The sequence below is a fragment of the Aquarana catesbeiana genome, linkage group LG02 (assembly GCF_042186555.1).
Source record: "Aquarana catesbeiana isolate 2022-GZ linkage group LG02, ASM4218655v1, whole genome shotgun sequence".
Taxonomy (NCBI): Eukaryota; Metazoa; Chordata; class Amphibia; order Anura; family Ranidae; genus Aquarana; species Aquarana catesbeiana.
This window is the reverse complement of record NC_133325.1, coordinates 297,896,589-298,040,767: the sequence shown is the minus strand read 5'-3', so window position 1 is coordinate 298,040,767 and position 144,179 is coordinate 297,896,589.

The following is a 144,179-nucleotide window of genomic DNA, read 5'->3' as shown; positions in this document are numbered from 1 at the left end:
CCTCTGCACAGTGTTCAGCTAAAGCTACAAGTTAGTGTACTGCGTTCTCCTCACAGTGTTCAGCTAAAGCTACAAGTTAGTTTAGTGTGACCTCTGCATAGTGTTCAGCTAAAGCTACAAGTTAGGGTAGTGCGTCCTCCTCACAGTGTTCAGCTAAAGCTACAAGTTGGTGTAGTGTGTCCTCCTCACAGTGTTCAGCTAAAGCTACAAGTTAGTGTAGTGCGTCCTCCTCACAGTGTTCAGCTAAAACTACATATAGTGTAGTGAGACCTCTGCACAGTGTTCAGCTAAAGCTACAAGTTAGTGTACTGCGTTCTCCTCACAGTGTTCAGCTAAAGCTACAAGTTAGTTTAGTGTGACCTCTGCATAGTGTTCAGCTAAAGCTACAAGTTAGGGTAGTGCGTCCTCCTCACAGTGTTCAGCTAAAGCTACAAGTTGGTGTAGTGTGTCCTCCTCACATTGTTCAACGAAAACTACAAGTTAGTGTAGTGCGACCTCTGCACAGTGTTCAGCTAAAGCTACAAGTTAGTGTAGTGCGTCCTCCTCACAGTGTTCAGCTAAAACTATAAGTTATTGTAGTGCAACCTCTGCACAGTGTTCAGCTAAAGCTACAAGTTAGTGTAGCGCGTCCTCCTCACAGTGTTCAGCGAAAACTACAAGTTAGTGTAGTGCGACCTCTGCACAGTGTTCAGCTAAAACTACAAGTTAGTGTAGTGCGTCTTCCTCTAAAGCTACAAGTTAGGGTAGTGCGTCCTCCTCACAGTGTTCAGCTAAAGCTACAAGTTAGTGTAGTGGGACCTCTGCACAGTGTTTAGCTAAAGCTACAAGTTAGTGTAGTGAGACCTCTGCACAGTGTTCAGCTAAAGCTACAAGTTAGTGTAGTGCGTCCTGCTCACAGTGTTCAGCTAAAACTACAAGTTAGTGTAGTGCAACCTCTGCACAGTGTTCAGCTAAAGCTACAAGTTAGTGTAGTGCGCCCTCCTCACAGTGTTCAGCTAAAACTACAAGTTAGTGTAGTGCGTCCTCCTCACAGTGTTCATCTAAAGCTACAAGTTGGTGTAGTGTGTCCTCCTCACAGTATTCAGGGAAAACTACAAGTTAGTGTAGTGTGACCTCTGCACAGTGTTCAGCTAAACCTACAAGTTAGGGTAGTGCGTCCTCCTCACAGTGTTCATCTAAAGCTACAAGTTGGTGTAGTGTGTCCTCCTCACAGTATTCAGGGAAAACTACAAGTTAGTGTAGTGCGACCTCTGCACAGTGTTCAGCTAAAGCTACAAGTTAGGGTAATGTGTCTTCCTCTAAAGCTACAAGTTAGTAGTGCGTCCTCCTCACAGTGTTCAGCTAAAGCTATAAGTTGGTGTAGTGTGTCCTCCTCACAGTGTTCATCGAAAACTACAAGTTAGTGTAGTGCGACCTCTGCACAGTGTTCAGCTAAAGCTACAAGTTAGTGTAGTGCGTCCTCCTCACAGTGTTCAGCTAAAACTACATATAGTGTAGTGAGACCTCTGCACAGTGTTCAGCTAAAGCTACAAGTTAGTGTACTGCGTTCTCCTCACAGTGTTCAGCTAAAGCTACAAGTTAGTTTAGTGTGACCTCTGCATAGTGTTCAGCTAAAGCTACAAGTTAGGGTAGTGCGTCCTCCTCACAGTGTTCAGCTAAAGCTACAAGTTGGTGTAGTGTGTCCTCCTCACATTGTTCAACGAAAACTACAAGTTAGTGTAGTGTGACCTCTGCACAGTGTTCAGCTAAAGCTACAAGTTAGTGTAGTGCGTCCTCCTCACAGTGTTCAGCTAAAACTATAAGTTAGTGTAGTGCGACCTCTGCACAGTGTTCAGCTAAAGCTACAAGTTAGTGTAGCGCGTCCTCCTCACAGTGTTCAGCTAAACCTACAAGTTATTTTTTTGCGAGCTCTGCACAGTGTTCAGCTAAAGCTACCTGTAGAAGGTTGGTGGTGTTTTCCTGATCCTATCACTACCGCAGGCAGCTAAATAAGCTACAAGTTATTTTTTTGCGAGCTCTGCACAGTGTTCAGCTAAAGCTACCTGTAGAAGGTTGGTGGTGTTCTCATACTACAGGCAGGCAGTTGATTTTGCTAGCTGCAGCATCAGTACATATATATATATATATATATATATATATATATATATATATATATATATATATATCCCAGCTTAGTGCAGCTATAGGCCATTAGTATGTCTGGAAGGCCAACAAGGAGAGGCAGACAGTCACAAGCCAATTAAAGAGGGCAAGCAGGCTCTGTGTCTAGAGGCAACAGTGCTGGTCGGGGAGACGGTGCATCCTCATCAGCACGTGGCCGTGGGACACACTTGGCCTTTTTTTCAGCAGCTGGCCATGTTGAGCCGCAACATGCGGAAGACTTGGTCGAGTGGATGACCAAGCCATCCTCATCCTCCTCATCCTCTCTCACCCATGCTCAGGGTACTTTGTCTGGCAATGCAGCTGCCAACGCGGCCTCTACCCTTGGCTCAATGGCATTATTGACTCCTTCCCTAGCCCCACCATGTCCTCCTGAGGAGTCCCTCGAACTGTGTGACCACAGTGTTGGGTACATGCTCCAGGAAGATGCCCAGCGTTTGGAAGGCTCTGATGATGATACTGAGCTAGATGAAGGCAGTAACGTGAGCACGGACAGAGGGGGTGCCCAAGAAGGACAGCAATCTGGCAGTCATGCTCCGCCTGCTGCAGCATACTGCCAGGTTTGCTCCAGTGATGAGGAGGGAGGGGATGATGAGGTCACTGACTCAATGTGGGTGCCTGATAGGAGAGAGGAGGAGGAGGAGGCGGCACATCACCAATGAGGCAGGATGCCCTCCAGGGGCCAGCCTAAGGGCAGCACACTGACTGCATCACACCCCAAAGCTCCGCATGTGCAGGGCGCTGCAGTCTCTGCGCGTTATTCAAAAAGTTCTTTGGTGTGGGCCTTTTTTGAGACGAGTGCATCAGATCGCACCGCTGCTATTTGCAACATATGTCTCAAGCGTATCTCGCGTGGCCAAAACATCTCCCGCTTGGGCACCATATGCTTGACTAGACATATGGGTATAACAAGGTTCAAAAATAAAAAGAAAAACTGCGCTGCAGAGCAAAAAAGGTCAAAGGTAAAAGCTGCACACAAAATACACCAATATCTGTGTATACCATGAAAAATAAAAAATAAATAAAGTGCGCTAATTATATGAAAATACACACATAGATGTGAATACATGTGGGTGGTAGTAAAAACCACAATCTACTGAGAGCAAGTAAATGACTCCATGAGTGGTAGAAATATATAAGTGCAAAACATAAAAACTCAAATAAAAAGAAGAAACAAAAAATGTGTACATGTGAAGTACAATGATATTAATAGCGTGAAAATCTGAAAATCAAACAAACTCAGTCCATGGGTTCAAACATAAAAAGTTCATCAGTGAAAAAAAGCTTCCATCCACTATACAGCTCAGCAGCAACTAATCCCCCTATGAGTGGATTGACAAAGGAGAGAGATGTGCAGGATGGTGCAAATCCACTGGCGGTGACTCCAATAAGTGAGAAAGTGATAAAGGTGGACTCTTACCCTCCGTGTTGGACCCCCTCCTTGGCAGGGTCTATCAGGCATGCAGATTTTTGCCCTCTGCAGGGACCATGTAATGAGAAGATCTCCCCAGCAGCTGTCAGGAATGTTGTCTCCGATCCGGGCTGGTCCAAGTGAAATGCCTGGAGAGGGGGGAAGGAAAGCTCTCTTGCTCCCAGTGTGGCATCCTTTGCCACACTGGGAGCAAGAGAGCTTTAATTCCCCCCTCTCCAGGCGTTTCACTTGGACCAGCCTGGATCGGAGACAACATTCCTGACAGCTGCTGGGGAGATCTTCTCATTACATGGTCCCTGCAGAGGGCAAAAATCTGCATGCCTGGTAGACCCTGCCAAGGAGGGGGTCCAACATGGAGGGTAAGAGTCCACCTTTATCACTTTCTCACTTATTGGAGTCACCGCCAGTGGATTTGCACCATCCTGCACATCTCTCTCCTTTGTCAATCCACTCATAGGTGGATTAGTTGCTGCTGAGCTGTATAGTGGATGGAAGCTTTTTTTCACTGATGAACTTTTTATGTTTGAACCCATGGACTGAGTTTGTTTGATTTTCATATTTTCACGCTATTAATATCATTGTACTTCACATGTACACATTTTTTGTTTCTTCTTTTTATTTGAGTTTTTATGTTTTGCACTTATATATTTCTACCACTCATGGAGTCATTTACTTGCTCTCAGTAGATTGTGGTTTTTACTACCACCCACATGTATTCACATCTATGTGTGTATTTTCATATAATTAGCGCACTTTATTTATTTTTTATTGACTAGACATATGTTGACCTGCCATGCAGTTCGTTGGCAAGCGTATCTAAATACCCACACCAAAGAACAAAGAGGACCTCTCCTTGCTCCTCATCAGCTGAGATCTCCAACCCCACTATACCTTCAGTCCTCTCTGAGACCTGCACTGAGAGGAATGAAGGTGTAGAATTAGGTGTGTCACAGCCAAATACTTGTGGGCAATCTGCTTTCGGTCCACCAACATCAGATTGTACCAGGCAAATTTCCCTGCCCCAGCTGCTGCACCGCCGAAAGAAGTTCGCTCCCAGCCATCTAAATGCCCAGTGGTTGAATGCTAGCTTGGCAAAATTGCTAGCACTTCAACAGCTACCTTTTCAGTTGGTAGACTCTGCCCCCTTCCGTGAGTTTGTGGAATGTGCGGTTCCTCAGTGGCAGGTACCCAAATGCCACTTTTTCTCACGGAAGGCGATTCCGGCTCTCTACCGGCATGTGGAAGGCAATGTCTTGGCCTCGCTGGACAGGGCGGTCAGCGGTAAGGTTCATATTACCGCTGACTCATGGTCCAGCAGGCATGGACAGGGACATTACCTAAGTTTCACTGCGCATTGGGTGACTCTGCTGGCAGCTGGAAAGGATGCAGGACAAGGTGCAGTAGTGTTGGAGGTTGTTCCGCCACCACTCCAAAATGCCACTACTAATGATTGTGACACACCTCTCTCCTCCACCCCCTCCTCTTCTTCTTCCTCCATGGCCTCTTCCTGTGCTTTGTCCTCGGAACCAGCGGTGCTCTGTAGCTGTTCAAGGGGCTACGCAAGTATGCAGGCCAAAAGATGCCATGCGGTGCTTGAGCTGGTGTGCTTGGGGGAGAGGAGTCACACTGGGGCAGAGGTTCTGGCAGCTCTGCAGGGGCAGGTTCAGAGGTGGTTGACGCCATGCCAACTTAAGGCAGGAATGGTGGTTTGCGACAATGGCACCAACCTCCTCTCTGCCCTCCGACAGGGACAAATGACCCATGTGCCCTGTTTGGCTCATGTCCTTAACTTGGTGGTGCAGTGGTTCTTGGGCAGGTACCCGGGCTTACAGGATGTCCTGAGGCAGGCCAGGAAAGTCTGTGTGCATTTCCGACGGTCATATAATGCCAGTGCTCGGCTGGCAGACCTCCAAAAGGAGTTTAACCTGCCCAAGAACTGCCTAATCTGTGACATGCCCACCAGGTGGAACTCAACGTTGGCCATGCTGCAGCGGCTGCACACACAGCAGAGGGCCATCAATGAGTACCTGTGCGACTATGGCACCAGGACAGGGTGAGGGGAGCTTGTTTTTTTTTCCCACACCAGTGGGCCATGATCAGGGATGCATGTACTGTCCTGTCACCATTTGAGGAGGCCATGAGAAAAGGTGAGCAGTGACAGTGCATGCATCAGTGACACTGTCCCCCTTGTCCACCTGTTGGAGCACACGCTGCGTGGAATAATGGACAGGGCACTTGAGGCAGAACAGAGGCAGGAAGAGGAGGACTTCCTTAGCTCTCAAGGCCCTTTTTATCCAGACAGTGTTCCTGCGTGCCCGCCGATCACACAGGAAGAGGACGAGGAGGAGGAGGAGGAGGATGAGGATTGTGTCAGTATGGAGGTGGAGCCTGGCACCCAGCATCAGCAGCAGTCTTTAAGGGATCAGTCCCTAGAAACACATGGACTTGGCTGGGAGGAGGTGGCTGCGGACCATGTCGTCCTTAGTGGCCCAGAGGACTCTGGACCGAATGCCTCAGCAAACCTACGCTGAATGGCCTCCCTGATCCTACAAAGCCTGCATAAGGATCCTCGTATTCGTGGTATCAAGGAGAAGGACCAATACTGGCTGGCAACCCTCCTTGATCCACGTTACAAGGGTAAGGTTGCGGACCTTATCTTACCATCACAGAGGGAGCAGAGGATGAAACATCTTCGGAAGGCCTTGCAGAAAGGTCTGTGCAACGCATTCCCAGAGACTGGGAGGTTACAAACTCCTGTTTCTGGACAACGTGTTGCTGAGGCTTTGGTCAGTCAAAGAAGGAGCGGTGGAGAAGGTGGCCGTCTGACCGATGCGTTCAGACAATTTTTTGGTCCGCAGCCCCAAGGTATGATCGGTTCCAGCAACCATCGCCAGCGTCTGTTTTACAAGGTGCAGGAATACCTAGGGGCAAGATCTGACTTGGACACCTTTCCCACCAAAAATCCTCTGGGTTACTGGGTCTTGAGGATGGATCACTGGCCAGAGCTTGCACAGTATGCAATTGAGCTACTGGCCTGTCCTGCATCCAGTGTTCTTTCGGAACGCACATTCAGTGCTGCTGGAGGCTTTGTAACCGATCACAGGGTGCGTCTGTCCACCGACTCAGTCGATCGACTGACCTTCATAAAAATGAATCAGTCTTGGATCACCACCAGCTACCAAGCACTTGATGCTGATGTAACTGAATAATTTTTTTTGAAATCTCAGATCCCTTCAAAGACTGCCTATGCTGATGCTGAGTGACTATCCTGAGTAATTATCCTCTTCCTCCTCAATGATCACGCTGATAGCTTGTAAGAACATTTTTGGTTCTGGGCGCCACCACCAGTGCCTAAGTTTAACAGGGGCGTGTAATTACAATTTTTGATGCAATACTTTGCAGCAGGGCTCGTTTCTGCATTCCAACTAGAGTATCTGTGAGGGGTTGCAGTGTTGTGGCACCAGCACCAGTGCCTAAGACCCAATTTTTCTGCCTATGTTTAACAGGGGCATGTAATTACAATTTTTGATGCAATACTTTGCAGTAGGGCTCGTTCCTGTGTTCCAACTAGAGTATCTGTGAGGGGTTGCAGTGTTGTGGCAGCAGCACCAGTGCCTAAGGCCCAATTTTTCAGCCCTTGTTTAACAGGGGCGTGTAATTACAATTTTTGATGCAATACTTTGCAGCAGGGCTCGTTTCTGCATTCCAACTAGAGTATCTGTGAGGGGTTGCAGTGTTGTGGCACCAGCACCAGTGCCTAAGACCCAATTTTTCAGCCCCTGTTTAACAGGGGCGTGTAATTACAATTTTTGATGCAATACTTTGCAGCAGGGCTTGTTCCTGCGTTCCAACTAGAGTATCTGTGAGGGGTTGCAGTGTTGTGGCACCAGCACCAGTGCCTAAGGCCCAATTTTTCAGCCCCTGTTTAACAGGGGCATGTAATTACAATTCTTGATCTAATATTTCACAGCAGGGCCCGTTTCTGCACCCACCAAGAGCGAGTGAGGACTTACAGTGTTGTGGCACTAGCACCACCACCACCAAAGGCCCAATTTTTCTGCCCCTGTTCAACAGGGGCATGTAATTACAATTCTTGATCTAATATTTCACAGCAGGGCCCTGTGAGGGCTTACAGTGTTTTGGCCACAACAACACCTAAGGCCCAAATTTCTGCTGAGTATATAGGGCAGGCCCCTACTTTCAAACATCCAACTTACAAACGACTCCTACTTGCAAACGGAAGGAGACAACAGGAAGTGAGATGAAATCTACCCCTAAGAAGGGAAATTCTCTCCTGTAAGAGTTAATATGGGAAAAACATTTCTCCTTTCCACTGATGCTTTATCACCAATCCTTGTTTCACAAAAAAACCCAAATTTTCAAAAAACATTTGTCATTGGGACAAAAAATGAGGTGAAATCTTCTGAAGAGGAGCACAGACAGCAAAACAAATGTCACAGGGGTGATAACCCTTCCCTATGTTTTCCAAAAAGCTTAAAATAGATTCTTTGGCTGGAGCTAAACACGTTAAAAATGTACCAGTTCAAAATTACAAACAGATTCTACTTAACAACAAACTTACAGTCCCTGTCTTGTTTGCACCGCCCGTATACTGCTGTTCAGAGTATATAGGGCCTGGTGCCCCACGCTTTTCCTTTTTTTAATTTAGGTGTGGGGTTCCCCTTAATATCCATACAAGACCCAAAGGGCCTGGTAATGGACTGGGGGGTACCCATGCTGTTTGTCTTACTGATTTTCATCCATATTGCCAAGACCCGACATTACATTAAAGCCGCAAGCAGTTTTAAATGACTTTTTTTCCTTTAAAAATGACATTTTGTGCAGGGACTGTTCTAAGCACAGGAAACACGTGCCACTTTACAGGCATACTATAGACACCCCCCAGGTACTATATTTAAAGGAATATTTCACTTTTTTTTAACTTTAAGCATCATTAAAATCACTGCTCCCGAAAAAACGTCAGTTTTTAAAAGTTTTTTTTGCATTGATACATGTCCCCTGGGCCGGACCCGGGTCCCCAAACCCTTTTTAGGACAATACCATGCAAATTAGCCTTTAAAATGAGCACTTTTGATTTCGAACGTTCGAGTTCCATAGACGTCAATGGGGTTCTAACGTTCGTGCAAATTTTTGGTCCGTTCGCAGGTTCTGGTGCGAACCGAACCGGGGGGGGTGTTCAGCTCATCCCTACTCTTCATTTTGTTTTGAACATCATTGATGTTTTGCTTGATGTTTTCCAAGTCCCTATTACACCCCATGATCTCCCCGATCAGGATCTGAGCACTTTCACTGGTGAAATGACCTTCATCCACAACATCCCGATTACCTAAAAATATAGAAACAAAAACACACCATGTATTATAAATATGCCGACATCCATCTCTTACCTGAGCCTGTGGTCGCAGACACTCACCTGTTGTGGTGACAATTTCCACCACGTCTCCCTCCTCCTCCTCCTGTTGGCTTTGTGGCATTTCCACTTCTTCCTGAGGTGGGAGGTCTGTTGTCTCCTCTGATAAGTGGTGTCCTCCGAGTCTTTTCTCCCCTATGTAAAAAAAATAGGTATACTTAGCACACAGATATTTGATGGCAGAAATAGAAATATGAAACATTGCTTGGAAGTGGGGTACAAGTGTCTGTTTTGGCAGAGTTTTAAGATGAAGAAATCTTTTTGTCCTTTGTCAAGCTTGAATACTTAACTGTTTTGTACAAGCTTCACAGATGGAGACACCCCTATAGTATACACTGGAGCACCTGTGTGGGACCCCCTAATACAAAGAGTGTCCTGGTGTCCCACACTAGTGCTCCAGCGTCCAGATGTGTAAACAGCTGCTGAGTGTCCTCTCCTTACACAGAATCTAGTTTGCATTTCATTCTAGTTACAAACCCATCTAGACAACAACATTTTTTTTAAGAGAAGTAGGCCAGAAAAAATGTATTGAACTGATTCTGGACAAAACATGGTGTTTTATTGGCCGAACGAACAATGTTTCCTACGAACGAATAATGTGTCCATGAACACGAACATTTTAAACTGTACAACAGTAAAGAAAAGCACATGGAGCAGCACGAACGTTATAAAAATAATGAATAGGAACACAGGACAACTACTTACTTTTTTGCAGCACTCTCCTGTTCCTTCTATACTGATCATTCTCCCTTAATTTGAGGTCCAACCACCATTTCCTGAGTTGATCCTTGGATCGCCGTACCCCAAAATTCCTGTGGAGACTCTTCACAACTTTCGCCATGATCTTGGCCTTTCTGACATTGGGGTTGGGTTAAGATCCATACTTCCCATCATAATCGGCCCTCTTCAGGATGTCGACCATCTCTACCATCTCCACAAAGGACATATTTGGTGCCTTAAATCGTCTCCTCCGGGATCGTGACGTTTCTGGCTCCGGGCTTTCCTCCTCCTCCTCCTCGTTGCTGTAATTAGCATGCACCTGCTCTGTCTCCGCCATGTGCTCTTCCCCACTGCGCCGAATGAGAAGGGGCGGGGAATAGACTAGAAAGAACATCAGGGGCGGGCGGAGTTTCATGCATGTGCAGTGTATATGAAGCGTAACACGCGTGCATAGTACGTACGATCTGTGAGCGGAGGAAGGAGTATCGGAAGCGCCGATCGTGATAACGAAGGTAACATTTAAACTTGGGCCTACACTGCTTATAGATTGAGGCCTATACTGGGACAAGATTAGGAGAGTTTAGCCTGACATTATGGTTTGTCTTGTGTTGTGTCTTGCAGAGAAAATGAATGGCTTCAATGACCACAACTTCCTCCCCCTGTTCATAGACAAATAGTCTGCAGCTGCAGCAGATGAAGTTTATGTCCCCAGGCTGTGGTACCATGAGAAACTTTTAATTTCTGTAAGACCAGACTGAAGTCAGGGAATCCCTCTCAACCCTTCCTTCCACTCTTCCTTCCATGCTATCTTCCACCCCAGCTGAGGCTTCCGATGGACTTCCAGCCATGAAGAACTGGAGGAGCCCAGCTGGAGTCAGGTATAGCATTGTTCTACAGCTTTCTTGTCAATAAATAAATTATGTTTACTAGATGTTATTATTGATCACTAATTTCTGATTTAATAAAGTGTTTTACATATCAATAGACAGTAGTGGGCAAAAATAATTGGGACAAGAATGAAAAATGCTGGGCTCAGAATGATAGTCTGTCATATTTGTTAACATTCAATTTGCAACAGTCATGAGATGTAAATTGTGTGTGATTGATGAAGGAAAAAACTAAAACTGTGTCCCTTATTCATACACAGGAAGACCTCAGCCAGGAGGAGGCTGTGGAATGTGGTACAAAGGAGGAGGCTGTGGAATGTGGCACACAGGAGGAGGCGGGGGTTAGTGGCAGCCAGGAGGAGGCAGGGGTAAGTGGCAGCCAGGAGAAGGACGAGCCCAGTAGGAGCCTGACAGAATCGCAGGTCCCTCCCCTCCACCTTCCAAACAAAAGACTCAGGAAGGGGGGTAAAGTGCAGGATTCAGCACTCAGGCTGATTCAGGAGGCTTCTACGTCCCTCAGAGCCACCCCCACTCGTGAAGAGGCCTTTGCCTCCATGGCTGCCACCAAACTGCAGGACATGCAGGAGGGCCAACGCCTCATGTGTGAGGAAATCATTTATCAAACATTAAATAAGGGGTTGAGGGGCGAAATCACACCCAATACCCACCTGAGTGAGTTGCTTCATCCTCCTCCTCCTCCTGCCACAACTCCACCACCACAGACACATCGTGGAAGGAAGCATGGAAGGAAGACCAGAGAGTGATGACCTGGGTTCTGTCTGGTCTGACAAAAGATGCAGGCTCTTGTATGACCACAGCCTGGGGACATACATGTCATCTGCTGCTGTTCATGATCTCTTGGACTTCTGGACCAGATTGTACTCCCTTAGATATGGACTCCTCAGGTCACCAATTTTTCAGTAAAATAATTGATGTGTGCCCTGGGGGCCAAGGGCTTCGCCAATTTCTGCTGTTTCTCCAGCGTTACCTCCCTCTTTCTTTGGTTAGGACCCCTTAATAAATTTTTGGTTTGATTTATTATACTCGCCTATGTGTGTTTTCCTTCAAAAAGGACAGTTTTTTTGTGAGGAGGCAGGTACATTTCAAAAATACAATGTGAAATTAACAAGAGACACCAACACCAAGCAACCTCCTTGAGATTAAATAATACAAGATAATAATCGTGTTGTGGTAACACACCCAAAACTATTCTGGAGTAAAAAAAAAAAATTAAGAATAAAACACATGTTCTCCCTGTCCCTATGTGGGTTTCCTCCAGGTACTCCGGTTTCCTCCCACACTCCAAAGACATGCTGGTAGGTTAATTGGATCCTGTCTAAATTGTCCCTAGTATGTATGAATGTGAGTTAGGGACCTTAGATTGTAAGCTCCTTGAGGGTAGGGAGTGATGTGAATGTACAAAGTATATTTAAAGCGCTGCGTAAATTGATGGCGCTATATAAGTACCTGAAATAAATAAAAAAACACAAGATCAGGATTTTAAAAAATCCCCCCAAAAATATTTAATATAAAAACATCCAAAAAATAATATTTTTTCGGTAGATGTGACAAATAAAAATATTATATTGATGAAATCACGATAAATAATAAAGAAAGAAGTTTGTGAGAAGTCTGTGTGAATATGAGCAGCAAAACAACTTCATTCTTCTAGCATTATAAAGAAGAACAGAGTGTGCTGCATTAAACAATTTAAAACATTGCAGTGTGACGAAAGTGCTATATCCATTCCGAACGCTAATTTTACCAGACCGAGCAGTTCCATCTTGGAATTTATTCTGAGCATGCGTGGCACTTTGTGCGTCGCAATTGTCCATGCGCAGTCGGAATTGACGCAAGCGGATTTTGTTGTCGGAAAATTTTATAGCCTGCTCTCAAACTTTGTGTGTCGGAAAATCTGATGGAAAAAGTCCGATGGAGCCCACACACGGTCGGAATTTCCGACAATAAGCTCCGATCGCACATTTTCCATCGGAAAATCCGACCACGTGTACAGGGCATTAGACTGGAAGAAGGTGGTGATGAGCAATATTGATATTTTTCATGGGCAACATTGGAGTGGACAATTGGGACAATTCACAATTCACAAATAGGGATGAGCCGAACACCCCCTGGTTAGGTTTGCAGCAGAACATGCGAACAGGCAAAAAATTTGTAACACGCTAACACCGTTAAAGTCTATGGGACATGAACGTGAAAAAAAAGTGCTACTTATAAGGGTTAATATGCAAGTTATTTTCATAAAAAGTGTTTGGGGACCTGGGTCCTGCCCCAGGGGACATGTATCAATGCAAAAAAAAGTTTTAAAAAAGGCCGTTTTTTCTGGGGCAGTGATTTTAATCATGCTTAAAGTGAAACAATAAAAGTGAAATATTCCTTTAAATTTCGTACCTGGGGGATGTCTATAGTATGCCTGTAAAGTGGCACATTTTTCCCGTGTTTAGAACAGTGTCTGCACAAAATGACATTTCTAAAGGAAAAAAGTCATTTAAAACTACTCACATCTATAATGAATTGTCGGGTCTCGGTAATACAGATAAAAGTCATTGAAAAAACATCATGGGGTCCCCCCAAAAATCTATGCCAGGCCTTTTGGGTCTGGTATGAATATTAAGGGGAACCCCCGAACCAAAATTACAAAGAAATTGCATGGAGGTACCCCCAAATTCCATACCAGGCCCTTCAGGTCTGGTATGCATATTAAGGGGAACCCTGCACCAATTTTTTTTTTAAAAATGGCGTAGGTGTCCCCCCTTTAAAATCCATACCAGACCTGAAGGGTCTGGTATGGATTTTAAGGGGAACCCCACGCCAAAATTTTTAAAAAAATGGCGTGGGGGTCCCCCCAAAAATCCATACCAGAACCTTATCCAAGCACGGAGGCAGGCCGCAGGAAAAGAAGGGGGATAAGAGAGCGCCCCCCCCTGAACCGTACCAGGCCACATGCCCTCAACATGGGGAGGGTGCTTTGGGGTAGCTCCCCAAAGCACCTTGTCCCCATGTTGAGGGGGACAAGGGCCTCATCCCCACAACCCTTGCCAGGTGGTTGTGGGGGTCTGCGAGCGGGGGGCTTATCAGAATCTGGAAGCCCCCTTTAACAAGGGAACCCCCAGATCCCGCCCCCCACCTGTTTGAAATGGATAACGGGTACATTGTACCCCTACCATTTCACAAAAAAGTGTAAAAATGTTAAAAACCACAAGACACATTGTGGGACAAGTCCTTTATTAAAAAATAAAAAAATAAAAATGTCCCACTAAGTCCATTCATCTTCTTCTCTCGCTCCACCGACGGACCGGAAAAAATAAAATTTAAAATCTTTTATAACTGAGGGCGGGGCCAAACGGTGACATACCCAGGTGACCCCGCCCCTCTGATGCGCGGGGACTTCCCAATGGCTTCCCCGTGGTGTCAGAGGGGGCGGGCCACCCGTTTATGTACCCATGTGACCCCTCGCCCCTCTGATGCACAGGGACTTCCAAATGGCTTCCCCGTGGTGTCAGAGGGGGGCGGAGCGGAGGGGGGTGTACCTGCCTGCTTCTTGATCTTGGGCGTGTGCACCCATTCACAGCCCTTGACTGTATGGACACCCCAGCCCGACAGCCAGCCCGCCTCACAGCCTTCTACCATCCCCTGTTCACCGCCCTGTACATTGCCCTCTGTTTACATCCTCCCCTTGGTTGCTGGTATGTCCCCATCCCTTAGGTTAGGCTCAATTGTGGCCACGCCCATGATTTCCTGTGTCACTTGGTCTTGTGACGCTAGACATCTGGCGCTTGACCCCCTGGGCATTGTAGGCATCGCGCAGTGGACGGTGTGCAGGCACGCTGGCCGTCTCATTGTCCACTCCTGATTGGCGAATTTACATCGCCAATCAGGTGGGGGGCTTTAAAGGTCAAGCACACCAGTCCTCTATTGCTGAGGTACTGGGGCACTGTATGTCCAGACTATGCTCTCATAGGTAAACTTTCTTTTTGTATTCTGGGAACCTTTTCTATCTTGCTGTAGTACCTTTTGGTATGGATTTATTTTATATTTTTTCTCATTGGGATATTATTCATTTCACAAACCAGGCTTTGGCACAACAGTAGTGCGAACAACCTCTTATTACTGTCTACCATTCGGTCCACCTGCATTATCCCCGGACTGTCTTTATTTGATTCTGAAATCTGGGGTAAGCTTTGAACCTTACACAGTGGCCTTTTTGGTTTTTCCTATTTGCATTTTCTGATAATTGCCTCTCATTTATTACAATCTTATAGTTCTTTGTTCCCTGGCTTAGCATAAAACTTTTTTCCCCTCCCTTAGTCAATCTCGCCAAACCTTCAGTGTAACTAGACATGTGCACAATGAAAAAATTCGTTTAGTTTAGTTTCGTTTCGATTCATTATTTAACTTAATTCGTTTAGTTAAATTCGTTGCATTCATTACATTCGTTTTCGGAATTCGTTTCGTTTCGTATTCGAATTGGAAAAAATTCGACCGCATTCGAAAAAATTCGACCGTATTCGAAAAAAACTATCAAATTCGAAAAAATTCTAACACATTCGAAAAAAACTGTCAAATTCGAAAAAATTCTACCACATTCGAAAAAAACTGTCAAATTCGAAAAAATTCTACCACATTCGAAAAAAACTATCAAATTCGAAAAAATTCTACCACATTCGAAAAAACTATCAAATTCGAAAAAATTCTACCACATTCGAAAAAAACTGTCAAATTCGAAAAAATTCTACCACATTCGAAAAAAACTATCAAATTCGAAAAAATTCTACCACATTCGAAAAAAACTGTCAAATTCGAAAAAATTCTACCACATTCGAAAAAAACTGTCAAATTCGAAAAAATTCTACCACATTCGCAAAAAACTATCAAATTAAAAAAAAATGTTACTACATTTGAAAAAAATATTAAATTCGAAAAATTCTACCACATTCGAAAAAAACTGTCAAATTCGAAAAATTTCTACCACATTCGAAAAAAACTATAAAATTCGAAAAAAACAATAACTGAATTTGAAAAAGTAAACTATATATAACCATTTTGCGAAATTTGAAATTCGTATAGAATGAAATCGAATTCCAATAGAAAAGATTAGGATAGAATAGAAAGTATAAAAGAATAGCATAGAAAAACAATAGATCAGAATAGAAAAAAATATAATATATTGTATTCTAAGCTTTTCTATTTGAATTCGAATTCATTCTGTACCAAATTCCAATTTCGGAAGATGGTTAAATATATATATTATATTTTTTTCTATTCTGTTCCATTGTTTTTCTATGCTATTCTTTTCTATTCTATTCTAAACTTTTCTATTCGAATTTGAATTAATTCTATGCGAAATTCGAATTTCGGACGATGGCTTCTAAAATTAGAATTTCGTATAGAATGAATTCGAATTTGAATAGAAAAGATTAGAATAGAAATAGAATAGACTAGAAAAACAATGGAACAGAAGAGAATAAAATATAATATATATATTTTTTTCTATTCTGTTTCATTGTTTTTCTATGCTATTCTTTTTTATTCTATTCTAAACATTTCTATTCGAATTTGAATTCATTCTATACGAAATTCGAATTTCGGAAGATGGCTTCTGAAATTCGAATTTCGTATAGAATGAATTTGAATAGAAAAGAATAGACTAGAAAAACACTAGAACAGAACAGAATAAAATATCATATATATATTATATCTTATTCTATTCTGTTCTATTGTTTTTCTAGTCTATTCTTTCTACTCTATTTTAATCTTTTCTATTCAAATTAATTTTAAACGAAATTCGAATTTTGGATGGTTTTATATATATATAAAAAATATTTTTTCTATTCTGTTCTATTGTTTTTCTATTATTTTCTATTATATTCTGATCTTTTCTATTTGAATTCAAATTCATTCTATACAAAATTCGAATTTCAGAAAATAGTTATATAGAAATAGAATGAAATCAAATTCTAATAGAAAAGAATAGAATAGAAAAACATTTTATATATATATAAAAATAAATAAAACCATCTTCCGAAATTGGAATTTGGTACAGAATGAATTCGAATAGAAAAGATTAGAATAGAATATTTTATATTTTTTTCTATTCTGTTCTATTGTTTTTCTATGCTATTCTTTTATATTATTTTCTGTTCTATTCTAATCTTTTCTATTTGAATTCATTCTGTACCAAATTCCAATTTCGGAAGATGTGTGTGTATATATATATATATATATATATATATATATATATATTTTTTTTTTTTTTTTTTTTTTCTATTCTGTTCTATTGTTTTTCTGTTCTAGTCTTTTCTATTAGAATTCGATTTCATTCTATTTCATTCTGTTTCTGTATAACCATTTTCGGAAATTCAAATTTCGTATAGAATGATTTCGCATTCAAATAGAAAAGATTAGAATAAAATAGAAAAGAATAGAAAAGAATAGAAAAACAATAGACCAGCATAGAAAAAAATAAAAAATAAAAAAAATATATATATATAACCATCTTCCAAAATTTGAATTTCTTATAATATGAATTCGAATTTGAATAGAAAAGATTAGAATAGAGTAGAAGAGAAAAGACTAGAAAAACAATAGAACAGAATAGAATAAATGATATATATTATATTTTATTCTGTTCTGTTCTATTGTTTGTCTAGTCTATTATTTTCTATTCTAATCTTTTCTATTCAAATTCGAATTCATTCTATACGAAATTCCACTTTCAGAAGCCATCTTCCGAAATTCGAATTTCGTATAGAATGAATTCAAATTCGAATAGAAAAGTTTAGAATAGAATAGAAAAGAATAGCATAGAAAAACAATGAAACAGAATAGAAAATTATATATATATATATATATATATATATATATATATATATATATATATATATATATATATATAAAACATCTTCCAAAATTCGAATTTCATATAGACCGAAATCAAATTTGAATGTAAAAGATTAGAATACAATAGAAAATAATATAAAAGAATAGACTAGAAAAACAATAGAACAGAATAGAAGAAAATATAATATATATATTATATTTTCTTCTATTCTGTTCTATTGTTTTTCTAGTCTATACTTTTCTATTATTTTCTGTTCTAATCTTTTCTATTCAAATTCGAATTCATTCTATACGAAATTCAAACTTCAGAAGCCATGTTCCGAAATTCGAATTTCGTATAGAATGAATTTGAATTTGAATTGAAAATACTATTATAGAATATAAAATAATAGAAAAAAAAAGCATAAAAAACATATATATATATATATATATATATATATATATATATATATATATATATATATACATATTCTATTGCTTTATTATTTTATATTCTACCTTATTGTTTTTTTTAGAAAAACGTTTTCTATTTTTTTTTAATTTGATTATGTTTTCGAATTCGATTCAAATATGTTTTCGAATTCGATTCGAATTCGTTCGTTTTTTTTCGGATTCGTTTAAATTCTTTACTTTTGTCATTTGGAAATTCGGATGCATCCGAATTTCCGAATAATGAAAAATTCGTCCGAATTTCGATTCGGAACGAAACGAAATGCACATGCCTAAGCGTAACTGCCCTTCCTGGATTAACATCTTAATGCCTTGTCTGGGGGATGGGTTGAACGGGAGGGGACTGGACATGTTTTATCCTGATGCCTAATTATCCAGTGATGCTCACGGCACTGTTTTCATCATTTTTTTCTGCTGTCATTGATTTTCCCTTTTCCTTTTCAGAGCAACAGCTGCATTGTCATGTCCTACTCCCCTGATGAAGCCAATGTTTTGGCGAAACTAGTAGGGACTCACTGATTTGCTGTTGTAATATACCACCACCTCACATTTTGATATACATTATTGTATTATGCTCCCCCTATAAGTATGTTTTTCATGAAATCCTTTTTAAGGAACTGTAATAAAGTTTATATTTTTTTAATCAATATTGTACTAATTTACTTTGTGGCATTGCAATAATCCCTCTTTCCTCACTCTTTATTGTATTCAAACATGGGGATGAGGTGCCTTATCTACTAAGGACATACCAACCACCTCCTCCTTTTCCAGAGGTTTATTTTAGTGGTATTTAATAATCTCTGCGGTTTTTTTTTTGCGCTATAAACAAAAGAAGAGCGTCATTTTTGAAAATAAAACAATATTATTAACTTTTTGCTATAATAAAAATCCCAAATAAAAAAAAAATGTAGGCCAATATGTATTTTTCTACATATTTTTGGTAAAAAAAATCGCAATAAGCGTATTGGTTTGTGCAAAAGTTATAGCGTCTACAAAATAGGGGATAGATTTATGGCATTTTTATTATTTTATTTATTTATTTATTATCAGGACTGCAACATTGCGGCGAACAGATTGGACATTTTTGACACTTTTTTGGAACCATTGACATTCATACAGCGAACTAAAAATAGCCACTGATTACTATATAAATGTCACTGGCAGGGAAGGGGTTAACACTAGGGGGCGATCAAGGGGTTAAGTGTGTTCCCTAGGTGTGTTTCTAACTGTGAGGGGATGGGACTGACTAGAGGAGGAGCCAGATCGTTGTTCCTACTTTGTAGGAACAGACAATCTGTTTCTCCTCTCCTGTCAGAACAAAATAATCCTTGTTTTGGCTCTTGTGCCTGCGATCGCGGGTGGCCGGCGGCGATCGCACGCACCGGCCACACACATCGGGTGTCCCGCACACCTGCTATGGCACTTAAAGGAGCCGTCTTATGTATACGGCGATTCGTGCAGGAGAGCCATCCTGCCGCCATATATGTACAGGAGTCGGTCGGGAAGTGGTTAAAGAGCTATTACACTTTCTTACTGTTTCTGGTTTTTGGGGATCATTTGATCAATTATAATGGAGCTAAGCAGGAGAAATAAATCTGTATTTATTTATATTTATAAACGCATGAATTTGGAAGTCTGGTGAGATGCATGGCGTGACGTTGCTGGGCAATTGCACGTGGTGGAATCCTCACCGGGTTTAAGGGATATGCACATTTTTGTATAACTCATTGTGAGTCATTGACCATTTTTCTTTAACAAATATTTAAAGCAATATTACACTATATTAATGTTGTTTGTTTTGGGGTTAGTTCAACATACATATTGGAGTGGTTGAGGAGGAATATCTCTTAAAGGGATATACAGCAAGGAGATCACAAAAGGAAAGAAGATCCAAAAGTGGTTTATAGAAGACCTATCAAAGAAGTTTAAGGGTAAGTATATATAGAAGGTGTTATATGAGGAGGCACGTTGCAGTGAGTCATTGCACTGATTTAAATGTGAGCACATTATATATTTTTTGAAGTAGCTTTTTGAGTGGAGCATACTACACTATATAATGTTTTTTTTTGGAGACTATCACCAGTGGAAGAGAAGATCAGCCTGCACATTGGAACTCCACCTGTTGGATAAAGATTGAGAGAGCAAGACGCACTTGTGATTTGGACATATGTTATTTACTTGATAGAAAGGTTATTAAGTAATATATTGAGCAAACACTTCATGGATTTTTTTTTGGACAATAATTATTTCACAATGTCTTTTCTGAATATGAATTGAAATATACCATCCATATTGCCACAGTATATTACAATTACTTCCAAAATAGAGGAAACCTACCAAATTAAATCAAACATTGAGCTTAATGTGACACTAAATGATATTCCTATTCTCCAAAAATAATCTATGCACACCCAGTATGTGGTTAATGCCCCATCTGTCAATACTATGATGGTGATAGAAAGGGAATCTGATATCTATCAGTCTGCATAGTGTATTTCAAATTGGAGGTATTTACATTTAAAATTGAAATTAACATGTCCAGCTCTTCCAGAGACCAGCTCCATATTGTAAAGATGTCATCAATGTACCTGTGCCACATTGTTGTGTGGCACAGGTATTTCAAGATCCCCTGATCAGAAAAGATGGAGCACTCCCACCCCCCAGGTACATGTTCACATTCAAAGGGTAACAGCATATCCCCATTGCTATTCCCTACACCTGGAGGTACTGGGAACCCCCAAATCTAAACACATTATAGGTTAGAATGTGCATGAAGCTATTATATGCCCATGTCAGCCAACCTTTTCCTCCAAAAATTTAAATGGTGGAAAAGCCATTCTCATTGGGGTATGCTACATTAGAGTGCAGTCACATTGAAGGATATCAAGTACCCTTGGATATGCTCAAATGTTTTCAACATAGTAATTGCGTCCTCAACATAGGACAGGAGGCTGGAGACAAAAGGTCAAACATGCTCAGACCAATATCCCCTTCCTCCTCATTTTTGTTCAGTAGTTGGATAAGATCTTTCATTGCTCTAAAATCCCCTATTTTAAATGTTTTACGTTGCTTGGTTAGATCTTCAGATATCTAATTTTTGGCTTATGTTCTTTGTCATAATAAAGTGGTAGTAAAGGCTTTTTAATTATTTATACCTACAGGTAAGCCTATAAAACTGCTTACCTGTAGGTACAGTAAATATCTCCTAAATGTAGGAGTGCCGGTGAAGTGCAAATAAAACAGTATATATCATTAAAAAGAGTCAACTCTAAAACAATCCCTCATCTTCCTAAAATATGCCCTTGGGAAAAAAATGTGCTTGATGCAAAACGTATTTTAACAGTTTCCAGTTACTCCTCTTTGTCTTCCACCAATTTAATGAATTGCTCACCACCATGCACACTCTAAGGAATAAGCACTCACCAGATGGAATTGGCCATTTCTAAGTTGGCCAAAAGTTGGTCAGAATTTGCATTTTAACTGCCTTTTCATTTTACAGTGTGCAGACTCTCATTTCAGTACAGGGGGACCCCCACATCATTTTTTTTTTTAATATTGGTTCGGGGTTCCCCTGTGGGGAATTCCCATGCCATTTTTATCAATGAACTTCTATGTGTATTGTCGGACCGGCAATGCAATAGCCGCAAATAGTTTTAAATGGCTTTTTTCCTTTGAAATGTCATTTTGCTGTCAGACTGTTCTAAACACGGGAAACATGCGCCCCTTTACAGGCATACTATAGACACCCCCCAGCTACGAAATTTAAAGGGATATTACACTTTTATTGTTTGACTTTAAGCATTATTAAAATCACTGCTCCTGAAAAAACGGCCGTTTTTAAAAGTTTTTTTTGCATTGATCCATGTCCCCTGGGGCAGGACCCAGGTCCCCAAACACTTTTTATGACAATACCATGCGTATAAGCCTTTAAAATTAGCACTTTTGATTATTCATGTTCGTGTCCCATAGACTTTAACGATGTTCGCGTGTTCGAACGAACTTTTTTCCTGTTCACATGTTCTGGTGCGAACCGAACAGGGGGGTGTTCGGCTCATCCCTAACCACCACAATGGATTTGAAATGAAACGGACAAGATGTGCTTTAACTGCAGACTTTCAGCTTTAATTTCAGGTGAATGGTGTGGGAATTACAAAAGTTTGTATATGTGCCTCCCACTTTTTAAGGGACCAAAAGTAATGGGACAGATTAACAATCATCTATGAAACTTTCACTTTTTAATACTTGATTGCAAATCCTTTGCAGTCAATTACAGCCTGAAGTCTGGAATGCATAGACATCACCAGATTCTGGGTTTCATCCTTAGTGATGCTCTGCCAGGCCTCTACTGCAACTGTCTTCAGTTCCTGCTTGTTCTTGGAGCATTTTCCCTTCAGTTTTGTCTTCAGCAAGTGAAATGCATGTTCAATCGGATTCAGGTCAGGTGATTGACTTGGCCATTGCATAAAATTCCACTTCTTTCCCTTAAAAAACTCTTTGGTTGCTTCAGCAGTATGCTTCGTATGCCATTGTCCATCTGCACCTTGAAGCGCTGTCCAATGAGTTCTGAAGCATTTTGCTGAATATGAGCAGATAATATTGCCCGAAACACTTCAGAATTCATCCTGCTGCTTTTGTCAGCAGTCACATCATCAATAAATACAAGAGAACCAGTTACATTGGCAGTCATACATGCCCACGCCATGACACTACCACCACCATGCTTCACTGATGAGGTGGTATGCTTTTGATCATGAGCAATTCTCCATACTCTTCTTTTCCCATCACTCTGGTACAAGTTGATCTTGGTCTCATCTGTCCATAGGATGTTGTTCCAGAACTGTGAAGGCTTTTTTAAATGTTGTTTGGCAAACTCTAATCTGGCCTTCCTGTTTTTGAGGCTCACTAATGGTTTACATCTTGTGGTGAACCCTCTGTATTCACTCTGGTGAAGTCTTCTCTTGATTGTTGAATTTGACACACATACACCTACCTCCTGAAGAGTGTTCTTGATCTGGCCAACTGTTGTGAAGGGTGTTTTCTTCACCAGGGAAAGAATTCTTCGGTCATCCACCACAGTTGTTTTCCGTGGTCTTCCGGGTCTTTTGGTGTTGTTGAACACACCGGTGCGTTCTTTCTTTTTAAGGATGTTCCAAACAGTTGATGTGGCCACACCTCATGTTTTTGCTATCTCTCTGATGGGTTTGTTTTGTTTTTTTCAGCCTAATGATGGCTTGCTTCACTGATAGTGACAGCTCTTTGGATCTCATATTGAGAGTTGACAGCAACAGATTCCAAATGCAAAAAGAACTCTTGAAATGAACTCTGGACCTTTTATCTGCTCCTTGTATATGGGATAATGAGGCAATAACACACACCTGGCCATGGAACAGCTGAGCAGCCAATTGTCCCATTACTTTTGATCCCTTAACCACTTGCCGACCGCCTCACGACGATATACGTCGGCGGAATGGCACGGGCAGGCAGAATCACGTACCCGTACGTGATCTGCCTCCCGCGGGTGGGGGGTCCAATCGGACCCCCCCCGGTGCCCGAGGTGGTCGGCTTTTGTCCAGCGACGATCGGAGGTGAGGGGGAGGCCATCCATTCGTGGCCCGCCCCTCGCGATCACCGCCGGCCAATGAAATCATTCCTATGCTGCTGTATGGTAAACAGCAGCAAAGGAAATGATGTCATCTCTCCTCGCCTAGGCAGTTTCCGTTTCGGCGCCGAGGAGAGAAGACTGTAATGTGAGTGAAAACACACACAGTAGAACATGCCAGGCACACAAAACACCCCCGATCCCCCCCGATCACCCCCCCCCGTCACACTGACATCAAGCAGTTATTTTTTTTTTCTGATTACTGCATGGTGTCAGTTTGTGACAGTTAGTGTGTTAGGGTAGTTAGGGTTAGCCCCCTTTAGGTCTAGGATACCCCTCTAACCCCCCCTAATAAAGTTTTAACCCCTTGATCACCCCCTGTCGCCAGTGTCACTAAGCCATCATTTTTCTGATCGCTGTATTAGCTAGTTAGGGAGGTAAATATTTAGGTTCACCGTCAGCGTTTTATAGCGTCAGGGACCCCCATATACTACCGAATAAAGGTTTTAACCCCTTGATTGCCCCCAGTTAACCCTTTCACCACTGATCACTGTATAACTGTTACGGGTGACGCTGGTTAGTTTGTTTATTTTTTATAGTGTCAGGGCACCCGCCGTTTATTACCGAATAAAAGTTTAGCCCCCTGATCGCCCGGCGGTGATATGCGTCACCCCAGGCAGCGTCAGATTAGCACCAGTACCGCTAACACCCACGCACGCAGCATACGCCTCCCTTAGTGGTATAGTATTTGAACGGATCAATATCTGATCTGATCAGATCTATACTAGCATCCCCAGCAGTTTAGGGTCCCCAAAAATGCAGTGTTAGCGGGATCAGATCAGATACCTGCTAGCACCTGCGTTTTGCCCCTCCGCCCGGCCCAGCCCAGCCCACCCAAGTGCAGTATCGATCGATCACTGACACTTACAAAACATTAAACGCATAACTGCAGCAGTCGCAGAGTCAGGCCTGATCCATGCGATCGCTAAAAGTTTTTTGGTAGCGTTTTGGTGAACTGGCAAGCACCAGCCCCAGGCAATGTCAGGTTAGTGCCAGTAGCGCTAACACCCACGCACGCACCGTACACCTCCCTTAGTGGTATAGTATCTGAACGGATCAATATCTGATCCGATCAGATCTATACTAGCGTCCCCAGCAGTTTAGGGTTCCCAAAAACGCAGCGTTAGTGGGATCAGCCCAGATACCTGCTAGCACCTGCGTTTTGCCCCTCCGCCCGGCCCAGCCCACCCAAGTGCAGTATTGATCGATCACTGACACTTACAAAACACTAAACGCATAACTGCAGCGTTCGCAGAGTCAGGCCTGATCCCTGCGATCGCTAACAGTGTTTTTGGTAGCGTTTTGGTAAACTGGCAAGCACCAGCAGCCTAGTACACCCCGGTCATAGTCAAACCAGCACTGCAGTAACACTTGGTGACGTGGCGAGTCCCATAAGTGCAGTTCAAGCTGATGAGGTGGCAAGCACAAGTAGTGTCCCGCTGCCACCAAGAAGAAGACAAACAGGCCCGTCGTGCCCATAATGCCCTTCCTGCTGCATTCACCAATCCTAATTGGGAACCCACCACTTCTGCAGCGCCCGTAATTCCCCCATTCACATCCCCAACCAAATGCAGTCGGCTGCATGAGAGGCATTTTCTATATGTCCTCCCGAGTACCCCTACCCAACGAACCCCCCCAAAAAAGATGTTGTGTCTGCAGCAAGCGTGGATATAGGCGTGACACCCGCTATTATTGTCCCTCCTGTCCTGATAATCCTGGTCTTTGCATTGGTGAATGTTTTGAACGCTACCATTCACTAGTTGAGTATTAGCGTAGGGTACAGCATTGCACAGACTAGGCACACTTTCACAGAGTCTCCCAAGATGCCATCGCATTTTGAGAGACCCGAACCTGGAACCGGTTACAGTTATAAAAGTTAGTTACAAAAAAAAGTGTAAAAAAAAAAAAACAAAAAAAAAAAACACATACAAAAATATAAAATAAAAAAAAATAGTTGTCGTTTTATTGTTCTCTCTCTCTCTATTCTCTCTCTATTGTTCTGCTCTTTTTTACTGTATTCTATTCTGCAATGTTTTATTGTTATTATGTTTTATCATGTTTGCTTTTCAGGTATGCAATTTTTTATACTTTACCGTTTACTGTGTTTTATTGTTAACCATTTTTTTGTCTTCAGGTACGCCATTCACGACTTTGAGTGGTTATACCAGAATGATGCCTGCAGGTGTAGGTATCATCTTGGTATCATTCTTTTCAGCCAGCGGTCGGCTTTCATGTAAAAGCAATCCTAGCAGCTAATTAGCCACTAGACTGCTTTTACAAGCAGTGGGAGGGAATGCCCCCCCCATCTTCCGTGTTTTTCTCTGGCTCTCCTGTCTCAACAGGGAACCTTAGAATGCAACTGGTGATTCAGCCAGCTGACCATAGAGCTGATCAGAGACCAGAGTGGCTCCAAACATCTCTATGGCCTAAGAAACCGGAAGCTACGAGCATTTCATGACTTAGATTTTGCCGGATGTAAACAGCGCCATTGGGAAATTGGGAAAGCATTTTATCACACCGATCTTGGTGTCGTCAGATGCTTTGAGGGCAGAGGAGAGATCTAGGGTCTAATAGACCCCAATTTTTTCAAAAAAGAGTACCTGTCACTACCTATTGCTATCATAGGGGATATTTACATTCCCTGCGATAACAATAAAAATGATTTAAAAAAAAATGAAAGGAACAGTTTAAAAATAAGATAAAAAAGCACCCCTGTCTCCCCCTGCTCTTGCGCTAAGGCGAACGCAAGCGTCGGTCTGGCGTCAAATGTAAACAGCAATTGCACCCTGCATGTGAGGTATCACCGCGAAGGTCAGATCGAGGGCAGTAATTTTAGCAGTAGACCTCCTCTGTAAATCTAAAGTGGTAACCTGTAAAGGCTTTTAAAGGCTTTTAAAAATGTATTTATTTTGTTGCCACTGCACATTTGTACGCAATTGTAAAGTATGTCATGTTTGGTATCCATGTACTTGGCCTAAGATCATCTTTTTTATTTCATCAAACATTTGGGCAATATAGTGTGTTTTAGTGCATTAAAATTTTAAAAAGTGTGTTTTTTCCACAAAAAATGCGTTTGAAAAATCGCTGCGCAAATACTGTGTGAAAAAAAAATGAAACACCCACCATTTTAATCTGTAGGCCATTTGCTTTAATAAATATATATAATGTTTGGGGATTCAATGTAATTTTCTTGCAAAAAAAATAATTTTTTCATGTAAACAAAAAGTGTCAGAAAGGGCTTTGTCTTCAAGTGGTTAGAAGAGTGGGTGATGTGTGACATAAGCTTCTAAATGTTGTGCATAAAATGCCAGGACAGTTCAAACCCCCCCCCCCAAATGACCCCATTTTGGAAAGTAGACACCTCAAGCTATTTGCTGAGAGGCATGTTGAGTACATGGAATATTTTATATTGTGACACAAGTTGCGGGAAAGAGACAATTTTTTTTTTTTTTTTGCACAAAGTTGTCACTAAATGATATATTGCTCAAACATGCCATGGGAATATGTGAAATTACACCCCAAAATACATTCTGTTGCTTCTCCTGAGTACGGGGATACTACATGTGTGAAATAACTAAATGTTAAAAGTGTAGCGCTAAAGTGAAAAAACTAAGTGAAGGGGTTTAAGACAGGGGGAGGTCAGTCCACCTTTAAAGTGGCAACTAACCACATCCAATCCCAAACCTGAAATATATGTACTAATTAGTGAAGTAAATATAGGTGTAAAATCTAATACCACAACCTATATAGAAAAGTAAAATGCTCTTTCTTTTTAGGAAAGGTACAAACAATCATAAAAACAAATATATAGTGAAATATATCAACAAATTATAAACTCAAATGTCCACACTTTTTAGTAGTGAAAAAATATATATAACTGGTGTCAAAAGTGTCCACAATACTGGTGGGGGGGTATAACTCCCAGGAAAACCATAAAACTTAATAAATTAGTCCATATGATGCATAGTGTAGTTGAACCAAATTGAATCCAAGGCAGGTAACATCACAGTAAAAAATCCAAATCAGAGTAAGGGGTAGAATACTCTTACCGACTTCGGTGGACTCACAGGCTGTTGGCGGTGAGTCTAATGGGCTTGTACTGTCTTAAGATGGATGACAGTGTAAGGATGGTTTGTACACCGGAAGGTTTCCTCCTCAGATGGGGGGCCAGGAGCCTGCCCGGAAGGTCTGCATGGTCACCGAGCCAATACCCCAGATGATGGCTCCACAACACTGCGTTCTTCTCCTTGTGATCACATTATATAAAGGTATCTGGTGATCAATCACAAGGGGCAGTATTCCTTCATGAATTTCCTCTTATAAGAAGAGAAAGTCACCAGGATGATTTTTTGGCCGATCTAATGAACAGTCAAAAGACAGAAGACCCGACGGTGACCGTGCAGACCTTCCGGGCAGGCTCCTGGCCCCCATCTGAGGAGGAAACCTTCTGGTGTACAAACCATCCTTACACTGTCATCCATCTTAAGACAGTACAAGCCCATTCAACTCACCGCCAACGGCCTGTGAGTCCACCGAAGTCGGTAAGAGTATTCTACCCCTTACTCTGATTTGGATTTTTTACTGTGATGTTACCTGCCTTGGATTCAATTTGGTTCAACTACACTATGCATCATATGGACTAATTTATTAAGTTTTATGGTTTTCCTGGGAGGTATACCCCCCCACCAGTATTGTGGACACTCTTGACACCAGTTATATATATTTTTTCACTACTAAAAAGTGTGGACATTTGAGTTTATAATTTGTTGATATATTTCACTATATATTTGTTTTTATGATTGTTTGTACCTTTCCTAAAAAGAAAGAGCATTTTACTTTTCTATATAGGTTGTGGTATTAGATTTTACACCTATATTTACTTCACTAATTAGTACATATATTTCAGGTTTGGGATTGGATGTGGTTAGTTGCCACTTTAAAGGTGGACTGACCTCCCCCTGTCTTAAACCCCTTCACTTAGTTTTTTCACTTTAGCGCTACACTTTTAACATTTAGTTATTTTGCACAATTTTAGTCGTATTGTAGTGTTGGCTGCTGTTTTGACTTATTGGATTGGCGCGGTATTCCACTTATCCATTTACTACATGTGTGAGACTTTATGGGAGCCTAGCAGCGTTTCTTGTCTTTCTTCATTTTCAAAAACAAATGAGAGCTGCAAAATACTCACCATGCCTCTCAGCAAATAGCTTGGGGTGTCTACTTTCCAAAATGGGGTCATTTGGGGGGGCTTTGTGCCACCTGGGCATTCCATGGCCACCGAAACTGTGATAAGCAGTGAAGAGTGAAATCAAAAATTTACACCCTTAGAAATCCTGAAGGCGGTGATTGGTTTTTGGGGCCCCGTATGCGGCTAGGCTCCCAAAAAGTCCCACACATGTAGTATCCCCATACTCAGGAGAAGCAGCTAAATGTATTTTGGGGTGCAATTCCACATATGCCCATGGCCTGTGTGAGCAATATATCATTTAGTGACAACATTGTGCAAAAAAAAAAATTGTCACTTTCCCGCAACTTGTGTCAAAATATAAAATATTCCATGGACTCAACATGCCTCTCAGCAAATAGCTTGGGGTGTCTACTTTCCAAAATGGGGTCACTTGGGGGAGTTTTATGCCATCTGGGCATTTTATGGCCTTCAAAACTGTGATAGGTAGTGAGGAGTGAAATCAAAAATTTACGCCCTTAGAAATTCTGAAGGCGGTGATTGGTTTTCGGGGCCCCGTACGTGACTAGGCTCCCAAAAAGTCCCACACATGTGGTATCCCCATACTCAGGAGAAGCAGCTAAATGTATTTTGGGGTGCAATTCCACATATGCCCATGGCCTGTGTGAGCAATATATCATTTAGTGACAACTTTTTGTAATTTTTTTTTTTTTTTGTCATTATTCAATCACTTGGGACAAAAAAAATAATATTCAATGGGCTCAACATGCCTCTCAGCAATTTCCTTGGGGTGTCTACTTTCCAAAATGGGGTCATTTGGGGGGGTTTGTACTGCCCTGCCATTTTAGCATCTCAAGAAATGACATAGGCAATCATAAACTAAAAGCTGTGTAAATTCCAGAAAATGTACCCTAGTTTGTAGACGCTATAACTTTTGCGCAAACCAATAAATATACGCTTATTGACTTTTTTTACCAAAGACATGTGGCTGAATACATTTTGGCCTAAATGTATGACTAAAATTGAGTTTATTGGATTATTTTATAACAAAAAGTAGAAAATATCATTTTTTTTCAAAATTTTCGGTCTTTTTCCGTTTATAGCGCAAAAAATAAAAACCGCAGAGGTGATCAAATACCATCAAAAGAAAGCTCTATTTGTGGGAAGAAAAGGACGCAAATTTTGTTTGGGTACAGCATTGCATGACCGCGCAATTAGCAGTTAAAACGACGCAGTGCCAAATTGTAAAAAGTGCTCTGGTCGGGAAGGGGGTAAATCCTTCCGGGGCTGAAGTGGTTAAAAAGTGGGAGGCACATATACAAACTGTTGCAATTCCTACACCGTTCACCTGATTTGGATGTAAATACCCTCAAATTAAAGCTGAAAGTCTGCTTTAAGTCAAGCACATCTTGTTTGTTTCATTTCAAATCCATTGTGGTAGCGTATAGAGCCAAATAGATTAGAATTGTGTCGATGTCCCAATATTTATGGACCTGACTGTATATTTTCTGACTTTTTATTTTATGATATGCACAGTTTTATTTGCATGTATATTTAATTGTTGAAGATTATGATTATTATAATTTAAATTTTTGTGTGATGGTTTAGACACTTTATATACATAGTTAGTATTTATTAAGTTTGAGGAACACTAGGAGCTGCACACTATACACTTATGACTTACCTTAGTCCTCTCTCGATCTAGCGATATCTCGTGTACAGCAGCACTCTCTTCCTGCATTCACAGAAATCTCAGAGAGAGCAGCAGCAGTCTATGGATGTCAGTCATATTTTGTGAGAAGGGAGCAGGGGGCTTGGCTGAGCTTTGCTGTTTGTGCCTATGGATGCATACAGTCCAGCTGGGAAGCATGCCCTCATTAGGGGTCCCTCAGCAGCTGGCTTGCTGAGGGGGCACTCAGAGAGGAGGGAGAGCTGAATGTACTGGTGGGGGAACCCAACAGAAGAGGTAAGAGACTACTCAGTGCAATACCATTGCACAGAGCAGGTAAGTATACCATGTTTATTATTTTAATGTAAAAAAAATAAGCTTTACAGCCACTTTAATTTCAACCATTCAGTAGCTTTACAAGTCTGCATGAACAAATCTATTTGACTTTGCCCAGATTGTAAATGATGTCATTATTTTGTTACAGAGAGCATTTCCTTAGTCTCTTCTCCCCCAATGACCAGACTGCAACATCTTGCAGATGCCAGGAATGGGCCAAGAATGTCCACTACAGGCACCACGGGCACTGTACACAAAATAAAAACTACTATGAACAAAAAAAAGACATTTGCATTTTTTTTTGCCAAAAAACTCTACCTCCTAGCAATTTTTATTTTTTTTTACCTCAGCTCACCTCAAGCATTAAGCTTATTATCTTCATGATAAAAAAAAAAAAAAACTAAATAACAACGAACATGTTCAGTAAAGATGAAACAGAGAAAATTCCCCTGGTGGACTTTAAAGGCACATATAAGGACTGTTTAAGAGAGTATATAGAGTAAACAACAGTTTATTTATTACAAAAAAGTTCCTCAAGTAAATATCAAACAAATAACATGAATAAAAACAGGGAATGCAGTTCCATAGATATAAATCTAGTGATACCAATACACTTGCACCCGACGTGTTTCGGAGCTACTTTTCCCTCCTTCTTCAGGGGTGATTGTAAGCTTTAAACAGAAATTTCTGTGTGGGGAATGGCATATGCAACATAGACATAGTAAATATACATAAAGATCCAGACCAAAAAACATATAATTACATAAATATACATATATTCGTTTACACTTACATTGGTATCTATAGATATTGGTTACGCATTCCAAAAAGGTTTAAAAGAAAACTGACGTATTGACACATACTGCCCATCAGACGTGTCCCCTGGTCATGGTGTGTAGAACTTTAGTAGAGTGTAACCAAAATATTCATATAGCCTCTATCAAGGTGAAGATAAATAGGTAGGAATGTATGGGGTAGTTTTACTTCCTTTCAATAGGAAGAGAAGCCCATAAGTCAAGGGCGTATGAATGTTTGGATCTGAAATCACACTGAGGCCAAATGCGGATCCTGTAGGTTATGAAAATATGTAGATAAGTACATGTTGGCCAAACATAAAAGTAGCTAGAGTAATAGGTAGGGAGTCCTAAGATGTATCCTACCTGGTCAGCCTACAGTATAGGGGTCAACAGCTGATGATGGGTGTGGATCAGGTGAGGCCCAAATAACTGGAAAATCGACATGAAGAAAAAGAGTATATCAAAACCCTGATTGTGTATTTCTATCCAGAAGAGGAGGGAGAAAGAAGAGAAAGGGAGGTGGGGGAGGGAAAAGGGGGGAAAAAGAAAAAAAGGGAAAGGAAGAAAGGAAAAAGGAATAAGGGGAAAGAGAGGGAGGAAGAGGAGGTAGGGAGCAGGAGAAGAAAAGAGAGGAGGAGGGAAAAGAAAAGAGAAAGAAAAGACAGAGAGAAAGGACAAAAGGGAAAAGGGGGGGGGAGGGGAAAGGGGGGAAAAAAGGGGGGGGGAGGGGAAAAGAGAAAGAGGGAGGGGGGGAGGGGGAAAAAAAGGGGGGGGGGGAAGGGGGGGGGGAGAAGGGGAAGAGAGGGAAAAGGAATAGGGAAAGAAAACAGGGAAAGAAGGCAGTAGGAAAGGGAGAGAAGCACATAGAAAGTACAGATATCAGTTGAAATTAGTGGCTAGTAGTTTCAGTGATAGAGTCTAAGTCAATAAGTATATTTAGATTACTCACAATGTGTAACAGCAGCTCACACCAACAGCGTCCTGCCCAGAGCAGATGACGCCTGGTGTGAGCCAGAGCTGGGTATATAAAGCCCTCCCCACCAATCAGCTGTTGATAGAAAAGAGACAACAGCTGATCGTGGGTGGTGGAGGAGGGACGAGCGCGCTCTGACTGGCCCCCCGGGTGGAGCGAGCGCCGCCAGGCCCCCACAGCGCATGCGTGCGCAGACGTCGTGAAGCGTGGCCACGCCTACTACACCCGCCGGCACGTCTAGCTTCCCCAACTGACTGCGCATGTCCGTTGGGGTCGCAAGATGGAGGACAGTGTGAATAACACTGTACCTCACACAGCGCCGCCATGAGTCAAAAATCGCTCAGGCGGCTTTGTGTGCCGGGCGGATAACAGATCACGATGTAGGGCTGATGTAAGGTAGATTAAAGCACATATATTGTGCATCTTATAGAGAGAAAAAAAATGCATGTATAGTCAATTTGGTTGCCATGACAGGGAAAGCAATACTGGTGGGCAATATTATACGGGTTGGGATGGTATCTAACTGGAGGGACATATAATATTAGACAGTAATTACATAGACAGGCATAGGGAATGTATAACTGAGAGGTATGTCACATGGGTAGGGATCAAGGATATCACAAAGTCATACATACATATGGTCCAGATATTTGTGACCTAAAATATCATATTGTACAGTATACGAAATATATGACAACAGTTTGGTCCGTGACCTAGGATAACATAATATACAGTATGCAGAGTATATGACGACAGTCTGGTCGGGGTCTCCAAAACATGACAGTCTGATATGTCCTATAATACAATAAAGGTCTCACTTCTGTAAAGACATGAAGAGGGCCAGTAAGTATTGACCAAGCTAGGCTGCTGCATATGTTGTTAGGTTTGGAGCCCCTCCTTTACTATATGATGTAGATAGCAGATAGAGAAGGGTCCACCAAACAGACAGATAAATAACCAGAAAAACGAATAGTGGTATCCTCTACATAGAGGATAACAAGATGTAAATAACTTGATCTATGGTCCAAGTATGAATATATGCTTGTCTGTAAGGTTATCTTCTCTACTGCTCTCTACCGCCTGATGAAAAGCCTTCGAGAAAGGGTTTAAACCAAATGGTTTCATTTAGGCCTGGGGGTTGAGTGGCTCTTAAATTATATATCCACCGGGACTCTAGCTGTAAAAGTGTCTTATTCCAGTCCCCTCCCCTCGACTCTGGATGTACCCAATCTAGAATAAGAAATTTGATTTTTGGGCATATGCCATTATGTACTGTTAAGGTATGTCTCCCCAATGGGAGATCGGGATCGCAGGTTTCCATGCTTACTAGATGTCTATATGCCCTCTTCCAGAATTCTGTTTTGGTTTTCCCTATATAAAAGCATGTACATGCACATAGAAGTAGGTAAATCACCCCGTAGGTCCTGCAATTGGCAAAATGTTTGGGGTGGAAGGGCTGGCCATTTGGAAGAATCGGGTTTTTAGTTGTAAGCATGTATTTGCAATATCTACATTTGCCACACATAAATGTTCCCTTATACTTACAGTGTGTTTTATTAGTCCCTGCCTTAAACTCACTGGCTGTGATCTTGTCTCCCAGGGAGGTAGTTCTTTTGAACGTAAAGAGGGGTCTCTGTGGGACCAGTGGTCCTAGTGTTGGATCGCACTGTAGCATGTGCCAATATTTTGTCACAATGTTCCTAACCTGTCTATGTTGATTGTTAAATTTGGTGATGATTCTAAGAGTGTCGGTATCGTTCTTGTCAGGTTTATTTGCTTTTTTGGAGTATAGTAGCTCCTCTCTTGGCTGCATCAGAGCTTTTTTAAAGGAGCGTTTCAATGACGCGTGGGAGTACCCCCTTCATAGTAACCTATCACGTAGTTTATTTGCCTCTAATCTGAAGGTGTTGGACCATATGTATGTATGACTTTGTGATATCCTTGATCCCTACCCATGTGACATACCTCTCAGTTATACATTCCCTATGCCTGTCTATGTAATTACTGTCTAATATTATATGTCCCTCCAGTTAGATACCATCCCAACCCGTATAATATTGCCCACCAGTATTGCTTTCCCTGTCATGGCAACCAAATTGACTATACATGCATTTTTTTTTCTCTCTATAAGATGCACAATATATGTGCTTTAATCTACCTTACATCAGCCCTACATTGTGATCTGTTATCCGCCCGGCACACAAAGCCGCCTGAGCGATTTTTGACTCATGGCGGCGCTGTGTGAGGTACAGTGTTATTCACACTGTCCTCCATCTTGCGACCCCAACGGACATGCGCAGTCCGTTGGGGAAGCTAGACGTGGCGGCGGGTGTAGTAGGCGTGGCCACGCCTCACGACGTCTGCGCACGCATGCGCTGTGGGGGCCTGGCGGCGCTCGCTCCACCCGGGGGGCCAGTCAGAGCGCGTTCGTCCCTCCTCCACCACCCACGATCAGCTGTTGTCTCTTTTCTATCAACAGCTGATTGGTGGGGAGGGCTTTATATACCCAGCTCTGGCTCACACCAGGCGTCATCTGCTCTGGGCAGGACGCTGTTGGTGTGAGCTGCTGTTACACATTGTGAGTAATCTAAATATACTTATTGACTTAGACTCTACCACTGAAACTACTAGCCACTAATTTCAACTGATATCTGTACTTTCTATGTGCTTCTCTCCCTTTCCTACTGCCTTCTTTCCCTGTTTTCTTTCCCTATTCCTTTTCCCTCTCTTCCCCTTCCCCTTCTTCCCCCCCCCCTTTCCCCCCCCTTTCCCCCCCCCCTCCCTCTTTCTCTTTTCCCCTCCCCCCCCTTTTTCCCCCCTTTCCCCTCCCCCCCCTTTTCCCTTTTGTCCTTTCTCTCTGTCTTTTCTTTCTCTTTTCTTTTCCCTCCTCCTCTCTTTTCTTCTCCTGCTCCCTACCTCCTCTTCCTCCCTCTCTTTCCCCTTATTCCTTTTTCCTTTCTTCCTTTCCCTTTTTTTCTTTTTCCCCCCTTTTCCCTCCCCCACTTCCCTTTCTCTTCTTTCTCCCTCCTCTTCTGGATAGAAATACACAATCAGGGTTTTGATATACTCTTTTTCTTCATGTCGATTTTCCAGTTATTTGGGCCTCACCTGATCCACACCCATCATCAGCTGTTGACCCCTATACTGTAGGCTGACCAGGTAGGATACATCTTAGGACTCCCTACCTATTACTCTAGCTACTTTTATGTTTGGCCAACATGTACTTATCTACATATTTTCATAACCTACAGGATCCGCATTTGGCCTCAGTGTGATTTCAGATCCAAACATTCATACGCCCTTGACTTATGGGCTTCTCTTCCTATTGAAAGGAAGTAAAACTACCCCATACATTCCTACCTTTTTATCTTCACCTTGATAGAGGCTATATGAATATTTTGGTTACACTCTACTAAAGTTCTACACACCATGACCGGGGGACGCGTCTGATGGGCAGTATGTGTCAATACGTCAGTTTTCTTTTAAACCTTTTTGGAATGCGTAACCAATATCTATAGATACCAATGTAAGTGTAAACGAATATATGTATATTTATGTAATTATATGTTTTTTGGTCTGGATCTTTATGTATATTTACTATGTCTATGTTGCATATGCCATTCCCCACACAGAAATTTCTGTTTAAAGCTTACAATCACCCCTGAAGAAGGAGGCAAAAGTAGCTCTGAAACGCGTCGGGTGCAAGTGTATTGGTATCACTAGATTTATATCTGTGGAACTGCATTCCCTGTTTTTATTCATGTTATTTGTTTGATATTTACTTGAGGAACTTTTTTGTAATAAATAAACTGTTGTTTACTCTATATACTCTCTTAAACAGACCTTATATGTGCCTTTAAAGTCCACCAGGGGAATTTTCTCTGTTTCAAATTTGAATCTAGGATGTGGCACAATCTGTAGATAATTAGCCGATCAAACCCATGTTCAGTAAAGATCACAAAGTTTTAATTCACTTGATACTTATTAATAGTTAAAAGATATATAATTTTTAATTTACAGCAGAGACATGCAAATAAAGTGATTCACATATATTTATTATTCTGCTGTATTATATTTGACTGGATAGAATGAATCAAACAAATGGATTTATTGTTTCAGCTCACATAACTGTCAGCATTAAAATGCAATCAGAGGTTATCTCAAACCAGCCTCATCCATGAATATCGGAACTTGTCTTAATTATTTCTAGCTGTAATACTTATATTAATAATGCTTTTATGTTAAAGAGATTTGTGTGACCTTTTATAGCATAAGAATCAATAAGAAGTAGATAAAGCCAAGTTCATTGCTGCCTAAAGTAAAGCTAGCTTGATTTGTTTACTTACCAAAGCCTTCATCTGTCAGGCCCATTCTGAGATGATTTATAGACCTCTACCCAATGAAATCATTTAAAGTAGATTAGATTCGGGAAACAATCACCTCTAATATGACAATCTGATGGAGGCTGACAGGTAACCAAGTTGGTCTGGATGGCAAACAAGTTCCTGAAATTCTGATTAAATTAAAATATTAATGGTACCACTGGGAGAGTAAGATTGAATCATGTTTGAAGAATTCAGTATGAGAAACAAAATGCAAATATGCATCTAAGCTGGGCTATGGATGTAGTGAGCAATGTAACAGAGAAATTACCTAAAGCAAAAAAATAAAAGGAGCAAATTGGAAAAAAATGTATTTTCACCTGTAGCAGTGCTTCTTCTTTTCACAATTTATTGTTTGGAATTATAATAGCAGCTCAAGACTTATAAAAACAACAATTATTTAACAACTGTTGCTGTAGGGCAGTTATTCATTTTTCTTTAAATGAAAATGAGCTTTCCAGTTAATGGTTGTAACTTTATTGCTTTCTCTTTTTTTGCCATTTATGCAAATCTTTATACTACAATTTCAAAATCCTATCCCTTTTTCAGAAATATGTGTTTTCCCTGGTTACAGTTAAGAGGGGGTCACTTTTCTATGACCCTTTCCTACACTCTTTGCAGTGCCATTGGTGATATTTTTCTCTTTTTATGTTATATTAATATTTATTATGAATGAGTTCATGAAGGATATAATTTTAACAAGCATAGTTAACATACCATTCTTTGCATCTTAATGTAGATCTAAACCCCACTGAATGGCAATTAGTTTGCTAAACCAATGTGTATCATATAATATTGCCATATTTAATGCAATGCTTATCAACTTTTTTCTGTTTCAACCATTTTTATTCAATTTTAACAAGTGGTTAAAATGTAAAAGATCTGCCCACGCAGGGGCTAGTATTGAAGTTGGAACAGGTGATGGCAAGAATAAAACGACACCAGTAAAAAAATACAACAGTAGTAAATTTAAGTGAATGTTACCGTCAGGATCCAGGGGTCCCAGAGAGGCTCCCCATAACTACGGGGCACCCCCTAGGCCCCCCAAAACCCAAAAGGCAGTGCAATGTACAGCCCAAACTGACCGAACAAGGATAGATAAGCAGAAAATAGAAGGAAGTTAGGCAGAAAGGTGAAGCTAAAGAGAGGGAGGTCGCTCACCTACCGAGTGGGGATCTGGAGACGGGATAGAGGAGTCTAGGAAAGGTCAGAAGGATGAGGACCAGGAGATGGGGAGAAAGGAAGGGCTCGGGAACATCTGGATCATTCATCACAGGTGGCCCAAGCTAGCTGGGGGAAGGGTAGGAAAGGCATATGACAGCCACGGTTCCCAAATTTTGAGGAACTTGGCATGAGTGTCCCTGCAGATGCTCGACATCTGTTCATTAAGCATCAACGCGGTCATGCGATCTTTCACCCCCTGAAAGAGGACACATGTCTTTTTCCAGGCTTGGGCAATAGTTTTATTGGCTGACAGGAATAACTTATCACCTTTTTCCATCCTTTGTTGCAGCCAGTTTTTGTCTACATGTATGCACTCAAGCAATGACTGCATGGCATTTCTCAGAGTGGGTCCCTTGATGGTGACAACAATATTTTTGAAAACTACTTGATTCCTAAACTCCAATGACATTCATGCAAATCTGAAGATTGTATAAATGACCCATCAAGAGAGAAACAGTTCATTTGGAAACTGGCAGACACTCAGATGAACCTCTTTTCACCTGACAGGCAGTGGTGGCTGGTGCTCAAAAATTTTTTTTTGGGGGGGTGCAAACAAACTGAAAAAACCCCCCATCAATTGCAGCCTCTCTGTACCATCAAACGCAGCCAATGTGCCCATCAATTGCCGCCACTGTGCCCATCAAACGCAGCCACTGTGCCATAAAACGCAGCCACTGTGCCATCAAATGCTGCCACTGTTCCCATCAAATGCCACCACTGTGCCTATCAAATGCAGCCACTGTGCCCATCAAACGCTGCCACTGTGCCATCAAATGCTCCCACTGTGCCCATCAAATGCTCCCACTGTGCCATCAAATGCTCTCACTGTGCCCATCGAATGTTGCCACTGTGTCCCCCCACCCGCTGTCTGCCCAGCACTTACCCTGCCTCGGTGGGGCAGCGTGTGACAGAGGCGGGCGATTTCCTCCATGTCCTCGATGTCTTCTCCCATCCGCTTCTCCCGTCCTCTCCAATGATTGGACGCATGATAGGGGCACTGACTGGGCACCGATTGGCAGCCTATTGATGGGGGCTGTGCTGATAATTAGTGTGCTGATTATCAGCACAGACCCCTTTTGACAGGGAGAGCCGCCGATCAGCTCATCGGCTCATGCGTCACCCTTCCATGTGCTCCTTGTTGCAAAGGCCAGCTATAGGTGGGGGCAGTGGCCATTTGTTTGTACTGTTTGAATACTGCTGTGGGGACGCACTGGACACCTTCACTGCCATTGTGCTATATGCTGGGTGTCCAGTGTGTCTCTGTGCCTTAAAGGAGGGGTGGGCTCCCTCCAAGCTCACCTGCCGTCTGCTTATTGATTATACTAAACATAAGCTTAAGTAATTGCACTAGGGTCTGTGATAGTCTATGGGCAATAAATCCAAATGTCCCAATGATGGCCCATTCAAGTAAGGGTTAAAAATTCTGAGTCTGCAGTGCCTTGCTGCTCTCTTGATCAGCAGGATGCTGGAAGCTGCCAAAACACAAAGAGGAGAGAGCACACAGGCTCTAGTGCAAAACCTTTAATATATTGAGATAAAAGGAATAAGATCAATACACAACAAACAGTAGTAGCAGGCAATAAAATCCTTGAGTAAGTCTTCCCCCACAGCCGACGTGATGTGTGCATTAAGCAACAGAGAGCTTGGTGTGTTGATTAGTATGGAGCCGCCGACAAGCCTCATGCTGACACACAGTACACAGGCTCCCCAGCCATGCCATCGCAATGCTGCCCCCATCTTCACGTGACACATAGTCTGGCTGCTGGCAGGGTACACAAGGGGGTTGCCAGGACAACACATTTCAGAGGGTGTGGCTCCCTTCTTCAGGTCCCTGACACATTCCTGTGAGTTAAGTATTCCATGCCTGTCCACTGTCTTGTCTCTTCCCTGTTCCTAGTCAGCTGACGCCTGCATGAGTGTGCACTCTGAGTACCATGCCATCCAGCATGCAGACTGCATCTTGGGTCCATGATCCTCAACCGTATGTGACACAGTTTATCCTTTCTCAAACGGATGGTCTGTGCAAGGATAGCCAAAACCTGAACAAGCTTCGATGTTCTAGTGAGAAAAGCTGCAATGTCTGCATTACTTTGGAAGGGGTCATATTATTATTATTATTATTATTATTATTATTATTATTCAGGACTTCTATAACGCCAACAGTTGCGCAGTGCTTTAAAACATGAGGGTAGACAGTACAGTTACAATACAATTCAATACAGGAGGAATCAGAGGGCCCTGCTCATTAGAGCTTACAATCTAGGAGGGAGGGTCAAGTGATACAAAAGGTAATAGCTGTGAGGAATGATCTGATGGAGAAAGTAAAAGTACAGTTGTTAGGTGGCAGCCAGATAGGCTTCTCTGAAAAGGAGGGTTTTCAGGGAGTGTCTAAAAAGCAAGCAGAGTAGGAGATAGTCGGACAGATTGGGGTAGGGAGTTCCAGAGGATAGGAGAGGCTCAGGAAAAGTCCTGGAGGCGAGCATGGGAGGAGGTGACGAGGAAACTAGAGAGCAGGAGGTCTTGGGAGGAATGAAGGGAATAAGTAAGTTGGTGTTTTGAGACTAGGTTAGTGATGTAACCGGGGGCCGAGTTGTGGATGGCTTCGTAAGCTGTTATTAGAATTTTGCATTTAATTTGTTGGGTGAGTGGAAGCCAGTGGAGGGATTGACAGAGTGGGTAGCCGACACTGAACGGTTGGTAAGGTGGATGAGCCTGGAAGCAGTATTCATGATAGACTGAAGGGGGGATAGCCTGTGTAAAGGTAATCCTGCGAAGAGGGAGTTGCAGTAATCGAGGCAGGAGATGACCAGGGAGTGAACTAGGAGTTTTGTGGTGTCATTGGTTAGGAAGGGGTATATTTTGGAGATTTTGCGGAGGTTGGGATGGCAATATTTGGAAAGTGTTTGGATGTGGAGCCTAAAGGATAGTTCAGAGTCCAGGGTTACACCTACAACCTTGGCATGCTGGGACGGGCTGATAGTAGTGCTATTGATTTTGACAGAGAGATCAGGGGCAGAGGCACGGGGGGAGGAAAAATCATGAGTTCAGTTTTAGATAGAATGAGTTTGAGGAAGTGGTGTGACATCCAGGCTAATGTGTCTGTTAGTTAGTGAGACTGAAGGAGTGAGCTGAGGGGTAGAGAGATAGATTTGGGTGTCGTCAGCATAGAGATTGTATTGGTAGCCATGGGAGGCTATTACCTGGCTATTACCTGACCCAGGGAGGAGGTGTAGATGGAGAATAGGAGAGGTCCAAGAACAGAACCTTGGGGGACCCTGACAGAGAAAGGGAGAGGAGAGGAGGCAGTAGAGTTGTAAGTGACACTAAAGGTGCAGTTGGATAAGTAGGATGAGAACCAGCAAAGAGTACAGCCATAGAGACCAAAGGCGTGAAGTGTTTTGAGGTGGGCCACTGTGTCAAAGGTAGCAGAGAGGTCTGAGAGTAGGAGTACAGAATAGAGTCCATTGGATTTAGCTGTTAGTAGATCGTTTGTGAGTTTTAGGAGAGCAGTTTTCGTGGAGTGTCGAGGGTGGAATCCAGACTAAAGGGGATCAAGAAAAATATTCTTGGCGAGGTGGTCACTCCCATATGGTCATATGAGGTAGCCCTGGAACCAGTGGTGGCCTGTCCATTAAGGGCGCACGGGCGCTGCTCTCTCTATCACCCCCCCCCCTATATGAGTAATGGATATATTCATGCATAGTTAAATGCCACCTGGGGTCACAGTGGCTGCAATTGATGGGCACAGTGGCTGCAATTCATGACACAGTGGCTGCATTTGATGAGCACAGTGGCTGCATTTGATGGGCACACTGGCTGCATTTGAAAGTACTGTGGCTGCATTTGATGGCGCAGTGGTTGCAATTGATGGTGCAGTGGCTGCAATTGATGGCACAGTTGCTGCATTTGATGGCACAGTGGCTGCATTTGATGGACACAGTGGCTGAAATTGATAGAACAATAGCTGCATTTGATGGGCACAGTGGCTGCAATTGATGGCACAGTGGCTGCATTTGATGGGCACAGTGGCTGCAATTGATGGTACAGTGGCTGAAATTGATGGCACAGTGGCTGCATTTGATGGCACACAGGTTGCATTTGATGGGCACAGTGGCTGCAATTGATGGACACAGTGAGGCTGCAGTTAATGGATTTTTTCAGTATTTTCCAGAATTTTTTTGTTTGTTTGCGCCCCCCAAATATTTTGAGCACCACCTGCCAGTCTTTTTACTGGTATTTTCAAAACAAATAAACACATTAAGCTTTTTTCAGCCAAAAAGTAAACCAAAACAGTACATAGTTTTGGAATAAAAAAATGAATCATACCACAGGCTCACTGCCAATCTCTTGGTCCTGTACCGGGTTAGTGTTCCTCTGCAGGGTTCCAGACACGATCCAGAGGTTCAGCAACCAGCATCTCAGTTGCCAGAGAGTTCACCTTGCTCACAACCTGTGAAACTGATTTACTCTGCCTCATTGACACAGGTGCTGATCCTTTCCTGCTGCCTTTCAAGACTCCCCTTGCTGAGGCTTAAAACCATTCAGGACCAAAGTCCTTGTAGTTAGGGTTTGGAGGTTCGTTCCTCTCAAAATTCGGGTCCCTGATAGGAACTTACCAATTCAGAGAGTACTGATAATCAGTCCTCTCTTTCCAACCAGACTACCCTGGACCCCTCATCATGCATGGGGAGAATCCCTGAGTACTCAACCAAGTCTTTAAACTGTCCTTCTTAAAGACATCACAACTCAAATGTTGGGGAAAAATACCTGCCATCCAGGATACTTTCCCGGTGTCCTGTACAAAAGGAATCAGACATTGTCAGTATCCTACAAAAAATGAAACTTCTATTGCATAAGATCTTAAAGTTTACTTGTATCTGAAGGCAAATATTTAAGAAAACCCGATTGCACCAGCAGGAAATGAAATTTCATTGGATGTTCCAATGAGAATCTGGGTCACGGTCAAACTGACAAGGTGGTCCAAAAAAAAAATGATAAGGTTGATTTACTAAAAGCAAATAGATAGACAATTCACTTTGCGCTGAAGAAAATTTCTATGCAAAATTCAACTTCACCTGGAAAGTGAACAGCCCTTTGCCTTAAAATCAACACTAATGCTTTTAGAAATTAATGATTTGTCTGCTCTTTTAAATAAACTTTCAATACATTTTACCCTGAGCAGAGGTTGCTGTTTTCATTATCACTTTAACCACTTCAGCCCAGGAAAGTTTTACCCCCTTAATGACCAGGCCATTTTTTGCAATGCAGCACTGCGTTAATTTAACTGACAATTGTGCGGTCGTGTGATGCTGTACCCAAATAAAATTGATGTAATTTTTTTTCCACAAATAGAGCTTTCTTTTGGTGGTATTTGATCACCTCTGCGTTTTTTATTTTTTACGCTATAAACAAAAAAAGAGCGTCAATTTAAAAAAAATATATATTTTTTTTACTTTCTGCTACAAAACATTTTCAATAAAATTTTTTTAAAAATGTAATTTCTTCATCAATTTAGGCCAATATGTATTCAGCTATATATTTTTGGTAAAAAATCCTAATAAGAGTATATTGATTGGTTTGCGCAAATGTTACAGCGTCTACAAACAATGGGATATATTTATGGAGCTTTTTAAATTTTTTTTACTTGTAATGGGGGCGATCAGCGATTTTAAGCGTCTACATTGCAGCGGACAATTCAGACATCTGACACTTTTGACAGTTTTTTGGGGACCAGGGACACTAATACGTGATCAGTGCTAAAAATATGCACTGTTACTGTACTAATGACACTGGCAGGGAAGGGGTTAACATCAGGGCAATCAAAGGGTTAAGTGTGTCCATAGGGGTGCTTGCTAACTGTGGGGGGTTTCTCTGCCTGGGTGAAGACAGAGATCGGTATTCCTACTTAGCAGGGACACAAGATCTCCATCTTCTCCCCTTTCAGAATGGTGATCTACTTTGTTTACATAGACAGATCACCATTCTGCCTCTCCTGGGAATGATCGTGGGTGGCCGGCAGACATCGGGTCCGTTGGATGTGGCATCCCCTGTGTACAATCAGCATGCGATTGCGCCTCCAGCGGAGCGCATGCGCCCCCCCCAGTGGCTATTGCACGAAATGTGTTACAGGTACATGATTTTCCACAATAGAGCTGACTTGCCACAGTAAATATGTAGTAGGCGGTCAGCAAGTGGTTAAACATTATATCACAATTTTTTCATTTACAATACAAGTTGCAGAAAAAATACATTTTAAAAATCCCAATGTACATTAATACATTTTTCTGTGGAAACATATACTGTATACATTTTAAAAACGTTCAAACAACTACAGAAAAATACATCAATAAACATTGTTATTTTCATGAAAAACTATTTCAAAAACACAAGTTCAAAACTGTGCATAGTGATTAGAGTTTTCAGGCTTTGAACTCACAGTTATACAGTTTTTATATCTGAGCATGCATAACAAATAGGTTTGTTTTAGTTAATGTAGTGAATTACGTGTTTACAGAGTTATTAAGGATTGACAGCTTCTAAGGGCTACCTTTAACATTAGTACATCAGGCTCTATGGATCAGGTCTAACCTGACTGAAAACAACAATTTATAAGGCTCACATAAACAGCCCTTAAGCAAAATGCTAATTAACTTTCCTGTTTCATAAATGACTACTCTTGGCAGTAGAAATTGGTGCATGAAGTGTAATAATCAAAATATGGGATAACATAAAAATTTAACTCAGAATTTACATTTAGGCAAATAACAATAATACAGAAGAAAACAGCCGGACACCATTAGGAGCTTGAATGAAGAAGAATCCTTTATTCACATGTGTCAGAGATTAACAGGATACACAGAATGCAAGGTAGACGCGTTTCACATGAACGCAACGTGCTTGCTCTCAAAGTAGTGAACAAGCATGTTGAGTTTGTGTGAAATGCATCTACCTTGCATTCTGTGTATCCTGTTCATCTTTGGCACATGTGAATAAAGGATTCTTCTTCATTCAAGCTCCTGATGGTGTGTGGCTGTTTTCCTTCTGTAACTGTGTTCTATGGTGGCGAGCTGGAGCCAGCACCCACTTTAGTGAGCTGATCATCCATCCACCTGAGCGGTATATACATTCTCCTATACTGTCCAGCAGATATGACTAGATCTGAATAGTCTTGCTGAAAAGGATAGCAAATGCGTTGCTGCTCTGTTCACTAATACCTATCCCAAATGTGTATTTGGCTTTTTTGCTTTGCATTATATTTTAAACAGGAAAGTGCAATAATAGGTTATGTACCAGAGCAAGTCAAACCCACAAAAAGTCAGTTACATTTTTTAATTATTTTTACTACTAATGCTATCATCTAAAAAAATCTACAATGTAATTCATGAGGCAGCTTTTAAACTAAACAGATCAATGCTAAGTTCCATAAACATACTGATATCTCCAGAGACATAGATCGCCAACTGATTTAATTTGAGCTTGCTATGTTCTACACAAATATTTAATAGATGTATATGGTAGTTGCCATCTAAACGCACAAACACGCACGCACACTGTATATATGTATTGTATGTATCCAATGTACACAAATTCAACTTTATTTAAAATAATATTATTTATATGCTCATTCTATTGAGCAAGCACTTATTCGGAAACTGGAAGACTTGTAATCTTGGAGATGCTGAGAGCAAGAGCTGTAGAGTTTGATGTATGTCACACCTACTAAAAAGTTGTGTATTTTAAAGTTATATTAACATTTGTGTTGCTACAATTCTTACCATTCTTAATGTAAAATGTGAGTATCATTAATGTACCACTCTGGTTAACTCAAATTATTATACAACATTCAATGAAGCCAGTAATGTATTACCATATTATTTTTTTAAACCACTGTATGTCTCTGTAAAATGAAATAACACTTCATTTATGTTAGATTATGAATGAACTACAAAATTCACCATTTGCTTACCCAATAAAAAAAAGGCTAGCATTCTGGATTTATCAAAATTTGGAGCTTTGAAAGAAGCCATAAAAACAAACTCTGTGTGTGAAATATGATGATGAATAAGAGATCTGGGACAAATCATGCTGGTTCTCCTATACAAATTTTTTTGGATTTATGGGCTGCTTTTGTGATTAGGAGTCATTTGGTGAAATATGTGTTTTCTATCAACATCAAAGTATTGGGAGACTATTGTGCTGTAGTCTTCAGACATTATTGTTTTGAGGTTTATAAGAACAACTTGAGCTAACGTTTCAGTGAATGACAAAAAGTTTGGGTGATAATCTTTTGTTGGCAGGAATACAAGGTAAAAAGGCAGGAGCTGGACTACATATGTATTTAGACTGAAATTCATTTATTTTCAATTTAAACAAAGTGTATTCCAGAAGGATTTGGTTTAGACAATGAAGTGCCATACAAAAAAAGATGCACAAAATATGGCCTATTTATTACTCTATATAATTGTATGATAAAATTAGAGAATATTAAAATACAATGAACAAAAGAGTTTTGGCTTTTCACTTATATCACTTAGGTGATGGGTCACATTACATATGAATGAGTGTTTCATTTAATATAATTTGCAGGTTCCAACCTTCCTGATTTAGCAGGTTTCAAGTAAGAGACAGTGTGCACTCTCCTAATCATGAATTTATGGCATCTTTAGATTCCCTTCAATAGTATTTCCAAATGAAAATTGCAGTTTCAGTTAATCAGAGGTGGCAAATTCTGGGGAATCTTTTAACGTGGGTAGTAAAATACCACACATGATCCACTTAAACTCTATATGAGAAAATGCAAGGAACAAGGCAATTATTTTATTTCAAACACACATCATAAAGAAATTATATGCCATAAATAACATTAGCATTACTACTACCAAAATGTAGTGGTGATGCATTTTGTAATGCAACTATTATTATATATTATTATTATTATAGGGAAATTCTGTTCATTTTTTTTTATGAATATTAGTTACAAAAAAAGAATAATACTGTAAAAGCAAACCTATAGCCATGCCTTCTACTTACTGACTTTAGGCAATGCAAAAATACACAAGAATACACATGATTATTGGAGATTAGTAATATTTTTCCAATATTGGTTTAATAAATTAAGATGGGAGGTTCGTGGAAACCCATAGCATACTCTTTTTAAAAACCACCCATGTCTCAGTCATTTAAAAAATTAATTAGAACACATGAACACTGTTAAGGTCCATGAGACACGAACATGAAAAATCAAAAGTGCTAATTTGGGGACCTAGGTCCTGCCCCATGGGACATGTATCAATGCAAAAAAGTTTTAAAAAATGTCCGTTTTTTCCGGAGCAGTAATTTTAATAATGCTTAAAGTGAAACAATAAAAGTGAAATATTTCTTTAAATTTCGTACCTGGGGGGTGTCTATAGTATGCCTGTAAAGAGCCATATTTTTCCCGTGTTTAGAACAGTCCCTGTACAAAATTACTTTTCTAAAAGAAAAAAAGTCATTTAAAACTACTCGCAGCTATAATTAATTGTCGGGTCAATATAGATACAAGTAATTGAAAAAAACGGCATGGGGGTCCCCCCAAAACCCATACCAGGCCCTTTGGGTCTGGTATGAATATTAAGGGGAACCCCGAACCAAAATTAAAAAAAAAATTGCACTGGGGTCCCCCCAAATTCCATACTAGGCCCTTCAGGCCTGGTATGGATATTAAGGGGAACCCTGTGCCAATTTTTTTTTTAAATGGCGTAGGGGTCCCCCCAAAATCCATATCAGACCCTTCAGAAGCCATTGGGAAGTCCCCGTGCATCAGAGGAGGTGGGGTCACCCGGATACATCTCCGTGTGGCCCTGCCCTCAGTTATAAAAGAACTTTTACCTGAGAGGATGGTCATTATGACGGGTGCCTCCCATGGAGGCGGATCGATGGCGGCGTGTGTTTTTTTTTTCCGGTCCATCGGCGGAGCGAGAGAAGAAGCTGAATGGACTTTGTGGGACATTTTTATTCTTTTATTTTTTAATAAAGGACTTGTCCCAAAGTGTGTCTTGTGTTTTTTTAAAAATTTGACACTTTTTTTGTGAAATGGTATGGGTACAATGTACCCGTTACCATTTCAAACAGGGGGGCCGGGATCTGGGGGTCCCCTTGTTAAAGGGGGCTTCCAGATTCCAATAAGCCCCCCGCCCACAGACCCCCACAACCACCGGGCAAGGGTTGGGTGGATGAGGCCCTTGTCCCCATCAACATGGGGACAAAGTGCTTTGGGGGTCTACCCCAAAGCACCCTCCCCATGTTGAGGGCATGTAGCCTGGCATGGTTCAGGAGGGGGGGCACTCTCTCATCCCCCTTATTTCCTGCGGTCTGCCAGGTTGCGTGCTCGGATAAGGGTCTGGTATGGATTTTTGGGGGACCCCACGCAATTTTTGGAAATTTTGGCACGGGCTTCCCCTTAAAATCCATGCCAGACCTAAAGGGTCTGATATGGATTTTGAGGGGGACCCCACGCAATTTTTTTTAAATTTTGGTTCGGGGTTCCCCTTAATACTCATACCAGACCCAAAGGGCCTGGTATGGATTTTTGGAGGATCCCCATGCCGTGTTTTTTTTAATGACTTTTATCTGTATTGCCAAGACCCGACAATTCATTATAGCCACGAGTAGTTTTAAATGACTTTTTTTCCTTTAGAAATGTCATTTTGTGCAGGGACTGTTCTAAACATGGGAAAAATGCGGCACTTTACAGGCATACTTTAGACACCCCCCAGGTACGAAATTTAAAGGAATATTTCACTTTTATTGTTTCACTTTAAGCATTATTAAAATCACTGCTCTTGAAAAAACGTCCATTTTTAAAACTTTTTTTTGCATTGATACATGTCCCCTGGGGCAGGACCCAGGTCCCAAAACACTTTTTATGATGATACCATGCATATAAGCCTTTAAAATTTGCACTTTTGATTTCTCCCATACACAATTTATTATAGCCACGAGTAGTTTTAAATTACTTTTTTCCTTTAGAAATGTCATTTTGTGCAGGGACTGTTCTAAACACGGGACAAATGTGCCACTTTACAGGCATACTATAGACACCCCCCAGGTACAAAATTGAAAGGAATATTTCACTTTTATTGTTTCACTTTAAGCATACCCAGGTCCCCAAACACTTTTTATGACAATACCAAGCATATAAGCCTTTAAAATGAGCACTTTTGATTTCTCCCATAGACTTTCAAAGGGTGTTCCGCGGCTTTCGAATTTGCCACGAACACCCCAAATTGTTCGCTATTCTGGAAACAGGCGAACACCCGATGTTTGAGTTGAACTTACATTCGACTCGAACATTGGGCTCATCCCTATTAAGGATGTCCCAAATGAAATATGAAAATTGAATAACAATTACTGTGTGTACACAGCAAAGCACCCTCAGCTTCAAAACATAGATGTCTACCAAGCAAGACCATTCACAAAGCATGACAATGACAGAGATATACATATTTATATATATAAATTATTTTTACAGTGTGTGACATCCTTGGAGACCAGGCAGAGGATACAACTTTTAAAAACGTATTTACTCACTACAGGAAAACACAATTGAATTATAAACTTTGAAACAAAGCAGAGCAAGAATTTGGAGTTCAGCATGGAAGGTTGGACAAACATGGCAACAAATATTGGAAAAGATGAAAACATTGCAGAAATAGAAACACAGTGAAATAAACTATTTGCGTTAAAAGGTAGAGAGTCACAGTACAAACAGTACAAGGCAACAATGCACACAGTCATTATGTAAGTTTGGAGGTTGATACATGTCGAGTATGAATCAAGATATCTTCTCTCCTGAGGGCCACGATAGTAAAAGTAGATAATAAGATCGAACCTTTTTGGACACCCCTATGGGCTCAAACTGTGTCCGAAAGAGGGCCCGATCTCACCATTGTGGGGTAGGGAATGGATTTACATACTCAAGGGGTAGGAAGTGTTTCGGTACTTGAGTACCAGGAAATCCAGGGTGACCATTGGTCTTCTGAGATATGAAGTCGTCCCGAAGAGGACGCAAACAACCGCTCGTATGTACAGTGGAGGTTAGTTAGGTCTATCACTTCAACAATTGTGGGAGGGATGTGATCTTTCCATTTTCTGGTAATTGTTAATCTGGCTGCTAGAAGTAGATGTGTGATAGTGCATTGTAGAGAAACAGGAAATTGGTCTATCCCCAGAGAAAGAAGTACCAGTGCTGGGTTTAGTGGAACTTGTTGGGCTATGTCTGATATTATGTTGAAAACTTTTGTCCAGTACAATAGAAGTTTAGGGCATTTCCATAATGTGTGTAACAGGCCTCCTCGGGCGCCACATTGTCTCCAACAGTTATCAGAGATTTGGGGATTGAATCTGGAAACTGTGTGTAATACCAATATAGGGTTATTTTAACTTATGGTTCCCACAGTGTGGAGCAATTGGATGCTTTCTGAGTGATTTTACATGCTTTTTGTCACTGAAGTGGTGTGATGGACTGCTGTAGATCTGTTTCCCATTGTGTGTGGGAAGGAGGCTTAAAAAAGGTGAGCTTTTGTTGGAATATGTTGTAGAACAGAGTGATTCCCTTTCTCTGTGGGGTGTGAGATGTCAGGAGGGACTATGCTGATGCTTGAATATTTTGCAAAGGGTTGGGTAGATTGTGTAGACAATGTCTAATTTGAAGGTATTGGTAGAAGCTTGTTTGAGGTGTATTAAATTCCTTCTGGATAGCGGTAAAGGTTTTAAAAGAGCTGTTAGCGTAAAGGTTATGAAGATATTTTATGCCACTATTATTCCATAGCTTAAGTGACACTTGGTCTATTTATAAAGTTCAGTACTGTAATGGAAGTCAGTAGCCTGAGCCATGTTTTGATGGATACTATCATTGTAGGTGGAAGGTAGGATGGAGTCCTCACTCCCATTTGGGCACCAAATAACCATAAATTGGTTGTGCCGTAGGTGCTGTAAGTGGATTCTATATATCCCCACATTGTTATCGGTTTAGGGTGAAACCATTTTTTTACCTGGGTCAGTATGGAGGCCGAAAAGTAATCTTGGAAATCTAAATAGCCCACTCCACCATACATTCTGTGTTTAATTAATTTGAATTGTGAGCATCTGGGTTTTTTCCCATTCCAAACATACCTCGATAGTAAGGCTTAGAGGGATTTAAAGAAGCTGGTAGGAATAGGGATAGGAAGACTCCTGAAAAGATAGAGGATTTGTGGAAGTTGAATCATTTTGAACGCAGCTAGTCTGCCCCACCAGGAGAATTCCTGTTTACCAATTTTGTGAAGGTCATTTTGAACTTTGGTTCGCAGGGGTATGTAGTTGTGTGAGAAAAGGGATTTTGTAGACCTCGTGAGGTGGATACCTAGATATGATATACTGGATTCCGTCCACGTATATGGGAGTTGTCATTGTAAGAGATTGTGCGTTACCGCATCAATTCCTAAGTCAAGGATATGAGATTTTGTTTGCATTTGCCTTGTAATAGGAGACTTTTCCGAACCAGGTTAATATGTTTTGGACTTCAGGGAGTGAAGGTGCAGGGTTGGTTAGCATTAATATTACATCGGCCGCAAATAGACTAATTTTGTGAACATGGTTTCCTATGGTAATGCCCGTAATTTTAGTGTTGGTCCGAATGTGTTCAGTTAAGGGTTCCATTATCAAATTTAAAATTAGGGGAGATAGGGGGCATCCTTGTCTTTTTCCATTCGTTATATGGAATGGGTTTTATAGGAAGTTGGATGTGTATACCCGTGCCGATAGGGTGGTGTATAGAGCTAGTATGACTTGGAGTATACGTCCTTCAAAGCCAAATTTTTTGTATTACCATGGATAGGTAGGTCCAGTTTACTCTGTCAAATGCCTTCTCTGCGTCCAAGCAGAGTTTGTGTGGTGGTCTATCAATCTCCTAGTGGCATCTGAGGTTTGGCGACCTTTAGTAAATCCCATTTGGTCATTATGTATTAGGGAAGGGAGGATATCAATGGGAAGGGAGGATATCAATAAGTCTGTTTGCTAGTAGTTTTGCGTATATTTTGAGATCAAGATTCAACAGTGAGATGGGGTGGAAATTTTGGGGGGAAGTGGGTTCCTTGCCGGGCTTAGGTAACATGATCACCAGAGCAGACAACATTTCACTGGGGAAAGAGGAGGAGGATGCAGCGTGGTTGAATAATTTGCATAGGTGTGGGGTTAATATTGCATTGAACACTTTGAAGTATTCTCCCGTAAATCCGTCAGGGCCGGGGGATTGAGAGTTGGGCAGTTTTTCAATAGTCGTTTGTATTTCGGTATCCGTGAAGGGTGTGTTTAGATGTGACAATTGGTCAGGGGTTAGCGATGGGAGTCTAATATGATTAAGGAAAGATCGGATCTCTTCATGAGAGGGTTGGTGTGTAAGACTGTCGTTTCTGAGGTTGTAAAGGTCACTATAGTAGGAGCTAAAGGTGTCTGCTATGGCTTGGGGGTTTATGTGTTTGTCTCGGGTAGTAGGGTGGTACAGATGTGCTATTCTAGTTTTCATTCATTGCCCTTTGATACGATGGGCCATAGCTTTCCCTGCTTTGTTGTTGGTGACATAAGATCTAGCCTTTAATTTCCCGAGATTGAATTCATAGCTTTCAAGTAGCAATGAGCGAAGCTCATGATGCAGTTTGAATGTTTGGGATTGCAATAAAGGTGACGGGTTAGTTTTGTTGTGAAGATCGACGGCTGCTATTTTGCAGTTAATTCTTCCATAATCTGCATCCTCCTTTTTTCATTTTAGAGCCAAGTTGATTGAAGAAACCTCTCATGTAAGATTTGTGAGGCTGGGCAGTAAGATTTGTTACCTCTCATGTAAGATTTCCACAAGATCGCCACTGATCCTGTATTGCTGAGGAAGAATTCTGCTAATTTTTGGGAGAGATACTTGAGATTGTCTGGATTTTGCAGGAGAGAGTTGTTAACTCTCCACATGAAAGAGTTAGGCTTGGAATTGTTGTTTACCAGTTTAACGCTAACAGGAGCATGGTCTGACCAGGTGATGGTGTGGATTCGGGCTTCAGGTATGTTTTGCAACAACCACTTACCAAATATAACCAAATCTATGCGAGAATAGGTGTTGTGATGTGGGGAGAGGTACGTGTAGTCCTTCTTGGTCACGTGGCAGCACCGCCATATATCAATCATTATCTGTAAGGAAGGAGGTTAGTGCAGAGATAAATCGTTTGGGTTCAGAGGACGAGTCTATATCATTGCCGCACACTAGGTTAAGTCTCCACAAATTAGCAGGTGTCCCTGCTGTACTTCCCTGATTTTCTTTAGAGTGTTTTTAAAGGAACTGTACTTGTCCGTGATTTGGGGCATACACAGTTACTATAGTATATGTGCCATTGTCAATGAGACATACTAGGATGATAAATCTTCCTTGTGGGTCCAGAATGCATGTTTGTAGCTGAAAAGATTCAGTGTGTCTCTGATAGCAATTAGAACTCACCCTTGGCTTCCGTGAGTAGCATGCTTTGTAGATGTGTAGAAAGGATTTGTGTTGGCAGTGAGGGGTAGCATCTTGAGCAAAATGTGTTTCTTGCACACATAAAACATCGCTGCCATGTGACAGTGCTGTTTTCCATAGGGAGGCTCTTTTGGCCGATTGGTTTAGGCCTTTCGCATTAATAGTCAGGAGATTGATAGTCATTATGGAAATGCTGAAGACAATGTGGAGTGTGGTAAAACTCATTGGAAGAAAGTAATGATGCTCCTTAGCAGGGTGGTGGTGGATGTTGGTCTTTTAGGATTCCTGGGTTTCTCTGGAAACGTGGAAATTACAGCAGGTACCTTGTGCTGGCTGTGTTGGTAAAGATAAAGAAGAAGTCAAAATAAAGCACTTACACTATACAAGTGGGTCATGTGGGTCCCTTTAACAGACTGGTTAGTAAGTAGATCTCTCTGTCCCTGTTTTAGGTAGACACTGTGTCCCACAGCTGTGGGAAGCTTAACTATGGAGTGAAAAAACAACTGTCATATACCAGATAAGACCAGAACTGTGTGGACTGCAACAGAGGAAACCCAGACATGTATAAGTGAAAATATAAATGATTTATTAAAGATGAATGAATAAATATAATACAACCACCTCCAATATCACTCAGTGCACCACAACCAATACAAACAGAAATGGAAAATGGAAAAAATACTGTGCTACCAATATACAAAAAACCCCCCAAAAAAAGCAGCAGTTTAACTGTGAGATGCACACCAAAAATATCAAATATAAAGAAAAAACTGCGCTAAACCCTGGATTAAATGTGAATGTATATAAGTAAATCATACATATCATGAGATCATAAAATATAAAAGGCTCCTCTTGTGAAAACACAACAACAAAAATTGTGCAATAATCAAATATGTCATAAAAGATCTGTGATAATCCATGATAGATAAAATCGTGAGTCAGTATATGCATATGATCTTGGCTGCAGAGAAACAGAGACCTCAAGTGGTATGAGAAAAAGTCCCAAAGAAAGCCCCTCAGTATTATATAAAGAGGACTTGATTGTGAAAATTACATAGACACACAGCTCAAAGTGATCCTTCACCACATAGATTTTGCACTTACCAAAAAGCAAGCAATAAAGGCTTGTGTTTAGTCTAAGCAAGGAATGTCCAGCTGGCAATATGACCTTCCCATCCATGGCATCGGAGATTTACACTATGGCCATTTCACCTTTGTCTACATGCCTTTGAGCTCGAGTGTTTGGATTCCCTGTTGCACTTCCGCAGCTACGCTGCACACAGACAAGTCATATTGCCAGCTGGACATTCCTTGCTTGGCCTACACACAAGCCTTTATTTCTTGCTTTTTGGTAAGCACAAAATCTATGTGGTGAAGGATCAGTTTGAGTCCCAAAGAAAGCCCCTCAGTATTATATAAAGAGGACTTGTGTCAGACTTCCACGTAACAGACAGGTGAGCCCGATGTAGCAGGGGGAGGCCTCCCTTACGTATCTGGTTCCCGGCCCCTGGTAGTATGGACAGGAGGCACGGGAGCACAGAATGGTATGAGAGCCTGGCGGGTTAGCTGCAGGAGGATCCCGGTAAAGGTGGTTATTGAGATCACCAGTCAACTGAAGCACAGGCAGCAGGTGCAGAGCAGGAGTGGAGCAAGCAGGTCGGGTCACTGGCAGAGGTCGGCAACAGGCGGGCAACGTGGTACAGAGGAGCAGGTAGATTCGTAGTCAGGACAGTCCAGGATCAGTGGCAGGCAGCAAGCAAGGAGAATCAAAGACAGGCCGGTGGTCAGGAGATCAGGTTCAAAACAGGAAGCAGGTGCAGGGATACAGGGAGCTGAAGACTGGACAGCACCGAGCCCCCTGTGCAGACAGCCTAAATAGGCTGATTGACGCCAAACGGCAGGCACACACGCAGGTGTTGAGTATAACAGGTTTCAACAATGATATATGAAAGACCGGGTGAATCTTCAGGGTATTAGGTAAGTTGAGTTCGTAGGCCACGTTGTTAATTCTCTTTTTGACTGAGAACAAACCCATAAATTTGGGGCCCAATTTCCTTGAAGGGCAGGCCATTTTTACATTGGTTGTGGACAACCAAACCTGGTTGCCAGGTTCCAGGATGAGCTCTCCCCGCCTCTTCCTGTCAAACATTTTCTTATTATACTCTTGGGTCTTAGCCATGGTTTCCTGCAAGAGTTTGTTGTTGGTAAGAAAAAAGTCCATGGTTTCAGAGACCGCAGGGATAGCACATTCAGGTAACGACCTGGGCAGGAAGGATGGGTGGAAGCCGTAATTGGCAAAGAAGGGCGTTTGCTTAATGGCCGAATGTAAAGAGTTGTTGTACGAGAACTCAGCAATTGGCAGGAGAGAAACCCAGTCATCTTGTGAGAAAGATGAAAAACAACGGAGGTACTGCTCCAGGGTTTGATTAGTTCTCTCCGTCTGCCCATTAGTCTGGGGATGGTAAGCAGAGGAGAGTGCCAGCTCAATTTCCAGGGAATCACAGAGAGCCTTCCAGAACCGAGAGGTGAACTGAACACCACGATCAGATATGATATTTGATGGGACTCCGTGCAACCTAACAATTTCCTTGATGAAGACCCTTGCTGTCTCCATAGCCGAAGGCGTGCCCTTCATAGGCAGAAAGTGAGCCATCTTAGTTGACCTGTCTACAACGACGAAGATGGTATAGAAGCCTTCAGCTCTACGATAAAATCCATTGATATCATTTTCCACGGTCTTTCCGGGACGGGTAATGATTTTAGCAGACCCCAGGCTCTTGTCCGGCTATTTTTGCTCTGAGCACAGAAAGTACGAGATTCTACATAGTTCTTGCAGTCGTTCGCCAACAGAGGCCACCAAAATGTGCGCTGGACTAATTCAGTTGTCTTTAGCACACCGAAGTGTCCAGCCATCTTGTGATCATGGCAGAGCTCTAGCACTGCCACCCTCAGATCTTCAGGGACCATGATTTTACCCTTGTGCCAAAAGAGGCCATCCTGGGCCCTCACCTCATCTCCGGAAGTCGGAATCCAATTTGAGGAGGCTTGTTTTATGCGGGATAGCAGATCCCCTTGGAGTAAAAGAAAATTTCCGGATGGCAGATCAGTGTCCGGATGTACAGGTTTGCTAGAATCAGGGAACATACGGGAGAGAGCGTCCGGCTTGATGTTTTTGGAACCAGGTCTGTATGTTATATGGAACTGAAATCTGGAGAAAAATAGGGCCCACCTTGCTTGCTCAGTCTATTGGCTGTTCGGAGGTACTCCAGATTCTTATGATCCGTATAGACCAGGATGGGATGTGCTGCACCCTCCAGTAAATAACGCCACTTGATGGCCAGATGCTCCCGATCACCCACATCGTGATTTCTCTCTGCTGAAGAGAGTTTGCGGGAGAAAAAGGCCACTGGGTAAAGAAGGGCCTTTGGACCTTGCTGTTGGGACAGAACAGCTCCGACTGCAACCTCTGAAGCGTCCACTTCGAATACGAATGGTAGAGCAGGGTCCGGGTGTTTTAAGATAGAAGCAGAGGTGAACAGCTCCTTGAGTTTTTCGAAGGTGGACTGCGCCTTAGAAGACCACTGGAACCGGTTCCCTTGTTTGGTTACTTCGGTGATGGGGGCAATTATTGCAGAGAACCCCCTAATGAACTTCCTGTAAAAGTTAGAGAAGCCAATGAACCTTTAAACCCCTTTCTTATCGGAGGGAGCGGGCCATTCCAGAATGGCTGATACCTTTTGAGGGTCCATTTTAATACCTTCAACAGAGATTATTAGGCCTAGAAACTGGATACTTTGAAGTTCGAATTGGCATTTTTCCGGTTTAGCATAAAGTCCATACTGCCTGAGGTGAGCTAACACATTTCTGACATGCCTGCGATGATCGGAGATCGAGGAGGAGAAGATCAGAATATTGTCTAGATAAACAATAACATATAGGTCCAGGAAGTCACGGAAAATGTCATTGACAAAATGCTAAAACGTTGCGGGTGCGTTGCACAGGCCGAAGGGCATAACGAGGTATTCAAAATGCCCGAATCTGGTGCGAAAAGCTGTTTTCCACTCATCTCCTTCCCGAATACGAATCAAGTCGTAGGCACCACGGAGATCTAATTTGTTAAAGATTACTGCGGATCCCAATCTCTGGAAGAGTTCAGGCACTAAAGGTAGCGGGTTTTTGATTGTTATTTTGTTCAGTTTCCGATAATCAATACAAGGACGTAAGGAATGGTCCTTTTTCTCCACAAAGAATATACCAGCCCCAGCCAGAGAGGTAGATGGGCGGATAAACCCTTTCTTCAGGTTCTCATCAATGTATATTTTTAGGGTGTCCAACTCCTGCTCTGTTAATGGGAAATCCTCCCAAAGGGAACGTTAGCTCCAGGTAATAGCTCGATTGGGCAATCGTAAGGCCTGTGGGGAGGTAGAGTCTCTGCTCCTTTTTTACTAAAAACGTCCAGAAAGTCTCAATAGGGTGCAGGGATCACCTGTTGTAACTCGGATTCTGTATCTAAACAGAGTAATTGGGTAGATTCAGCAGGATTCGTATGTAGGCAGTGTTGCTGGCAATATTCAGAAAGGAACTTGACTTCCCCGCTAGACCAGTCAATGCTGGGGTTATGGGCCTGCAACCATGGCATCCCCAATATGATGGGAAAAAGAGGAGAGGAGATGGCATCCAGGCGCAGGAGTTCTTGATGGCTAGGGCCCATGGTGGCTAACAAAGGGATGGTTTCCTGCGTGATGGGACCGGAAGGAAGAGAGGAGCCATCAGCGAAATGTACAGCAAGTCCCCGAACTTTAGACTGGAGAGGGATGTGATGGTTGGCAGCGAAGGTTAGGTCAATGAAACAGCTGCAGGCTCCTGAGTCAATTATGATTGTAGCTGGAATAATCCTTCCTGGAAGCTGTAAGATGATAGAGAGAGCAAGGTGATTAGCAGGTTTAGAGAGAGCAGATGCACAAATTGAAGAGATTGGCAGAGGCTTACGTGTCTTGTTTGGGCAAGACCTCACGTAGTGTCCAGGCTCCCCGCAGTACATGCAGAGGTTGTTAGCTCTTCGGCGCTGGCGCTCTTCTGGATTGAGAGAGGGACGGAGCAGCCCAAGTTGCATTGGTTCGGAGGTATCAGGAACCGGAGTGGCCGGTGCCGGAAAGGACTGGCTGGGAGAGCTCGGAACATTGGGAAGCATCCAGGTAGGGCGAAATTGACTGGTAGATCTCTCGGAGCGACGCTCTCTGAGGCGTCGGTCGATCTGGATAGCCAGATTGATGAGCTCATCCAGGGTTTGGGGTATTCCGGCCCGTGCTAACTCATCCTTCAAAGGATCAGACAATCCCATGCGAAATTGATAACGCAAAGCCGCATCATTCCAACCAGTGTCGGAGCTCCACCGCCTAAATTCCACCACATAGTCCTCTGCGGCCCTACGCCCCTGTTGAAGGGCGTGCAAGGCGGCTTCAGCAGTCGCTGTCACTTGGGGATCCTCATACAACTGAGACATGATGGTAAAGAAAGCATCAAGGTTATCCAGTGCTCCAGATTTCTGCTCCAGAAGGCGGTGAGCCCAGGACTGTGGTTCACCAGACAAGAGGGAAATTACAAAGCCCACCTTAGTTGCCTCCAAGGAAAAAGTATGAGGTTGCAGAGCGAAGTATAGTTCGCAGGCATTGCGAAAGGCCCGGAATTTACTACGGTCCCCAGAAAATCTTTCGGGTATTGGTACCCTAGACTCCGGAGGTAGCATTACTACTGAGGGTGCAGATGGTGCTCCGGCAGATGAAGCGGCTTGCGGATGGGTTGGAGCAGACAGGACTTGAACTTGTTCTTCCAACCTTGTATAGCCTTCCTGGAGGCTCTTCACGGCTTGTGTGAGACCCGCCAGGTGTCTACACAGTTCCTCCATGGGGAAGGTTCCCTGCTCGGGCTCGGACATGGCTGTCCGATACTGTCAGATTTCCACGTAACAGACAGGTGAGCCCAATGTAGCAGGGGGAGGCCTCCCTTACGTATCTGGTTCCTGGCCCCTGGTAGTATGGACAGGAGGCACGGGAGCACAGAATGGTATGAGAGCCTGGCGGGTTAGCTGCAGGAGGATCCTGGTAAAGGTGGTTATTGAGATCACGTGGTACAGAGGAGCAGGCAGATACATAGTCAGGACAGCCCGGGATCAGTGGCAGGCAGCAAGCAAGGAGAATCAAAGACAGGCCGGTGAGATCAGGTTCAAAACAGGAAGCAGGAAGCAGGTGCAAGGATACAGGGAGCTGAAGATCGGACAGCACCGAGCCCCCTGTGCAGACAGGCCTAAATAGGCTGATTGGTGCTAAACGCCGGGCGCGCGCGCCCCCGCACACACGCACGCACCTGCACGCCGGCACCGCGGCGCCGGGCACGGGAACGTGCGCACGCCGACGCGCCCCAACGCACCGCGATGCACACCAGCAGCGTGTCTGCCCAGGGGCACTCTCTGACAACTTGATTGTGAAAATTACATAGACACACGACTCAAAGTGATCCTTCACGACATAGATTTTGCGCTTACCAAAAAGCAAGCAATAAAGGCTTGTGTGTAGGCCAAGCAAGGAATGTCCAGCTGGCAATATGACTTGTCTGTGTGCAGCGTAGCTGCAGAAGTGCAACAGGGAATCCAAACACTCAAGGCATGTAGACAAAGGAGAAATGGCCATAGTGTAAATCTCCAATGCCATAGATGGGAAGGTCATATTGCCGCTGGACATTCCTTGCTTGGACTACACACAAACCTTTATTGCTTGCTTTTTGGTAAGCTCAAAATCTATGTGGTGAAGGAACACTTTGAACGGTGTGTCTATGTTATTTTCACAATCAAGTCCTCTTTATATAATACTGAGGGGCTTTCTTTGGGACTTTGTCTCATACCACTTGAGGTCTCTGTTTCTCTGCAGCCAAGATCATATGCATATACTGACTCACGATTTTATCTGTCATGGATTATCACTGATCTTTTATGACATATTTGATTATTGCACAATTTTTGTTGTTGTGTTTTCACAAGAGGAGCCTTTTATATTTCATGATCTCATGATATGTATGATTTACTTGTATACATTCACATTTAATCCAGGGTTTAGCGCAGTTTTTCCTTAATACAAAACAGAACCCCACAAATAATAATAATAACAGAACAAATATATACAAGTAAGGGAAATACCAAGATCATAAACAGAGCCAGGCCAGGGTCATCAACAGGAGGTCAGCAGCTGGGGAAGGGAAACAAACAGAACAAGACAGGATGGATGGATCACAGGAGGGACAGGTCAGATACAAGGCTCAGGGTCCAGAGCAAGGAAACAGACAGGGAACAGGAACAACGGGAATCAGATCTCAGGAACAGGAATCAGGTTTCAGGAATCAGGTAAACAGGATGCAGGCTGCAGGTCAGGGCTCAAGGAAAGAGATACCAAGGCAAGCATGTGAGGGCTTGCCCAGTATTTATGGGACTGACAATAATTGTCTTCATGTAACACCTGAGCGCAGGGAATGTTGTCTGCTCCATACTGCCAGGATCCATCCGCTGGTGGACGTCAGTACTGCGGCCATAAGATGAAATAACACCAGCAGGGAAGTATTCCCCTGACAGTTTCTGGATCCCAGTACTGCACGCCAAATGATATATCTTACCAGCATACGGACCCTTTCCTGACAGTACCCCCCTAAAGGAGCGGCCTCCGGACGCTCCAACTAGTCTTAATTGTCCATAGTCTATGGCATCAGGCAGAACAGTGGAAGAGAGTATTTCAGGCTGTTCATCAGGCACATCCGGGCAGACAGCTGGCACATCTGGGTCATTGAGCTGGGCAGCGGGCATCAAGACATCAGGCTGAAAGGCAGGCATCGAGACATCAGGTTGAAAGGCAGGCATCGAGACACAAGGCTGGAAGGAAGGCACCGAGACAACAGGTTGGAAGGCAGACACAAGCTAGGCAGCGGACAGGAACACATCAGGGTGGGCAGCGGACAGGAACAAACCAGGGTGGGCAGCGGACAGGAACACACCAAGCTGGGCAGCGGACAGGAACACACCAAGCTGGGCAGCGGACAGGAACACACCAAGCTGGGCAGCGGACAGGAACACATCAGGCTGAGCAGCGGACAGAAACACATCAGGCTGAGCAGCGGACAGAAACACATCAGGCTGAGCAGGGGACAGGAACACATCAGGCTGAGCAGCGGACAGAAACACATCAGGCTGAGCAGGGGACAGGAACACATCAGGCTGAGCAGCGGACAGAAACACATCAGGCTGAGCAGGGGACAGGAACACATCAGATTGAGCAGCGGACAGGAACACATCAGGCTGGGCAGCAGGCATGGGCACTTCAAGCTGGGCAGCAGGCATGGGCACTTCAAGCTGGGGGGCAGGTATGGGCACTTCAAGCTGGGCAGCAGGCACGGGGACTTCAAGCTGGGTAGCAGGCACGGGCACTTCAAGCTGGGCAGCAGGCACATCAAGTGGGGCAGCAGGCACATCAGGCTGGGCAGCAGGCACGGGCACTTCAAGCTGGGCAGCAGGCATGGGCAGTTCAAGCTGGGCAGCAGGCACATCAGGCTGGGCAGCAAGCACGGGCACCTGCATGGGCACTTCGAGCTGGGCAGCAGGCACAGGCACTTCAAGCTGGGCAGCAGGCACATCAGGCTGGGCAGCAGGCATGGGCAGTTCAAGCTGGGCAGCAGGCACGGGCAGTTCAAGATGAGCAGCAGGCACATCAGGCTGGGCAGCAGGCATGGGCACGGGCACTTCGAGCTGGGCAGCAGGCACGGGCACTTCAAGCTGGGCAGCAGGCACATAAGGCTGGGCAGCAGGCACGGGGAGTTCAAGCTGGGCAGCAGGCATGGGCAGTTCAAGCTAGGCAGTAGGCATGGGCAGTTCAAGCTGGGCAGCAGGCACTTCAAGCTGGGCAGCAGGCACAGTCACTTCAAGCTGGGCAGCAGGCACGGGCACTTCAAGCTGGGCAGCAGGCACATCAGGCTGGGCAGCAGGCACGGGCACTTCAAGCTGGGCAGCAGGCACATCAGGCTGGGCAGCAGGCACGGGCACTTTAAGCTGGGCAGCGGGCATGGGCAATTCAAGCTGGGCAGTGGGCACTTCAAGCGTTGCAGCAGGCACATCAGGCTGGGCAGTGGGCACAGGCACTTCAAGCTGGGCAGCAGGCATGGGCACTTCAAGCTGGGCAGCAGGCATGGGCACTTCAAGCTGGGCAGCAGGCACATCAGGCTGGGCAGCAGGCATGGGCACTTCAAGCTGGGCAGCAGGCATGGGCACTTCAAACTGGGCAGCAGGCATGGGCACTTCAAGCCAGGCAGCAGGCACATCAGGCTGGGCAGCAGGCATGGGCACTTCAAGCTGGGCAGCAGGCACATCAGGCTGGGCAGCAGGTACATCAAGCGGGCAGCAGGCACATCAAGCGGGGCATCAGACTGGAACGCGGGCTCATCAGGCTGGAGAGCGGGCACTGGCACCTCTGGCTGGAACACTGGCCCCTCAGGCTGGAACACTGGCACCTCTGGCTGGAACACTGGCCCCTCAGGCTGGAACACCTCCGGCTGGAACATTGGCCCCTCAGGCTGAAACACTGGCACCTCAGGCTGGAACACTGGCCCCTCAGGCTGAAACACTGGCACCTCAGGCTGGAACACTGGCACCTCAGGCTGGAACACTGGCACCTCAGGCTGGAACACTGGCACCTCAGGCTGGAAGGCGGGTACCAGGACATTGGACTGAATAACAGGCACTGGAACATCAGACTGGATAGCAAGCACTGGGATGTCAGACTGGGTTGCATTAGCTGGTGCGGAGGCAGGTTGGGTTACTGGCAGGATCGTCTTGGTTGAAAAAAACTTTTGTTTTTTCTTGGGTTTAGTCACTGAGGCTCTGTAGGTGGGGGGTGCAGCAGACTGGAAAGGAGGATTGGGATATGGTGGAGAAGAGATAACAGTAGCTGGGGGAAGTTTTTGTGAATTAGTAGGCAGCTGAGAAGAGGCAGGTGGGTTGAATGCAGGATAGGTACAGGGAGCAGAGACCGGATATAAGTATCTGGTTGGGAGCAATGTATACTGAGCTGCAACTGAGTTTGGTGTGGGTGATGAGGAGACAGACTTGTGGGCAGGTAGGTGTCTGATTGCAGAGGTGGTTTGTTGGGGATTGGTTGGGGCTGGTTGTAACATATCAGACCATGCTGAGAGTATGGGTTGGACAAAGGACGGTTCACATGCTGCCTGTCTAACAAGGGTCTGTACTGAGTGAATACACTCCAAAAGCGTCTGCTGAGAACAGATGGAATAGTGCTCAAAAAAGCATGCGGAATCATCCTCTAACAGCCACACCAGAGACTCCACCTGATCAGCACTGAAAGGGGGAGAAAAATCATCACTGGTCTTAGGAACACAGGACAGGGCTAGCTCAGCACATATTTGGATCAAAGGCTGCACATCCTCAAACAACATACAGCCCTGGTCAACCAGGGAGTGAGCCAAACGGATGAGCTCAAGTAGCTGGTCATTGGTCCACTCTTTTTAGTGACTGGCGGAGATACTCGCCACTTTCTGACGCCAGCAGAGCATAATATGGGATCACAATGGGATTCATTCCAGTAAAGCCAGAAGAACCAAGATGGTTCCTCTGTGCAGCCACTCCTGGTCAGGGATGGCCTTGCTATTCTGTCATATACTAGATAAGACCAGAACTGTGTGGACTGCAACAGAGGAAACCCAGACGTGTATAAGTGAAAATATAAATGATTTATTAAAGATGAATGAATAAATATAATACAACCACCTCCAATATCACTCAGTGCACCACAACTAATACAAAACAGAACCCCACAAATAATAATAATAACAGAACAAATATATACAAGTAAGGGAAATACCGAGATCATAAACAGAGCCAGGCCAGGGTCATCAACGGGAGGTCAGCAGCTGGGGAAGGGAAACAAACAGGACAAGACAGGATGTATGGATCACAGGAGGGACGGGTCAGATACAAGGCTCAGGGTTCAGAGCAAGGAAACAGACAGGGAACAGGAACAACAGGAATCAGGTCTCAGGAACAGGAATCAGGTTTCAGGAATCAGGTAAACAGGATGCAGGCTGCAGGCTGCAGGTCAGGGCTCAAGGAAAGAGATACCAAGGCAAGCATGTGAGGTATTTATGAGACAATAATTGTCTTCATGTAACACCTGAGTGCAGGGAATGTTGTCTGCTCCATACTGCCAGGATCCATCCACTGGTGGACGTCAGTACTGCGGCCAAAAGATGAAATATCACCAGCAGGGAAAGATTCTCCTGACAGTTCCAAACTGCCAGGAGACACCTGCTGGTGGACCCCAGTACTGCACGCCAAAAGATATATCTTACCAGCGGACGGACCCTTTCCTGACAACAACTTCTAACTGAAGAAAGGTTAGTTAAGATGTATTTCAGCAGGACAGAGGACCGGGGATACAAGTCGCAGGTGTAGTGGGTTGTTGCGATGCATGTTATTTTCCTCTGGAATTGCGATATTCCTTACGCTGATTACTCCGTTGCCTAGTTCCAGCAGGGGCCTTATTTTCTTCGCTGGGGAGCTCAGGGATTATTTTTCAGGAGTGGAAGAGCTGTAATCCATCCTTGGGGTTGGATATCACGGTCGTTGACCCATTATTGGTGATCACAATGGTAGCCGGGTGGCGCCATTTATATGGGATCTTGTGGTTGTTGAGGGCTTTAGTGATCGCCATTGGGAAAGGTCAGCCTAAAGATGTTTCTCATTGTATGGTGCAGGGAGCTCAGGGTGGGATCTGGCTTTCTCCAACAGTTTCTCTTTGGTGGGGAAGGAGTGAATTTACATTAGGACATCTCTGGGTACTGAGGCCTAGAAGTGTTTAGGTTATGGTATGTGGTGAATGCAATCGATAATGTGTTCAATCTGCGACACCTCAGGGAGTAGTTTGGCAATCATGTCAGCCATGTATTTCTGCAGTTCAGCGGGGGCGGACAGATTCAGATACCCCCTTAGTTTTACATTATTTCTTCTTGAGCGGTCCTTGAGGGCCGTGAGTTTTGCCTTTATCCAATCTGTGTCATCTGCTTGATCTTTGTATGCATCTTTAAGATCATTTACAGTTGTGGTGCATTCATCCATTTTATGCTCAATGTGTTGCACTCTCTCTCCCATTCCCTGCATCTCAGACGTAAAGTTATTAATCATGGCTGATATGTTCAGCATTAGGGATGTCTGTAGGCAAAGGAGCATGTCCTTCATTGTCATGTCAAGGACTGGCTGGCCAGATGTGGGATAGTTGGCTATGGAGGATGGAAGTTAAGGCCTACCTGGTCCTGACGTGGAGCTGCATTCCCAGAACTTGAGGCCTGTGCCTCGGGATCCATCTGCATCGGGGCTGTTGAATGAAGGGCTGTGTAAAGGGGATTCTTGAGCCGATAACGCACTTATCCCTGCATCCCATGGTCCAGGATTGTTGTCCGGGAGATCGGTGTAGGAGGATGAGGCCTGTGGATGTTTGCCGCCAGCGCTATCGTGCCACTTCTTTCCCTCCGTCGCTAGCATTGTGAAGAAGTCAGTGAGTTTTTTAGGGTATCAATCCTTTCGTTCGGATTGCATCGGGCAGTCTCCTCCGGTGAAGTGGTGCTCTGTGGTGACTTCTGATGTCTCACTGGCAAAGTCGCTCTGTCCCCGGTCTCCAGTCAGAGCTGTCGGCTTAAGCGGCCATCACGTTCGCGTACAAGCCACGCCCATCCCTATTGAAACATTTTAAAATATTCAAAATAATCTATAACAACAAGGTTCAATTACATTATATGGAAACTTCAGGGATTTCCAACTGGGAAGATCAATCAGAGATCACTATTACAAAATGAGGTTCATGTAAAATCTCCATGGGCAGATGTAAATACAGTAGTTGCATATATAACTATCTCGTAGGCAGCTCATTGTCAGGACCCAGGTCTGAACCTGAATCCTCTGCTGTCTGGCGATGTTTCCTCTTATTGAGCCACCTGGGATTCTGGACAGCCACCTGGACAATTCCTTGAATGATTCTGCCTTGAACCCTGTTTCTCTTGAACTTTGAACACTTTTTTCCTCCCACAAACTTCCTATTTTAGCTGCTTGCTTACCTATTAGTGGGGTGATTCTGAGAATCAGGACCTGGTACTAACATGCAGCAAAACTCATCTCCACCATTAGGAGCTCTGGTGAACACTGGTTAGTTCTTAGACTCCACACCTCAGGTGAGCCTGCATCTGCCAGGATTATCTGCTCATGAATTTATACTGCTGGTCAGTGGGGGCCTCTCAACTGCTATAGCTACTGGTCTCTGAGCCTGACCCCGGACTATGACACCCATACATTCATAATTTTTTTTCATTCAACCAGAGAGTTGACCAAAAAAATTATAATATTCCCTCATCCACACATTTGACGTGGATGGGTAAATCCTCCTGCAGTTCTATTGTGTTTTGATGTCAGCACTGATCGATCAGGAAAAACCGACAGTCTGGTTGTATAGAAGTTGATCGATTGAATGATTTCTGTACAACCAGGGTGCCCATGCATGGATCTAAATTTGGCAGGTCTTTGTTGTACCAGGCGAATTCTGATCCATATATTGCAGACATTGGTGTGTGTGTGTTTGGTCTAAGTATATAATTAGCTACAGTATCTATCTCTATAATTGCTTCTGGGAATGTGGGAAAGTAAAATGCCAGGGTATATTTTATTAGTTCCACGTGATATGCTAATTAAAAGACAGTAGGCTTGGAGAATTACTACAGCCAGGTCTAATAAATGTATCTAAACAATGGGAGCAAACTTTCTTTTTTGCCTTTTTCTTTTTTCTTTTTCTTCTTTTTTGCCTTTTTTGCCTTTATCCAATCTGTGTCATCTGCTTGATCTTTGTATGCATCTTTAAGATCATTTACAGTTGTGGTGCATTCATCCATTTTATGCTCAATGTGTTGCACTCTCTCTCCCATTCCCTGCATCTCAGACGTAAAGTTATTAATCATGGCTGATATGTTCAGCATTAGGGATGTCTGTAGGCAAAGGAGCATGTCCTTCATTGTCATGTCAAGGACTGGCTGGCCAGATGTGGGATAGTTGGCTATGGAGGATGGAAGTTAAGGCCTACCTGGTCCTGACGCGGAGCTGCATTCCCAGCACTTGAGGCCTGTGCCTCGGGATCCATCTGCATCGGGGCTGTTGAATGAAGGGCTGTGTAAAGGGGATTCTTGAGCCGATAACGCACTTATCCCTGCATCCCATGGTCCAGGATTGTTGTCCGGGAGATCGGTGTAGGAGGATGAGGCCTGTGGATGTTTGCCACCAGCGCTATCATGCCACTTTTTTCCCTCCGTCGCTAGCATTGTGAAGAAGTCAGTGAGTTTTTTAGGGTATCAATCCTTTCGTTCGGATTGCATCGGGCTGTCTCCTCCGGTGAAGTGGTGCTCTGTGGTGACTTCTGATGTCTCACTGGCAAAGTCGCTCTGTCCCCGGTCTCCAGTCAGAGCTGTCGGCTTAAGCGGCCATCACGTTCGCGTACAAGCCACGCCCATCCCTATTGAAACATTTTAAAATATTCAAAATAATCTATAACAACAAGGTTCAATTACATTATATGAAAACTTCAGGGATTTCCAACTGGGAAGATCAATCAGAGATCACTATTACAAAATGAGGTTCATGTAAAATCTCCATGGGCAGATGTAAATACAGTAGTTGCATATATAACTATCTCGTAGGCAGCTCATTGTCAGGACCCAGGTCTGAACCTGAATCCTCTGCTGTCTGGCGATGTTTCCTCTTATTGAGCCACCTGGGATTCTGGACAGCCACCTGGACAATTCCTTGAATGATTCTGCCTTGAACCCTGTTTCTCTTGAACTTTGAACACTTTTTTCCTCCCACAAACTTCCTATTTTAGCTGCTTGCTTACCTATTAGTGGGGTGATTCTGAGAATCAGGACCTGGTACTAACATGCAGCAAAACTCATCTCCACCATTAGGAGCTCTGGTGAACACTGGTTAGTTCTTAGACTCCACACCTCAGGTGAGCCTGCATCTGCCAGGATTATCTGCTCATGAATTGATACTGCTGGTCAGTGGGGGCCTCTCAACTGCTATAGCTACTGGTCTCTGAGTCTGACCCCGGACTATGACACCCATACATTCATAATTTTTTTTCATTCAACCAGAGAGTTGACCAAAAAAATTATAATATTCCCTCATCCACACATTTGACGTGGATGGGTAAATCCTCCTGCAGTTCTATTGTGTTTTGATGTCAGCACTGCTCGATCAGGAAAAACCGACAGTCTGGTTGTATAGAAGTTGATCGATTGAATGATTTCTGTACAACCAGGGTGCCCATGCATGGATCTAAATTTGGCAGGTCTTTGTTGTACCAGGCAAATTCTGGTCCATATATTGCAGACATTGGTGTGTGTGTGTTTGGTCTAAGTATATAATTAGCTACAGTATCTATCTCTATAATTGCTTCTGGGAATGTGGGAAAGTAAAATGCCAGGGTATATTTTATTAGTTCCACGTGATATGCTAATTAAAAGACAGTAGGCTTGGAGAATTACTACAGCCAGGTCTAATAAATGTATCTAAACAATGGGAGCAAACTTTCTTTTTTGCCTTTTTCTTTTTTCTTTTTCTTTTTTTTTGCCTTTATCCAATCTGTGTCATCTGCTTGATCTTTGTATGCATCTTTAAGATCATTTACAGTTGTGGTGCATTCATCCATTTTATGCTCAATGTGTTGCACTCTCTCTCCCATTCCCTGCATCTCAGACGTAAAGTTATTAATCATGGCTGATATGTTCAGCATTAGGGATGTCTGTAGGCAAAGGAGCATGTCCTTCATTGTCATGTCAAGGACTGGCTGGCCAGATGTGGGATAGTTGGCTATGGAGGATGGAAGTTAAGGCCTACCTGGTCCTGATGCGGAGCTGCATTCCCAGAACTTGAGGCCTGTGCCTGGGGATCCATCTGCATCGGGGCTGTTGAATGAAGGGCTGTGTAAAGGGGATTCTTGAGCCGATAACGCACTTATCCCTGCATCCCATGGTCCAGGATTGTTGTCCGGGAGATCGGTGTAGGAGGATGAGGCCTGTGGATGTTTGCCGCCAGCGCTATCGTGCCACTTCTTTCCCTCTGTCGCTAGCATTGTGAAGAAGTCAGTGAGTTTTTTAGGGTATCAATCCTTTCGTTCGGATTGCATCGGGCGGTCTCCTCCGGTGAAGTGGTGCTCTGTGGTGACTTCTGATGTCTCACTGGCAAAGTCGCTCTGTCCCCGGTCTCCAGTCAGAGCTGTCGGCTTAAGCGGCCATCACGTTCGCGTACAAGCCACGCCCATCCCTATTGAAATATTTTAAAATATTCAAAATAATCTATAACAACAAGGTTCAATTACATTATATGGAAACTTCAGGGATTTCCAACTGGGAAGATCAATCAGAAATCACTATTACAAAATGAGGTTCATGTAAAATCTCCATGGGCAGATGTAAATACAGTAGTTGCATATATAACTATCTCGTAGGCAGCTCATTGTCAGGACCCAGGTCTGAACCTGAATCCTCTGCTGTCTGGCGATGTTTCCTCTTATTGAGCCACCTGGGATTCTGGACAGCCACCTGGACAATTCCTTGAATGATTCTGCCTTGAACCCTGTTTCTCTTGAACTTTGAACACTTTTTTCCTCCCACAAACTTCCTATTTTAGCTGCTTGCTTACCTATTAGTGGGGTGATTCTGAGAATCAGGACCTGGTACTAACATGCAGCAAAACTCATCTCCACCATTAGGAGCTCTGGTGAACACTGGTTAGTTCTTAGACTCCACACCTCAGGTGAGCCTGCATCTGCCAGGATTATCTGCTCATGAATTTATACTGCTGGTCAGTGGGGGCCTCTCAACTGCTATAGCTACTGGTCTCTGAGCCTGACCCCGGACTATGACACCCATACATTCATAATTTTTTTTCATTCAACCAGAGAGTTGACCAAAAAAATTATAATATTCCCTCATCCACACATTTGACGTGGATGGGTAAATCCTCCTGCAGTTCTATTGTGTTTTGATGTCAGCACTGATCGATCAGGAAAAACCGACAGTCTGGTTGTATAGAAGTTGATCGATTGAATGATTTCTGTACAACCAGGGTGCCCATGCATGGATCTAAATTTGGCAGGTCTTTGTTGTACCAGGCGAATTCTGATCCATATATTGCAGACATTGGTGTGTGTGTGTTTGGTCTAAGTATATAATTAGCTACAGTATCTATCTCTATAATTGCTTCTGGGAATGTGGGAAAGTAAAATGCCAGGGTATATTTTATTAGTTCCACGTGATATGCTAATTAAAAGACAGTAGGCTTGGAGAATTACTACAGCCAGGTCTAATAAATGTATCTAAACAATGGGAGCAAACTTTCTTTTGTCTTCAGATACCAGCTTCAAAGCTTTTCTTGTTAAGGGCCGTACGCATGGGCCGAATATTGGGCAGCATTTGTAGATTCAATAGAAACCGTCCGACATTTGGCCCCTGTGTACGATGTGTGCTGGTCCCCTTCTAATATGCCTGTAAATGCCTATGTGTGCATGGACACACTAAAAAAAATGCCAAATGCCTGTAAAAACAGCATTTTTTTAACCCAGTGTACACAAAACCTTACTCTGTGGAAGTTTGCTATATAGTAATGCAGACACCTGGAAGTAAAAAGATTATTTTCATCTCCAGAATGGGACACTGTATGCACAATTAATTGGTAACTATTGGATCTATTCTGGCATTTTAATATGATTGTTATATGTCTGTTCTATTTCACTGCTTTGTATCTAATAATATGGTAGAATCTGCTTAGTCATTTTTTGGATATAAATATATATATATATATATATATATATATATCTATATATATATATCTATATATATATAGATATATATATATCTATATATATATCTATATATATATAGATAGATATATATATATATATAGATAGATATATATATATGGATAGATATATATATCTATCTATATCTATCTATCTATCTATCTATCTATCTATCTATCTATCTATCTATCTATCTATCTATCTATATATATCTATATATATATATGGGGGCACAGCTGCAGGTTCACTCCTAAGCCCGGCTTGGCCTTGACACACAAAGCCTGGCTTGGCCTTGCCCCCATGCCCACCTTACAGGATTTGATTGACAGCAGCAGGAGCCAATGGCACTGTCTGCTACCTCTGTGTCCTGTGAGAAGAGGAACACAGGCCAGAGCAGATGGGCACAGTGTTTAACCAAGATAGGACTGAACTAAAAATATATAGGATGGTTAGGGGGATATACTACTACTGAGGCATTTTAATGCAGGGAATGCATTAAAGGAAACATGTTCTTGCCTTTAGAACCATTTTACACATGGGTGCTCAAAGCTGACCATTCACTTGTTACTGATTATCTGCTCTTGGAGCTGCCTTTTGTTCCTCTCACACCACTGCATTGCTTAAAAATAAAACAAGCTAAGTGCAAGAATAGTGTGCAACTAAACCATGTCACTCACATTCACGGCACCAGACATACTACATTTAGGGTTTTAATGTTTGATTAAAATTCTTCTGCTACTGGACAATTTTGCACTGCTGTATCTTCTGCAGTAACTTATGGCAGTGTCCATCTTAACATTCCTTTTGTGATAGTAGCTTGCCTATTAGATTCCCCGATTATTAGTGACAAGTTCTTGACAAGGCCTTAAAAGTGTTCCCCAAAAATAATCCAAATTACCCCTCAACCTCTCTCTCCCTATCCAGAACATGTCCCAGCATTATTTTTATCTTGTTCTTGTACCAACCTTTACCTTGGAGGATGCCTTTCAGAGGCAGTACTGTCATCCCATTGTAAGAATTAAGGAGCTTGCTTGATTTCTGGAAGCGTTAATGGGTATTTTTCTGTACTTGCAGCATTTTTAAAGGAATAAAATATTGGACATTGTGCAAGTCCTGCAGAAATGTATAGCATACATTTTTGCCCACAAGTAAACTGTAAAATAAATCTATATCATCTGTATCTCTGTAATTGATACCTGGTTTGCTAAGCAACTAAAAACTTTGCTATTTTGGGATGATTCTTTAACACTATGATAGGTTGGGTAGTACTGGAGAGCTTTTAGAACACTTTGCTGGTAAAGTATATTTAAACAGTAAAAAATTGATTCACCACAAACTCGCTCCTAGTGAACTCAAAATAGCAGCGCTAAAGGTGATCCCTAATCAAATAATGAGGTGTAGTGAAGAGTGATAAGCTGATGTATCAACCTGTGCAATGATTAAAGTATATTTAAACACAAATGCAAAAATTATATATATGAAGTTTTACATTTCCATAGCTGTGATAGGTGCATTAATTCTCTTTTTTCAAGTATATTTTCTGCAAACACACAAAATTTCTGATTGAACCTGTTAGAATCCCCTTGTTCTTTTACCTTAACATACACTGAACTTAAAATATTATTATTATTATTATTACTATTATTATACATGATTTATATAGTGCCAACAGTTTGCGCAGCGGTTTACAACATATGGGCAGGCAGTACAGTTACAATACAATTCAATACAGGAGAAATCAGAGCTTACAATCTAGGAGGGAGTAATCTTAAATAAAATAATCACCTATGTTATTCCTTCATATATACAGTGCAGAAAGTGAGCATTGTCACCCTAAGACAGGTAGTTTTTTACTGATCACCATGTGAAAACAAAGAAATAGAAGCTTGAAAAAAGGAAACTAATACAGCCATCACATCTAAAGTCTGCTAAGCTGCAATATGTACATTTTTGGGTTTTGGGACTTCCCTTTTTTGGTACCAGTTCTGTGACTTCCCTTATGTTTCTATATCCGCATATCCTTAGATTTTCATATATACACTTTATTACAATGTTTGAAGCTCAACTCTGGTCAAAATTGTGTTTTTTGTCCACGCAGTGAGGCTGTGCCCACACTGCATGGGGTAACTGCTTGTTTTGTTCTAGGGGAGGGGAGATCGGAGATAAATTTACTTGAAGTGGACCTTCAGTCATTTTTTCAACTTTCCATCTATTAAATCTTTTGCCCTTGTTGTTTTAACTTTGCTTAGTAAAACATTTTTTTTCTGCCAGTAAATACCTTATAAAGCCCACTTCCTGTTTCGTGTCTGGTAAAAAGCCTAGGCTTAGGACATCATACACAGCTCCTTCTCTCACTCTCCTGACAGTTTCCCAGAAAGGGAGGGGGATGAGTCATAAGAGGGCCAATCAGAGCTGCAGATCTGGAGGTGTGCCTCTGTGTGTCTGTGTAAATCCAGGAAGTGAACAGGCAGCAGTTTCAGCTGCCCACAGTTAACCACTTGCTGCCCGCCATATAGCAGAATGACGGCGGCAAAGTGGTTTCAAAATCCTGACTGGACGTCATATGACGTCCGCAGGATATTGAGCCGCTGCGCGCCCCCGGGGGCACGCATCGCGGTGATCGTTGTTGCGGTGTGTCAGTCTGACACCCCGCAGCACCGATCTAGGTAAAGAGTCTCTGACGGAGACTCTTTACCACGTGATCAGCTGTGTCCAATCACGGCTGATCACGGCTGTCAATAGGAAGAGCCGGTTATCGGCTTTTCCTCACTCGCGTCTGACAGACGCGAGTAGAGGAGAGCCGATCGGCTGCTCTCCTGACAGGGGGGGTCTGTGCTGATTGTTTATCAGCACAGCCCCCCCTCGGATCCTACAGAGGACCACCAGGGAAGCCGCCCAGGACCACCAGGGAAGCGATCCACACTGGACCCCCAGGTATGCCCCTAGACCACCAGGGAAATGCCACTGTGTGCCCAGGCAGCTGCCAATCTGTGCCCAGGCAGCTGCCAGTCAGTGCCCACTTCAATGCTTACCAGTGCCACCAGGGATGCCCATCAGTGCCTCATATCAGTGCCGCGTATCAGTGCCCATCAGTGCCACATATCAGTGCCCATCAGTGCCGCCTATCAGTGCCCATCAGTGCCCAGCAGTGCTGCCTATCAGTGCCACCTATCAGCGCCACCCTTTCAGTGCCCAGCAGTGCCGCCTTTCATTGCCCATCAGTGTCGCCTATCAGTGCCCATCAGTGCCAACCAGTGCCACCCAGTGCCACCCATCAGTGCCCATCAGTGCCGCCTATTAGAGTCCATCAGTGCTGCATATGAGTGCCACCCATCAGTGCCGCCTACCAGTGCTCACCAGTGCCGCATATCAGTGCCCATCGTCAGTGCCCGTCAGTGCCCACTCATTGGTGCCACCTCATCGGTGCCGCTTTATCAGTGCCTGTCAGTGCCGCCTTATCAGTGCCCATCAGTGAAAGAGAAAACTTACTTATTTACAATTTTTTTTAACAGAAACAAAAGCAAAACTTTTATTTTTTTCAAAATTTTCGGTCTTTATTTATTTGTTTAGCAAAAAATAAAAACCGCAGAGGTGATCAAATACCACCAAAAGAAAGCTCTATTTGTGGGAACAAAATGATAAAATTTTAGTTTGGGTGCAGTGTTGTATGACCGCGCAATTGTCATTCAAACTGCGACAGCACTGAAAGCTGAAAACTGGTCTGGGCAGGAAGGTGTCTAAGTGCCCTGTATTGAACTGGTTAAAATAATTGCAGCAAGACTCAGTGGAGGTAGATTTCTGCAGCATATTTGTCAAGTACAGAATCACAGTATATCACAGTATATATAAAATAATATAGTGGTTGGAGGGAAGCTTCAGAAAGGCAAAGATGTTTTTATTACAAGTTATGTGAGCAGACTGCAGTTCCTCCTTAACCCACCGATCCTCCCCACACAGGACTGATCCATTTGGTATCCTGCCCCCCCACCAGAGTCCTGGGGTTCTTGTAAATGGACGGTTCTGGACATCAGCTTGCTCAGAACATGCTCCATAGACAGGAACAGTCCACTGCTGGACCGTGGGGGAGCATGGTTTTCTGGAGGATCGGCTGATCAGGTGAGTATAAGCTTTCTCATCAACCCACAGCCGCACAGCCCCACTGCATAGTAAAAAAAAATGCCCAGAGTTGGGCTTTAAGTTACAGTTCACATTTCAACAATATTTTATATTTTAAAATGAAAAATACACTTAATATTTTTTTGATATGTTATGGTAAGCGTGCCCACGATAATGCATTATTTTTTTAAATGTGCACCTTAAAGTTAATATCCTAAATTACAAACCAATCTACTTGTGTAATCTTATATAAAGTATACCACTGGCACAGTTAGTTCACTTATTTCTTTCCAAATGGAAGTACTGTTCCCATTTTCCTGTCTGAAGCACTAACATTAATGTGATGGCAGAGGAATTAAATAGGTAAGGCAATTAATTGCACCTCGCCAGTAAAGGCTGAGCCTCACTGAGCTTGCCTGCCAAGGAAAATTTTGGATTAGAGTCAGTTTTCTTTATATTCAGTTTCCTACCCACTTAACAAAATTACACTCAATGAGCTGTGGGAGAATTTCACATCAACAGGGCCATGTAATGCAATTTCTGAAAATATGCAGAAAGAAAAAAAAAAATACATTCTACATTTGCTCTCATTTCTGTCAAAATCAATCAAGTACAAGCAAAATGAAAGCATGTCCTTGGAATAGAAAAAGAAAAACATGCATTTGTAGTACAGCAAGGTTTTGCTGATGTGATAACATGCACATGTTTAAAAGTTCCCTGTTTTATTTTATTTTTAATCACACCTAATTAGTTTTGTTTTAATCACCTACATGACTAAAGCCGCGTGCTTGCATAATTGATAACGTAGGGGGACCGGTGTCAGAAATCAAATGTTGTAAATTAAAAATAACAAGTTCGGGACTAGTGATTAAATTAAAACGGAAGAAAACATTGGATTATGTATAACTGAGAGCTTGTATGCAGAGTTGTATGTCATGCTTGTCAGCTTGAATGGCGATATTAGATTGGAGGTGTCAAAAGTGTTCAAATCAACTCTTTAAAATTAGAAAACAAAGATGATATTTATTATTAACTTCCACTAGTAAAAAAAACATAGAAGCAGTTAAACTAAATGATAGTGTGACAAAAGTAGTATTTACAGTTGCAAGTTAAAAAATACTTATAAATTACTGTGTGACAAAACAGTGAAGAACCAAAGTAAACTTTTAAACATAAGATAATAAAAGCTCCAGGCGCAGTTTTAGAATCACAGAAAATGTTTTTTTCCAGACACTATTATTAGAGTTAATGGTGTTTTTATGTTATTACCGTTGTTATAGTGATACCCAAGAACTTAACTACACCCATAGTACCCTTTGTGCTAGTAAATGTATTGAGTAGTATAACTGGGTTTAGAATTAAGATCAGTGGCACGACTATACAGGAACATATAGACCTTAGGTGCTCTTCGTTAGATACATGTCAATGAGCAGCATAAGTGTGATCAGTTTTTCTGATTTGGTGCACATCCTCACTGAGGGACTTTATCTGTTTTGAGCAAGTCTGGACTTCTGGTTTGTTACTGTATCTTTACTGAAGTTGGAGCTAGCTCCAAGGCATGCCTACTCTCAGTATATGCTTTGTGAAATAACTGTCTCAAGTCTAAAGCTTAGATAGTTAAGTACCCATTTAGACCTGTGTATTGCAGTAAATGTGTATTGCTCTGCACATTAACTCAACCCATGGCATGTTGTTTGGTGCATTGCAATGCTTTTCATTTACAAATGACAACCTAATGCACATGAGAGTAAGGGAAATGCATTGTCACGCATTGGGGTGCACTGTATTAGCAAAATAAAAGTAATGTTGCCGTGCATTGGCAGCCCACTCATAATGAATGAGCTGTTGTATTATAATGGACAGTTATTCACAATATAGCACTCAGTAACACCTGTGTTATTGTCCTGCAGTGGATTGCAAATGTCTGTAGCCACCCTGAGATTTGGGTATTTCACTTGAATAGGTGCTTTGCAGCATTGTGGCTTCACGTGTATTTGTAAATGTATCTTTTAACTTAACATGTTGAAAGAATTTAAAGTAAGTATGTAATCCTCACAATTAACTTTCATTTTCCCCCTTTTAGTCTGGTAAGTTTAGCAATATATGCATTTTGTAATATCTGTGTAATAAGTGCAAAAAAGCCCATTGATCACGTAGGAATTTCAGAGCTGTCCTGTATCTTCTGCACACTTTCTATGTTTTGTCAGGTCCTCCCAGATGTGATTATGGACTTTAAAAAATCAATCTGTATGTTGTGGAGAGTGGAAAGGATTCAGTAGTTGAGCCAAAGACAATTGGACAAGAGCCTTAAGTTAATAAGGAGTGGGGCTGGGAAGCCGGCCACCATGTCCTTAACAATGGCTTCCCCGCTGATAGCTGAATTTAAAAAAACATTGCCGAATATAAAAAGAAATGGTATGGGGGTCCCCCCCAATCTATACCAGGCCCTTTGGATCTGGTATGGATTTTAACCACTAGCCTACCGCCCACTGTCATATGACAGCGGGACGATAAGGCTCTAGTTCTGGGCGGACGTCATATGACGCAAGCCCATTTAAACAGAGCATGCACACGATCGTGTGCGCGCAGCCCTGTACTGTTGGTGGCGGCGTGTCACCGAGACTCCGCTCGTTATCGACAAGGATGAACAGCCACTGGGCATGGCTGTTTAACACATGATCGGCCATGATGAAGTTACGGCCGATCACAGATGGTAACTCCCCCACCTTACACAGCGCATGCACGCAAGCACACTGCTCATGTCCGTCTGTGGCAGCATGTTCTCGGGAACACTGCTCATCACCGACGATAGTAAACAGCCATTGGCCAGGGCTGTGTACCACGTGATCCACTGTGATCCATTCACTAAAAAACTTTGATCGCTAAATGTAAACATAGAGCTGTAACTAACTGTTTTTTTTTAAATCAGGTAAAGTTTATTGAAAAACCACATAGCAGGGGGGCAGGAGGCGGAGCCTAGCAGAGCAGACATGCATTGTTAGAGCTCCACACCGCTGAGGAGAGAAGAGAAGGACAAAGCGGAGCCTGCAGGCTCAAAAGGTATCCATTTGAACCTTTTTGCCCCAGGGAACAAACTGTGAAAGTTTGGGCAGGAAATATGGTACTGGGAGGAAACCGTGGCAGAAATAAAAATCACCTCACAAAGAGCTCACAGGCACTCACTGCAGCTGAAGCAGCTCCAGTCACCTCACAATATACAGCATCAGGGCGCTCTCACAGACAGAAAATGTCACAGCAAGACTCTCCATTTGAGTCAGATACAGAACAAATCCTCTCACAAACTTCTCCACAAGCCTCCTCAGCATCCCCAGTAATATTATTACAATTTGAAAAGATGCTTTATAAGGCTTTAAAACAAACCTCAGACCAAATAACAAACAGCCTAACCAAAGAAATAAGAGAGCTGGGAAACCGTACCGCAGCCTTAGAAATAAAAATGGATGAAATTGAAATTACAACCCAAGAAAATATAACAGAATTGGAACAATTAAAAAAAGAGAATTTAATACTTCAAACTAAGCTCGAAGATTACGAAAATAGAGCCAGACGTTCAAACTTGCGCATAAGGGGAATACCTGAAACTGTGACAGACCTGCAATCTACTATTACTGCTCTATTACAAGAACTAAAGCCAGATATCCCTATTGAACGTTTAGAACTGGACAGAGTACACAGAGCCCTCACAGCCAAAAAGAAAGATGGACCCCCACGTGATATAATCACAAAATTTCATTATTACAGAACGAAAGAACAAATACTAATTGCTGCAAGAGAAAAAAAGGAACTTAATTTTCAAGGACACAATTATCAAATTTTTGCTGACCTATCCCAACTTACTATTACTAAAAGACGATCCATGAAACCCCAACTAATGGAACTGCAACGTCACAACATTATGTATCAATGGGGCTTCCCCTTTTCAGTCAGATTTAACTACCAAGGTACAATTTACAGAAGCAGATCAGCAGATGAACTACAACAAACCCTTTTAAAATTAAATCTGACAGAACCCACAAGCAGCAACACTCCCACACGCAGAAGAATGGCATCATCTTCACCTTCAGGCAGCACCCAGAAAATTTCAGAACAAAATGGGAATCATCATTCTCACAAAAGAGGCCGTTATGCCACATCATCCATGGACCAAGAAGATTCAATGGACTGACATCCTAATTCCTGATATCTCTTCATTTATTATACTAAGAGATGGTTCTCTATAAAAAACCTATATTTATAACTGAATGTAACTGCATTCTGATAGTCACACACTGTGTGGGATCATGTTACATTCCAGTTATATTTCTTATTACTTCTGATTCATATAGCCTTAGAATATATAAGTGAAATAAGGAAATTCTTGTTCAGTTATATATTATCAGGTAATAACAATAGATGTATTACTTTTTAGGACAAATATGTTCAATAATCCAGAAGTAATGGAAGCTTTTTCTTTCTTTTCTTAAAACAAATATATTATTACCTAACTAGTTCCTAGAATTATGTTTTTGTTTATTCTAATCTGAAGCAATACAACCTCAATTTTATGAGTTAACATATCTAAACAGTTGCATATGAATAAAATATGTAATTGTTTACTCTAAAAGGGTTAAAATCCCAAAATAATTCAAACTATCTTCATCAATACCAAAGTTATTAACAGTACCTTTCTAACTGAATTATTTAGCCTAGGGCAAGACTAACCATATACAACCACCCTGGAATAAATAATTTCAACAAAAACTATATTCTGCACTCCAATTAATGAAACATCATTTTGATGTCTTTTGACATAGCACTTCTCTCAGGTAAGCGGAAGATCCGTGTACCCCCATTAGCCCTCCTCATTCTCCCAACCATATTATGTGGGAGTGTGACGAAGGCACTTATTCCCCTGAGAGAGATATTTATTCTCTTTCACGGGTAAATTGTGATTACTTGCAAAAAATAATTTATACAATGTATCATCTAATCTCATATGTTTTTTGTTTACTCTTTACTCCAGAATTCACTGGTTTCTTTTCTATCTATTCATCTCTTCAGTCCACACAGGTTGATCTGCGCAGTCAGCTCTGCATAACAAAAAGTAAGTCAAAACTATTTGATCTATTGCCATGGCACCACTGAATATACTTTCCCTGAAAGTTCAGGGAATAAATGTCCCTCAAAAAAGGACCAAAGCCTTCCGTACTTTCCATAACAAGAAGTCTCACATAGTATGCCTCCAAGAAACACACTTCACCAAAGATTCTACTCCAAAATATATTTCTCCTTTTTATCAACAAATTTACACGGCTTCTGCCTGTACCAAGCAAAGGGGAACTCTAATTGCATTTCACCGATCCACACCATTCACCTTATCATCAGAAATTAAAGACCCAGAAGGTAGATACCTGATAGTCATGGGTTATATAATGGATACAGCAATCACGGTGATTTCCTACTACGCTCCTAACAAACAACCTACACCATTCCTCTCACATATATTACAAGTGATTAATACACACAAAATAGGAACAGTGATAATGTGTGGGGATTTGAACCAGGTCCTCCTCCCATTTCTAGATAAATCACCTTTTACACAATCCAAAATAACCTCTAGATTACCTTTTTCTCAACTTCTTTCCAAATACAATCTGGTAGATTCTTGGAGAGAAAGTAACCCAATGAAAAAGAAATTCACTTATTTCTCGCACCCCCATCAAACCTTCACCAGAATAGATCATATTTTTCTAACAATAGGAATGATACCAGAAATTATTGCATCAGATATAATTCCAATTCCGTGGTCTGACCATAATGCAGTATACACTACTATAGCCTCAGCCATACCAAAAGCGCATGACCCAACGTGGTACTTACCGGACATAATGCTCAAACACCCACTACATCAGATGGCCATTGAACAAGCTTTAAAGGAATACATATCAATTAATAATACAACAGACATCTCCCCAATAACACTGTGGGAAGCTCATAAGCCTGTCTTGCGTGGTACAATACAAAGACAAATGGCACTATTTAAACGGGAACGCAAAAATCTAGCAAAAAAACTAGAACTCAATTTTAATACAGCCTACATATCATTTCAAGATAATCCATCTCAGAGTACAAAATCTCATCTGGAAAAATCTAGATTGGAATACGATCTATTTCTCACTGAGTCAGTTGATAAATCCCTCAAACGCTCCAAACACAATTTCTACATGAATACAAACAAACCAGGTACATATTTGGCTCGGGCATTAAATTCAACTAACAAATCTTTCAAACCAATACGTTTGAAATTATCAAAAAATGTTTACACTTGTAATCCAGTTAAAATAGTCCATAAATTTCACTCACATCTCGCAACTTTATACAAGACAAACAATGAATTTAATCCTACAGAGGCTGAATCCTTCTTCTCAAAAATAACCTTACCTGAGTTATCTCAGAATCAAAAAAGCAGTTTGGATGAGCCTATAACTATAGATGAAGTTGCTAACGCCATAAAAGACCTAAAACTTAACAAAAGACCAGGCCCAGACGGCTACTCGGCTTTATACTATAAAACATTCTCAGAAATACTCTCTCCCATTCTCACTGAAACTTTTAACAAACTTCTAGATGGGCATTCTTTTCGGCAAGAAACACTAATGGCAATTGTTTGTATGATCCCAAAACCCCTTTCTGATGATACTTCCTGTGTGAATTATCGGCCTATCTCTCTGTTAAACCTCGATATTAAATTATTAGCAAAAATAATAGCAAAACGCCTCAATAGCATTATAGGAAAATTAATACATAGAGATCAAGTAGGTTTCATGCCAAATAGACAGGCAGGCGATAATATACGCAGGGCAGTGTTATTGGCACATATTGCTAAAAAACGGAAAATCCCTTTATGTTTTCTATCTCTCGATGTTAAGAGGGCATTTGACACAGTATCCTGGCAATATATGCAATATTCATTACAAAAATGGGGTTTTGGACCCCACTTTTTAACATGGGTCAAAGCATTATATAATAAACCCAAAGCCTATATAAAATATGCTGGATACAAATCTGAAGCCTTTAATATCGAAAGAGGTACCCGACAGGGTTGCCCATTATCTCCCTTATTATTTGCCCTTATACTCGAACCCATGGCCCAATACATCAGAACAAACCAAACTATAACTGGCATTGAAGTAGGAGGTATTACACACAAATTATGTATATTTACAGACGATATATTACTTTTTCTATCATCACCACAGGTCTCTGGTCCTAACTTAATACCAGCTCTTGATGGATTTGCAGCCCTATCCGGCCTTATGATTAATCCTAAGAAATGCCTAGTGCTTAATATTTCACTCACAAACATGGAATTGATCCCGGCTAGGGCTGCACTCCCATTCACATGGGCAGAAAAATCAATCCCATATCTTGGAATTCATTTAACAGCATCTCATTCTGACTTATTCTCAACCAATTATCCTTCTGTATTAAGACAGATCACAAATCTAATAAAACAATGGTCGCAACTTCCTTTATCCTGGATAGGGAAGATTAATGCAATCAAAATGACTATTCTACCCAAATTGCTTTATCTATTCAGACTCCTCCCTATTCCAATTCCTTCCTATTTTTTGAGAATAGTACAAAAACAGCAACTTCGTTTATATGGGGCTCTTCTAAACCATGTATACCTATACACACACTACATCTTCCCAAAAATAAAGGAGGCCTGGGATACCCTAATTTTACTAACTACTACAGAACAGCACATTTGGCCAGTCTGTCCAAATACCATGCAAAACAGGAAATCCCATTATGGGTATTTATAGAGGCTTCAGAAAATGACCCTCTATTAATATCAAATTTATTATGGCTTGATCCTAAAGACCGCTTTAAAATTCATAATCCCATAACTAAACACTTCTTATCTCTCTGGGATAAACTAAAAACCAAATATCAGTTACAATCTCCACACAATCCTTTCCTTTCTTTTATCAGAAATCCTTTTATCCGGCATGGATCTACCCAAATTCTTTTAAAGCTTGGACAACATCAGGCATTCAGACACTAAATGACTTCATAGCATCTAAATCATTCCTTTCATTCCCATCGCTTAGAGAAAAATATGATCTACCAAACTCTGAGATATTTAGATATCTCCAAATCAAAAATTTCTATACACCATTCCTAAAGGGGGATACACCATTATCCCAATTATCCATTTTTGAATCAATCTGTACAAAAGATCCATTTGCTAAAGGTACAATTTCATCACTTTATAATCAATTATATGGAGTAGCAAATCTTAATAGACCCTCTTACGTTCAGAGGTGGGAGGAGGACCTGGGACGAACTTTAGAAGACACGGACTGGTCTAACATATGGCTCACATCTAAGTCATCTTCACCCAACATCTTAGCACTGGAGACAAATTATAAAGTCCTAACTCGCTGGTACCTTGTACCCGCTAGAGTGGCAAAATATTCACCTAATACCTCAGCTCTTTGTTTCCGAGGATGCCCAGAAATAGGCACATATTTACACATATGGTGGACGTGCCCAGTAATCCAAACCTTCTGGAAGGAAGTCTTCGTGATTGCATCTAAAATATTTAAAAAAATAATACAACCAGATCCATATTTAACTTTACTTAATCTAAAACCGGAATGGTTAACACTCTCTCAATTCAAACTTATGTTCCAACTAATAACGGCTGCAAAACAAACAGTGGCCAAGGCATGGAAATCTCCTACATTGGTACTAGCAGAAACAATTCACAGAATGGATAATACAATGTCCCATGCTAAGATGGTAGCCATCGATCAAAATCAAATTCCAAAATTTGAAAAACTTTGGCATCCGTGGATAAAACAACAGTTCCTGTCAAACTTCAATGACTCTGTCCTGTTGCCATGGTAACAGATTAAATGACTTACAGAGACACCCATTCTAAGGCTTCAAAGAGAACTAAAAAGAATAATAAACTGACGAGCGGGACAACCTTGTGGACCATACCTCTACCTTTCAACCCTTTTTCTTCTTTCTCTTTCCTTTTCTCCACCTTCGATTAAAGCTCATTATCAGAATTTATTTGACCTATATACACTCTACTTGTAAACAATATGTATAGTAGGTATAAATCATTTAAATACCTACAAAAGTAACTAAGGAAATGATATATATCTTTAATTTAGGTTTACGTGAACCCAATGTTTAATATTTGAAATTTCATGATATTTACCTATATAAACCCTACTGTAAAACAATGAGCTTACTTTATAGATCCTTGTAAACTTACTTTATGTATCTTTATAACATTGTATACTCAATAAACTTCTTTTGACAAGGAAAAACCACATAGCAATACAGCCAGACACGGTAACTTTTCAGCCAATACATTCCAGTGCAATAGACATATCTTGATAAAAGGCAGTATATATCAGTTTACATGTTTGAACAGTAGGCTGTATGAGTACAAATCAGATTAATGTGACAATAATGTTTAAATTTCCAATTCCATTCACTAGCAATCTGGACTGTGTGTTTCGTATCATAAGGAGTATTATATACTAGCACAAATAACGCTAACCATATTTATATGGAGTTTAATAACAGTAAACCAAAGTTAGATGGAAAACAATACAATTTATTATTACTACTTCCTATGCTTTTATAGTTATTCACCATGTAACCTCTATGAACAATGAATTTGCAAACTTTTATTGACCTATTCATCTTAGCAATTTCCCCCTTAACTGAACAATTACATCTGCAATAGTCTATCTTTCACCAATTGGGCTGGGCCTAACCCAGGAGTGTCCAGCCAGGGTTGCCACATTGAGTAAAATTTCTTATGGGCATTTCTATGTTGGTAGGTGATTTTTTCCAGTATCAACATATTATTTACTAGAGCTATCCATTTTTCTCCCGTCGGCACCCTCTGGGTTATCCAGAGCCTCGCTATTGCCTTGCGTGCTAAATATAGCAGATGCAGCACTGCCGTGTGTCCATTCGGTGAAAGTGATGGTACCTCCAAGGCCCTGAGCAGACAATTAACTGGGTCAGTCAGAATTGGGAATTGAAATACTTGAGAGATAGTGGATAAGACATACTGCCAGTATCGGAAGAGTGTTGGACATTTCCACATCATGTGTAGTAAATCACCTTCCTGTCTGCTACACTTTGGACATATTGGGGAAACTCAGAGCCCACATTTATATAATTTAGTAGGTGTTCTATATACTCTGTGTAGTAGGAATAGATGTGACAATCTATGTGATGTTGAGACAAATACCAGTGGGGCTGAAGTTAGACACATCTCCCATGTTTCTGTATCAATAGGGCCTAGGTCTTTTTCCCACCCTTTCCTACTGGGTAACTTAGAGGCATCATGTGTTGACTGTAGTAATCTAGCGTATATGGGGGTGTGTCACTGATGTAAGAGAAGATATCCTAGTTTCACTTTGTATGGCATGCCTGAGTTGTAGGTATTGATAAAACTGTGTTCTAGGTATGGCAATTTCGTCCCGTAAATCCTTGAAGGATTTAAATATAGTACCACTGAACAATTGAGGGATATATCGCACACCCCTCATTTCCCAATGATGAAAATCTTTAAGTTTATTCAGTTCTTTGACGTATTTGTTTTTCCATATTGGTGTGAATAAACAAGGGCCTCTGATTTTCAGAGCAGATCTGACATAACCCCACAGAGTGTTCAGTAGCACTATTGTAGGTAAAGTTTGTGTAATATATGTGAGCCCTGCTTCCAGATGAGATAGAGCTGAGAATAAAGAGCCCTCAGGTACCAATAAGGACCTAATGGGATCATCAACATCATTGTTTCCCCAATCGCCCAGGTGTTGGATTTGGGCTGCTATAAAATAAAATCTAGCATGAGGAACTGCTAGGCCGCCTTGATCTTTGGCTAATTGTAATGTATGTAAGCTGATCCAAGCAGGTTTGTTACCCCAAATCAAGTCCCTGAATTGAGCATCAATTTGAGTAAACCACTTATGGGGGATCCATATGGGTGTGTTATGAAATACATATAAAAGTTGTGGGGCCCATACCATCTATATTAGATTTGCCCTCTCCGTAGCCGATAATGGTAATTTCAAGTGGAACATTTCATACGGAATTTTTGTAACAGGGGAGCTAGGTTCAAAGTAAGATATTGGTTAGGGTCTGGTGTCACCTGTATCACGAGATATTGGAACTCACCCACTGTAAGTATGTCCCTTGCGCAGTCCGGCAAGGGTCGTAATAGGGGATCTGGAGGCATGATTACTGATTTGTTCCAGTTAATGCTGAAACCCGATAGCTCTCCAAAGTCAGCGATTAGGTGCATCATATTTTTCAGAGAACCTCCTGTATCCCCAAGATAAATCAGAGTGTCATCGGCATATAAGGAAATTATGTCTTGTTTGGGACCCCTACAGAAACCTGTGATATTTTGTGAGGCTCTGACAGGTATAGCCAGTGGTTCAGGGGCCAGGGCAAACAGCAGAGGTGATAAAGGACATCCCTGCTGTGTGCCCCAAAAAAGTTTAAACAATTCTGATATATTTCCGTTAATACGTATTCTCGCTGATGGGGCATTATATAACAACTGAACCCACTTCAAAAAAGAGGGGCCTACCCCAAATCTTGTTAAAACTTCCCATAAATATGGCCATTCCACGCTATCAAACGCTTTAGCTGCGTCTAAAGATAGGATGGCTCTGTTACCTTGGTTGTCTGTGGGCAGCTGCAGGTTGAGGAATAATCTACGTAGATTTTGGGCTGTGGACCTAGAAGGTATGAAGCCTGATTGATCTCTATGTATTACTATTTGTATACATTTGGCCAATCTGCTGGCCAGAACTCTGGCCAACAGCTTAACATCAAATGTAAGCATTAAGCAATGAAATAGGTCTATATGAGTCCGTGGACAGGGCATTTTTACCTGGTTTCAAGAGCACTATTATAATTGCCTCATTCATGGAGGGAGGGAGATTCCCAGTTATAAAAGCCTCGTTATAAACTTGCAGCAATATAGGTATAAGTTGTGCGGCGTAACGTTTATAGACTTCGGATGGTGATCCATCCGCCCCTGGCGCTTTCCCATTTTGTGTATGGACCAGTGCCTCCAAAAGCTCCTCCTCCGTCAATGGGGCATTTAGTGAGGTCATGTCTGGTACCGAAAGTCGGGGTATGGGATATTTGTCTAAAAATGAGTGAATGTCTTCGGAAGAGGGGTTGACTTTAGATGAATATACATCCTGGAAAAAGTCCCTGAAGATGTCTATAATGGCTTGTGTATCATAGCAGGGTGTGCCTTGTGCATCTGCTACTGCCACAATATGTGAGGACTGCTGTTGTGATTTGGCCAAGAGCGCTAACATGTGACCCGTATTTTCCCCTTCTTCAAAGTGTTTTTGTTGCAAAAAGAACCTATTGTTCTCTGCAATTTGCAGTGATACCTGGTTAAGCATAGCTTGTGAGGCTAGCCACACCCTTTTAGTATTAGCATTGGGGTCATTTATGTAAAGTGATTCTGATTTTTGGGCTTCTGCCATCACTAGATTTTCCCATTCCTTAGTTTTTGTTTTAATATGAGATATCTCTCTAATAAATTGCCCTCGTAGATATGCCTTAGAGGCTTCCCATACCATCTCCATGTCTGTCGAACCAATATTTTGTCTGAAAAAGCTGGTTAGCAGTTCTGGGATCAGGTCAGGATCCAGCAGAAGCGATAACCAAAAAGGGTTTAGTTTCCATAAGCTCTTACCCCTGACTGCTCCCAATCGTAAGGCTATCGTAAATGGGGAGTGATCTGACATCTGTCTAACATGGTATTGTGAAGTCAAAAGGGGTTGTGACCAATCCACACATTGTAGTAGAGAAACACCCACATGTCTCCATCCCAAATAAATGTAACAAAGTGGGGGGACAGAAACGGGACTTTACGTGAGGCACGTGGGTGAATATGCTGCGCCAAATGATGGGGGTGGAGTATGAAGAAATGAACAAAACATATAGGTTGACAGTTATATGGATGAAGTGAGAGTAAGATGAGTAGGGTCAACATAGATAATGATAAAAGGTAATGATGGTAAAAAAATTTATTGGCATGGATATTCAGATCAACTACAACCAATGAAAAAGAGGACACATACAAACTCAAAATAAACCATGTTCGCAACAATGTATAGACCAGCAGGGTTCATAAATAGTTATACAGTTGCAAGAGCATATATACATTGTGCAGTCAGTGTATACATGAATGGATCTGGACTTAAAAACATATTGACAGCAATGTAAAGACAAACGAGGTGCATGAATGGGTAATGCTTTGACAAGAGCACGTATACATGGTACAGACAATGGATGCATCAATAGATCTAAACTCTACGCGTTTCTTGGCTTTAAACCAATCGTCAGGAGTCCGATGCGATTAAACTATAACAAAAGCAATAGAGTGACTGTTATTGTATGGATAGGTATTTGTAGAAGACATATGTTAAAAATATGGTCTTCTGCATACTCACAGGTTGTGCAGTAGTTGGTTTGTAATGACCTGTGTGTGGCAATGTGATGTTGGTCTGGGTCCATGGAGTCTCCCCCGGGGTTGAGGCAGAGAGCGCACCCCAGTGACGTCGGCCACAGTGGCCCAAGTGACATAGGCACCCACAGGACCGGCAGGCAGGGACGTCCGACAAGGACAGGGAATGTGGAGGAGCTGGGGAAAAACATGAAAAATGGAGGTGTGAAAAAAAGTGTGGGATAGAGGATGGTGATGTTGGGGAATGAGTGAGGTGGGAGCAATAGAGCGTGCCCCTAAGTGTGTGAAAAGGAGCTAAAAAACTAGGGGAGTGAAAGTGGTGGGAAAAGTGAGGCATGGGCGAGAAAACCAAAGTGGTTGGAATGGGTGAAGAGAAGTGGCTGAATGTGAGGGAGTTACCTGAGTGGTGGGTGCCCAGCCGAGCCAGGAGTCCAATGTGCATGGCGGAAATGTGGGATGCCAGGCCAAATGGAGCCTAAAATAGCCGCAGACATGCGGCGCGCTCACGCCAATGTCACGCGCGGGCGTGATGACGCGGTGAGGGGAGGGGGGGCCCGATAGCTACGGCCTCCTGACCAATCCCACAGCGCTAAAGCCCGGAGAAGGAAAGGACTCTAAACATCCCGTCCGCGGCGGCCAAAACGCCGCAGGCGGGGTGTAGGAGGCATGACATCGACGCGCCGAGGCCGGGGCCCGCCCACGTCAGTGACAGGGAGACAATGGGTCCCGGGCTGGGCGCGTCGCAACCCCGGGGAGTAGACTGAACGGATCCCAGCATCACAGATGTATCAAACGGATGGCATTGTGTATAAAAGGGAAGAAAAAAGGGCGGCCAGAGCGGCACAATATAAGATACAGAGACAGTGACAAGAACCAGCGTGTCTTCGCCATGACAGTATAGCAAAGAACACAATAGTATAGTTATATGTTGGTATATAATATATTATTAATCCCAGCGCAGGAATCTTTCTCTGTGCAAGGGAGCATAGAACATCATATATTAATAATCCTTGCACAGGAATCTATTCTCTGTGCAAGGAAGTATAAGCAATAGCGAGCTTTAGCCCGACTGGCTAAAGAAAAACGAATAAATCAAGATTGTTGGGAGGAAAGGAGAGAGGGAATAGACAAGGGTGAAGGAATATGAAGCTTTAGCCCTGAATTAAATCAGTGGTTTATTTAGCTAAAGAAATGGGCAACAAAGTGAAAAGGAAGAATTCAGATATAAATAAAATTAGATATGAGAAAACTAAATGTAAAAGAAACTTTAGCCCTGAATTGAATCAGTACATTTCCTTAGCTAAAGAAAATAAAATTAAAAAAATATAAATGAAGGAAGAAAACTTTAGCCCTGAATTGAATCAGTGTTACTTTGACTAAAGAAAAACAAAATAAATAAGTAAAGCAAGAAGAGAGAAAACGAGAAGATAAGTAAAGGAAAAAACAGAATGGAAGAGGGAGGAAGGTATTTGCAAGGAATGAACCTTGTTAAAAAAGTGTAGAGGACTGTAAGGCGATGGGAGACGAGTCAAAACCAATTAATATTTTACTGTATGAGGACGTCCCTGCCTGCCGGTCCTGTGGGTGCCTATGTCACTTGGGCCACTGTGGCCGACGTCACTGGGGTGCGCTCTCTGCCTCAACCCCGGGGGAGACTCCATGGACCCAGACCAACATCACATTGCCACACACAGGTCATTACAAACCAACTACTGCACAACCTGTGAGTATGCAGAAGACCATATTTTTAACATATGTCTTCTACAAATACCTATCCATACAATAACAGTCACTCTATTGCTTTTGTTATAGTTTAATCGCATCGGACTCCTGACGATTGGTTTAAAGCCAAGAAACCCGTAGAGTTTAGATCTATTGATGCATCCATTGTCTGTACCATGTATACGTGCTCTTGTCAAAGCATTACCCATTCATGCACCTCGTTTGTCTTTACATTGCTGTCAATATGTTTTTAAGTCCAGATCCATTCATGTATACACTGACTGCACAATGTATATATGCTCTTGCAACTGTATAACTATTTATGAACCCTGCTGGTCTATACATTGTTGCGAACATGGTTTATTTTGAGTTTATATGTGTCCTCTTTTTCATTGGTTGTAGTTGATCTGAATATCCATGCCAATAAATTTTTTTACCATCATTACCTTTTATCATTATCTATGTTGACCCTACTCATCTTACTCTCACTTCATCCATATAACTGTCAACCTATATGTTTTGTTCATTTCTTCATACTCCACCCCCATCATTTGGCGCAGCATATTCACCCACGTGCCTCACGTAAAGTCCCGTTTCTGTCCCCCCACTTTGTTACATTTATTTGGGATGGAGACATGTGGGTGTTTCTCTACTACAATGTGTGGATTGGTCACAACCCCTTTTGACGTATGATAACTAGGGTGGAAAACACCCACTTTTCGTGACCAAAATATTCCACCTATCCATGACCACACATCTCTATACATTCAACTATTACATGTGCTTTGGTATTCCGTTTCATTGCTCATTTCACTCCCTTCTCAACACACTATTACCCCCTGGCCCCCTTTTCCCTTTTCTTTGCCTTCTCCTCCGTTTTTCCCTTTTCCTCTACGTTCCCCTCTTACCCAATATCTGTGATGTACCGCATTGAGGCCTTGGGTCCTCCCCCTGTTCATCTACCGACTGTCTTGCATGAGTCATTCCTCCAACATTTCTTGCCTTCACACCTCCACTCTCTGCAAACTGGATCCTCATACTAACCGTATATGGCATTAGACAACAGTTCATTTTTTGCTCTATCCATTACCCTACCAATGTCTTTCCCTGTCCCACCATTTTTATTATCCTCATACAGTAAAATATTAATTGGTTTTGACTCGTCTCCCATCGCCTTACAGTCCTCTACACTTTTTTAACAAGGTTCATTCCTTGCAAATACCTTCCTCCCTCTTCCATTCTGTTTTTTCCTTTACTTATCTTCTCGTTTTCTCTCTTCTTGCTTTACTTATTTATTTTGTTTTTCTTTAGTCAAAGTAACACTGATTCAATTCAGGGCTAAAGTTTTCTTCCTTCATTTATATTTTTTTAATTTTATTTTCTTTAGCTAAGGAAATGTACTGATTCAATTCAGGGCTAAAGTTTCTTTTACATTTAGTTTTCTCATATCTAATTTTATTTATATCTGAATTCTTCCTTTTCACTTTGTTGCCCATTTCTTTAGCTAAATAAACCACTGATTTAATTCAGGGCTAAAGCTTCATATTCCTTCACCCTTGTCTATTCCCTCTCTCCTTTCCTCCCAACAATCTTGATTTATTCGTTTTTCTTTAGCCAGTCGGGCTAAAGCTCGCTATTGCTTATACTTCCTTGCACAGAGAATAGATTCCTGTGCAAGGATTATTAATATATGATGTTCTATGCTCCCTTGCACAGAGAAAGATTCCTGCGCTGGGATTAATAATATATTATATACCAACATATAACTATACTATTGTGTTCTTTGCTATACTGTCATGGCGAAGACACGCTGGTTCTTGTCACTGTCTCTGTATCTTATATTGTGCCGCTCTGGCCGCCCTTTTTTCTTCCTTTTTATACACAATGCCATCCGTTTGATACATCTGTGATGCTGGGATCCGTTCAGTCTACTCCCCGGGGTTGCGACGCGCCCAGCCCGGGACCCATTGTCTCCCTGTCACTGACGTGGGCGGGCCCCGGCCTCGGCGCGTCGACGTCATGCCTCCTACACCCCGCCTGCGGCGTTTTGGCCGCCGCGGACGGGATGTTTAGAGTCCTTTCCTTCTCCGGGCTTTAGCGCTGTGGGATTGGTCAGGAGGCCGTAGCTATCGGGCCCCCCCTCCCCTCACCGCGTCATCACGCCCGCGCGTGACGTTGGCGTGAGCGCGCCGCATGTCTGCGGCTATTTTAGGCTCCATTTGGCCTGGCATCCCACATTTCCGCCATGAACATTGGACTCCTGGCTCGGCTGGGCACCCACCACTCAGGTAACTCCCTCACATTCAGCCACTTCTCTTCACCCATTCCAACCACTTTGGTTTTCTCGCCCATGCCTCACTTTTCCCACCACTTTCACTCCCCTAGTTTTTTAGCTCCTTTTCACACACTTAGGGGCACGCTCTATTGCTCCCACCTCACTCATTCCCCAACATCACCATCCTCTATCCCACACTTTTTTTCACACCTCCATTTTTCATGTTTTTCCCCAGCTCCTCCACATTCCCTGTCCTTGTCGGACGTCCCTGCCTGCCGGTCCTGTGGGTGCCTATGTCACTTGGGCCACTGTGGCCGACGTCACTGGGGTGCGCTCTCTGCCTCAACCCCGGGGGAGACTCCATGGACCCAGACCAACATCACATTGCCACACACAGGTCATTACAAACCAACTACTGCACAACCTGTGAGTATGCAGAAGACCATATTTTTAACATATGTCTTCTACAAATACCTATCCATACAATAACAGTCACTCTATTGCTTTTGTTATAGTTTAATCGCATCGGACTCCTGACGATTGGTTTAAAGCCAAGAAACGCGTAGAGTTTAGATCTATTGATGCATCCATTGTCTGTACCATGTATACGTGCTCTTGTCAAAGCATTACCCATTCATGCACCTCGTTTGTCTTTACATTGCTGTCAATATGTTTTTAAGTCCAGATCCATTCATGTATACACTGACTGCACAATGTATATATGCTCTTGCAACTGTATAACTATTTATGAACCCTGCTGGTCTATACATTGTTGCGAACATGGTTTATTTTGAGTTTATATGTGTCCTCTTTTTCATTGGTTGTAGTTGATCTGAATATCCATGCCAATAAATTTTTTTACCATCATTACCTTTTATCATTATCTATGTTGACCCTACTCATCTTACTCTCACTTCATCCATATAACTGTCAACCTATATGTTTTGTTCATTTCTTCATACTCCACCCCCATCATTTGGCGCAGCATATTCACCCACGTGCCTCACGTAAAGTCCCGTTTCTGTCCCCCCACTTTGTTATGGTATTGCGAAGAGTCAACCATAGGCAACATACATTCATTACCCAGACAAAATTTATACGTGACACCTCCTATTGAGGCTGATTGACAGGAATAAACCTTAACATCAGGGTTATGCATTCTCCAAACATCTGTAAGGCCCCTCTGCAAAAGAAGACGGGCAAATGGTGTGGATTTCTGCTTTCTATGCACATTATCCCCAGGTCTGTTACTCAATTTATCTTTTTCCAAATCAATATAGTTATTGAAATCCCCTATAGCCAAATTTGGTATACCCGGATAGCGGGATGTATAATCCGCTAATAATGTCAGGAGAGTGGCTGAGAATGGAGGAGGAATATATAACCCTGCTATTATACCTTTAGTCCCAGAAAGGGAGCATAGTAAAAATATATAGCGCCCCTCAGGGTCTATTTTAACTTCCTGGAAGGAAAACTGTGTGCCCCTTCTGATTAAGAGACTCACTCACCTCGCATACATAGAGTATGTGGCATGGTACTGATGACAAAATTGCCTTTGTGCGAATGACGGAGTAGACAATGGGGGGAAGTGAGTCTCCTGCAGGCATATCACATCAGCATCTAACCGCTTGATCGCCCGTAGCACGGCCAAGCTTTTAACAGGGTTGTTAAGGCCACTAACATTCCAGGACAGTATTCTAGTTATTTTAGACATTGTAATGACAGTACAATAAAAGAAGTAATGTACCCTGAGATTGCTGTATCAACAGAAAGTACTATCGCCTGATACCCCATATACTAAGGCATCCACCCGAATCATTTCCTTGATACACATTTCGATATCCGCGAGAGGGGCATCAGTTCCTGAGGAGCCGTCATTGTAATAGAGTAGATGATGTCCACAATTATCGAGTAAAATGATGAAGAGGCCATGGTGAAAAAGCCAAAGTAAGTGTCAAAAAACAAAAAGTAACTGTCCAACAGGGCCTTCTGAACTGGTTGAAACACGTGTAGAGGTCTGTGCCAGACCATCTTGGGGGGCAACAGTGGAAGTGCACTTCAGTGTCTTGAAACTACTCAACAGCTTGAACTATAGCCGCAAGTAAAAGTAGAACTTTGAAAACAGGTGGTCGGATATCTCCGCCTTGACATGATGTCAGAGGAAAGATTGAGAGCGTGGTGGTCTTCTACAGTTGAACTTTATCAGTTGGCCTTCATGGCGGAGCAGGACGCCTATTATGAGCTTCACGAATTGATTGCTCCTCCCGGTCAAGCCATTGTGCAGCTGCAGAGGGACTATCAAAGAAGTGTACTGATCCAAGTACCTCGACTCTCAGACGGGCTGGGTAGAGCATTGCATATTTGAGGTCAAGATCTCTGAGACGACGTTTGACATCCATGAATTTTGATTGTTGCTTTTGGAGATCAGCAGAGAAATCCTGGGAAGAGTGATATGTTAACATTATCAACTTTCAAGGCAGCTGGTTTCAACCTGGCGTTACGTAAAATCACATCCCGGTCCTTGTAATTGAGGAGTTTAAATAGGAAGGGCCTTGGAGGTGCACCCAGTTGTGGAGGTCTGGCCAGGACCCTATGTGCTCGTTCCACAGAAAACATCAGGGAGAACACATCTGTCATGAAGATCCTACCAGTAATCAGCATTCCAGGCTCACTAGAGCACGGTTGCTGGCGCTACCGCGCATGCGCATGCACACACGGGCACTGACCACGCATGGGCATGCGCGCGCACTCTCGTTGGTGCCAGGTGGGCTATTTAAACCTGCCTGTCACACTCAGTCCCAGCTGTCTGCTCTACAGCGTTCCATGTGCCAAAACCTGATCTGATCTGAAACCTTCTGTTATCTGACACCGGCTTCCTATTTGACTATCCAGCTATCCACCTGCATCTGACCCTTTGGCTTGCTTTGACCATTTTCCTGTCTGATCCCTGGTACCTCTGCTGTCCACCTGATACCGACCACCGGCCTGTTTGACCATCCCTCTGCCTGATACCAAGTTACCAGTTTTTACCTGCTGTTTGTTCCTGGTTCCAGTTCAGCACTCCAATATCCAGCCTACTACCTGCTGTTGTTCCTGGTTCCGGTCCAGCGTTCCAGTATCCAGTCTGCTACCTGCTGTTTGTTCCTGGTTACAGTTCAGCACAACAGTATCCAGTCTGCTACCTGCTGTTTGTTCCTGGTTCCAGTTCAGCACTCCAGTATCCAGCCTAATACCTGCTGTTGTTCCTGGTTCCGGTCCAGCGTTCCAGTATCCAGTCTGCTACCTGCTTTTTGTTCCTGGTTCCAGTTCAGCACTCCAGTATCCAGTCTGCTACCTGCTGTTTGTTCCTGGTTCCAGTTCAGCACTCCAGTATCCAGCCTACTACCTGCTGTTGTTCCTGGTTCCGGTCCAGCGTTCCAGTATCCAGCCTGCTACCTGCTGTTGTTCCTGGTTCCAGTCTAACGCTCCAGTTTCCTGCCTACTTACCTGCTGTGGTTCCTGGCTCAGTCTGCATTCCAGTCTCCAGTCTTCTCTTCAGTTCCTGGTTCCGGAGGTTCCCACCACTCCTGGACTTCTGGGTGACTGTTGATCCTGCCAGGCACCCATACCACTCCTTACTCCTGTGTCCTCTGTCTCCATTCCAGAGGGCCGATGGTGGGAGCCGTAGGGGAGGTCTCTCTCTGCACTTCGGGCTCAAAACTTACCAGGTACGTGACAACATTTCTACCAAAGGCAGTAATCAGCCACTGTTCAATGAATTCCACTGGTTTCTTCCCTTCCATGCGTTCAGGCATACCTATGGCTCTCACATTGTTTCTTCTCATCCTATTCTCTAAATCTTCTAGATGGGTTGTATGTTGTGAAAGCAAATGGTTGTTGTATGTGAGATCTCTTTGCATGGGTGCCATATCATCTTCTATGGAGCTCACCCGTCCCTCTAAAGCTGAGGTTCTTTCCCTTAACCTTTGTGTATCTTGACGTAGCAAAGTGATCTCTGTTTTAACCCCTTTAATCTCTGTGGTAAGTGCTGCTATAGAGATATTGCATGTGTTCACAGCTGCAAAAATATCACGCAGAGTAGGTTCTCCCTCCGCATTAGGGCTTAATGAGGTCTGAGGCCTAGCAGGGATATCCCCTGAAGTACTCACAATGTCCCATGAAAATGCTGCACCGCTGCTTTCCTCCAAGGGCACCGTATCGTCCGTCTCCGAGACCCCCCCGACGAATCCTCCAGATTACTGAGAGAGGCTGCAGGGTCCGTTGAGAGAGGCATGGAGAACAGCTTTTCAGCTGCCTCCCTGTGTAATTCTTTCGCTGTACGCTGTGTTCCGGCGCCATTTTGGCCCATGAGGTCTGAGGACCAGACCAAGTTTTGCCGTTTTGTGGAGGCCATCTGGTACACAACAGCTACAGACCAATACCCACAGGCTCAGGGAGTGTTCCGATCACCGGCAAGTCGTTTATGTCCAGCTACATGCGCTGTCTGGCCATGCCCAAGCTGTAATTAACTGTTACCAGCTCTTCTCTCCTCACACACCGTTTCCAGTGTGAGGAGAGAAGAGCTAGGAGCAGTGAGTTACAGATCTATGTTTAGTAGTGTCTTCACCAACACCACACCTGTCCTATCGCCCCCCCAATTGTCATCTGTCACCCAACAGTCACCCCATAAAAGTGCACCTGTCACAGTGACCATCAGCAGTGACCATCAGTGGTGCAACCATCACCCATCAGTGACCGTGCCCTGTCACCCATCACCCATCAGTGACCGTGCCCTGTCACCCATCAGTGACCGTGCCCTGTCACCCATCAGTGACTGTGCCCTGTTACCCGTCACCCATAAATGACCATCAGCGGTGCACCCGTCACAAATCAGTGACCGTGCCCTGTCACCCATCATTGACAGTCATCGGTGCACCCGCTACCCATCAGTGACCGTGGCCTGTCACCCATCAGTGACTGTGGCCTGTCACACATCACCCATCACCCATCAGTGACCGTCGCCTGTCACCCATCTGTGACCATCACCTGTCACCGCCCGTGGCCTGTCACCCATCAGTCACCATCGCCCATCACACCATCATCACCTATCAGTGAACGTCACCTGCCACCCATCTGTCACCGCACAGCTACCTGCCACACAGCCATGTCCAAAAGAATATATAACAGTGAGGAAGCGTTCCAGATTCTCTCCATGACTGATGAGAGCACTGGGGAGTTCTCATCAGATTCCAATTCCAATTCTGATTCCGAATCAAATTTGGCACTTGAACCGATCGAGAGTAGTAATGATTCGGATGAAGAATGGGTCCCGCCTAAAAGGGCATGGCACTCTGGAAACCAGGCAGCCGCCAGCAACCAGGATTATACTGTATTCCCAGGCCCAGTACCAGCACTGCCGCCAGCAATAGGCAACAGGAACAAAGGCCCAGTACTAGCGCTGCCACCAGCAATAGGCCCCAGGAACAAAGGCCTAGTACCAGTGCTGCTGCCAGCGATAGGCCCTGCGAACAAATGCCCAGGCCCAGTACCAGTGCTGCCACATCATGCCTGAGTACCAGCACAGGAAATTCAACTCCCCCCAACTACTGTAGTGTCATGTCCCCCAAGAGCCAGGGCCTCTGCATACATGCCAGATGGTCTTGCCAACCCAACATGACTGCCTTCCGACTCGGGATCATCAGTTATTCCCCCTTTCACAGCACAGCCAGGTGTGCAGGCCAACACCCAAAATTTCACAGAGATCGATTGTTTTCATCTTTTTTTGCCCGACACTTTGCTGCAATTCATTCTGGACCAGAGGAATTTATATGCCCAGCAGTACATTGCCAACAACCCCCAATCATCTTATGCCCGTCCGTTTGAGTGGAGAGATCTTAATTTGGAGGAGTTCAAATTGTTTTTGGGCCTCACCCTAAACATGGGGCATACAAAAAAAAATGAAGGACATGCCTATTGGTCCACCAACCCCATCCACCACATGCCCATGTATTCTGCCGTAGTGTCCAGGTCCCGATATGAGATGATTATGAGATTCCTTCATTTTAAAGACAACACCCAGTGCCCTCCCCACAATCATCCAAATTCTGATAAGCTATATAAAATTTGCCCACTGATAAATTTATTTTCCCAATGATTTGAAGAACTCTATGTCCCCGAGAGGCATATATGTGTGGATGAGTCCCTGGTACCATTTTCCTAGCAAAAAGGCCAAATGCGGAGTAAAATTGTACAAGCTCTGCGAGAGAGTCACGGGATATCTTTATGTGTTCCACATATATGAAGGAAGAGATTCTCAACTCCAGCTCATTGAGTGCCCGGTCTACATGGGCACAACTGGAAAAATCGTATGGGACCTGGCTTACCCACTTCTGAAAAAAGGATATCATATATACCTTGACAACTTCTATACCAGCCTGCCCATTTTCAAACACCTATACATCGAAAAAACCCTGGCCTGTGGAACCTCCAGAAAAATAGGAAGGGCTTCCCACAATCCATAGTAAACAAAAAGCTGCAAAGAGGGAAAGAGCAACACTGAGATGTAATGAAGTGCTGGCCTTGTGGTGGAAGGATAACAGGAACGTGCACATGATGTCCACCACTCACGATGACACTACAGTTGTAGTTCAGCGAAGACGAGGTCCCATTGAAGAGCCGACATGTGTCCAAGATTATAATCTCTACATGGGGGGGGTGGATTTCATGGATCAAATGATTCAGCCCTATTTGTCAATAAGGAGGTCCCGATTCTGGTACAAGAAGGTAGCAATTTATCTCATCCATTTGGCCATTTATAATTCCTACATCAAATCCACAGAAAGCCCCACCCCCTTCCTAAAATTCATAGAAGAAGTAGTTACGCCCCTCATCTATCAACAAAGACCCCCCCAGAAGACCTTCGCTCTGATGCTGTTAGCGACTTCATGAACGCCACTTCCCGTACAACATTCCACCATCTGAAGCAGGCTGAAGACGGCAAAAAAGATGTCGCGTGTGCAGCAGAAGAGGATTTCGAAAAGATACCAGCTACCATTGTCCCCAGTGTCCCTCCCAACCTGGCCTTTGCATTGGTGAATGCTTCGAACTTTATCATACATCCCTAAAATATTAGCCCATATTTTCACCATTTTCATCATCTGTGCTGACCATTTTCCATGCTTCCCCTGGCCTGCTTTTTGACTATGCCTCTGCCTACTGTTTTGACTGCTTCCACATGAACTGACCCTGGCCTGTTTTGTGACTATGCCTCTGCCTACCGTTTGGACTGCTTCCATGTGAACTGACCCTGGCCTGTTTTGTGACTATGCTTCTGGCTACCGCTTGGACTGCTTGCACGTGAACTGACCCTGGCCTGTTTTATGGACTATGCTTTTGCCTACCTATTGGACTGATCTGTTGCCCTGCTACTGTAGTACACAGGGGTCTCACATATGTGAGGGGCTCCAGAATAGTTTTTCCGGATGGAGAAAATATTTTTTTGTTTTCTCCGAGTTTTGTCATTTCCGGACTAGGGTCTGGAGTCTTCATAGAGATTTGAGTGGGTCGAAGCCTCTACCCCTGTGCCCCTGTGCACAGGTCTTACCCAATTGCGGCCCTCAGCCTGCTGCTGACTTACAGCCATCATGCCTTTTCCTGCCGCATGAACGGACCACACCTCTGCCTGCTACCTGGACTATGCAAATAATTAGCTGTAGCGAGAGGCAGTATGTTTGTGAAGGGCTGGAGAGCGATAAAAACAATGAGTGTCTGCAGGTAACAGTGTACCAGGACCAATACTATGACTGTGCTGGCTGTCTCTGCCTGGAGAATTTCTATGGACAAATGCTTTGGCTGTGCTGACAATATCCTTGTGCTGACCATAGAATATTCTTGCCTGCTGCATGGATAATTACTATTGCTGTCGCTAAGCACATTCCTGACTGCTGCCTGGACCAGTGCTCTCTTCTGTGGACACTACTAAAAGCACAGGTAATACTTTTTTTACCCTTTTACCCTTTCCGCAATAGAATTTATTTTGGATTGTAATTCTTGGTATGTACATGCTATGTGTTAGAAATATGAAGGGCCTTCAAAAAGGATAGGTTGTCAGGAAATTATGTAATGTATGCTCCTAGAACGCCTGATGGTGCTACTTGGATGTTGGGCCTCTGTATGTGGCCAAGCTGTGTAAAAGTCTCACACATGTGGTATCCCCATACTCAGGAGGAGTAGCAGAATGTATTTTGGGGTGTCAGTTTTGCTATGTGTTGGAAATATCTTATAAATGGACAACTTTGTGTAAAAAAATGCATTTTCATTTTTTTTCCACATTTTCCAAAAACTTCTGGAAAAAAATAACCGTTCAAAAGACTCATTATGACTCATAGATTATACGTTGGGGTGTTTGCTTTCCAAAATGGGGTCATTTGGTGGGCAATTCCATTGTCCTAGTGCTCCAGGACCTTCAAAAGTGTAATAGGTGGTTGAGAAATGAGATGTGGAAAAATTACTTAAAAAGCTCACTATGCTACTTACATAATACCTTGGAAGGTCTACTTTCTAAAAAGGGGTCATTTGGGGGGTATTTGTACTTTTCTGACTTGTTAGTACCTCAAGAAATGAGATTCACTTGATGTACTGAAGGCCTGATCAGATGTTTTCAATTTTCAGTGATTGGCACCATAGTTTGTAGACTCTATAACTTTCACAAAGACCAAATAATATACACTAATTTGAGTTATTTTTACCAAAGATATATAGCAGTATAAATTTTGGGCAAAATGTATGAAGAAAAATTACTAATTTGCTAAATTTTATGACAGAAAAAAAGAAAAAGGCAATTTTTCACAAAATTTACGGTCTTTTTTTATTTATAGCACAAAAAATAAAAAACCCATTAGTGATTAAATACCACCAAAAAAAGCTCTATTTGTGTGAAAAAAAGGACACAAATTTAATTTGGGTACAGTGTTGCATGACTGAGTAATTGTCATTCAAAGTGTGAGAGCACCGAAAGCTGAAAATTGGCCTGGGCAGGAAGGGGGTTTAAGTGCCCTGTATTGAGGTGGTTAAGGGGAACCCCACACCATAATTTGTTTTGAAAATGACATTGGATCCCCCAAAATCCATACCAGACCCTTATCCGAGCATGCAGCCTGGCAGGCCAGGGAAGGAGGGGGACGAGTGAGCCCACCTCTTTGATGCTCGGGGGGAGGAGGCGCCAACATCACGCCAACGCGCCGGATGTGTGGTGTCCTTGCGACGCTGTTTTGCCGGCAGGTCTTTTTCTTCTCCACGAGCACCTGGGTGAGGTTGTGATGACGCCAACTGCCAGGCGAGTCGCCACCCAGGTTCGGCGCCTCTCCCCCCACTATGCTCATGTGTGACATTGGGGGTTGGCCTTGGCTGGCTGGGTCTGGGTTGCTCAGAGCTCTCTTGCACATTGGCTTTCTTCGTTGGACTGGTCTCTCTCCTTCCCCTCAAGCACCAGGTATTTATCAGACCCTCACGAGCCACCCCCTCCCTTTGTCCCCCCCACTTCCCCCTCCTGGGCATTCAGGTGTCTGGGTAGTGACCTTCCATTATGGTCTTCCACCTCCACTCCTGCTTAGTCACAACAATATTAGTTTCCATTTCTGTACAAACCATCTTCACTATCCAGTCCACCCTCACCTTTAATTACTAATTCACTCTGCCCCAATATTGGTTCACTTGATTGACTCACTCATCACTGATGCTTCCCATGTTTACACCAGGAGTGCTCAGTGTGCCTGGATTCGGCTGGGGCGTTGTCTCTGATGGGTGCCGCCACTGAACATGCCCCCTCAGCATTCGATCTATCCTCCCCTATATTGATACAAGCTAGTCTACTTAGTTCATTTATTCTCCCATTGCAGATACATCACACGTCTCTTCCTGAAGATCGGCTTAAAGCCGCAAAACACGTCAAGCTACCAGATGTTGTGTACTTCAATTACACGTCCATTAAGATATGTGCTCATATATACAATTTTTATTGTGACAGGGATCAGAAAGACCATAGACCGTGCAGGTTCTATCTTGCCGTATGTGTGTATCCAATCATGAATCCTGGTGGATTCCTTAGTCTTATCATGTGATTAATGTTTTTAAATATGTTATTACCAGATATTACTGTACAGAAATTGACACTATGGAAGTGTGCTTTTCTATGGATATGAAATTTAATGTATGTAAACATGTATCTATGTATTATTCAATATTTTACTATACTCCATTCCATTCATTTTGTTACCATGAGCTTCCTACAAAGTCCCACCCTTTTTGTTGCATTTTTGCTGCTATTATTGCTGCATTTTTGCTCCTTTTCCCCATGTTGATGGGGACAAGGGCCTCTTCCCCACAACCCTGGGGAATGGTTGTGGGGGTCTGCAGGCAGGGCGCTTATCGCCATCTGGAAGTCCCCTTTAACAAGGCCCTCAGATCCCGCCCCCCCCCCATGTAAATGAGTAGGGGTACAATGTATTTAAATATTTAAAGGAATTTTTCATTTTTATTATTTCATTAGCATCATTAAAATTATTGTTCCTTTAAAAAGTATATCTTTTAAAAATTTTTTTGCATTGATACATGTCCCCCAAGGCAGTACCTGGGCTCCCATACCCTTTTTATAGACAATAACTTGTATATAAGCCTTCAAAGCCGTCCAAACTTTTTCTCTGTTTGGGAGTTCTGGTGCAAACCGCACCGGGCTGTGTTTGGTCCATCACTACTTTAGAGGTTTTTTTTTACACTTGCAGGGTCTATAAAGGGATAACACTTGGGAAATATACATGCATCATAGAGATGTATTGCATAGAGTTTTTCCTGACAAGCAATATAAAGGCTAAGGTAAAACTAGAGACAAACCACTAGTTTTAGAATCCTAGATGAAGAATAGTGATGGGTGAAACTGCTTGGATTCAATTAGTAGGCATGTTCAGCAAATGCTGCCAGAAATCCACAAACTTTGAACTTTATTGCAAACCCAAATAAATCATTGGAAGGTGAATTTTGAAATCAATTCTCTCCATTCTCTCCAAATCTATTATGCAAGAAATTTCCAAACAAAGGTCATTGGCAGCTAGATACATATGGCTTAAAATTAAACATTAATAATAACAGGGCACAATTATTTTAAATAACATGATTGGGGCAGCCACCAATCATGCCTATGAAGTAGTGCACCTGTAGGATTTATTAAAGCAAAAGTGACATTTAGAAAAAAAAGAAAACATTTTCAGCCATGAAGTGGTGCCTATGAAGTGGTGCACCTGTAGGATTTACTAAAGCAAAAGTGGCATTTAGAAATACAAAAAAATAAATTTTTTAGCTAAATTGTGGAATTTTGCAATGGAGAAAAAAAAAATACTGTTCAGTGGAGAACAACTCTTTTATCTTAAAAATACACTATTCCATAAAAGTCTGAGGGTACCTTAACCATTTCTCGACCACCTCACGTATGAGTACAGCAGCAGAGCAGCTCTCCTACCTAGTACGTGATTCAGCACTTCTGGGTAGGGGGCGCGCGCAGGCACCACCGGCTGTGCGGAGATCAATCACAGCACAAACCAATCAGCGGGTGCCGGCCAATGATTGACCCCCAGCACCCACTGAAAATGTAAACAATACAGAGATCTGTCCTGTCAGTTGGGATTTTCTGGTTTTTGTTTCCCTGCAAAGCAGAGAATAAAAATCAGCACATCCCTTAGTAAAAGCACCTCAAAATAAACACACCAAGCACTGTTAGGCACACATTTACCTCTTTGATTGCCCTAGATTTTAACCCTTTCCTAACCAGTGTCATTAGTACAGTGACAGTGCATTTTTTAGCACTGATCACTGTATTAGTGTCACTGGTTCCCACAAAATGTCAGTTAGTGTCAGTTAGTGTCAGACTGTCACTACTATCACAATCCCAATATAAGTCGATGATTGCTGTCATTATTGTCATTACTAGTATAAATTTTTTTTTTTAAATATTCCAGTATATATACCATAGTTTGTAGACACTGCCATAGTTACATAATTAGTAAGGTTGAATAAAGACACCAGTCCATCCAGAGTGAATGTCTGCAATTGTCCCTATCCCTGTACATTGTGTCTCATTAAGATACATCTCTATATATATTATTTATTTAAGGTACCCATATACAGCATCAATTTTATGCAGCGCTCCACACATACATCGCACACTCACATCGGTCCCTACCCTCAAGGAGCCCACAATCCAAGGACCCCCTAAATAGGGCCAATTTAGGACAGAAGCCAATTAACCTACCAGCATGTCTTTAGAGTGTGGGAGAAAACCGGAGTACCCGGAGGAAACCCACACAGGCACAGGGAGAACATGCAAACTCCAGGCAGGTAGTCTGTGTGGTTGGGATTTGAACCAGTGACCCTTTTTACTGCTAGGCGAGAGTGCTACCCACTACAGCACTGTGCCGTCCCTATACCGTATGCGTAAACCAATCAATATACGCTTATTGGGATTTTCTTTACCAAAAAATATGAAGCAGAATAAATATTGGCCTCAATTTATGAAGAAATCTGATTTATTTTTATTTTTTTTATTGGATATGTTTTATAGCATAAAGTAAAAAACACTGGGGTTTCTTTTTTCATAATTTTCTGTATTTGTTTATTTATAGTGCAAAAAATAAAAAACCCAGTGATGATCAAATTGATTTATTGTAAACAAAGAGACCAGAAGTCCACTCAACCTTAATACCAGACCCTTGTAGATGGGGGTCTGGATTGTAAAAAAAAAAAAAAAATTGCGTGGGGCCTCCCCCAAAAATCCATGCCAGACCCTTATCCTTGTTGCTGTTCTGCTATGGGTTTTAAGGTGCACCTTACACTAAAAACAAACAAAAAAGGCTTGGGGTCCCCTAAAATCCATACCAGACCTGTAAGTTAATGACATCACCTGGGAGCCCCTACCCCTTTGTTCACATTCAGCTGCTGAAATGTAATTTGTGGTAAAAATTCATTAAAAGTACATTGTGTCAGCATGTTTTTTTGTTTTCAGTGGATCAATGGACATAATTCATCATGATTGACAAGATTCTACACCACTGAATGGCATACTTGGCGATGTATTTACACCACTGAACAAGACTTTTTAAATTCTTTCGGGGTCCCCCTTAAAAACTATACCAGGCCAATAGGGTCTTGTAAACATTTTGTGGGAACCACACACCATTTTGTACCCTATCCTCACCCCTTTGTTTATATTCACCTATCAGCCACTAATCCCTGGGTAACTACCAAATAGGCCAGATAGGGACAAGTCACTAGTTATTAGGACATCGGTAGCCACTGGCACCCAGACAATCAGAAGTTTTGGGTAGGAAGCTGTCACATTTAGTAATGCTATTATTACTACTTTTGTAAGGTGTTACTTCCTGCTGCAGCTGTAGGTCCAGCTTGGCCAAGCATCCAATTAGTTTGGAAGTTTGCAAACCTTGAAAAGAAAAAAATTGGTCCGAACAGGGATTCAGACTGAACAGGTGGCTTATCCCTAGTTATTTCAATAGGTTTCACTCAATTTTACACAAGACTAACCTGTCAAAAACAGCATCAAACATTAGGCCATGTGAAAGTTTTATCAAAAATGAATTGACCAACATTCATTCTTCAGTGGTAAAGATTTTCATCTTGTACATTATTCAAACTATTTATCTTCTTCCCAAAATCAGCCTCCCATTTTCTTGCACCTTTCGGAATGCCCGCTCTGTCTGTAACAAACTCACCTCTTTCCACTGCCTTTTTATCACTCTCTTAATCTACTTGCTGTTACTGAAACCTGGCTTCCTGAAGCTGACACTGCTTCTCCTGCTTCCCTCTCCCATGGTGGCCTTCTCTGGACCCCCCCCAAGTAGACAGAAGGGAGGTGGAGTGGGAATCCTTCTATCCCCAAAATCTTCCTTTTACTTTTCTGTCACTCTCCTCATTTGAGATACATTGTATTTGTCTATTTTCTCCAGTTTCTTTAAAAATTGCAGTGATCTACCAGCACCCCATACCCCACCAATCTTAACAGTCTATGCCTCATTTTCTTGTTCCCCTTCTCCTCTGAAACTCCATGAATGTCTAGTCTACAACCAACTAAGCAACCAACTCATGGAGAATAACCTTCTTGATCCCAGTCAATCTGGACTTCACCCTCAACACTATACAGAAACTGCTCTTCTAAAACTTACAAATGGTCTACTAAAGGCTAAAACAAATGGACGCTACTTGGTACTCCTACTTTTGGATCTCTGTGCTGTCTTTGACACAGTTGACCACCTCCTCCTTAAAAAAAAAAACTCCACTTCTTTGGTTTCCTTGACTATTCTTTGCTGGTTCTACTTTCTTTTCTACTCTTCCTTTTTTCGTCGAGGTGCCCCAAATTCTGTTTTTGGACCTCTCCTATTTTCTATCTACATCTCCTCCCTGGGACAGCTGATAGCCTCCAATGACTTTCAATAAAATTTCTATGCTGATGACACCCAAATCTATCTCTCTACCCTTCAGCTCACTCCATCAGTCTCCACACATATCACTAACTTACTAACAGACAAATCAGTCTAGATGTCACACCACTTCCTCAAACGCAATCTATTCAAAACCTAGCTCATAAAATTTCCTCCCACACGTGCCTCTTTCCCTGGCTCCTCTGTCAAAATTGATGGCGCAACTATCAATCCGGCCCCATATGCTTGAGAGCTAGGTAATCCTTAAAACCTTCTATGATACAAATGTACAGATGGATGAATAGATGCTTGGCAATCAAGAAGAGGAAGCTTTAGCCAATTTACTAAGTCTCCTTAAGGAGAACGAGGAGGATGAAGACATGGTGACTTGAAAAAGATAGATTGGTCTCATAAAGGCCAAGTTAATTTAACAAAAGAAGAATTCAGAGCCTTAAAAATATTAAGGGAAGCCCCTAATGTTAACATTAAGTGTAGCGACAAGGGAGGAAACATAGTCCTCCTAATTGATAACTATGTGGCGGAGGTTAACCTCTTGCTGACTGTCCCGCATACATGTATTGAGGGGTGGCGGCTCCTCTGCACAGAATCACATACCTGTACGTGATTCTGCTCTTCCAGGCCTGGGGCGCGCACACGTGCTTCTGGCGACCCACGCCCGCTGTGATTGGGAACAGTGGGAGCCAATCAGTGGTTCCAGTGGACATGATGTTCACTGGGACCTGCTGATTGCTCAAGGCACAGGCAGATCGCTGTTTTGTGACAAGGGAAGGCAGTGATCTTGTGTTTCTGCTAAGCAGAAACACAGATCTCAGCCTTCACACAGTACAAGCACTCCCCACACAGTCAGCAAGCACTCCCTAGGAACACATTTAACCCTTTGATCGTCCTCAATGTTATTCCCTGCCAGTGTCATTAGTACAGTGACAGTGCATATTTTTTAGCACTGATCACTGTATTAGTGTCACTGGTCCCCAAAAAGTGTCAAAAGTATCAGTTAGGTGTCTGATTTGTCTGCCACAATATCGCAGTCCTGCTATAAGTCACTGATAACTGCCATTACTAGTAAAATAAATAAATAAAAAATCCAAAAATATATTCCATAGTTTGTAGACATTATAACTTTTGCGCAAACCAATCAAAATATGCTTATTGGGATTTTTTTACCAAAAATATATAGCAGAATACATATTGGCCTAAACTGATGAAGAAATTTGATTCTTCACATTTTTTATTGCGTATGTTTTATAGCAGAAAGTAAAAAATATTGTTTGTTTTTTTCAAAATTGTTGGCCTTTTTTGTTTATAGCGCAAAAAATAAAATCCATAAAGGTGATCAAATATCACCAAAAGAAAGCTCTATTTGTGGGAAAAAAAGGACATACATTTTATTTGGGTACAGCGTCACACGCAATTGTCAATTAAAGTAACGCAGTGCTGTATCGCAAAAAATAGCCTGGTCATGAAGTGGGTAAACCTTCCGGAGCTGAAGTGGTTAATAGACAGCGTAATAGTCAATCAACGTCAAAAAATCCCTTTCCCAAACTGTTTGCAGACCTTAATAATAAGCTTCAACTTGCTTTTGAGGTGGATTCGCTGTCTAAAAAAAAAGTTCGATTTTCTCAAAGTGGAAATTTACAATATCCCAAAATTTTACGTGATCCCGAAGGTACATAAGAATCCAATAAAGCCTACTGGAAGACCAATCGTTTCCGCCAAAAATGTCCACTTTGAGCAAGTTGGAAATACTTGGACGGTCTACTAAAAGAAATGGTCATGGAATTATCTTTATATACTAGAGATGTCCTTCTGAAAATCAATGATCTGGAGGTTCCAGGGGGACCCTACTTGTTGGGATCGACATGGAGTCACTGTACACGTTGATATCCCATAAGTGCAGCATTTATGCGGTGCACTACTTTTTGGAGCACCACTTTTCACAAATGGGTGCTCATAATTAATTTCTGGTCGACCTACTGGAATTTGCCTTAAATAACAAATTTTTCCAATTTCTTGGTGCTAATTACCGGCAGGTAAGAGGCACTTCCATGAGTGCCCTATGGGCACCTCCCTATGCTTGTTTACACAGGGGAGCATGGCATGGTTTACAACTCATCAATGTACCTGGGCCATGTTTCCATGTGGCTGAGGCATATAGATGATGTCTTAAAGCTCTGGATGGGCACCAGGGAACAGTTGAACGAGTATGTCCAGGAATTGAGACAAAATAACAGAAATATCAAATTGACATTTAAAGGGGTTGTAAAGGTATTTTTTTTTTTTTAAATAACAAACATGTTATACTTACCTCCACTGTGCAGCTCGTTTTGCACAGAGTGGCCCCAAACCTGGTCTTCTGGGGTCCCTCGGCAGTTGTCTCAGCTCCTGCCCGCAAGAACTAAACACTGACTCAGTTGAATTGATGATAGGCAACTCCTATCCTCATATTGATTAGTGGTTCCAAATTAATAATAACTACTGCAGTAGGGAACAGACACAAAAGATACGCTCAGCATCTTTCCAAAATTACTGTTCTGCTTTATTATGACGCAATTGAAGGTTTTTATGCACATGATTACGTAGGTATCACATTAATATTACAATTGTAGGTTTATCGTAACAAGGGGCGTTACATAGGCAGGCTTATTCTAATCAGGACTCAAAAGAATGTATACATTTACTGAAAACATTATTAGTGCCGTGTACACAGTGAGGGCAGTGTGCAATACATACAAAATACAATACAATTATATACAGAACTTACAAATTTCCATTACAGTCTCCCCTCTTTTGATCAATATTTTGATCACTAACCATACCTGCTATCACCTTTAACCTGGAACCTCCACATGCTTAGGTGGAGGTAGTCCTGGCCAAAGAGGCAAAAAAAAACTCCATTGTGGAGAAAATAATAGCTGAGCAACTTTTTCATTACCAAATGACTTTTCATTGTGAAAAACAAATGATTGATAAGACATATTTACAGAGTACTGGCTGTACACTCCTGTGGCCAGAATGGCCTTCTAGCTTAATTGTTGGCATGCTGACTTATCAGCATATGTAAACACAGACAATTCTACATAAAATGGAAGACGTACAAAAGACAAGATATGACTTCAACATGGCTAAACTACTTTTCAAATATATATATATATATCCCTTACAATTAAAGTAATTTAATCAAAAAGTACCCTAGACTGTGATCACAAGAGGGAAACAAATCAAACACAGAGATTTCTTTAATTTAGTCATTTTTGCAGTGTCTGGTGTGGATCCAGGTGACTTTTCCTTCAAGTTTTGCAAAAACTGTACATGAAATAGATGCTGTATTGAGTCTCCAAACATTTCCTTATATATAAATGTCTCTTAACAATCCAAAAGTCACCTGGCTTTAGTTTTAGATCCTTCCAAACTTTTAGGATCTGGAATTAGGGAGAAAACACATAAATGAGTTTGTAAAAAACCTTAAAAGATCATCAGCATTCTCCGTGAGATCCGAATGGAGGACTTCAGCTGCTGAGACAAAATATAAGCAAATGAGTAACACACTCCCAAACAAAATCTCATAGGGAGAGAGTCCAATATCCCCCTTAGGGGCTTCATAAAATATAAGAAAACATTCAGGCAAAAGTTTTCTAGTTTCTTACTCTACTTTGTCCGCTACATTGTAGACAGTAAGGGGTGTAAAAATAAAACCTCAAAACTTCTAGTAAGGACTCTCCTATAAAAAATGATTTCTTTTGTTACTCTCTGTACTTTCTGCACTCTATATTTACAAACTACTTCTGATAACACTTTTTACTGTGGCCTTTGCAGTAGCATTTGCCACTGGACATCCAAAAAACGTCCATACAGACAAAATGCATACTCGTAAGATCCTAACTTGGGCATCTGGATATATCTTTTTTGTAATCTCTGGGAGGGATGTTCAGCTTTTGGTAACCCCTTTGGTAACAGGTAAAACAAGAAGTGGTGTGTTATAAAAACAACTGTGGTGAACCCTGGCTCTATCCCACGCTCATTTACTAAGGCAGCCATAACTGCTTGTGACTGATGACACTGTCCATGTGTCAAGCTGAAGGGAAAAGAGTGGCTGGCAGACATAAATGATCACCTTTTCCAAAGTCCTGTTTCATAAGAAGTTGCCCCCTGTGGACCACTTGTTCTTCTCGTTCTGGGGTCCTTAAAGTTGAATTATTAATCCCAGCTATACTGGGCCAGAACTAGGGTGGAATCTGTGAGTTGCACAGACCCATCAAGTGTCCGGGGCTGTAAATGCAGCATCCTTAGAGTCACCTGGTCTGCTTCCATGTGTGAAAGTTAATATGGCTACCTCAGCAAGAAGCTGGAAGGCTGAAAACAGCCAATCAAATTAACTTGGCATGCTTTATTGGTTTACCTGCCGAAGTAAAAACAAACTTCTGGCCCTTCAAATGGAACCAAAAGCTCTCTATATCTTGACTATCTATATAAATATACACTCTTTTTATAGCTCACAGGCTTTGCTAAAACATGGAGCTCTGCTTCTTGAGCTGGGGAAAAAGGATCCAATGACTTTGAATACAGAGTATCCTTCTGGGTGATAAACTGCATACTCAAATCTACAAAAAATGTAATATCTGGGTCTTCAGGGAGTGTGTCCCACACTGGGCTCACAGCAGCTGATTCCTACACCATCAATTTAACACATGTGGTTTTTCCTTTCTTTTGAATAAATGTCCACATTTTTCATTGTTAGATTTGTACATAAATAAACTCATATTTTAAACCTTTCATTAGACAAACATTTAGTTATCTGTATATTTGCTGCGCAGAATGTCGGACCATTGACCAAAACAATATCTAACTTTGTCTAATAGCACCTTTGCATAAAAGCTACAGCTCTGATATATCGGGGTGAACCCTTCATTACTGGGTCCAGCTTGCATAAATATATTACAATGTCTTGTTTTCTATCACACTATTTGTGTAAGAACTCCAGTTTCATGTTTCAAAAGACAACTTCTTCCTGGCAATATTATAATAAATGATAACAATACCCTGCGGTCATGGAGAGATGCCCATAAATCCAAACTATTCTTCTGCTTATACCACTTCACTTACAAGAAAAATGGGCACATCATTTCACAATCCACACATTCTGCTTTGGATTTCAAAAATAAAAATAAATAAAAACAAAAAGGACCAAGAATCTGTATGATGGACCAGAAAGCATCAAAAACTATAAAACAACTGGCTGCAGGCGGCATCTATCCTAACAGGGTGTGTGGACTTGATGTGATGGGTCTGTTATATTTAAATTTTATTTAATATTACTCTTACATCATGGACCGCACATCAAGTTTTCATCAAAAACCTTACAATATCATTTTTGTAGAAGAACTTCTTATGTATCCCATCCATCTTGGCTTTGTTAAATATTATGGCAGCTTTATTCCAAATAACAACCTCATCTTAATCTTTTTTTTCTCTCAATAAGGGCTTATTGTATAAATGTAAAATTACAAAATTGTTATCTTAATCTAAACTAATCTCATTCATTACAAATTTCCCCATTAACCTGGACTTCATTTCCAACCAAAGGTTGTCTAAACCAGTTTCAATATATCTATATTATTGTTAAAATTGTTAAACTCATATTAGAAATTAATACTCATTACTACTTAATTTTACTTAATTTCCCTTTTTTAAATGCACTGTTTCCACTATCAAAGGATATTCAATTTGTGTAATACACGGTTAAATGTAACCTTCATTTTACCATGTTTGGAAAACAGATTCAAAATAATTGTGATCACATTGTTTACCATTAGATTCGTTAACCCGGCACATTTTGTTATAAATGTTTTGTCTAAAAAACTGGAATTGGCATGATCCCTTCCAGCTTATCACTAACCTCTCATCCCAGCCACATTTCTTTCATGAGAGCACAAAGGAGGGGGTCACATCTGCGTACATGACACACACAAGCAATAGAACTAAAGGTCCCAGCATTCGCACACACGTACACCAATATCTCTCTAAAATCGCTTACATTTTTCCCATTTGTACACAACACATGCATATCATTCTCTCACTTTCTTTTAACTCTTTAATATTTTCCTGCCTAAATTCTGCTTTCCTTATTTTGTTTAAATAACTTTTATATCTAGCTTCTATGATCAGACGGTCAGCCAGAGTACTCATCCCATCTTCCCTCTCTGACAACATATAAAGTATTCTGTTTTACCTCTCATTTCTCTGTTTCTGACTTTAATAGTTATAGTGCCAGACTCCAAATTCATCCCACAACTTAACATGAAAATGTCCCTTTCTGTCTAGTTCTAATGTCACCCTTGATCCATCCTGCTCACATAGATAACTGTTTCTTTAGCTATTTACTCTGCACGATTCTTAGTCCCTGTGGACTTTGGTAACCCAGTTACCCATTGTGGATCCCTGTCCACTCTAACCATTAACCTAGGGGCTCAGTATAGGCGGAACCTCACCTTTGGTTCATATGTAGCGCTCCTCTTGCGCTGGGCATTTTTGAGGGTCTCTTACCCTTCATTCCCTTACTTAATTCAATGCCCATAATGACTGGCCAGTCTTCTCTCTTCTCTACTTGTGCCTATACCCTCTTGCCTCTAAACTACTTTATCTAGCAGATGTACTACATATACCTGTGAACAGCACTATTCTTCCCTTTCTTATTTATAACACTCCGATGGACAATAGACAGGGACAACATAACATATAACCACCAATCAATACAGTTCACTTAAGGGGAGTAAAATAGGTACCCTTTGTCCCGAAAATGCCTTACCGATCAAGGAAGTCTGATAACTCAAATGTAAGCAAAAGGCTTACCTCAGCCGGCTGATTATCAGAAATTCCCGGATCGTCTCAAGCTCCTCGTTTCGGATACTCAGGGTCACCTGGAATCCCCTCCTAAGGCAAAGCTCGCCATGCTGACTCGGTTGAATTGATGATAGGCAACTCCTATCCTCATATTGATTAGTGGTTCCAAATTAATAATAACTACTGCAGTAGGGAACAGACACAAAAGATACGCTCAGCATCTTTCCAAAATTACTGTTCTGCTTTATTATGACGCAATTGAAGGTTTTTATGCACATGATTACGTAGGTATCACATTAATATTACAATTGTAGGTTTATCGTAACAAGGGGCGTTACATAGGCAGGCTTATTCTAATCAGGACTCAAAAGAATGTAAACATTTACTGAAAACATTATTAGTGCCGTGTACACAGTGAGGGCAGTGTGCAATACATACAAAATACAATACAATTATATACAGAACTTACAAATTTCCATTACAACACCTTCATGCGAGCTCTCTTGCATGGTGTTTAGTTCTTGTGGGCGCGCTCCTGTGATAAAGCCGGTGGCTATAGCTGCTGACTGTATCACTCGGCCCCACCCCCCCGGTGCGCCGCATCATTGGATGCGATTGACATCAGTGCGAGCCAATGGCTGCGCTGCTTTCAATCCATCCACTCTAGCCAATCAACGGGCAGGCTGAGCGGCGAAGAGGAAATCGGGGGTGAGCACAGCAGGTGAACGGGCTCAGGTAAGTAAAATGGGGGGCTGGGGGGGCCGGTATTGTCAGATGTTTTTTCACCTTAATGCATAGGATGCATTAAGGTGAAAAAACGTGAACCTTTACAACCCCTTTAATTGTCATCATAGTGAGATCCCATTTCTGGGTTTGTCTGTGAACAGGGGAATAGGCTGATAACCAGACCTCACAGAAAGGACACTGTGGCTAACATATTACTGTATGTGACTAGCCCCAATTGCTGATTAAAGGGATACCAACAGGACAGTTTCTCTGAATTAGGAGAAGTTGTACCCAAATTGAACAATTTAGACAAGAATTGAAGGACATGTAAAGACAATTTAGGGAGTGTGGCTCTTTGCATAAATCCATCAGAAATGTAAATAGTGGAGCCTTAAAGAATGAAAGGGAGACATTACTATTGACAAATAAAAATGATAATGGGCAGAGCGATTTGTGGGGACCCACATGGTTTTTGGATTAAAAACCACATATGGTGGCAAAAAAGAGTAACTAATCTAAGTGACATCCTTGTACATTCTGAATGCATGAGAAAAACACAGACAGAATGGGCAGTGTAGGGATGTACCAGTGTGGCCATTGCCAAATCTGTAGACACTGGGATAAATCTAAAGTGTTTACTAATGTGGATAGATCAAAGACATTCAAAATAAGGCATTTTATTAACCGTTCAACAGCTCATCTTCTCTACACATTTGAATGCCTCTGCAGGAAAATATGTGTGGGGAAAACAAAACAACAGCTCAGGGTTCAGGGAGGGGGGGACATCTCAGAAATATTAAAAGTAAAAATACACCTAATCTAAAAGATAAAGAGAACTTATCCTTGTATTAAACCTTTCACAATGCAGAGGTGACTCTGACAAAATACTTTTGCAAAAGAAAGGTTATGGATTTACCGATCTTTAATCCCACACGGTCTAAATAGTAAATTTAATTTGTCAGATTTTTTGTTAAAGAAATTACCTACAAATATGTGTTTCATTATCTTCTGTGAATGAGCCCCAGTCAATGAATAGAGACTATTGCTTTGGGCTTTATATAGTCCCTTGGGGAAATATTTAGTATTTGGTTTTGTCGTAAGACAAGGTTTGGTACTAACTGCAAAGGAGACTATCTAAAAATAGTAGAGCACTATTTGACTTATCTGGGCTTATCCAGGTTGAAAAATAATTTTGGCACATAAGGAGTTAATTTTACATGTCTTCATTTTCAATGAAATCAGCCATAGAGCACAAATGACAGAAGGAGACACCTAGTGTATCATTATTGGAATAACATGCTGTAAGATTATTTAAATACAACAACAGGTAGTAGCCTTCCCTTATGTCCTGACATAGCCCATGGCATTATGGATGAAATGTGTCGATGTAGTGCAATATTGTTTGTGTTTCCGGACAGCCCTACCTTACACTTTACAGCGATATTGTGGTATAACACAGTGGAGGTATGCATGCATGGGCCGGCAAAGTAACGGACGACTCGGGAAAGCCACAGGATGGAAGAATATGCTAAGGCTCCGATGCACTGGTGGAGCTTGGCAATGGAATTTGACAGAGAAAATTGAGTACTGTCCGTGATACTTTTTTTATTTGCACTAACATACAATTTTTCAGGACAACCTTTCGGGGTATGTACCCTTCTTCAAGGTCCAAGCAGTACTGATTCACAAATTTTTAAGCAGAATGTTAAAGAAAAATAAAAGAGAAAAACAAACACATACAAATCATTGGTAATAAATAGGGATGAGCCAAACACCCCTCTGTTCGGTTCGCACCAGAACTTGCGAACAGGCAAAAAATTTGTTTGAACATGCGGACACCGTTAAAGTCTATTGGACACGAACATGAATAATCAAAAGTGCTAATTTAAAGGCTTATATGCAAGTTATTGTCATAAAAAGTGTTTGGGGACCTGGGTCCTGCCCCAAGGGACATAGATCAATGCAAAAAAAAGTTTTAAAAACGGCTGTTTTTTCCAGAGCAGTGATTTTAATAATGCTTAAAGTGAAACAATAAAAGTGTAATATCCCTTTGAATTTCATACCTGAGGGGTGTCTATAGTATGCCTGTAAAGGGGCGCATGTTTCCCGTTTTTAGAACAGTCTGACAGCAAAATGACATTTCAAAGGAAAAAAGTCATTTAAAACTACTCGCAGCTATTAATGAATTGCCAGTCCGACAATACACATAAAAGTTCATTTATAAAAACGGCATGGGAATTCCCCACAGGGGAACCTCGAACCAAATTTTTTTTTAAAAATGACGTGGGGGGTGCCTCTAAATTCCATACCAGGCCCTTCAGGTCTGGTATGGATTTTAAGGGGAACCCCGCGCCAAAATTAAAAAAAAAAAGGCATGGGGTCCCCTAAAAATCCATACCAGACCCTTATCCGAGCACGCAACCTGGCAGGCTGCAGGAAAAGAGGGGGGACGAGAGAGCGCCCCCCCTGAACCATACCGGGCCACATGCCCTCAACATTGGGAGGGTGTTTGGGGTAGCCCCCCAAAACACCTTGTCCCCATGTTGATGAGGACAAGGGCCTCATCCCCACAACCCTTGGCCGGTGGTTGTGGGGGTCTGCGGGTGGGGGGCTTATCAGAATCTGGAAGCCCCTTTTAACAAGGGGACCTCCAGATCCCGGCCCTCCCCCTGTGTGAAATGGAAAGGGGGTACAAAAGTACCCCTACCATTTCACAAAAAACTGTCAAAAATGTTAAAAATGACAAGAGACAGTTTTTGACAATTCCTTTATTTAAATGCTTCTTCTTTCTTCCATCTTCTTTCTTCTATCTTCTATCTTCCGTCGGTTTCTTCCTCCATCTTCTTCTTCTGGTTCTTCTGGTTACGTAACCCCGCCCCTTCTGACGTCACGAGGAATGCCACAGGGAAGTCACCGTCAAGTCCCTGTGCTTCAGAGGGGGGCGGGGTCACCGGGTGGCTCCACCCCCCGTTATTTAAGAACCGTCAGAAGAGGAGAAGCGTCACACAGTGGGAGCCTCCCTCCATGCCATCATGGATGCGGAGTGGCCCGAAAAGAAGATGAAGACAAGAAGATGAAGAGAAGAAGATGAAGAGAGAAGCGTCACACAGCGGGAGCCTCCCTCCGTGCCATCATGGATGCGGAGCGGCCTGAGGAGAAGAAGGGAAGAAGACGCTGACACCGCGGAGGAAGATGCCGGACGAGAACACCGGAGGAAGAACCAGAAGAATCAGAAGAAGAAGAAGATGGAGGAAGAAACCGAAGGAAGTTAGAAGATAGAAGAAAGAAGAAAGAAGATAGATGAAAGAAGAAGACTTTAAATAAAGGAATTGTCAAAAACTGTCTCTTGTAATTTTTAACATTTTTGACACTTTTTTAGTGAAATGGTAGGGGTACTTTTGTACCCCCTTACCATTTCACACAGGGGGGAGGGTCGGGATCTGGGGGTCCCCTTGTTAAAGGGGGCTTCCAGATTCCAATAAGCTCCCGCCCGCAGACCCCCACAACCACCGGCCAAGGGTTGTGGGGATGAGGCCCTTGTCCCCATCAACATGGGGACAAGGTGTTTTGGGGGGCTACACCAAAGCACCTTCCCAATGTTGAGGGCATGTGGCCTGGTATGGTTCAAGAGGGGGGGGCGCTCTTTCGTCCCCCCTCTTTTCCTGCGGCCTGCCAGGTTGCGTGCTCGGATAAGGGTCTGGTATGGATTTTTGGGGGGACCCCATGCCATTTTTTTTATTTTGGCACGGGGTTCCCCTTAATATCCATACCAGACCTGAAGGGCCTGATATGGAATTTAGGGGGACCCCCACGTCATTTTTTTTATTTTTATTTTGGTTCTGGGTTCCCCTGTGGGGAATTCTCATGCCATTTTTATCAATGAACTTTTATGTGTATTGTCGGACCGGCAATGCATTAATAGCTGCGAGTAGTTTAAACTACTTTTTTTCCTTTGAAATGTCATTTTGCTGTCAGACTGTTCTAAACACAGGAAACATGCGCCCCTTTGCAGGCATACTATAGACACCCCCAGGTACGAAATTTAAAGGGATATTACACTTTTATTGTTTCACTTTAAGCATTATTAAAATCACTGCTCCCAAAAAAACGGCTGTTTTTAAAACTTTTTTTGCATTGATCCATGTCCCCTGGGGCAGGACCCAGGTCCCCAAACACTTTTTATGACAATACCATGAATATAAGCCTTTAAAATTAGCACTTTTGATTTCTCCCATAGACTTTTAAAGGGTGTTCCGCGGCATTCGAATTTGCCGCGAACACCCCAAATTGTTCGCTGTTCAGCGAACTGGCAAACAGCCGATGTTCAAGTCGAACATGAGTTTGACTCAAACTCGAAGCTCATCCCTAGTAATAAAGATAGCAGCAGAGTTAGTGAGATTAGACAGAGGGAGAGCTATAGAATGGAGGGGGGGATACTAGTCACAGAAGGGGATGTATAACTTTAGCATAATGTGTAAGGAAACCAATATCTAAATGCAGGCCATTATTTTTTGTGTCAAAAAGAAGTATCATTCTTAGTTCAAACATTTTCCTTTCCTGGATAGTTCTGAAATTCTCTTTAAGAACTAAAACATTGAGGTCTTCTATAGTGTGGTCCGGTTGTGAGAAGTGACGTCCCACAGGTGTACATAAACTGTCTTCTTTATGTTCTTTGATTGTATATCTGTGCAAATTTTTCCTCGCTTGCAACTTCTGTCCTGTTTCACCAACATAAGATCCTTTGCTGCACCTTTTGCATTGGATGAGATACACAACATTTCTGGAGGTACAGTTGTAAGATCCCATGATATTGAAGGTCCCATTTGTGTGTGTAACACTTTTGGATAGATTGATCAGGTTGCATAGTTTGCAGCGTTTTTTATTGCAGGGTTTGCTTCCATTATTTGTGACTTCATAATTAGAGTGAAGTTTCCTGCTGATTAGTTTGTGTCTGAGGTTGGGTGGTTGTCTGAAAGCCAATAAAGGGGGTTGTTGGAATATTCCTTTCAGAGTTTCATCCTCTTTTATAATGGGTTGTAAATCTTTGATTATTTTTTTGGTCCCTTCAAGTGCTGAGTTGTATGTGGTGACTAGAGGTACTTGGTTATTTGTTTTTTTTCTCTGTGTATTGGAGGAGATTTTCTCTTCGGGTTTTCAAGGCTGTGTTTATGCTGCTGTTGATGGTTTTGTCTTTGTAACCTTTCTTATGGAAGGAGTCTGCCAGTGTTCTGAGATGTTTATCTCTGTCTTCTGGGTCTGAACAAATTCAGTGGTATCTGATGGCCTGGCTGTGTATGATGGCCCGTTAAGTGTGTTGGGGGTGAAAACTGGAACTCAAAGGCTCAAAGAATATGTTCACAGTAAGGAAAGGAATCCTAGGACAATAGGAGGTGACAAAAAGAAAAAGAACAGCAACTTCACACCTCCACAAGGACGCAACCCCAAACTGGATACCTATATTGACAGCTTCAGGCTGCAAGTCACATCCCTGATATCAATGTTTTAGTTCTTAAAGGGAATTTCAGAACTATCCAGGAAAGAAAAATGTTTGAACTAAGAATAATGCTTCTTTTTGACACCTTACACATTATGCTAAAATTTTACGACCCCCCTCCATTCTATAGCTCTCCCTCTGTCTTATCTCACTAACTCTGCTGCTATCTTTATTACCATTGATTTGTATGTGTTTGTTTTTTTGTTTTTTTGTTTTTTTCTTTAACATTCTGCTTAAAAATTTGTGAATCAGTACTGCTTAGACCTTGAAGAAGAGGACATATCCCGAAAGCTTGTCCTGAAAAATTGTATGTTAGTGCAAATAAAAAAGTATCATGGACAGTACTCAATTTTCTCTGTCACAATTGCACTAATATGGCTACAATCAAATCAAGTACAATGGAATTTGGGAAGCCAGAGTGATGTTGAGTGTAGGTGGGCAGTCTGCCTAAAAACCCTGTTCAGCAGGGACCGGTCGAGATTAGAACCATGGATGGGCAGGCTAATTTTACCCAAATTGATCAATTGATCAACTTGGGTAAAACCAACCTGTCAGATTTTTCATGTCATTATTGCCAGTGGCTATAGCCGCTAGAAATAATCACTGTGTGTTTTCCTGGCTGAGACTGCTTTTTCCTCCATGGTTGCAGGAAAGAAAATCACTCCATCTATGGCTGGCTTTAGCTGCATCATGTTGACAGTTTTACTTATAATATATATTTTACACTATAATATTTACCTTAAAAGCCTTTCATCTATCGCTGCAACTCTTTGGTTCTGTACTCGCTACTAGGATTGTAAACTCTATTAGCTGTTCTATTGTCGCTATTGTATTAGAAACAAGACACTGTTTCCTGCTAATTTGAGCTACTGCTTAAAGCATACAGTGTAACTGGGGCTTTCAATCACTTGGGACTGCTCGCAAATAACCTGTGGTGAAAGAGTAAAATTTAAGAGGTCTTGTGAACAGCGGGCAAACCTTTATACACCAAAATTCATTCAAATGCCAGTATTTGGAAGTGATTTGATTAAAATACCTCACACCTGGCAAAGCACCTGCCACTATAACTAAATTGCATCTTGTTTTTTACTGCATGTCTAACCAGAGATGACATGGTTGTTTACAACAATATAAGATGTCATCCTGAATAAAACTATTGTGATTCATGACATCAACCAACTTCTAATTACTGGAACCATTTTAAGAGTTAATCCATGATAACTGAATGATTAGAGGTCACAGCCTTGCCTTTTAAGCCCAGTGTTACACATAATTAGCTTGCAAACTCTGCTGCAATCCAACTTATCGCTATTTGCTTGTTACTATTGTTGCACAATGTAGATTGTAGTAAATATTGTATACTGTAGCAATATTTCACCCATTGAGCTTAGAGCCAATTGACTTGAACTCATTAAGGTATTCTGGGTGACATTTGCTTTGACATTCAAGTAAATTTAAAGGTCCATGCCTGCTAGGAATTGTTTTTGAATCTGACAACTTTGTCAATTTCTATTATTAAAATGAGTTTGATGTTATTATTTTGTCTGTTTGGTAATCAATTGAGTTAACTATTGTACCTGATTTTGTATTATAATTAATAAAGGTAAACTGTTTTAGTGTCATACCACTTGGACCATTAACAGCACCTGCTTTTTAGGAACTTTATTCCTTACTATAGTTTTGGTTTGTGTTGATGTGCAGGATTCACACCCCACATTTAGGGTCAGTTGTGAGTCTAAAGTGACATCTAAAAAACTGGTAGAAGTAGTTTGAAAATTACAAGTAAAATGTAAATTGTGGTGATGCAAATACACAAATTCAAACAATGTTTTGCTGTCACCCATCCAAAATAATAACAAATCAACTATGAAACAACCAAACCAATAAAAATGTCTGCTGTATGGGTTATGGTTGGAAAAGAGAAAAGTCTCCTCCCGCCATCCCATGTACAAATTTGCCATTGGAAGGTGAAAATCTCACCCCGTGGATGCGCCACAGGATTGAATGTAATACCGTTCATCAGACATAAAAAAATTAAGTGTTAAAAGGAATTCAATGGGAAGAGGTATTCCTGCAGCTCCTTAGAGTACAAACTGTATAACCTTAGATGGTGCTGGACCACCTAGGTGGTGGGGAATAGAAAAATATAGAGCCCTGATGTCTATTGTGGCCCATAAAAATTTTGGATTTGAGAAAGAACAGTTCCAGTGTCTTTTTTACAACCTGGCAAATGCAATACCAATGGTTGTAATAATTTATCAACCCATTCTCCCAGATGTTCTAAGAGGGAATCAATGCCAGCCACTGTAGGAGGGCCCCTCATCGGCTCTTCCTCTCTTATTTTAAATAAGAAATTAAAGATGGCCATAATTCTGTTATGTATCAATAGATAATCTGCTGTTTTGGCACCTACTAAGCCCGATCCTTAGCCCTATTGGCTAGTTCCTGTAAAGCACTTTTAAAATATTTTGTGGGGTCTGTTTTAAGCAACCTGTGAGGTGATTCATCCCTTAGTTGTCTCAGGACTTCAGAAGAGTATTGAACTTTAGTTAAAATCACCACCGCCCCTATCAGCGCCCTTAATAACTACATTTGTAGATTTTTTTTTTCAAGTGTTCCAAAGCTCTCTTCATATGCTGATAAATTAGAGGTACTGGGTGCCTGACTGTGCTCATGTAATTCTGTTAACTCTTTTTCTACCACTGATCAAAATACCTCTACAGCAGCACTTCTGGCATTTACTGGATAAAAATACTTGTCACCTGTGCTTAAAGTAACCCTGTCTACACCCTATAAACCACCAACTGATTAAAACTCTAATTGCTATAAATTTAATTTACTGCATAGATCAGAAAATAAAAAAGGACACATTAATCATAGGAGAATGTGGATCATTTAAGTCTGGCAGTCTCTCACTTACCTCTTCCACTTTGAAATGTTTTCTAAGAATGAGATTTCTTATAACTCTAATAATGTCTATCAATGTGGAAAATATATCAAAGGGGTGTGAAGGGGAAAATGAGAGGTCGGGAGACAGCAAAGATAATTTATGATCACTGAGAGGAACGCCAGAAAAATTCACCACATTATGTACAAATAATTTCAAGTTCTTTTCCTTTGTGGGTAACTTCTGCCTTCCTATTCTTGATCTTCTTATCTTTTTCAACATCCTTTTTCTCTTTTTTTCTTTTTGGTTCCCTTCTTGGGTTACTTGTAGTAACTGGGTGGTGTGGCATTTTTTGGAGGTAGTTCTCTAGTGTCATCATGTGAAAAAACTGAGCTGACAGAGGCTCTCGAGGTAGAAGATGCCTTGGAATCAGTGGTATCAGAAGACTCTGACTGTGTCTCCGAAGCCTCTGGGGAGCTAAAATTAACCCTTTTGTTCAGTTGTTTATGCTTGTGTTTGCCTTCTTTTTTTTTTAAATGGAGCGCTGTGTTTTCTGAAATATTTCTCATTATAATCCTGTATATCTCTGAGTAATTTCAATCTTTTTGTTTCCATGATGTAATTTTCTAGCTTTTCCACAGTTTCTTGTAATTTTACATTTAAATCCTCATATATGGATGTGTGTGAAAACGTATTAAACGATTCTCTGTGTTGTTTATTGTCCTCATTTATTTTCACCAAAGTATTCTCCTCATGTGCAGCAATAAGATTCATTAGTTTAAAAGAACACTTAGTATAAAGTTCCATTCTGTAGAAAAGTCTTCTGAATACCCTGTCGTGGGGATCTTTTTGATCCACAAGCCCCAAGGGATCATTTGTTCTGACAAGTATTGTTTTAAACCTGTCAGATCCCACCATACTGTGACTTCAGTTTTCATGACTTACTAAATTGCCTCATTAACCTAGTCTCAAAATACCAACCAAATCATTTTCTTCATTCCTCCCAAGACCTTCTGCTGTCTGTCCTCATATTGTAAAGTGCTGTGCAAACTGGTATCACTATATAAATCCTGTATAATAAGGATTGAAGTAAGGAATGTATAGTTTAAAGTGCCCAAAACACCCTACCACAATTCTGACTGAGCTCTAACTGCCCACCTTATGGATAGTCCACTAATGGAGAAAGTTTAAAAAAGACACTACACACAATTAAAAATATATTTATTATTCCTTTTTTAAATGAATATTCACTTTTGCAGTTTCCATCATATTTGAAGATGTCTTGAACTATCTGATCCAGCACTGGATTGAAACATAGTGATCCCACTTCACTACTCAATTGACCATTTGAGCATTGTCATATTTTCCATTTCAGGCACAATATGTTCATAGAAAAATCTGGAAACAGAGTTCCCTGTGATGTCAGTGCCCTTATTGATGCCATTATTTTACTTAGTCAAAATATGTTAAATGACACAACAGGGTACTCCCCACGACACCCATGTTTGGACAAATATGGGCACGATGTAGAGGAACCCTTCCTCAGAGTTCCCTGGGCACTTAAACCTGTGCCAGTGGTGGGAACTTTGAGCAGTGAAAAAGGGAGGACCGGTGTTCCCCCAAGTTCTTACCTTCTATCAATGGAGCAGATGGAGTAGGACAACTTTGGATATTGTTGGACCCTGGAAAGGTAATTATTAGCTGAAAATGAAAAGAATGAAAGTTTATTTAGTGTGGTATCTTGCTTTTTAACAAATTCCACTTACTTGCACACACACTGATTGATTATGGACCCTTAAAACAAATTTATTGGGGAGAGGGCAACCACCTACTTGCCCCACATGTGGGGCAGTAGGTGGAACATGAGCCTTCCCTTTGTAGGTACAGTCTCCTGGGCATCAGGGGTTCCAAAGAGCCCAGTGCTGGTCAGAATTAGGATACGATGCTCTGGGGGATCCCCCACTTTGTGGGTTATCTCTCAAACCACCTCCCAATGCTGAAGGTCATGTGGGCTAGTATCAACATATCAGGGGGACTGCACACTCATTACTCCTTTGCTATGGGGATATCAACTTGCATACCTAGTAGGTTGGACTGGTTCTTTCACATTAACCCTCCTGGTGCTGAAATAGTGTTTCATGATGGAAAGTATGTCAGAAAATGAACAAAAGGATATTTGCTCAAAACATTCACACAAAGATTCGTCCATAGGTGAAAAAAATCTGCTTTTGTACTATAAAGATTCATCCTGGCAAGATTCAAAGTAACAAGAAAACTGATGTCATATATTAAGACAAAAAACTGAAAATATTTGGCGAATCCAATCTAATCTTATTTTATCTATATTTTTACTGGGCAAATTTTTCCAAGAAATCATTGATAAATGCACCTCTTTCTGTAAACGCAGATTAACATCAGAATGCAGATTCTTAACACTGCAAACTGCAAATTAACACCACTGAAATTAAAACTACATCTAAAATGTGGGTTCTAGATAAACATATTAATGCTATTAAGTGAAAAAGTCACCCTGAAAACCTAGGAAGAACATTCAACATCCATAAATTTGTGAAAATGGGAATGATATAATCTGTACAAAAACAACATTTTTGTGTCAACTGAACATAACTACCTAATAGCTCCCTATAACCCATCAGATAACCTCTCACCTTTTGACTAACAGGTTTCTTTTTATTTTTATTTATATTCACTATATCTCTGTAATACACACTGCAAGTACTTGATGACCTGCTAGAAATCCAGTTTTCTCCTAACTTCATTTTTTTACCAGACAAGTGGCTTTACTGCACTGAATTCCAATCCTAGTAAAGCTGCCTGCTGGACTACTGAATTCATCTATCACTCACCCCTCTCTGTCCCTCTCCACATGCATGCATTCATTTATTCCTAGCAAAACAATGCTGCTTTGACTTACAAGAGCCTGTGAACACTCTGGACTTGATTTACTAAAGATAAATAGACTGTGCACTTTGCAAATGCAGTTGCACTCATTTTCCCCAGAGCTTAGTCAATGCGGTGAAGCTTCACTTTGAAAAGAATATCCAATCAGGTATAAAGGAAAAAAATGAATATTTGCTTGCACATGGTTGGATAATGGAGATAAGCAAAGTTTCACCACATTCACTAAGCTGTGGGGAAATGAGAAACTGCACTTGCAGAGTGCACGTTATATTTGCCTTTAAAAAATCAACCTCACTGTGTTTAAGATAAAGGCTCTTTGAAGATGCAGTTTTGGTTGCATGCCTACACTCATAAGAAATTACTTCCAATCAACTGCTCCTGCAAGAATAGTGATGTTTGCTAACAATGTCACAGGGTCTAAAAAAAGCTTTCTCTTACTACAAGAACAAGAGAAAAAAAATAAAATCAAATGAGACTGTATATAGTAAATATGTTTTTACACAAACCTGTACATGATATGTGCATTTGAACTTGTGAATATGATCGTGGAGATTCACTAAACCCCTGTTATAGTTGTCGAGAGAGAAAACATTTCAACCCATGTGTAGAATTTGTGTTCACTATGGAAACCATTTCTTATAAGCTAAAATGTAAAATATAAATGATGTTTCCTTTAGAAAAATGAAGATGGTAGGTTAAAAATACATACCTTTTTACCTTTTTATTAAACATAGCAGTAGAATAAGATTTACTCATTGTAGTATTAACAAATAACCCACTTGTGTTAAATTACTATTATTCCTAACATTTTAAAAACTCCATTAGCCTCATCAAATAAATTGTTATAAATTATTAAAGCCTAGTACACACGATGAGATTATCGGGCGAATGATCGTCAATTTTTTTGGGATGCTAATCTCCATATCGAAAACGAATAGGTTACTTAAGTACAAAAAAAATTCTCGTACAACAGAAAAAAAATTTGGAAGTGATGTGTTGTAGTATATTTGTATTGTATCTTCAGACAAAAACTGTACTGATTAAACGAAAATCGTATGATCTGGTATAATACGAGAAACATTTTCGTGTTTGACCCTTCGGAAACTTTCGGACGACAGCTGTGTACTAACAATCAGATCGTACAATCTCTTCAAAAGCGGTATTTTTGTAAGATATTCTGATCATGTGTACGGGGCTTAAGGATACTTAAATGTCTTCATAGACGACAAACAATCAATCGTAAAATTATATGATATTTAGAGAGAATATATACAGTTACAGTGTATGTCTGTTAAACCTTTTACTGGTTTTGAATTACGTGGGCTGAAATAGAAACCCTCTACAGTTCTGCCATTATTCGGGGTTCTTTTGCAGCCAAATTGTCATAACACCTATTTTATATTTGCTACATGTCTCAATTCACTGAGCATAACTTAAAAAAAAATCAAAAATTGCAGCTTGTCTTTTTTTTCTCTATTCTAGACTTTCCAGTAAGGAAAAATCCTACTAGTTTATCTTTGCTTATTAGGGGGCTGGGCGGCTGTGTTTTTCATATTTAACCCTGTGTCATGGTTATGCAGTAATGTTTTCTGTCAGCTTAGCTCTCCATGTGTTCAGATTAAGAGGCCAGCCACTCTCACCTGGCTGCTTAAACGCTTCAGCCCCGGAAGAATTTACCCCCTTTATGACCAGAGCACTTTTTTGTGATTCGGCACTGTGTCGCTTTAACTGACAATTGCGCGGTCGTGCGACGTGGCTCCCAAACAAAATTGACGTCCTTTTTTCCCCCCACAAATAGAGCTTTCTTTTGGTGGTATTTGATTGCCTCTGTGTTTTTTATTTTTTGTGCTTTAAACAAAAAAAAGCGTCAATTTTTTTTCCTCAGTTTAGGCCGATACGTATTCTTCTACATATTTTTGGTAAAAAAAATTGCAATAAGCGTTTACTGATTGCTTTGCGCAAAAGTTATAGCGCTTAAAACATAGGGGATAGTTTTATGGCATTTTTATTATTAATTTTTTCTTACTAGTAATGGTGGCGATCAGCGATTTTTATTGTGAAAAGCTATCACTTGTCTAGAAAAATTAGGCAAGAAATGTAGGGAACCCCTAATATAAAGTTTGTAAAGAGAAGATTTTGTCATATTTACATTCTCCTTTCATACGCATTTTGAACGGGAACTCATGTTTAAATAGTTACTAGAGTGATGCTAGCTAGTGACATGTTACCCATAACAAACCCCCTCAAAATTTACTTAGATTTTATGATAAAATTGGAAAATGTATAATATGATTAGTAACAAGTTCACAAAAGTGAAATAGCAAAAACAAAATAAATTTTTGTAAATATGGAAATTGCTATGAAAAACCTCACCCCTTCCCTGAGCCACTGATTTTCCATTTTCTAGTGATCTTCCCTTTCCTGTCTCTACCTCCACCAATACAAAATAAGGGATGCTTTTGTGGGCTTTTCACCAGCTGTGTTCTATATTTAAGAATTTTTTATATGAAATGTCCAGATTTGATTTAACTAGACTTGGTAAATATGCAAACTTTTCTATATACACCTGTATAGAGTAGAAGATGCAACCTCATGCTGATCCTCTTCTACACAGACTGACACCCAGCATCATTCAAACCGCTTTCCGTGAGTCCACGGCACACTCCCTTTTGAGGACTCAATGGAGAATGCTGCATATGGTCCCACTGTCCGAAGCATTTAGGAGAAGAAGAGGGTGCAGAGAGCCTGTAACAAAAAACAAAACATTTAATTTTTTTAAGGATCCAGGGGTGCTGCAAAAGAGGCAGTGGCAAACAAGCATGGGAATCCAAGCCTAGAGATAGCCTTTAAATATTTTTGGTAATAAAACAAAAATAACACATCTGTGTGTATTTTTTTATTAGCTACTTTTTTTAATACAACTGATGCAAAGTTATCAGGAAACTTACACCAGGAGTGTGAGAGATCCTAATACCTGCACTGCCATTGCTTTGCCATTGCAGTCTGAAAAGTCTCTTCTGCGGGGGTTTCCACTGTCATTATCAGTATGAAGCTTTACAGGGAGTCACATGTGCTACTGAGCCCACATACAGCCTAGTTGCAGACAGCTCCAGAGAAATTCAAGTGTAATTTATATGCAGCAGCAGCCATGGCTCCCTGCAAAGCTTTACACTGATATACTGCAAAAATAAAACCACTGGCAGATAATTAGCCGTAACTAAAGTTTTTTTCATCATGCAGATCTGAGAGCACTGAAGAAAGTCTCTCTGGAGCCAGAGCTGTCAGGGTTGCATAATAAAAATGCAATTACAACTAACTTCAAGTTGCTCCCACTGTCAGAGTCAGCAGGAGTTTTTTCAGGGAGATTTTCATATACCAGTGGCCTTGATGGTAGCATTTCATATGATCTGACACCACCAGAAGTGTCAGATTTGTATTAACTTTGCATGGGTTGTAACTAAAAAAATGAAGTAGCTATTTAAAAAAAAAATCAACACAAATGATCTATTTAAATTGCTATAAATCCTTTTGAAGCCTAGTATAATAACTATATGAAAAATATATTTAGCTACTGACAGAAATCATTCTTTTCTTCATTTGAATATATAAAATCTGAAACATTGTTGATAATAATTTTACTTTGTTCATCAGTAATGGTCAGCTGCTTCATTGGACAGTAAAAATTTCCCTGCCCCTATTTACCACCACTGAATCAAAAGGTGGAACAGTAATATAGTGGAATATGTATTAATGGCTTACTTCATATGGTGATCCACTTTTACCCTTTTTCCATTCAGCATGATACTGTACCTATTAATGTTATAGTTAGGGATGAGCTTAAGGTTTGGTCCAAAGACATATTTGGACCAAACCATGGTTGTTCGGGTGTTCAAACAAACGTCCAAACATTTACCTGTTTGGTGGGAGCCAAACATGTGTAATAACGGTATTGCTTGCACTATTATATCTAACTTTTAATGGTCATTAAGGGATGCTGATGGGTGCAGGCATCTCCAAGTCCTTAACAACCAGTGATGTCACCAGCCCTATTCATTTACATGGCCAGGAATCTGGAAATGTATGCCCTTTTTAAATACTAATGTTTATTAGATCATCTGTATAAGCTCAGAAGAGGTAGGGAATTCATACTGCTTTAGGCAATGATATCATTGTGGTTCTGTAAGAGTTATGTTTTTTTTGTTTACTTACTATAAATAAGCCACTAATGTTCTGCTAGGGAACCTCGCTGACAGATCCAAGAAAAATGTAATTCGACCATTAGCGATTGGCAATACACACAGCCATTGGGCTCTTTAACTGGATTGGACTGATGCTAAACTGCTACTTTGGCAATGAATAACATAATTCTTCTGTAAGACTAACATTCAGTAGGTTAACCTAATTTATTTGTGTGTGTTTGTGTGTGTGTGTTTAATTATTAGCAGCACGCCAGAGGGAGAGGGCTTCACCTTTGGCACACCCTTACCAATAAAGTGACCACAGACAAGGGGCCCTAGTAGATTAAAATGTATTACATACCTGTGGACCATTTTCTGCCCCAGGAAGCCTGCCTGAAATACTTCCATCTTTGTTTTCAGTCCCATCCTGGCTAGTTTCTAGGATGCTGCAACCGATGGATGCTCAACATCAGTATCACAGGATTTATATCTAAGCCCCTCCTTGATTTGTTTATTTATGTTTACTCTCTTTTGGGTCCCCCTGGATACAGGCTATTGTGGGCTGTTAAATGGTGGGTTTCTGTGATGTAAAAAAATGAGACAAAGATAACTCACTTCAGAACTTTTTCCACCTCTAATGTGACCTATAAACTGTACAACTCAGTTGAACAACAAATTGAAATCTTTTAGGTGGAGGGAAGTAAAAATAAAAAACTAAAATAATATGGTTGCATAAGTGTGCTCACCCTTAAACTAATACTTTGTTGAAGCACCTTTAGATTTTATTACAGCAGTCTTTTTGGGTATGAGTCTATCAGCATGGCGCATCTTGACTTGGCAATATTTGCCCACTCTTCTTTGCAAAAACACTCCAAATCTGTCAGATTGCAAGGGAAATCACCTGTGCAAAGGCCTCTTCTGATCACCCCACAGATTTTCAATGGGATTCGGGTCTGGGCTCTGGCTGGGCCATTCCAAAACTTTAATCTTCTTCTGGCGAAGCCATTCCTTTGTTGAATTGGATCTATGCTTTGGGTTGTTGTCATGCTGAAAGATGAAGTTCCTCTTCTTGTTCAGCTTTCTAGCAGAAGCCTGAAGATTTTGTGGCAATATTGACTGGTATTTGGAACTGCTCATAATTCCCTCTACATTGACTAAGGCCCCTGTTTCAGCTGAAGAAAAATAGCCCCAAAGCATGATGCTGCCACCACCCTGCTTCATGGTGGGTGTGGTGTTCTTTTGGTGATATGCAGTGTTTTTGCGCCAAACATATCTTTTGGAATTAAAAAGAAGGTTTAAAAATGTAAACCTTGGTTTCATCGGACCATAACACATTTTCCCACATGAGATCCCTCTCATGCTTTGGAAGCTCTCTGCGGACCATGGCCTTTGCTGTAGCTGAAGAAAAACAGCCCCAAAGCATGATGCTGACACCACCATGCTTTACGGTTTGTGTGGTGTTCTTTTGGTGATATGCAGTGTTTTTGCGCCAAACATATCTTTTGGAATTAAAAAGAAGGTTTAAAGATTTAAACCTTGGTTTCATCGGACCATAACACATTTTCCTACATGCTTTTGAGAGACTTCAGATGTGTTTTTGCAAAATTTAGCCGGGCTTGGATGCTTTTCTTGGTAAGAAAAGGCTTCTGTCTTGCCACTCTACACCATAGCCCAGACATATGAAGAATATGGGAGATTGTTGTCACATGTACCACACAGCCAGTACTTGCCAGATATTCCTGCAGCTCCTTTAATGTTTCTGTCGGCCTCTTGGCAGCCTCCCTGACCATTTTTTTACTCGTCTTTTTATCAAAGGGGATTTCCAGTTCTTGTCCAGTCACTGTTGTGCCATTTTTTTCTCCACTTGATGATAACTGTCTTCACTGTGTTCCATGGTATATTTAATGCCTTGGAAATTCTTTATTACCCTTCTCCTGAGACATACCTTTTAACAATGAGATCCCTCTGATGCTTTGGAACCTCTCTGCGGACCATGGCTTTTGCTGTAGCTGAAGAAAAACAGCCCCAAAGCATGATGCTGACACCACCATGCTTCATGGTGGGTGTGGTGTTCTTTTGGTGATATGCAGTGTTTTTGCACCAAACATATCTTTTGGAATTAAAAAGAAGGTTTAAAGATTTAAACCTTGGTTTCATCGGACCATAACACATTTTCCCACATGCTTTTGAGAGACTTCAGATGTGTTTTTGCAAAATTTAGCTGGGCTTGGATGCTTTTCTTGATAAGTCACTCCAGTTACTGTTGCGCCATTTTTTCTCCACTTGATGATGACTGTCTTCACTGTGTTCCATGGTATATTTAATGCCTTGGAAATTCTTTATTACCCTTCTCCTGAGTTACCTTTTAACAATGAGATCCCTCTGATGCTTTGGAAGCTCTCTGCGGATCATGGCTTTTGCTGTAGGATGAGACTAGGAAAATGCCAGGAAAGACTTACTAGAACTGTTGAACTTTATTTGGGGTTAATAAGAGGCACTTTAAATGATGGCAGGTGTGTACTGACTCCTATTTAACATGAATTTGAATGTGATTGCTTAATTCTGAACATCCCCAGTTACAAGAGAGTGCACACTTATGCAACCACATCATTTTAGTTTTTGTATTTTTAATTCCCCATCCTAAAAGATTTCAGTTTGTATTTCACTTGTGTTGTACAGTTTATAGGTCACATTAAAGTTGGAAAACGTTCTGAAATTATTTATCTTTGTCTATTTTTTTACAACACAGAAATCTGACATTTTAACAGGGGTGTGTAGACTTTTTATAGCCACCGTGTGTGTGTGTACATATATATATATATATATATATATATATATATATATATATATATATATATATATATATATATATATATATATATATATATATATATATATATATATTACAGTTAGGTCCATATATATTTGGATACAGGCACAATTTTAATACTTTTGGCTCTGTATGCCACCAGAATAAAATTAAAACAAAACAATCCAAATAAATTTTAAGTGCAGACTTTCATCTTTAATTCAAGGGGTTGAACATAAATATTAAGTAAACATTTTAGGAAATGCAACCATTTTTATACACAGTCCCCCAATTTTCAGGGGCTCAAATGTAATTGGACAAATTAATATAATCATAAATAAAATGTTCATTTTTAATAATTTGCTGAGAATTCTTTACTGGCAATGACTGCCTGAAATCTGGAACCCATGGACATTACCAAAGACTGGGTTTCCTCCTTTCTGATGCTTTGCCAGGCCCAAACTGCAGTGGTCTTCAGTTATTCTTTGTTTGTCGGTCTTTCTGCCTTTAGCAAGTGAAATGCATGTTTAATTAATTGGTTTGAGATCAGGTGATTGACTCGGCCATTGCAGAATATTCCACTTCTTTTACTTCAAAATCTTCTGGGTTGCTTTTGCAGTGTGTTTTGTATCATTGTCAATTTGTACTGTGAAGCACCGTCCAATCAACTTTGCTGAATTTGGCTGAATCTTGGCTGACAGTATATCTCTAAACACTGCAGAATTCATCCAGCTGTTTCTGTCTTTTGTCACATAATCAATAAACACCAATGACCCAGTGCCAATGGAAGCCATGGATGCCCATTCCATCACACTGCCTCTGCAATGTTTTACAGATGACATTGTGTGCTTTGGATCATGAGCTGTTCTAAGCTTTCTCCACACCTTTTTCTTCCCGTCATTCTGGTACAGATTAATCTTAGTTTCACCCGTCCAAAGAATGCTTTTCCAGAACTGGTTTGGCTTTTTTAGATGTTTTTTGGCACAGTCTAATCTGGCTTTTCTATTCTTCAGGCTTATGAATGGTTTGCACCTTGTGGTGAACTCTCTGTATTTGCTCTCATAAAGTCTTCTCTTGATTGTAGACTTTGACAATGATACGCCCCACCTCCTGGAGAGTGTCCTTAACTTGTCTGGATGTTGTGAATGTGTTTTTCTTTACCATAGAGAGGACCCTGTGATTATCTACCACTGTTGTCTTCCTTGAATGTCCAGGCCTTTTTATGTTGCTGAGCTCACCAGTGCTCTCTTCCTTCCTCAGAATGTACTAAACTGTTGATTTGGTCACTCCTAATGTTGCTGCTATCTCTCTGATGGGTTTTTTTCATTTTTGAAGCCTTACAATGCCCTGTTTCACTTGCATGGACAGCTCCTTTGAACGCATGATGCATGAGGTTCACAGCAATAGATTCTAAATGCAAATACCACACTTAGAATCAAATCCAGACTTTTTACCTGCTTAATTGATGAAGAAATAACAAAGGAGTAGCCCACACCTGGCCATGAAACAGCTTTTGATTCAATTGTCCAATTACTTTTGGTCCCTTGAAAAAGGGGGACGGCTTTTCTTAAGAGCTATAATTCCTAAACCCTTCTGCCGATTTTGATGTACATACCCTCAAATTAAACCTGAGAGTGTGCACTTTCAATCCCTATCCATTATATAACTAAAGCTTGAATATGTTTTGGTAAATACCCGTAAAAAACAAAAATTGTGCCTGTGTCCAAATATTTATGGACCTAACTGTATATAAATATATAAATAAATATATATATATATATATATATATATATATATATATATATATATATATATATATATATATATATAAAACATTTTATGTATTTTTTTTATTATAATCCAACTTGGGTCTGCCGTTAAACACATAGTATGATACAGCAGAGATGCTTTCGGGCTCTAGTGGGAGCCCAGATAATTAGGTGCTGCTGGGCCCTTTAATTTTGTTGTGATCTGTTTGTGGTGCATCTTTTCTGCATTGAGAGGGCTAAATATATGGTCACTGTGGGGAGCTTGGTCCACACTTTGGTGTGTGGTGTCTTATTGCCCAATTGTACACTCCCCTCATGTGCAGGTGTTGCTTTGGGGCATTGGTAGTTGCCTCCATCGCCAGTGTAGAGGAGTGGTCATTTTTATTGTTTTATTTTAATCTACAAGTGTTGTACAAAATTGTGGTTGAATTGTAGAGAATATGACGGTTTTTGTCCTTTCTTTGGCATCTAGTGCCCAGCTACCACAAAATGGAGGACACCGCTGAGTGCCCCATCTTGGAATACAGATAGGATTTTCTCTGTGATTTGCCCTAACACATCAAGTTTAACATCCTTCTACGTGCTGCTAGCTTATTGTATGTACAGTATGGACAACAGGTAGGGCATAAAGAGTTATATGCCACTGATAAACCTGCTCATTTCAGGGGAAGAAGATGGACTTGGTTTGCTTAATATTATAATGTTTGGTTTTTGGTTTAGTGATTATCTCCAATTTGTGCTTCTGTTTCATTTTTTTTTTGGTTTGATAATATGCTTTTTTCACTCAATGGGCTGGCCTTTTTTCCATTCCCTCTCCTTATTATTCCCTATCCGGTCTAGTGGTGGTGTTTTGGGTTCTCATGCTGTGTGAGGGAGTATAAATTTCATTGAAAGGATTAACAATTTAGGACCCTGGTGAGGTCCCCCAGATCTTTGGAATGTGCTGAGTCAAGGACCCTAGGGCTACAGACGAGTAGCATGATGAGCATGTTTGTGAGTATAATTTATGTTGATTTTACATTTCATTAAATATTGTGGGGCAATGTGCTAGGCTGATGCACCCTCTTTTGTTTGTTTCTTGTAGTGCCTTCAGGATGCCCCCAGTCCTAGAGGGCAGCAAGGCTTATACCAGGGATATGCAATTAGCGGACCTCCAGCTGTTGTAGAATTAGTCCCATGAGGCATTGCAAGACTCTGACAGCCACAAGCATGACACCCAGAGGCAGAGGCATGATGGGACTTGTAGCTGGAGGTCCGCTAATTGCATATCCCTGGCTTATACTAATATCCCAGCGATGTGGAGTTATCTTCTACAATCCTTACCAGGCTATCAGACTTATGCACAGGAGGTGTTTTGTTCATATTGGCTTTTTCAGAATAGACTGTTATGTTGCCTGCTACATCCACTAAAGTAGGAAATAAGTATTGAGCATTTGCTGCTGAAAGTCACTGAAGTTGTAGCCTAAAATTGACATGCCAATTCTCATGGCAATTTAAAGTTTTCAGGACTGTTACATTTTGTAGAAGAAAACTTTTATGTGTGACAAGATTTTGCAACTGGCTTGCTCAGAGGAAAAGAAATAACAGCAGATCATGGTAAGCTTCAGACTGTCAGCATCTATCATTGATAGTCAAAAACTATATTGATGCTCTAACAGATTCCTAAAATCTGTACCATGACCCTGACCAGATGCTTGCCTTTTTTTGAAAGAAAAAACATAATGAGGGAGAGGATATTTCTGTATGTAAACTAGAAGTGCTTCTAGGAAGACTGCTCACTGAAAAGGTAACCTGTCCTGAAGATGTTGATAAATTAAAGGGACACTGTTAACAAAAAAATTTTTTTTCTAACTTAAAAAAGTGCCTTATGCAGCGTACACATGAGCGGACTTTTCGACCGGACTGGTCCGACGGACCAAGTCCAGCGGACAATCCGATCATGTGTGGGCTTCATCGGACCTTCAGCGGACTTTTCCAGTCGAAAATCTGACAGACTTTAGATTTGAAACAATGTTTAAATCTTTCCGATGGACTCAAGTCTGGTCAAAAAATCCACTCGTCTGTATGCTAGTCCGACGGGCGAAAACCCACGCTAGGGCAGCTATTTTCTACTGGCTATCAACTTCCTTATTTTAGTCCAGTCGTACGTCATCACGTATTAATCCTTCGGACTTCGGTGTGATCGTGTGTAGGCAAGTCCGTTCAATCGTAAACAGAGTCAACCAGCGCAAACCATAAACCCTAACTGAAAGCAGCTGTAGTACTGAGGGTAAATTTATCGAATCCCAAAGAGGTACATATAAAAAAGGCAGTACAGCGCATAAAGATTAAATATTAAAGGAGATCAATAAAAGTCCACATATGACAAAAAAATGTAGGCAAAATCCAGTAATTCCTCCGGTGACACTGGTGACATAAAGAACTTGCAGAGTGACTATGGTGACAGAAATGGACCTCCACCTTCAGTGACACAAGCCGCTCACCTCTATAGATGGACCCCTGAGTTAATCAGTCAGGTCAAAACAGCAAATTCCCTCACAGGGATAGTAGCAGGAGGAGATGTATACAGGATCAGGCATCAACAGCGGATACGTAGGCAGTAATCACATGTAAAAATATGAAGAAATCTAGTGCTCTCTGAATAATACTAAGACTTTATTAAAAGAAGTAGCGGAAACACTCACAATATATTGCACTGTGCCCCAGTGCGAAGGATGCAGGCATAGGTAAAAGTGGATGTTCCACACAGGATGGACGAGCGGAGCGCGGGTGACGTCACGATGCAGTCACGTTCAAATGCCGTACGCGTTATGTCCCTAGAAGGGGGCGGGACTTCCTCAGCGGCCGATCCTGATGACACCCGTATAAATGCATATCCGCTCCTCACAGACAGCCAATAAGCACCAGTGTATACTCATCTCCATAGTAACTCAGGAGGAAGTGCTAAGAGGCACATAATATAAACAGCAATGTCCACAGTGCAACTATGGAAGCTTGTTATCAGAGGCTATTAATAGATAACCAGTGATTAATATACTGATAAACCTTTCTTTAAAAAACTTTAAGCAAATTAAAAAGTTAAAAAGGAAAAACCTAAATTAAAGACAAATAAAGAATTAAAAAAATGACATAAACCCCGCACTCCAGCTCGAATATCCTGGGTCATCCACATAACATAATTGATAATGCATGTTTAAAAACACATAAGCATAACCTGTTCAATATATAATAAGATCCAAAAAACGGTCACTATCGATCAGAATTAAAAAACAATTAACGTTAAGTTGGTCTATTTTATATTCTTTACCTGTTCGCATCGCTTAGCCCCAGGTGTGGTGGATCCCCCCCATACAATCAGAAAGTAGATTGTTTTCCTTTCTCTCAGGGTTTTATGCCTGCGGGCAATGCACAGCCTGCAGGCATTCTAAATGCAATAATAAAAAACGAAAAAGTTTTAGGGCCACCTCCACAGGTAAAGAATATAAAATAGACCAACTCATTACGTGTACTACAATTGGGGTGGTCTATATGCTCCAGTGTGAGTGTGGCCTTCAATACATAGGAAGGACTTCTTGTCCCTTACATGTCCGTTTAGGAGAACATGTTAATAACATTAAAAAGGGACTAAAAACACATAATGTCTCTAAGCACTTTAAATTGGTACATGGTCAAAATCCCAGGGGTCTTAGCTTCTGGGGTATCGAGAGAGTTAACAAACATTGGAGGGGGGGTAACTTCCTACGTCAACTTAGTCGCAGAGAATCCCATTGGATTCACGAGACCAAGGTCCTTGTCGCTGAGGAAGTCCCGCCCCCTTCTAGGGACGTAACGCGTACTGCATTTGAACGTGACTGCATCGTGACGTCACCCGCACTCCGCTCGTCCATCCTGTGTGGATTATCCACTTTTACCTATGCCTGCATCCTTCGCACTGGGGCACAGTGCAATATATTGTGAGTGTTTCCGCTACTTCTTTTAATAAAGTCTTAGTATTATTCAGAGAGCACTAGATTTCTTCATATTTTTACATGTGATTACTGCCTACGTATCCGCTGTTGATGCCTGATCCTGTATACATCTCCTCCTGCTACTATCCCTGTGAGGGAATTTGCTGTTTTGACCTGACTGATTAACGCAGGGGTCCATCTATAGAGGTGAGCGGCTTGTGTCACTGAGGGTGGAGGTCCATTTCTGTCACCATAGTCACTCTGCAAGTTCTTTATGTCCCCAGTGTCACCGGAGGAATTACTGGATTTTGCCTACATTTTTTTGTCATATGTGGACTTTTATTGATCTCCTTTAATATTTAATCTTTATGCGCTGTACTGCCTTTTTTATAAGTCCGTTCAATCAAATGTCCATCGGAAGTCCGTCAAAAGTCTGACGAAAGTCCGCTGGAATGGCCGTCGGACTTTTGTTGCTGAAAAGCCCGCTCGTGTGTGCGCGGCCTTATATTGCTCTCAGCCTCCTCCAAATCTACACAAGTATTTATTTATCCAACCTACTGATAGAGGGTGGCTGTATTAATTTTCCATGGATGCACTAAAGCATGGGTGCTCATTCTGCAGCCTTCCAGCTGTTGCAGAACTACAAGTTCCATCATGCCTCTGCACTTGAGATTCATGCTTGTAACAGTCAGCAGCTTGCAATGCCTCAGGGTACTTGTAGTTCAGCAACAGCTGGATGGCCACAGGTTGAGAACCCATGCACTAGAGTGTAGCAATGTAGCTGCCCACTCTTGCTCGCTCACAAGACTAGGGACTATGGATCATGGGATTTGTAGTGTGCATAGAGTAGTGCAAATGACTGAAATTACTTTTCGTTTTAATAAAAATGGAAGTTATGGGGTAAAAGGAGAGGTTCAGGAGCTCAAGGAGGATCAAGGAGGGGGATCCCCCCTGGCAAAGTACTCTCCCCAAGTTGAGGGCATGTTATTGATTTTAGGGGAACCCCAAGTGATTTTTTGCATGGGGTACCCCTTTGGGCACCCCACACTTTTTTGCCTTTTTTGTGTGGGGCTCCGCTTTAAATTTATACCAGACCCCCATTAAAGATAAGGGTCTGGTATGCGTTTTAGGGGGGCATTTTGACCTTTGTTATTTTTGCTGTAGGATGATATTGTACAGGTGTGCCATTTCATGGGCAGGTTCAGAACATTCCCCATGCATGTTATTGAAATGAAATATGCATTTCTTTAAGTTTCACTTCAAGCATTTTTAAAATCACTGACCCCCACCAAACAGTAATGTGACTACATGTTTGCATTAATATTGTCCCACAGGACAGTGCCCAGCCCCTATGATATTTGTTTGACAATCCCTTCCGTTACCTGTGGTTGCAGAAAAAAAAATTGCACAGTGTATGGCCTGCCTAAATCTTGGAGGAGTGAGAGCCCAGGGTGCTAGGCGATTCCCTACTGAGAGCCAAGGAGTAAACCTGTACAGCAGGGAGCTGTAACTACAGGCTGAGTGAGCCAGAAATGGCCAGAGAGCCAGGAGAACTAGGTGAGGTGATCCAAGGGACCAGTGACATGAGCACTGGTATTCCAGAAGAGAGAGCCAAGTGGCTTGGTTCTATTTGTTACTTGTTTTTCTGGTGAAAATCCCCTGTATGCAAATGCTGTAAACTTTTCTTTTCATTTTAAAGGGTAAGTTCACCTGTATATACAGTATCTCACAAAAGTGAGTACACGCTTCACATTTTTGTAAATATTTTATTATATCTTTTCATGTGACAACACTAATGAAATTACACTTTGCTACAATGTAAAGTAGTGAGTGCACAGCGTATATAACAGTGTAAATTTGCTGTTCCCTCAAAATAACTCAACACACAGCCATTAATGTCTAAACCGCTGACAGCAAAAGTGAGTACACCTCAATTGGGCCCAATTAGCCACACCCCCCGGTGTCATGTGACTCATTAGTGTTACAACGTCTCAGGTGTGAATGGGGAGCAGGTGTGTTAAATTTGGTGTTATTGGTCTCACGCTCTTATGCCCTGTACACACGATCGGACATTGATCGGACTTTCCGACAACAAAATCCATCTGATTTTTTCCGACGGATTTTGGGCCAAACTTGTCTTGCATACACACGGTCGCACAAAGTTTTCAGAAAATCCGATAGTTCTGAACGCGGTGACGTAAAACACGTACGTCGGGACTATAAACAGGGCAGTAACCAATATCTTTAGTCTCTTAATTTATTCTGAGCATGCGTGGGACTTTGTGCGTCTGATTTGTCTACACACAATCGGAATTTAAACAATCAGATTTTGTTGTCGGAAATCCAACCGTGTGTACAAGGAATTATACTGGTCACTGGAAGTTCAAGATGGCACCTCATGGCAAAGAACTCTCTGAAGATCTAAAAAAAAGAATTGTTGCTCTACATAAAGATGGCCTAGGCTATAAAAATATTGCCAAGACCCTGAAACTGAGCTGCATCACGGTGGCCAAGACCATACAGTGGTTTAACAGGACAGGTTTCACTCAGAACAGGCCTCACCATGGTCAACCAAAGAAATTGGATGCATGTGCTCAGCGTCATGTCCAGAGGTTGTCTTTGGGAAGTAGACATATAAGTGCTACTAGCATTGCTGCAGAGGTTGAAGGGGTGGGGGGTCAGCCTGTCAGTGCTCAGACCATACGCCGCACACTGCATCAAATTGGTCTGCATGGCTGTCGTCCCAGAAGGAAGCTTCTTGTAAAGATGATGCACAAGAAAGCCCACAAACAGTTTGCTGAAGACAAGCAGACTAAGGACAGGGATTACTGGAACCATGCCCTGTGGTCTGATGAGACCAGGATAAATGTATTTGGTTCAGATGGTGTCAAGAGTGTGTGGCGGCAACAAGGTGAGGAGTAAAAAGACAAGTGTGTCTTGCCTACAGTCAAGCATGGTGGTCAGAGTGTCATGGTCTGGGGCTGCATGAGTGCTGCCGGCACTGGGGAGCTACAGTTCATTGAGGGAACCATGAATGCCAACATGTATTGTACCATTCTGAAGCAGAGCATGATCCCTTCCCTTCGGAGACTGGGCCACAGGGCAGTATTCCAACATAATAAAGATCCCAAACACACCTCCAAGATGACCACTGCCTTTCTAAAGAAGCTGAGGGTAAAGGTGATGGACTGACCAAGCATGTCTCCATATTTAAACCCTATTGAGCATCTGTGGGGCATCCTCAAATGGAAGGTGGAGGAGCGTAAGGTCTCTAACATCCACCAGCTCCGTGATGTCATCATGGAGGAGTGGAAGAGATCTCCAGTGGCAACCTGTGAAGCTCTGGTGAACGCCATGCCCAAGAGAGTTAAGGCATACTGGAAAATAATGGTGGCCACGGTTTAGACATTAATGACTGTGTGTTGAGTTATGGGGACAGCAAATTTACACTGTTACACAAGCTATACACTCACTACTTTACATTGTAGCAAAGTGTCATTTCTTCAGTGTTGTCACATGAAAAGATATAATAAAATATTTACAAAAATGTGAGGGGTGTAACTCACTTTTGTGAGATACTGTGTAATATATAAAAAATATATATATATGAAATTGACAGAGACTTGTCAGGTACACGCATATTTATTTGATTTTATGCAGAACATAATTGTTCCAGTATTGGCTGAGAGTTCTTGAAACAAGGTACAGTGGTACCTTGGATTACGAGCATAATTTGTTCCAGAAGAATGCCTGTAATCCAAAGCACTCGTATATCAAACTCAAATAATTCGTTCCACAGTGACTTCTATTTTATGCAGTACCGCATGTGGCCAGAGGTGGGAGGGCACCGGAGACACTCGGAAACTGCTCGGAGCCTCTCGGATGTACTTGTAAACACTCGGAAAGGCTCGGAAACTGAGTGTTTTCGAGTGCATCTGAGTGGCTTCCAGTACATCTGAGCGGCTCCTATTGTCACTGGCACCCCCACACCTCTGGCCAAATGTGGTACTGCACACCGCAGAGGCTTGAATCCTGCTCGTTTTCCGAGACAACGCTCGGAAACCGAGTCAGGATTTTAAAAAATTATTAGCTCGGATTGCGAAACGCTCGTTAACCGCGTTACTCACAATCCAAGGTATTACTGTATAAAAGTGTATTTATGCATTCCCACAATTGTATTGTTTTTTGTCATTGTATTGCCCTATGTATTTAATATTAATTGTACTAGTACATATGCAGCACCATTACTTTATTAAAGCAGTGATACCTCACCTGCTTTCATACAGAATAATAAAAACCTTACATACTAAGATAAATATGATACTTTTAAATCCCAAAGAGGCAACAGAGTCTGTGTTATAATTATCAAGGCAAATATATTGCATACAAGCCAGTGGGCTCTCCTGCAGCATAAACTCCGCTCCAGTTTTTTCCCTAATCATGAATTTAAAAGATTCCAGTAAATCTCTCCTCCCCCAGTCATACACATCCACAAATACAATTCATAATAATCATTACTGCTTGTTTTATGTGATTTTTCATGTTTTATGATATATTTAATCACATTAAAGGCTTTTAAAAATGCTTGTTAAAAGTATTTATAGGAATACCTGAAAATGTTATGTAGTGAAATGTATTTATGCAATATAGGCAATTGCTGTCTGTATTTTTAACAGTGTGCAGTAATTCAGCAGTGTTTGCTAATATATTGTACAGACCTTACTCTTGGGGACAGGTAAATGTATTCTGACACAAATAAAACCTGATTAATTTAAATGTATTCATCTCAGTGGATTGCCTGTGTAAATAGACCACACTCAATGAAAATAAAATATTAGCCATTTTCTTTCAATGGACATTC